Genomic DNA, 144,179 nt, shown 5'->3' with positions numbered 1-144,179 from the left:
ATGGTTAAAATCTTTACAAGTTCATCAATACATGGCAATATCTTATTCCTTAATATTTAACTTCTCTTCTTAGCAAGAATTTAAATGTAATGATAATACCTAAGAAGGTGTTTCTTAAACGAAAGAAAAAAGTGTGAGACACTGGTGTAGAGACTTCCACATCTTTGCTGATTGACTTATAAGATCCCTTCCTTGCCTTGACCACTCACCTTTCTTCCAGTGGTTTTGGACCATCTCTGGGGGAGGGATATGACTTTCTACAGGTCTGAGTCTCGCCATAATTACAAATGGCTGGGTAACCTTCTAGTGGAGACCACCTAGAAGATGACAGCTAAAGGTTATAACCCTTAATATACCTCCAGCAGAAAAATATTCAACTACGACAATACTCATCTTGAAAGTTCACAGAAGAGACAGAAAAAAAGCATAATAACAATAACTGAACCTAGGAATGACATTAGTCATTTAACTGGTTACTTTCGATTTTGTAGCATCAAATCCCTAAAACAAGCAAAGCCTACATTCAAATTTTAAGAAAAGTCTTTAATAGCCTCAAATTATAAGTTTCTAAAATTAGTATGTAGACTAGGTTTATATCAAAGGCTAGGCTATGATAAAAATAAAAGAAGAAAAGAAAAGCATGGGATAAGTGGTAGAGAAAATAAGTATGAGAAACAGTTTCTTGCTTTCCTAAGAGGAAAAAAAGACCACCATGATATTTAAATGAACTCCAGGTGGATTTATCCCCAAAGACAAAGATGGTCCAGGTTAAGAAAGCTCCAATAGAGCCTGAAGTTCCTCTGAATGAAATAAATCTCTACATGCATGGCCAGTAGTAGACAATGAGTTGATTGTAGACCTCAATATCCAACAAGAAAGAGGACCGAAAACTGAGTTCAAAGTAGAAATGGATGGTTTTCTCCCTAAGTTACAGTAGAAATGGAGAACTTTCCAAGGTAAGTTTGAGAAAGCATATCTGAGATTTTACTTCTCATACTCACAGCTGTCAACATACAGATTTCTTTAAACTTTTATTGAGTTGATGAGTTTGTTGTTGTTGTTGTCTTTACACCTAGAAAGCAACTCTGTTAAGAAATGACTGTAGCCTAACTCTCAGCTCTGAAGAAACAAAAATTCTGACAACTTTTAAGTAGCTTTAGTAAAGTTAAATTGGAACTAAGTTACTGGAGCCACCTGTAATACAGATATCAAATGTCACCTGTAACATGAGATTTATGTATTAAGAAAGTATAGTAACAAGCTTTGATTGTTATTTCAAAATGTAATATTAGCAAATAAGGTCTTATTTAGTGAACAAAGGTGTATATTAGTTTAGCCTTTCCTTAAACTACTAAATTGTATTTATTCTAGGCCAGTCTGTCAACTTTAGATGCACATTGAAATCACCTGGGAAGTGTCAGAATTGTTAATATTTGGGTTCTACACCCTAGAGTTTATGATTTAATTGTTATGTGTTAGAGTTTGTATATTAGAATTTGAGAGCTTCCCAGATGATCAATCAGACAGCCAAAGTTGAGAACTCTCCTAGATTCTTTAATTAGGAAAGAATGTGACTTAAGAGACACACTGATTAAAAAGCTATTATGCCAGTCATCTTTGTCATTATTTTGTCATTATTAATAGCTGATAATTACCTCACTTTTAATAAAAGACCTACCTCATTAAAATTCTAATGTGAAGTGCTTAGTTCCTTGACACAGACATTAAACAGTTGTCTTAAATGTATTGTCACAAATTATACTTTATTCTATTACTGCCTGTCAACGCCTAGGATAAATATAACTTGTTCCATGTAACTTCAAATGGCTATTGCTCTCTTCTAACAACTCTGTCTTTGCAATGGATTTGTCTCTACTTGGTCACAGTAGTCTACCCCTAACATTATCTAATGCCATTGGCATTCAAGTCAAAACCTACAGATGCTCCAACAACCATCCCCACACATCGCTTGACTTATTAAAAGAGCAACTCTTGTTTGAACAATCTTGCTCAGCTGTTGCTTCAGCAGCCTTCAGATAGCATGTAATATTGACATAGGTAAAAATTTGTCATTGAAGCCGAAGCTGGTTTGGCTCAGTGGTAGAGTGTCGGTCTGTGGACTGAAAGGTCCCAGGTTCGATTCCAATCAAGGGCATGTACATTGGTTGCAGACACATCCCCAGTAGGGGGTGTGCAAGAGGCAGCTGGTTGATGTTTCCCTCTCATCAATGTTTCTAGCTCTCTATCTCTCTCCCTTCCTCTCTGTAAAAAAAAATCAATAAAATATATATTTTTTTTAAAATTTGTCATTGAAACTTAGATTGGACTCAGACATTTATGATGTTAATGCTACATAACCAAAGAAGAGCAAACAAAGCAACACATCAGATTGCAGATGTCACCAGAAAATTTAAAAGCATCAATTCTGAATTGAAAAGTATGCGGTCTGAGCTTTGGTGATGTGAAGCACCATCTTCTGACTGATCACCCATCAGCAACTAGATGTCTAAAGAGCATTAGTTGGTGAATTACTTTGTAGTTAGGAATTGACAGGGAAGTTTCAGGTAACTTACCTTTTGAAATCATTAAGGACATGTAAAGGAATAGATTTTGTGTTGGGAGTTAGTGTGGCTACACAAGAATCAATGAGACCTTTAGAGGAAGGTGACTCACAGTGTAGACATCTGCTTGAATGGAAAGAACATCCCCAAGTCGGAAGCCAGTAGAATTCTTCTCAGCACCCCAATACTCTGTATTGAGATATCAGCCATATAGCAACTGGGGGTGAGGAGTAGCCCCTAATTTACTCGTGCCTCCATCTACTAGTCATCAGTCTCACAGTGAACTGGAGTCTCTCCTGAAAGCACAGAATAGAACTAAAGGAATCCAAGTAGGATTCCTCCCTGGATGAGATATTAATAGTAAACAAGCTGAGAAAGGTGAAGGGGGAGTCATAGCAGGCCGTAGCCACTGTGAGACATCTTATCTGGGATGAGAACATTTGATTGGAATAGCAGTTGGATTCATTTTCAGGGTACCAGAGTTATAGGCAGGCAGTGGATTGTAGTATAGAATTATGGCATATATCAATGTGGCAGGAGTCCTGCAGAAGCAATCAGAAAATTATTGTCACTGGAGCAGGATAAATTATTGGAGCTAGCACAATATTGTTTGTGGCATTATTCTACCAACTCTTAAACTAAAGAAGCTTTACATATAGCCAGCTGGTATGTATAAGTCAATTCCATATAAAACTTACACTCCAGATTCATTTCTCCAGAAATTCATGGAAAATAATGTGTGGCATAGATCAAAGGATACAAATCAAGACAAATTTATTTTAGTCATAACACTGCTAGTTATTAGCTTTATGGTCTCAAGTTACTCAAACTCTCTAAACTCCAGTTTCTTCACCTATAATGTGGTAAAAAATAGAATTTACCCAAAGGCTGGGGAAAAATCATTCTGTCCCCTGTATTAATAGCATAAGCCCCCCACTTAAAAACACACCAAGAATTAGAATATTGATAAATGTCAGCCAATGCATTTTGCATTAACTTTTGCACAGATAAGTAAGTTGCTTTGATAGGTGACAAAAATAATATAGTTAGATAGTTTGACCAATCTTTCAAAACAAATCTTAAAAACTACTAGTGAAATCATGAATTTTAAACAAAAGTCCTTTTTGCTTCCTACTATTAGCTTCTTAGTCAAACTATGGCATCTTAACAAAAGCCCAATGAGGGGGTCTTTCTTAATTGCACTGCCATATTCATGGAACCCAACTTCAAAGACGGTGATGCTGTTTACTAAGTCTCCATAGTTGTATCAGCAGACATCTGGGCCAAGACTCAAATGGCACAGGTTCACCAGCTGTCCTTTTTTAAACAACTCTTTCTGAGCAGTTACCATCACCTTCTCTTTCTGACACTGCACTTTAACAGGCAACCACGAGGAGGAAGCCCTAAGAAGGTCAGCTTCAAATGGGTCCCAAGAAAGAGAATGATAAGAGAGGACTTATAAGTGGTCTTCCTATCTTTACTCAAGGACTTGGTGAGGACCTGACACAGGAAAACCCCAAAGAGCTACAGACTCACTGCCAACCAGACCAGTAGAAGCTCTATCAGTGCCCCCTGGCTCATCTCACCTGCACACTACACCAAACTTCCTTGCAACCTAGAGGCTGTGGCTTTTATAACCATCCTTAAATTATGGGGCCACTAATGCAGGCCCTAAAGTCAGGGTGGAAATTAAGGAACCAAGAATGATAGTCTACACCTGGAATTAATCCAGCCTCTCTGTGATTTAAGAAAGAGCCACAAGGAGTAGGGAATCAAGTGCTGAAAGATTTTCAGCTTTTCTTAACAAGGCACCTGTTGTATTCCTTTTGGGAAGGTTGATGAGGCCTTGAAGGGGGTTATAATTCAAAAAGAGCCAAGGTATATTTTCCCTGTAATCAACAACTGCTTTAAGTTGGTGAATAATTTGATTAAATGAAGTTTTAAATCAAAGGCATAAGAGTTTAATTAGGAACTTTCTTGTTCTACTGAAGTTAACAGGCAGCTGTGCTGAATTTTTAACCTTGCCAGGATATTCACTCACAGAAGAGAGGGACTTCAAAACAAGCACTGCACTAAATATGTTAAAGAAAAACAGTTGTTTTTGACAACAGCCACAAGAATTGACTAGGTAGAGGAGTCCAGCAGAAGAAAAATGGGTTCTGGAGTGCGATAAAAATGGCTGCAACTGACCACAACAACAAAATTGATCCAGGTTTGACTGATGTGACTCACTTGGTGGGCCATCATTCTGTGTACTGAAAGGTTGCTGGTTCAATTACTGGTCAGGGCACATGCAGGAGGCAAGCAATTGATGTTCTGCTCTCACATCAATGTTTCTCTCTCTCTCTCTCTCACTATCAACCAACACCTCTACCTCTCCCAATCCCTCTCCTTTTCTCTCTCCCTTCTTCCCTCGTTAAAAATCAATAAAAAATATATTTTAAAAAATTATTCCCAACAAGCAAAGCTGGAGGATACCCTTTCCATGTTTTTATTTTTTTATTTTTATACTCTATTTATTTAGGTAACTTTCTCCTAATTCCCAATACTTTAATTCTCTGACTCATGAACTTCTAGTGTGATAATTCTCAAATATCAATGTGCTAAAGATATATTTGGCAAAATTATTTAAAATGCAGATTATCCCCACTGCTACCTCCAACCTTGCTCATTAAGTCTTGTTTGGACTCCAGAATATACATTTTTAGCAGATCCTTTGGGTGATTTGACACAATTGAGATATATGCTAGTTCCAGAGCTACTGTTCTCTCACTTCTACACCCTGCACCATCACTATTTCTTGTCTCATACACCTCAATCCACCTATTACCTGCTTTTCCAATCTCCCTGCTTCAATGACTACATGATAAACTTTGAATAAAAAGGACTATGGGACATATTAATACACAGAAAGGAAGGCAAACCCTGTGTAGATGTGGTATTCCTTAGAAGGATGTTAGCATTTTTACCAAGGAAAGTCAGATCCAAGTCACTGCAGATCCCAGGAAGCTACTTAATTGTTGGGACTCTTGGAATACTCTCTGGGAAGGTCTGATGGCCCCAAGTGCAGGAAGCTACCCACTGCCAATACTATCACGAGAGTGCACCAAGAAACGCAGAAGGCTGGACCTTGGGCATTAGCAGGGCTAATGCTAAGCATCTTGTCAGTTGAAATAGTGGTGGCTCAAGGAAAATTCCCTAACCTGATAATCCTTTTACTGTTTACCAAACTTTACCTTTGATATGCTTGTATGCATTGCTAAAGGTCAAATGTGTATTCAAGTAAATTAAAAGCTGACCAGCCAGAGGTCAATGTGCTCTTCACGAAGGAGATACCCCTTATCCCCCAATGCCTTCTACATTCATATTTCTTGTATAGTGTTTTCATTTGTGTGTCAGCCCCTCCTTCAGATCCTGAACAGTGCCACAAAGGTCACGGCACCTAAGAATTTAAATCAGAGGTGGATATACTAGAATAAATATTTGATCACAAAATCAGAAGGGTCATTAGAGATAATTTTTACAGGTCAGAAAATCAAAACTGAGATAAATGAAGTACTAAAATCATGGCAAATTCATTAGTCGTAGTTAGTTACATTTCTGAGGAGATAATCTGGGTACCTGGTCTGTTTCCATGGGTGGTGTGTGTGTGTGTGTGTGTGTGTGTGTGTGTGTGTGTGTGTGTGTAGTGTGGTGAAGAGAGGGTAGAAACTCTGGAAAATGTTATTGATCCTTGAATGACTCTGGCTTTTCTGGGATTGTAGCTGATTAGTCTGGTTAGGTCTACTCCAATCCAACCACCACGGAGAGCATTATGCCTATAAAACCAATCTGCTATGTTTTATCCTGAAAGAAGATATGGTCTGCCTAACAACATAACATATGAGGGCCAGCCTGGGATGAGGGTAATCACCATCACCCAGGATTGGAATTACAGAGAAGCCCCCACCTAGTTTCAGATGCTTGCTAGCTGCATGGTTAGGTCATTTTTAAAGAGTATTCCTGATATTTTAGGTTTTTCAGATGGCTTTCTTATAAGAAAATATAAGAAGAAATTTAAACTACAGCAAAACTGTATGTCTCAGCTGAGAAATCACATTTTGATTTTTGCTCTCCCGGCTCTTCACATAAGCAATGCTTTTGAAAGCAGTCCACCAGCTCCTCCTTCCTCCTCCAAAAGACCAATTTTCTTGTAAAAATGTATGTCTAATAGTAGATGTACCAGGCCAAATATAAACAGTAAGTTCAGCCTGACCTTGTCTTGTACTAATATGTCTATAGTGTTGTGTGGATATGTGTGTGTGTGTGTGTGTGTGTGTGTGTGTGTGTGTTTGTGTTTGTGAGAGAGAGAGAGAGAGAGAGAGAGAGAGAGAGAGAGAGAGAGAGAGAGAGAGAAGACAAAGAGACACTCAGCTTTAAGTCTTTTTTTAAATTGAGACCTTTAAGAAGAAAAAAATTTGACAGACATATTATTACTAATGACACTATAATTATCAAAATATTATACATGAAAATAATCAGTAAAAACCTAAAGCCCTGACAGAAGCAAGGACATCTTGAGTGGCACATTTTTGCCCCTCTCTTCATTTCTAAGATGAGTAATTTTTTGTAGCCACACTCTTGGCCCCTTTTCTCACTGCCAGGGAGAATAGACATTATTAAACCAGAGGATGAAATCTGAGCAAGCTTGCATGCCCAACCCTTTGACAACTTGGGAGAGGCTGTCCTGAGAGATTCCATTGCTTCTTTATGCTGGAAGTCTTGGCTCGCATTGTGGGTAAATCTGGTCCACTCTAAGGTCTAATATAAGTAAGCCATTTGGGGAACTTGGTATTTTTTAAATCTGTTCCCTTTTTGATGTTTTGTTACACTTGGCTTTTTTAATTTTTTTAAATATATTTTATACGGAGCATTAAAAAAAGCCTGTAACAAAGAAGGGCACAGTGACACACAGCTCCTGCCTCATCACATAGCTTCTTTCAGGAAAAAAACATAGCAAGTTGATCTAGTATGCATAATGCTCTCTGCTACTGAGTTTAAGGACAGCAGCTCTAAGGCATTTCCCAAGCTTGTCTCAGGGCCACTTGGCTTAGTAACACCCAGGCACTTCCTTTAAGTCAAATTCTTGAGCCTCAGCTAGGAGCTACTGAATCAATATTGGTTTGGGGGCCCAGGGATGCACATATCTACCAAGCTTCTTGGGTTATTCTTTCTTTAGCAAAGCTTGAGAGCTACTAGGACAGAAACACTTCCTTACTCTGCCACACTGTATAAGATGTATGGGATCTCACAGGGAAGTTTCAAAAGTCCTCCTCAAATACACACGCCCTTCCAGCAAACATGTCTTCATTGTATAAATTTCCATTCTCCCTCTCAGTAATGTTTCTTAGTTGGAAGCCCAGGCATAGACTAAACGAGGGTCTGCAAAACCTCCACGATCTATTCAATTGTGCATGTATGTAAATATGTGCATGTTTTTAGAAAGAGTGTCCATAGATTTCAAGATTCCCACAGGGTTCTACAACCCTGACCATTCTTGGGCTTGCAAAATTAGATAATGTCCATCCAAAAAGACTGATTTGTTCTTTACAACTCTTTTGAGTGCTTAAAGCATAACAAAGTACAGTCAAACTTTTGTTAAAGGGCCCTATTTGTCTGCATGTCAGTTCTTTATAATTAAGCATTCTGGGGTTAATTTGAATTAAGTAAGCCTCCATTCTAAACTCCTCATGCTATTTGCCTTATACAAATGGAGAACAAAAGAACAGAACCGTCTGTACTCCTTTTTCAGTGTTAGTTACCTTTGAGGAGCATAGGTGTCTTTGCTTTTCTGTGGAATAAATTAACTAACATTTTCTCTGACGAGAGTCACAGATTCATCTGATACCAGGTGCAGAAAGAAATCGGTGGAACTCTAGACAGATTAAGGATAAAGGAGGACCCCAGGGCACAAAGCAGATGTTGTAAGTAATCACAGAAACAGAAATTTTAATCAGTTCTTCTGTTTTTCAGAGACGATTCCGTTTCTTAGACTAATAGGAAGCTGTTATGATGTTGAATTGCCCAGGTGTGGCAAGATACTGTCCTCCCGTCTAACCTTAGACAGCTTGGAGCCCAGCTTCTATATTCTTTCTAAAATGTAAAGTCTCTTAGAAAAAAGCTACATGATTATTATTGAAAATAATAACTCCATTGACATATAACCTGTTAGTCTTCAGAGTTAAGTAGAGATTTTGGGTAAGTTGGGTTTTTTGTTTGCTTGCTTTTGTTTTTGGAAGAGGGGAGAGGGCTATGTTACATCTTCAAAAATCTCAATATGATTAAAATATTTAATACATAAAGATAATGAGTATTTTATGCAGACACGTGCAAAACAATGTTCACTTGGTGTTACTTCCTTCCCCTTCCCACATTGAAATGGAAGACTAAACATTTGAATTATATGACTTTCATGCCAATTGGGTGGTAGGCAGATTCTAAGATGGTATTCAATGAGCCTCACCTCCTAGCACATGACCTTGGGTGTGTTGAGTGTAGGCAGAACCTATCCACTTCCTGCTTAATAGTAGAATATGGTAAAAGTGATGGTATATTACCTCTAAGATTAGGTAACAAAGACTTTAATCTCCATTCAACACACAGGCACACACCTCTCTCTTATCCCTTGCTCTAGGAAGCAAACTGCCATGATGTGACAAATCTTATAGAGACAACCACAAGATGTCAGAGGGCTGACCTCTGGCCAGTTGTCAGTCAAGACCTGAGGCCCATTCATAGGATGTTAGTGAACTTGGACTATGATTTACTCTGTGTATGGGAATGAATTTGGCCCCAACTGACACTTTTTGATTGCAGCCTTATGAGACTCAACAGCATGGTAAGCTATATTCTATTCTTGACCAATGAAATTTATGAAGTAAAAATCATTGCTTTAGGACAATAAGATTTGGGGCATTTTGTTATGCAGCAGCAGATAACTAAAACAAATAGCGAGAAAGCATAATTCACCCTCATGAGAAAGAAAAAGTCATTTTTCTCTGGACAGTGGTAATCCATTCAAACTCATTCTGTAAATCTATGGTTTTTACAATGAAAACTATTGCAGAGAGTTGAAAGGATACGAGAAGTATACAAAATCAGCTATTTCAAACTTCACATGTTACTACCCCAGCTTCTAGGAACTCAAATGATGGTAGTTCAACATTCATTAAACTGTTAATGTGCACCTTATTCCTTAAAGATGCTTTGTAGGGCTCATCCCACTGAATCCTCACATTCACCCCCTGTGTTATTATACATATTTTTGCAGCTGAGAAAGTTCAGGTAAAAAGAGATGAAATATCTTCCCCAGTCTACATAGCTATAATTTGAATCCAGATCCTAATTATGCTAATTAACTAGGACACCATAATGGGTTAACAGGACAGGAGGAGGAGGTTGAGTGCACAGGGTGAGAGTGGGGAGGAGGTGAGACCACAGGGATCTCCAGGCACCTGTGCTGGGGGAGGGCCTGATCAGCAGCAGTCATGGCTGCTTCAAGGGCCAGAGAGAGAGACAGGGCAGGGCCAGCGACTCGAGGGTGGGCGGCACCACACAAGTTTGCATCACAACTAGGCTCCTAGTTTTTATATAAAACTCAAATTTTGAAATACAATATTTTTTTTAATTCATCTTTATTGTTAAAAATATTACCGGTGTTCCATAGCATTCTGACTTAATAAGGAGGCATCAAGTGGACATGTGGCTTTCTTTGCAAAGTCCATTCCATGATAACAGGAAAAAAACATTTTTCAATACTTCAATAAGTCAATTTACGTACAGTTCAGAAAGAGGCAAAAGTGATCATAGAAATAAAATCAGTGGTTACCTTGTAAAGAGAATGACTGATAAGGGCCATAAAAGAAGACTTCCAAAATAGGATAAATGTTTATATTTTGGTCTGAGTATCCTTGCAGAAGTATTTCAGCTGTACACTTAAATTTGTGCACTTCCTGTGTATATTCTGTGCTTCAAAATAAAACACCCATATCTCTTTTAAGTATTTTAACTCCTTATATAAACAGTAACTATTTCTGATTCTTCCTCTCTTTGTTGCTTAAGAACGTCTTAGATTTTTTTTTGAGACAAAACAAATAATAGATTTTGTGAATGACTCATTTTTGGTTTGAGAGAAACAAAGGAAGAGGGCAACTGGCTACCAGCTTCTCTTGTGTGTGGCACTGGCTCCCTTGTCTCAGGTTTTCTCTGGTTTGCTAACCATTATTCCCATGTTGTGGTGATCCCAGGGCCCAGTGGTGAGCCCAGAGTTGATCATTCAACCAAGATTTTTGAGCACTGTGGTTAGGCTTCTAAAAGAGCAATATTATCAAAGAAAGAGAACAAAGTCTGCACTTTAGTGGCTCAGAGGTGAATGGAGAGGAGAACCGCTAAGTGTTCTAATGGAAATATGAATTAAATGCTGTATGTGATCAAGAAAAGAAGCATGTGATATAGAGAATACAGGACTTTCTATTCAAAGGAAGTGTTATACAAACTGGTATTCAGGGATAAATGGGAGAGTCCCTGGGGGAGGGGGAGAGGTCTCACAGCAGGTGATATCTCAATATCCACTATTTGTTAGATATATTCCAAATACTTTGATATATATATGAAAATAAAATACATATATATGTGAAAATTAAATATATATGTGAAAATTAAGTATATATACTTAATTTTCACATGATCCTAAACAATGGGACTATGTTGTCAATTCTATTTTACATATAAAGAAATAGACAAAGTGGTAACTTGCCCAAAGCCACAAGCCAGGAGTGGACATGTAGAAGTTTGAACAGGAATTCTGGAAATCGGTGATTCTAACTGTTTTGCAGCAGCAGTGATAAAAGCACTACCTTCTTAGAGATCCTAGCCTCCCTATGAAGGTAAGCCTCAGAGCATATGCTGTGGGAAATGAGGCTAAGATGATAGCAGGGACCGGCATGTCCTTCCACATAGAATGTTTGGACTTTATTAAGTGGGGAGGTGTTGGGTCATGATGAGATTTTTACTTACAAAGATCACTTTTTGCAACAGTTTTTAGGGTAGACAGCAGTGACACAAGATGGGAATCTAAAGTAATAGTCTAGGCAAAACATGATTAAGCCTCTTGAAAGATAGCAGTGAGGATAGGGGTGAAGTTGAGTGTGGCTTAGAGAAGTGGCCCTCAGTGGGCAGATGGTGGCATCAGCGTCACCTGGAACCTGTCAGAAATGTGTATTTCAAGCCCTACTCTAGACATGAATCAAAAGCCATAGGACTATAGCCCAGAAATGAGGTTTACCGACATTTTCAGGTCATTCTGATTCCCATAAAAGTTTAAGAACCACAGGCCTAGTGCACTAGTTTTTAACCCAGAGCACCTGTTAGACTCACTTGGAAGATTTTCAAGATTCATTTTTGCTCCAGACACCCATTCTAATTTAGCAGTTCTGTGTGGTGCATTGGCATGTATGTTTTTAAGAGCTCTCTGGGTAATGCTCATACCTGATTAAGATACAACAGGAATAGAAAATGCAATCTAATCTGGTTTTTACTCATCCATAAATAGGCAGACTCACTTTGCACAATGAGTCTTCCTGCTTCAGAAACCCCTGAAAGAGTAACTGCTGAAGTGTGCACCTGATACTGTGTGCAAGCCCAACTCTTTACCTGGGGATGTCCTGTCAGGCCTGCCTATATGCACCGGGATTATCCTTCCCTCTAATCCATGCATCATTATGACCTTTTAATGCTTGTGTTCCCTCCAGCAAATAAAAACAGGAAAAGTGGCACACCCACTAAGTGTTTATTTCTGAACTGTATCAGATAATGCTTTCAGAGTTAATGACTCAGTCCCTAATAATAACACTGTATCAGCTAGTGAATTCAATTTAATCTGAATTCGTGGGAATAGCGAAAGTGTTATACTTGTCAGGACTGAAATTTAGGAAGTAAACAATCCAGCCAGAGGAGAGAGGCAGGCAGTGGTACAAAGTGTAGCTCCGGAGTGGCCTCATTTCACACCTGTCTCCTTCCATCACCAGGTTCATCTTTCAGTGCTTCCTTAGACCATTTGAGCTGTCTTTGAGACTCATACCAACATCTACTCTAGAAGCATGCAGATGTAACTACATTCCCTGTGCTTGGAGGAAAACTCAGAAACTGTACTGCCTCCGGCATCCTCTCCTCCCTCAGCATCTCCTCACAGGTTTTAGCATAGAGTCCAATCTCCTTATAACAGGGTGGCATGTAATTTATCATTCAATTCAAATGATTTGAGAATGAAAAGGGATGCTAATAATAATTACTGGCTGATAATTAAATAAATTGTGACAGCCAGTCAAACAGGGATATCCATTAACCTCCACATGTGGCAGTTGATGATCCTGCCCCTAGTAACATGGCCAGCACTTCATCCATGTCTACCTTTGTTACAGACTTCATTATAAAGTTGACCCTTGAGCAGCATGGGTTTGAACCATGCCACCAGTCCACTTCTATACCAATTTTTTTTTCAAGAAATACTGTAAAGGAATTTTTGCTGTATGACTTTCTTAATAACACTTACTTTTCTCTAGCTTTATTTATTGTTAAGAATGAAATATATAAAACATACTAGTAGCCCAGACCACAAATCTGTGTGCCAGTCTGCTGCCCTTCTATAGCTCTCCCCGCTCCCCACCCCCCAATAGCTTGCTGCCCTGCCCAATCCTGTAGCTCTCCGCAACCCACTCCTGTAGCTCTCACCCTCCTGCTGATCCGTGATCCTGCCGTTACATGATTGGTTGTTACGCCTCACATCGTAATGGATAATTAGTATGGCTCACAAGCCACATGGCTCACAAGCCACATGCAGCTCTTTGGGCCCTTGAGTGTGACTCAGCATTAGAACCACTTCTTCAAAATAGGCTCACCCAGGCCGAAAAACAACTTCTGCACATGGGCCATGAAGTTTCAATTGCACTGTACATGTGCATCCGCATGTGGTATCCATACTCAAGGGGCCAAAGAGCTGCATGTGGCTTATGAGCTGTAGTTTGCGGACCACTGATATAGGATAATATCCCAAGTATATGCTAACCAACTTTTTATGTAATCAGTAAGGCTTAGACTTCCAGTCAACAGTAGTTAAGTTTTAGGGGAGTAAAAAGTTGTAAGTGTATTTTAACTGTGTGTGGGTTCCCCCACCCCACCCCATCCCATAACTTTCAAGAGTCAGCTCTACATTGTTGTCCTCTGTGTCTCTCCTCCTTCCTTCTATTCTCTCCAAAAATCAATGGAAAAATATATTCAGGAGAGGGTTAACAAAAAATAAAATAGAATAAAAAATAAAAAGTCAACTCTATTATTTCTAATTAGTACAAAGTTATGCAATATTTTATTATTACTATTTTACATATGGGAAAATGCAAAGAAATTCAGTAGCTTACAGAACCTTTTACAATTAAAAAGAGACAGTCAGAAGTCAAACCATGATCTATTTGGTTTCCATTTTCAATTTTTTTTCAGGTGGTTGCCTTCTTTAACAACTAGTAACTTCCTGAATTATAATAAGTGAGGAGTTATTCCAATCCCCGTGTATAACAAAATCTGTTTTTTAAATATTCCTATACAGAATATAAAGAACAAATTATTTGTGAAATAATTCAAGGAAAACTTAGAAGTGTATAAAGTAAAAAGTGTAAGTTTCCCTCTAATCCTACTCTCAGTTAATCCATTCACCTTCTCAGAGGTAAACACTATTGACAAAATCCTGTTTAAAGTTCTAAAAATTTTAAAGATGTAAATATAAGTATGGATTTCTCTTTTTCCCCACTTAACTTGGAATTTACTATATGAAAAACTTTTTTAACACTTCATTAAGAAATCCAGATAAGTTTTAAACTAAATAGTAAAGTGCTCTTGTTATCAGAGAAATGCATGGGTAGAATTTCTCCATTGCCGATAGGAGTGGCTTTCTTGGGGTACCATTGGAATAAGCATCTCCAAAGACTCCCAGGGGAGGAGGAGATGTGGTCAAAAACTTTATTTATTGTGGCATTGCATCCTTTGGTTTGCAAAGTCCCATTTCCCCTAATGCAGTCCTGGAAGAGAAAGAATCAAAGCCAGAGTCCAAAGTTTCTGTTTCAAGATGGAACTGGGTCTGGTGTAGCAACAGGCTAGTTTCAGTCCATCAGTCCATTGTGTGTGTGGTTCATATAGACTTGAGCCATGAGGGTAACTGCAGGAGCATGAAAGCTATGCAAGCCAGGAGCATGAACCAAGAGGGCAAGAAAGAGGACTTCTTTGTTTGGGAACTTGTGTCTCAAATTTTCCATACTTGCAGTGGCCACACCAATTCTGGCCAATGATCTGTTCCAGGTGTGACTGACAGATAAGTACCTTCCCTATAGTTATCCGTATTTTAATAGACATGAATCTATTAGCTTTCCCTTTGCTCCTTTCCAGTTAATTAACAACCAGGTTTATTATTGTACAATGGCATCACTTTCCCATATAAATCTTCTGACCAACAAAAGGAAGTTCACATTAATTCTTTAGTTACGAGACACACAAGAGCAGGAGGAACAAAATGTATTTCATGCTTAGTAAATGTTGTTTTTGTGGTTGGCAGCTTTCAAGAGTGCAAAATATAATCACTGAAGATGGAGCCTGCTATGTGGAAGTTTAAGTATACATCTTTGACTCCTATGAGTGGGTTACCATACTCTTCCATGAATAACGTGGGTTACCAAACTATTAGATACCAGATTCTAACCTTCCTAGTACAAAGTCAAAGTGTTAGACTTCACAGGTCTGAAACCCCATGTACCTAGACAACACTAATACACCAACAACATCAGACAGGGCCCACTATCCATCTCCCTCCTTCTGTGCTGAAGCATCTCAGACAGACATCACCACCCTTTCTTGCCTACAGGGCCACTTTCTCCCTGGCAGAAAGAAAACAAACATCCAAGGGGAAAATTTGATGTAGAGTTACTGAACTGTGGAAGGGAGATCATGTCTCCCCTCACCCAGCCACCAATCTCTTTGTGCTTACTGGCAAAGAGATTCACATTGAGAGGGGAAAGAACAATGCAATTTTAATAATGAATGCATCTTTTCCACTCCTGAAGTTTTCTTCTTGTGAAAGGAGGTCAAAATAATATAACCAGTTGGCGTTCTCCACCTGTTAACTCATTAGGGAGGTCCTTATATGATTGGTAAGTCTAGAAAAGTAACTGAGTATATGTACTAGTCTGCTCAAGTTGCTATAACAAAATACTATAGACTAGGTAGATTAAACAATGGGTGTTTATTTCTCACAGTTCTGGGTCCTGGGAAGTTCATGATCAAGGTGCTGACCTATTTCTTTCTGAAACGAGTTCTCTTGCAGATGGCCATCTTCTCACTATGTCCTTACATGGCAGGGGGAGGGGCAGGATTAAACTGTCTTATGACTCTTCTTATAAGATGGAAAATCCCCCCCCCCACCTTGTCATGACCTTATCTAAACCTAATTATTTCCCAAAGACCCCAACTTCGAATGCTATTGCATTGCAGGGGGGCATGATTCATCCATATCAGTATGCTCAGTTCAATCCTCTTTCTGATTTTAGGAGTGAGCCTGCCCACAAGACTCATGAGTCCTCTTTCACTCGTCTATGCCATAAACCTCACTGGGCCAAAAAAGAAAAGTTGCCCGAGTCTTGAGTTTGCTATTAATAGTTCCATTTGGCTCATAAAGCTAAGGCCAGGTCCTTTAACCTCTACGATAAAGTTGGTATTCTGGATATAGTGCACTTTTTGTGGTTCAATTAACCACTGCTGCCAATCCCTCCTTCTTCCACACATAGAGAACTGTGAATGTCTTTGGCCATATGCTCCAATTGAGCAAAGAATTTAGGTTCTTGAAGGGTATTTTTTTCCTCCTTATGGAAAATGTGTGTGTGTTAGAGGAATTGGTGGTAGTGGTTCATCCCTAACTATACTTGGCTAGTAGTTCATCCATAACTACACTCGGGAAGCCATCTGACAGTGTGTCACGAGCCTGCCTTTCATGCAACACATCCTCCACAACACTTGCATCTTTAGAAATCAGAGACTCTGTGCATGACTCACCAATATTCAAGGGTAAGGTCAGTAGTAGAAAAACTGAATAAATAAGGTACACATCCTTCAAGGAAAAGGCACAGCCACCAAGGAGAAGTCTAAGGGTAATTATATCAATAAAAATATGTTCAGGGAAAATCACAGAAAAACTTTGACTCAACAGGTTAAGAAATCAAGAAACATTTTTTATCTCTAATAATGTGATAGAGGGGACAGATCCAGGGATAATTTATTCAAGGTTCTTTTACATATCAAGAACTCAGGATCTTTTTTACCTAACATCGTACGTGTCGCCTCCCTCAAGGTAGCTTTTCTCCTGGTCACTAAATGATTACCGCTGCTCCAAGTATCTCATCCATCGAGACATGACAAGAGCCAGTGAGAAAGTGGGGGGCATCTCTTCCTATGTGTTCTTTTTTCAGAACAAGAGATCCTTCACTCCAAATCCCTCAGCCAACTTCTTACATGTCAAGGTCTAAGACTTCCTCATATTCTTCTTCCTAAAGCATCTGAAAATAAAGGTAGTGCAATTAGTATGAATCAGATTCCATATGAGTTACAATGAAAAATCACTCAACCAGCAAGGAATGAGGAAAGCCTGTTGGGTCAGTAATCAACCATGTCTGTTATTCTTACCAGTCCAAATTGATGAGTAAGAGAAACCAAGATGGCAGTATAGATAAACATCTGAAATTGCAGCCTCACACAACCACTTCAAAACTACAACTAAAAGACAAAATGGACATCATCCAGAACCATAAGAAGTCTGGCTAAGTGAATATTCTACAACTAAAAGGGAAGAGAAAAACACACTGAGACTCAGAGGAGCTGCAGAAGTAAAGTGCAGAGGTATTGAGGCACGTGTGCATGGAGAGGGCTGGCAACTGAGTATGCAGCTGGTTTTTTCAAGCAGGAGGGAGACACAAGCTCCCAACTGCTCTGAACTCCAGTTCCAGGCGAGACTCTGGGGACTCAGACTCATATGGGGAGAAACTGGACTGTCCGACAGTGGGTGGAACTTGAGGGCAGTTTTCTCTGAGAGGTGCTTGCAGCAATTACCAAGGGACACTGAGACCTAGGGGCCTCTTAGGGCATGGCTGATGCAGTGCTGTTTGTTCCTCCCTGAAACTCTGCCCCATCCAAGCTGTGTGCAGAAGCTTTTCCATATGAATGGCCTGATGCTTTGAAATATAAACTTATAATACCTATCAAACTGCACCTAAGGCAGAGAGACCCAGAACATCCAAAAGAAAGCCCAAGGCCCCACAGAAGCTTGCATTGCTTCACAGCTGAGCCTCATCTGGTCACCTCCAAATCCTAAACAAAGAAGAGGAGTCTGCAGATCTCTCCATAGCTCCTGCTGGGTGGCCTCAGGCAGAAGCTAAATTAGCACCTCCTTGGAGATCCAAGAGCCAGTGTACCCAGGGTCAGAGTAGGACCATCCAGATTACAGCTCCTCAGATCCATAAGGGACACACTCAGGGGCAGACTCAATGAGCACCAAAGCTCCACTGAAGCAAGTCTTTCCTCATAAGGGTGTCTTCAGCAAAGAAGTTCTCCCATCATAGACACAGCTGATCCTCACAGACAATTGGCCTGGAGGTCAATTCCTCCCAGTGATACCAACTACAATCAAGGCTTAATTACAACAAGACTGTGCACCCAGCCCACAAAGGGATGCAATAAGAGTGTCCACTGGGTCCTATAGGACACCTAGCACACAAAGCCACTCTATCAACTCAGGGAAGCAGCCAAAATGCGGAGACAAAGAAACAGGTCACAAATGAAAGAAATGGAGGAAAGCAAATGACTGGATATAGAGTTAAAAACCACGGTTATAAGGCTTTTCAAGAATTTTCTAGAAACCGCTGATAAATTTAGTGAGACCCTCAATGATATGGAAAAAAAGACCAACTAGAAACTAAGCACACACTGCCTGAAGTAAAAAATAATATACAGAGATCCAACAGCACACTAGAAGATCGCAAAAATTAAGTCAAAGATTTGAAATACAAAGAAGCAAAAAAACAAAAAACAAAACAAAAAAAACCCACACCCAATCAGAAAAGCAAAAATGAAAAAGGAATCCAAAAATATGAAGAAAGTGTAAGGATCCTCTGGGACAATTTCAAGTATACTAACATCCGAATTATGGGGGTACCAGAAGAAGAGAGAAAGTAAGATACTGAAAACCTATTTGAAGAAATAATGACTGAAAATTTCCCCCACCTGGTGAAAGAAATAGACTTATAAGTCCAGGAAGTGCACAGAACCCCAAATAAAAGGAATCCAAAGAGGACCACAGACACATCATAATAAAAATGCCAAGAGCAAAAGACAAAGAGAGAATATTAAAAGCAGCAAGAGAAAAACAGTTAGTTACCTACAAGGGAGCACCCATATGACTGTCAGCTGATTTCTCAACAGAAACTATGCAGGCCAGACAGGAGTGGCAAGAAATATTCAAAGTGATGAATAGTAAGAACCTATAACCAAGATTACTCTACCCAGCAAAGCTATCATTCAGAATGGAAGGTCAGATAAAGAGTTTCACAGATAAGAAAAAACTAAAGTAGTTCATCACTATCAAACCAGTATTATATGAAATGCTGAAAGGTATTCTGTAAGAAGAGGAAGAGAAGAAAAAGGTAAAGATAAAAATTATGAATGACAAATACATATCTATCAACAAGTGAATCTAAAAATCAAGAGAATAAAAAGCTGATGAACAGAATAATCTTGTGAATATATTAATAATAGAATCAGGGGCATAGAAAGGGAGTGGACTGACAATCTTCAGGGAAACAGGGGTGTGTGGGGGGTGAGAAGAGACTGGGCAAAAATTATACACCTATGGATAAGAACAGTGGAGGTGAGGGTAAGGGCATAGAGTGGGGTGGGAACTGGGTGGAGGGGGGCTATGTGGAGAAAAAAGAGGAACAACTGTAATAATCTGAACAATAAAGATTTAAAACAAAAACAAAACAAAACAAAAAATACACAAATTAATGGATAATGCAAAAATATCTTGGGAGAATGTAGGCTTGCTTCTCATATCCAGCTAAAGCCACACATCCCTCTCCCCTGTGTGCCTAAAGACTTGAAGGTAGAGCGGAGACAGGGACTAAAAAACATTTAATGTTATCAGCTGCATCAGCAGCTTGAGATAGGAAAGCAGTGATCACATTTAATTAAATTATGTAAATCCTTTCCCAAAGGGCTGGTGCTCTTGTTTCTTTTCATAAATGGATGAAATGAACAAATAAATTATAGGAGGGTTCAGACTCGGTTCCTTGGGAATTATCACATGGTCTTTGCCAATGAACATGGAAAAGCAGATACAGCGCATTGGCCTTAATAGAATTTCAGCAAGGCAGTAGCCTGGCCAGCCTATCCTGAGGTTTAAATTAGATGTGCTCCTGCCAACACAAGAGAGAATCATTTTGCCGTTCTGAGGGCCCCTTTGCTGCAACCATTTATGTAGAATATACACAATTATTCAAGAAATGTTGGCAGTGATGTTATTCATATTAATGAGATAAGAACCATCTGAGAATGCTAAAATATATCCTATTTTTAGCTAACAATTAAAGACTGTTGCATAATAATCATGCTCTTGAAGCATTTTCTTTAAACATTTCAATTTCCATTGACCATATTAATTAAATTTGTTATAATTAAAATATATGATGTTTCTGTACTTTTGTGGCTATGATGTAAAAAGCCAACTTGTGGATCACCTAAAGAGATAAAGGAGACTGAGTTTCCAGGTACCATTTGTCACATGTGGAAGACAGAGTATGAGATTTCTTAACTATAATTTTCATCTCTATAATTTTACTGAACTTTTATAATTTGTCTTCTGCATGTCAGTCAATTACTTTTAAATTGTCTGTTCATCTATAAAGTGATGGCCATATTATCTGTTGTGTTGGTTTGTTGTATAAAATCCTTAGTGCAGTGCCTGGCATATAGTCGTAGTTGGGATAATAAATATCAGTATTTATAATGGATTTGAAATTACTTGCATATACTTGCTGCTATTAGGCTAAGTAATCTAAACCTAGAAACACATGTAGCACTAACATTATTTTTATAGCCATGTTAAATTCTTTAACTAGGTAAGAATTCAGAACACAACATCCAAAAGATCAAACTTTGAGTCTCCTGTGATAGGTAAGTTTATATGGTCACTCTGGTTGGGCCACAGTGCCTAGATACATGTCAACTATTATTCTTGATTTTTCGGTGAGGATGTTTTGGATGACATTAACATTTAAATCAATGGACTTTGAGTGAAGCAGATTTCCCTACATAATTGGTGGTCCTCATCCAATCAGTTGAAGGCCTGAACAAAAGACTAAGCTCCCCCATGCAAGGAGGGATTCTGCCAAAGGACAGCCTTCAAATTTGAAGGGTCTCTATTCTATTGGCCTATCCTGCAGATTTTGAACTTACCAGCCTCCATTAAAATCTCAGCCAAAACCTTAAAATAAACTCCTTCCACATAAATTCATCCTATTGATTAATTTCTCTAGAACCCTAATACACCATCTCAGCAAAAAAAGCATGTCATGTGTTAGATTATGACAGCAGTTGGTAGATGTGATATTAGCATCATGGCCCTTTATACTAGTACTAGTATGCTCTGATCCCACCAAGTATACCCTTTGCCAATGGATAAAGGAAATAGGTAAATTCTATGTACCTTCCTTGAGAACCAGAGCCATAACCTAGTGCTCTCATTGATTCCCTTCCAAGGACAATTTTGGTTTTGCAATATCAGAGTTTAAAGTCTTATTTACTAATGTCCTGAAAATGTATACCTAACTTAATAATGCCCACTTATTTTATCTCCTTTTGGGGTTTCATTCAGCCTTCCTTGTCAAAATGTATTGCCTAACATCTTATTGTCTAACACCTCAATTATCTCCTGCCCTTACTCTATTATTTATCCACCTACCTATCTATCCATCTTCTGAAATATTGTCAAGTCTTGCCTCTCTACTTAGGGAGACGACTCTGTTTTGTTTTGTTTTGTTTCACTTTGTTGCCTGAAGAAAAGCAACGTGTTAGAGAAACAAATCTATAATTTTTAATGGCAAAATTTGGTCTGCTTTTAGCTAATTGTGGAAATATATCTACCCCTTAAGAAAACCAATGTTTATTCTTTTGGCAGTGGTCCATGACAGCTCAGGATACAGTTTATGAAATAAAATTAAATTACTTTATTGAAAAGAAAAAGAAAAAAATCAGATTTTTTTTTTCCTTTTTACTCCCATAAAGAGGGTTAAAAAGAGGACTCAATGTTTACTAGTCCTGGGAGTTTATCTTTTTTAACCTAGTTTATGTCCATTAAAACCAAAGTCATAGCAAAACTGTATATCTCATGGTAAAGGTGATGAACACAGTTTAAATTAAAACCTGAGACATAACAGTTCAGCTGTACTTTAACATGGAAACCAGGGTGTGGAACTATAAGCCTGTGTAACAACCAGGCCACTCATGTATTAACAAGGTCCTGTGACCTTGAACTTTATCCCTGAGTCCTCTACAAGCTATATTCTCAGTGAAATAGCATATTTGTGTTTCATTTTACCAGCAGGGATAAGAATAAACATTCCCGTGAGACTTTTTAAAAATCCATTTTGAAATATCTATAGACAAAACTACTCAAGATGTAGATTTTGGGGGACATCTCTTTGAATATCTAAAATGTGGCAAATATTTAGTCATAAGCATTGAAGGTAATTAATACTACACTAATCTTTTAAAAAGAGTGAATTCTTGCTGAAACCGGTTTGGCTCAATGGATAGAGCATTGGTCTGTGGACTGATGGGTCCCGGGGTTCGATTCCGGTCAGGGGCATGTATATTGGTTGCGGGCACATCCCCAGAGGGGGATGTGCAGGAGGCAGCTGGTCGATGTTTCTCTCTCATCGACATTTCTGGCTCTCTGTCCCTCTTCCTTTTTCTCTGTGGAAAATCAATAAAATATATATTAAAAAAAAAAAAAAAAGAGTGATTTCTTTTATCCCAAAGGTTTGAGAAAAAAATAGTTGTGGTGGGCAGAATTCTAAAGATGGTCCCCCAAGATTCTTTCACCTGGTTACTAAAGCAAACACTATCTAGGGAGGACTGAGAAGTGACTCTGCAGAAGTAATTGAGGTTATGGATCTGAAATTAGGGAAGGTGTCTTTATTACCCAGATGGGACCAATCTTTAAAGCAGAGAAAGTTTTCCAACTGGAGTCAGAGAAGAGATGAAGCAGAAAAGATGGTGAGGAGACTTTGGAAGGAAGCCAGTCAGCCTCTCAAAGATGAGAATGACCACAGCAAACAGCCAGCAAGGCAACCAAGACCTCAGTCCTGCAACCACATAGGAATAAATTCTGCCAAACACTTGAGAGTCTGAACGTGTTTTCTCCACGGCCTCCTGATAAAAGCCTAGGGTGGCCAGAATCTTGATTTCAGCCTTGTGGGACCCAAAGCAGAGCTCTTTGAGTCTCTGGGTTCCTGGTTTCACAGTAGTGAATCCGGGTGATTTTAAGCTGCTGAGTTTGTGATAGTTTGTTACAATACAGTAAGGCAATACTAACCTAGTACTTAGAAAATATAATTTCTTATCTTTTCTACTCCCTCTATGTCCTCCTCCTCTAAAGTAGCAAAAACAGTTTTCAAAGGACCCACATGAGGGAAAATCTATGCTTTGCAGATGCATCCCGCAAATCTAAATTTGCCAAGAACAAATTATTCAAGTTAGTATTTTCTCCTAAAATCAGACATTTTCTCCTAAAATCAGGAATGAGCACACATTAATATTGAGAAGGCAAAGCTCCATGTTCTCACTCTGCCATTTACAAGTTTATGTGACTTTGGGCATATTTTTAATACCTTGTAACATAGTTTTCACCTGGTCAATGGGGGGAAATATACCGTCATCACAGTGTCATTGTGAGGATTAAATTGTGTTTTAAATGTATCCCTTATGAAAGTTTTGTAAATGACTTTTTTATTTTATTGATTTTTTTACAGAGTGGAAGAGAGAGGGATAGAGAGTTAGAAACATCTGTGAGAGAGAAACATAGATCAGCTGCTTCTTGCACACCCCCTACTGGAGATGTGCCCACAACCCAGGTACATGCCCTTGACCAGAATCGAACCTGGGACCTTTCAGTCCGCAGGCCGACGCTCTATCCACTGAGCCAAACCGGTTTCAGCTGTAAATGACTTTTTAAAATACAGAAGAGTAAGATGCTATCACCTAAATTCATCATTGTGTTATTCTAGAAGCAATCTATATTTATTGCAAAACAAATGAGAAAAGCCAGATGAGACAAATCACTTTCTTAAAATGATAAAAGCATAATTTGACATTTTAGAATAATTTCTGTCAATATTTTGGTGTATTTATCCTTCCCGGCATTCTATTTTTGCATCACATACTGCATATGTAATAAGCAAAGTGCATATACAGTATGGCAGGGAAACTTAATCATGGGTTTTCTTCATTTTCATCACTAGATAGAGATCAGAAAGAATGAAGTGGATTTATGCTTTCTTTCCCACGGAAACTAGAAATGGTGTTTCACAGACTCAGTTTGCCACACCAGGGCCTTCCCTTCCCATCCCCTAAAGGGGAGAAATGTCCCTTGACTGGGAAGAGGGGGTCACCTAGGTCCTTTGTGATGGGGATCCTCCTGGGCAGGCCAAGAGGATAAGGCAGGGTCTCCACCTAGAATGGCTGCAGTGACCTCTGAGGTCAAAACCAGGGTCAGCAAAGATTCACACCCACAGGCAGATCACCTGCCACCTAAATACACCACCGTGAAACTTTAAAATGTGCCATTGCTTATATCCAATATGTGGAGTAAAAAATTTCTACTCATGTAATAGTTTCACAAAATATCGATAACCTGTTTTTCCTTCCCACTGGATATCTTAACCTTTTTTTTCCCCCGCATCAATAAATGTAGAGCTACACAATCATTTTAATAGCTGCAGGATATGCTTTTGGTTAGGTGCTCCATAATTCTTTTTTAATTACTTCTTCTGCAGTTTATATTTTGAATAGGACAGACGTGAAACAAATACACAGCAAAAGCATAATTACGAATTGTGCTTGCGATCAGGGGTTTTAACAGAGTAACTCCACTCTGGAGAGGGAGGCAGAGGGTTCTGTTGTGATGTTGCAGCTGAGGCAGGAGTGATGAATTTCGGGTAGCTGGTCAGCAAGTGGTCTGTGGGGGGGGAGCATTCCAGGTGAAGAGAATATTAGTAACATATTTTTTGACATTTCCATTAAATCCAAATTTTCATGGTACAAACACCTGAGCCATAAAGCTCCATTATCTGTGATGTAATGAAGGAGAACGTCAAGCTGACCTGCGTTTGATCGGGACCAGCGCCAGGCAGGTGAGAGGCACCGTGACGGAGGTCATACGAGGACATGTATTTGCATCGACTGAAGAAGGGACGGTTTCTCCGGAAGGCCTGCCACTAGCATGCAGCCTCTTATGCATCTTGGTGGTATGCTGCTCTCTGTTACTTATTTTTTCTGGTGCTTTTCAGTTTGGTTTCCTCAAAGAGACATAGCATCTTGTGAGCAAGACAGCAAATGTACTGCCTTCCGTAGCCTCGGCCTTTTTTTTCAAGATTCGGCAAAAACTTAGGAATGATTACTACAAGACCTGATGTGTAGGCGAAACACGTATTAAGGTGAAAGAACTTTTCTAAAATATGAACTAGACTTACTTTTAAATTGTATATTGTGACTTGGCCTCTCCCAAAACCATAAAACCGAATGGTGCAGTGCTACTTCTAACACTGTGATTGTCAAGTCAGCTGGACAATGAATGCACCTTCCAGCACCAACGAAGTTGGACAATTTCACAAGGAAGGCTGTTTCTGCAGGTCTTCCTCTTCATGGTTTATTTATTTATTTTTAATATATTTTATTGATTTTTTTACAGAGAGGAAGGGAGAGAGATAGAGAGCTAGAAACGTCGATGAGAGAGAAACATCGACCAGCTGCCTCCTGCACACCCCCCACCAGGGATGTGCCCGCAACCAATGTACATGCCCCTGACCGGAATCGAACCTGGGACCCTTCAGTTCACAGATCGACGCTCTACCACCGAGCCAAACCGGTTTTGGCCCTCTTCATGATTTAATACATACATGTAATATAACTTCACAGGCTCACGGTTTACTATCTTTTGACGTTCAAACTTTTTATCAGTCTCCAGGGGTTGAATTTTCTTAATCATATAAGAGTATGTCTCCAAGCATAAACTTCAAGGGCATTTAAATAAATCCAAACATTGAACAAAAAACATTTGCAGAGGGAAATCTCATGCATTGGATCTGGGCGACAATGTCTTGCTATAACGCCAGGACAAATCAATACAATTATTTCCTCGAATTGTTCCTTGGTCAGATGTGGTCCCAACCTCCCTTGGCTGGTGTGCTTTCTTGTCCTCACAGCTTGTTAGCTAGAAGACTCTGGACAGATAACTGATGTGTCCTACGGCCTGGCTTCTGACCTCCTCTCCCTTGAACTCCATGACCAAGCAGCCACAGTGAGTTCCTAATATTGGAAGGTTGTTAGCTCCGAGTAGCCACTAAGCCTTTAGTGGAGAATCTATATCATCATGTAAAAACATGGTCCAGCTGCCACATCTTCAAAGTTCCATGTAAAAAGAAAGCAGAAGTATCCGGGAGAAAATCAATACAGTCCAAAGGTGAGTCCTGTGAACACAGTGCTGTGAGGAGACCCCAGGGCTCCCCCAAAAACCTTCACCTACTTCTAATTCCTTTAACGAGGTCTCAAAAGTCCATCTTCACACACATTTTTAAAAATGTATATTTTATTGATTTTTTACAGAGAGGAAGGGAGAGAGATAGAGAGTTAGAAACATCGATGAGACAGAGACATCGATCAGCTGCCTCCTGCACACCCCACACCGGGGATGTGCCCGCAACCAATGTACATGCCCCTGACCCAAATCGAACCTGGGACTCTTCAGTCCACAGGCCGACGCCCTATCCACTGAGCCAAACGGGTTTCAGCTTCAAACACATTCTTTAACAGATGAAGAACCCAGGAAAAGCCACAGTGTTCTTCCTCTTACCTGCAACATATTAAAGGTGCTTTTCTGGTTTCAAACTGAGGCTAGCTTTGAAAGGGAGAAAAGGTTATAAAAAAGGAAGCAATTCAAAGTGATGTGTATGGCAGGTGAGAGAGCTTTGACAATTTTGCCTCAGTTCTTCTTGCTGGGATGATGAACAGTGTATCATCCTTACACACACACACACACACACACACACACACACACACACATACACACACACACCATCGTACCTAGTGTATATGTTGTTTTGTTTTTTAAACTCAAATTTTAGAAAATCCCCCAGATGATGAAACTATCTCTTTCTGAGAAGCATCCAAGAGTGACTGTGCAGTCTCTCTCCAGTAGCTTAAAGCCCTCAATGGGATCTTCCTGATCTGTCTGTGTCCCAAGGAGGTAAAACTCAGCATACATTAGTGTAAAGGTCAGCCTTGTTGGTGATTGCAATTATGTGGAAGGGAAAGTAAATTTGTCACCACTTTATGTGACTTACTAGGATGACTGGATGGAGAGAAAGAAGATTCCAAATACACCCTGGGAATGCCAGTGCACATGCTCATTTTGCATTTGACCCCCTATGTTTCTCACATGTTTGTACTGGAATGCCACTGGAGGCACATTCCATTTCATTAGGATATCCTCTAATGAGCTCCACATTGGGTCCTGCAGCATGCCTAGGAGGTGCACATGGAATGACTGTGAAGTAATGAATATCCATCTGAACTATGTGATTTTCTGGTCTCAGCACACACAAATAAAGGGGTCACCGGAAAACTTCCTTGGGCCCAAATAGAACCTCAGCCTTCTAAAGGGGGGGGGGGGCTGGGAGAGCTGGTGGCCAGGCAGAATGTCATGTTAGTAACACAGACCACATGTGTATGAACTTGAATTATAGTTTTACTTCTAAAAGTTCCAGTTTCCATATTAACTCACAAGAGTGAGATACCTTACAAGCCTTCAGACAAAAAACAAAAATGATTTATGATGGGCTTGATTCTCTTCCCTGGATCCTTTAGTACAATTGTTACTGAGTTTGACAAATGGAAAGACACTGTCATTCTTCAAAACCTTCCATTTAAACAAAACTAAGAGGCCTGCCCTGGGGAGCGGGCCGAAGCCGGGCAGGCGGAAATCCCCCGAGGGGTCCTGGACTGCAAGAGGGTGCAGGCTGGGCTGAGAAACACCCCCTCCCTCCCCCACCCCCCACCCCCAGTGCACGAATGTCGTGCACCGGGCCTCTAGTCAACAATATTCGGCAGTGGCTAACTCCTAGACACTCCTGTTAATCCACAACCCCTTCACCAAACCCCACCCCTCACTATCCCTACTTGATTTTGAAGTAAATCCTAGACATCATTTTATTTAATCCATAAACATTCTATATTTATCTCTAAAGGTATTCTTTAAAAATATATAACTACAATACTATCATCATCCTTAAAAATTATTCCTTTTTTAAAAAAATGTTATTTTACAATTTATTTTCATCAGGATTCAAATGTACATTGTAATTGTTATGTCTTGTAAGTGTTTTAATCAATAGGTTGCTCCTTCATCTTTTTTTCTTCTTTCCTTGTAATCTATTGAATCAACTAGGCCATTTATCTTATATATTTAAGAGGACTGAGTTTTATTTGCTAAAATCTGAACTTTATTGGCTGCCTCTCTGTGGCATCATTTAATCTGCTCCTCTACCTCCTGAATAAGCATAAATTGGTAGTTAGATTTAAAGGCTTGATTCAAGTTTTTGTTATTTTTATTTTTTACTATAGGCCCAATGCATGAAATTCATGCAAGAGTAGGCCTTCCTTCCCCTGGCTGCCAGCACTGACTTCCCTCTGGCAATCGGGATCTGGGCCAGGCCTCTAGTTCACTTATAAAGGTGTATAACATTTTGTTACATGGACATATCGCACTAGACAACCAATCCTCTACCAATGGTATTTAGTCTGTTTCATTCTTTTGCCATTGCAATAATGCTTTAGTGAAAAGCCAAGTATGTATGTCTTTTTACAGGTTGTTTGTGTGTGTGTGTGTGTGTGTGTGTGTGTGTTTGTGTGTTTTGACAAAGCTCTTTTGATAAAGAATAAAATAGAACTTATAGAAATAAAAGAAATAGACAATTAAAAATTTAAAAAATAGGTAACCACTTCTGAAGACAGAACTATTGATAGTAAATTAGAATATAAATCTGTTAAATTGCATGAAATGCAATAAAGGACAAAAAAAAAAAGAAACTATGAAAGACAGGATTAAGAACACAGAGAATAAATGGAAAAGTTATAGTTACATTGGTGATTAAAGTTACAAAAGTGATTATGTGAGTTTGGGGGAGAAGCAATAGTTGAAGAATGCTGATACTATTTAAAACAATGAAATATAGGTCAACTGAGTTGGTACACAAGTCTATGAGTTTAACTAAAAGAAGTTCTCGCTAGACAAACAATAGTCCAGAAGCAAAAAACCTAAAAGGAGACTGAGAGAAAAGAAATGACCTACAAAAAAGCAACATTTATTCTGACAGCTGCTTCCCAGCAGCAACAGTGGAAACTATAAGCAAAGCAAAATAATGTATTCAAAGAGTTGACAGAAAATAACTGACAGCCTAAAACTATATACACAGTTGTACTTCCAGAATGGAAATAAAGAAAAATGTTTCCAGTTAAAAAAAAAAAAAAAAAAAAAAAAAAAAAAAAAAAAAAAAAAGTGAAGTGATCCTGACATACCTTCATAAAAAAAAAAAAAAAAAAGCCTAAAAGTTATATTTTGAGAAATAAGAAAATAATCTCATAAGAAAAATGTACTTTATATGGGGTAATGGCAAGCAAAATATAATTGTAAACATGTGAATATATGTGTCAACATGGATATATATAAAAATAATAATGTATAATTTATAGGATTATCAAAGAAAAATCATATTAAAATATCAGATAATATGATAACACTAGAGGCTTGGTGCATGAAATTCATCCATGGGTGTGTGTGTCCCTCATCCCAGCCTGCACTCTCTCCAGTCTAGGTAGGATAGGGCCTAAATGGGCAGTCGGAAATCCCTCTCACAATCCAGGACATTGGCTCCCAACGGCTCGCCTGCCTGTCTTCCTGATTGCCCCTAACTGCTTCTGCCTGCCAGCCTAATCACCCCCTAACCACTCCCTTTCCAGTCTGATTGATGACTAACTGCTCCCCTGCCAGACTGTTTGCCCTTAACTTCCCTCCTCTGCTGGCCTGGTCACCCCTAACTGCCCTCCCCTGCAGGGTTGATTGCCCCTAACTGTCCTCCCTTGCAAGCCTGGTCCCTCCCAACTTCCCTCCCCCTACTGACCATCTTGTGGTGGCCATCTTGTATCCCACTGGGGGCATTCATCTTTGATCACATGAGGCAGCCATCTTGTGTGTTGAAGTGATGGCCAAATTGCATATTATTCTTTTCTTAGATAGGATTAGATAGGATAGAGGCCTGATACACTGGTGGGGGCCAGCTGGTTTGCCCTGAAGATGTCCCAGATCAGGGTGGGTTTCCCTTGGGGCATGGGGCATCCTGGGTGAGGGGCCTGTGGTGGATTGCAGGCTGACCATGTCCCCTGGCAACCCAAGCAGAGGCCTTGGTATCTGAGATTTATTTATCTTCTATAATTGAAACTTTTTGCCTTGAGCGCAGGCCTAGGTTGGCCAGGAAGCTTGGCTTCCTCCATCATCTGGGGTAGCCCAAGCCTCCTGCTTGCTCTGTGGCTGCAGCCATTTTGATTGGCTTAATTTACGTACTCGCTCCTGATTGGCTGATGGGCAAGGCTTGTTGTAGTGGAGATATAGTCAATTTGCATATTACTCTTTTATTAGATAGGATTTGGGAAATAGGTTATTTGAGTTATATGTACATTAAAATTTCAAGGATAACCATTAACAACCTAAGTATAAAGTAGATGACTTCCAAATGAATAGAGAAGAAAAATCCACCACTATGGTGGATGAATCTCAGTAATTAGGCAGATCAATCAAATAAAAAAGGAGATCAGTTAAGACAGAAAATTTGAACCACACAATTTAGAAATCTGATCAATGGATTTGTATAGGACCATATTTCAATGTTCTGGACTACATTCTTTGTCAGCACAAAGTGATGTTTATGGAAATTGCCTATCTACTAAGCTATGAAACAAATCACACATATACACAGTAAATGAATTGGAAAAAATATAGACCGTGTGTTCTATATTTTCTAATTTAAAATATAACAGGAACAAGAATGCCAAATTCCTTAAATTAAAAAAAAAAATTCAAGGAAGAAATGTAAACTATTACTACTTAAAAGTGAATTATAATAAAAGCATTGCATATTAAAACCAATTAGTGTAATTAAATTTGTTTTGGGGAAAAAAATTAGTCTTCAATTTGATGAACAAGAATAGATATATTTAGAGACAAATGGTAGGAGAGAGAGGTTTAGAGAGCAACCAAAGGACTTGTATGCATGCATATTAGCATAACCAATGGTCACAGACACTGGGGCAGTAGAGGCTTGCCTGGGGTGGGAATGGCTGGGGTGGGGGTGGGGTCAATTGGGGGAAATAAGACATATGTAAAACTTTAGACAATAAAAAAAAAAGAATTTTGCTACATATTTGAAACATTTACAAATAAATTTCGGATTTTAAAATACTAAAATAAATAAATAAATATTCCTATATTTTAAAAAATTAGTCTTCAAACTTATATTTGGAATTTTTTAAAAGAACTAAAAATTAGTGAGTTACATGTCCAATTTAAAAAAGTTAAAATAATAGTATAAACCCCAAAGTTAAAATAATAGTATAAACCCCCAATCCCTTTCAGGAAAGGGATTGCTCTAAATTGAATGCTTATATCCCTCACCCCAATTTATATGTGGAAACCCTAATTCCTAAAGATGATGGTATTAATAGGGGAGATCTCTGAGAGATGATTAGGTCTTGAGGTGAAACCCTCAGGATGCAACTGGTGCCTTTTAGAAAGAGGGTCCAGAGAGATCCCCTCCAAATCCTGAGGACAGACGCAGCAAGAACACGCCAGCTCTGAACCAGGAAGCAGCCTTCAACAGAGAGCTACCATGCTGGTGACTTGATCTCGGCCCTCTAGCATCCACACCTGAGATAAATAACTATCTGCTGTTTATAAGCCGCCAGTCTGGTATTCTGTTATAACAGTCTGAATGGTTGTTGTACAAAAAGAGAGAGCGAGCAGAAATTAATGAAATAGAGAAAGATACAAACTGCCAAATTAAACTAATACAACACTCAGTTTAATGTAATATATGTGAAACAGTACAGATAATCAAAATATAATTCACTTGGTTAAAAAATAAATTGAGAAAAACTGAGTATATATTTTAATGAACTTCCTGCAACCTCTGGAGGAGGTGCAAGCATATTGTGTGGCCAGCAGATTCCTATTCTGCGTTCTGTCAGGCTTAGAGATGTGAACTGCAATGCTACAACTTTTCACTGGTTTCCTCACCAGCCAACCTCCCTATCTTTATTCTATGTGTTAATATTGCCAAATCCCAAGAAAAACACTCTTCAGATTGTTCCAAGTTGAGCTATTTGGTGAAACAAATATCTAAGCAATGGAAACTTCCTAATCTGATCAAAGAAAATGTTAAATATGCTTACTGTCAAGATGAGTTCCAGCTTTGAGGAACCAAAAGAAGAATTCATGAGGAGATGCTAAAAATCTACCACCGAGTTGCATTTTATTAACAACTTCAATAAAAGCAGTCCCGGAAACCACAGGAGAGATTTTTTTTTCCCCCTTAATTCAGCTTTATTGTCCTCCTTCCATTCAAAGCACTAATATTTACAAGGCAGAAATTTCCAACCGCCTCTTAAAATTTGGTTCATTTTGTTTTCTATGAGAGAGTATGCCCCAAACATAGAGAACAAGCCTTTTCTACATATTTTTGTGGAGTGTTTCTTCTCCCAATAGTAAACACAGTTGCCCAGCAGCATCCCTCACCCGGTGTAACTGTTGGGGGAACAGCTGCAACTATTCTCATACTCAGAGGACACATTTGGGAGCAGATATGTCCCATTCTAAACAACAACAAAATAGGGACTGAGAGTAGCAATTCAGTGAAAGAGAGAAAAGGAGAGAGTCAGAGAGAGGGGAAGAGGTTCATTATGTCTGAGAAGAGATTAGAAGAGGCACTTCACAAAAGAAGCTACAGGGATGGGGGGAAAAAATCAAAAAATGCTTGCCATCATTAGTCGTCAGGGAACGCTAATATAAACTACAATGAGTTACTACTGCACAGCCATAGCATGGCTCAAAGGAAGGCTAAATTTGGCAAGGATGTAGAACAAATAGACCTCTCACACATTGCTGGTAGGAATGTAAAATGTTGCAGTCACTCTGAAAATACTTTGACTGTTTCTTATGAAATTAAATATATGACTCAGTAATTCCACTCCTAGGTATGTACCCAAGAGAAATGAAAACATACCTCCATAGAAAGACCTATACACCAATATTCTGAACAACGTTATTCATAGTAGCTTAAAGCTGGAAACAACTCAAATGGCCAGGAACAGATGAATGAATAAACAAATTCACTCAATGGAATGCTACTCATTAACAAAAAGGAATGAACTACTGGTACAGGCAACATCACCAATATATCTCAACAACATTCTGGAAGCCAGAAACAAAGAATACATACTGCATCATTCCATGCACGTCAAACTCTAAAAAATGCAAACTAACCTACAGAGACATAAACTGGATCAGTGGCTGCCAGCGACAGAGGTAAAAAGGTATTGGATGGAAAGGTATTGGATGAAAGAGTGTAATATTAGGGAACTTTAGGAATGATTAAAAATACTCTGTGTGGTGATTGGGATAAGAGTTGCATAAATGTTTACATTTGTCAAAACTCATCAAAGTTTACACTTAAAATATAGGTGAATTTTATTCAAGATGCGTTATAATTCAAAACAAATTTTAAGGTTTTTATTGATTTACTAGAAGCCCGGTACATGAAATTTGAGGGTGTGTGTCCCTCAGCCCAGCCTGCACCCTCCAATCTGGGACTCCTTGAGGGTTGTCCAATTGCCCATTTAGGCCCGATCCTATTGGGCAGTTGGACATCCCTCTCACAATCCAGGACTGCTAGCTCCCAATTGCTCGCATGCCTGCCTTCCTGATTGCCCCTAACCACTCCCCTGCCAGCCTGATTGATGCCTAACTTCTCCCCACCAGCCTGATTGCCCCTAACTGCCCTCCCCTGCAGGCTTGATCATCCCCAACTGCCCTCCCTTGCAGGCCTGGTCCTTCCCAACTTTCTCCCCTGCTGGCCTGATTGCCCACAACTGCCCTCCCCTGCTGGCCATCTTGTAGTGGCCATCTTGTGTCCACATGGGGGCAGCCATCTTTGTGTGTTGGAGTGATGGTCAATATGTATATCACTCTTTTATTAGATAGGATACCTCAAAAAAAATTTTTAAGGTTTTAAACACATACACACAAAGAAGTTACTTGGAAAGAATGAAGAAGATGGTGAGGGAAGTAGAGGATAACACGCTTTATTTGGCTTTAAAAACTGGTCAAAGTTAGTGGTGGATACACAGTTGCCATACCATTTTACTTAAGGTTAAAGGAAAGAGGAAGCCAGCCCGGGGCTCTGGATCAGGCTGATAGGACATATCCAGAACTGGTGACAGGCTTTTTTCCTTGGTGCTTCTGATCAACTATTTTATCCATGAGTTAGGTTCTTTCAGTTTTAATATTTATGATTCTGGGTTCTGCAATAATGTTTTGAAATTTATTTAGCAAACCTACAGAAAGCTTACAACTAGAACGGCTAGCTAGCTAATACTTCTGATGACATATTCAGGATTCAAAGTCACTTTGCCAGAGAAACACTAAACTGAAACCAACAAGATGAAATTTAAAATGGTAAATCACTTAAAGTTAGGTTTAAAAATTCAATTGTGCAAACATAGTTTGAAATAATCTGGCTTCCTTTAAGGAAAAACAAAAGCGAGCACTTCCCAAAGGAGAAAAAATCCTTTGTAATAGATTATATATGTGTGTATGTATGTGTGTAGAAAATGCAAACTAATCTATAGTGGTTTAAAGCAGATCAGTGGTTACCTAGCATTAGAGGTACAGAAACTGTTGACAGAAAAGGAACCTCAGGGATCTTTGGGGGTAAAGAATCATACACACAGACACACACACACACACACACACACACACACACACACACATATATATATATATATATATATATATATAATTTATTACATAGTAAGTAAGCCAGATTGTTGAGTATTTATTAAAAATCCCATACAATGAAGAGAAGTATAAACATCCAGAACACTGCAAATCATAGCTTCACTGAGTTCTATATTAATCAGACCACATCTGAAATATCATGTCCAATTAGAAATACAGATTACAAGGAGAATACCTACAAAAGAGAGACAAAGCTCATGAGAGATGCTTCAAAACATGTCATGGATTAGAAGACAAGAGGGAAGATAATCATAATAGTTTTCAAATATTTGATCAACTGCAACATACAAGAAAGAGTGTAATGTTTTACAAATTAGGATCAATGTAAGTTACAAAGCAGAAAAAAAAAACCACCTTAAAATAAGAAGGAAGTTGACTATACCAGCTAGTCAATAATGGCATGAACTATCTCTTGATGTACCATGTATCCTGATATTGGAAGTAATTGTGCAAAGGATGCAGAATCAAATTATAGAAATATCATGGTAGGACTCGTACCATTAGGTAAGAAGTGACTATAGATGTCACTGATCAAAAAACTGGGAAGGTAGGATTCGATCCAGCCTTAAAGGTAAAAAATATATGTAAAGGTGAAAAAAAAGGGGAGGGGGGGGATGGTTGAGAAGAGGAAAATGCAATAATGCAATAATCCAATAATGTGAAAGGTTTTTTGTTTTTTTTAAAGAGTTAAATATATGTAGATAGCATAAGACATCAATCTGCTTGAAACATAGTATTCTTGTTAAGGAAATGTACCCAAATTAACTTGTGTAAGTAAGAAAACCTTGATGTCAGAATAGGTGGCTTAATATTTGACAATGCTGAACCAAAAGCTAGAAGGTGATGCTTGCAAATACATTTTAGAGTTGAATGCCTACTTTCTTTGTTCAATTCATTAAGGAAGGTAATTTAAGGGAAGACATCCACAGAATTTTCCCATGAGATTAAGAGGGAAAACAGTCCTTTGAAGAAGAATGAAAATAGGGGAGAGTGTTGAGAAACAAACAAAAGACTGAAAAGATAAAATAGAATCAGCATCAAACCCAAATCCAAACCTGGATTTGGCAAATTTAATGCTAAATTCTGATTTATATATGAAAAGGGGAAAATGAAGAGAAGGAGGTAACTGACAGCCTAATAAAGAATTTTCAGACAGAATAATCAAAGAGATGAAACGGGTTTGGCTCAGTGGATAGAGCATCGGCCTGCAGACTGAAAGGTCCCAGGTTCAATTCCAGTCAAGGGCAGGTACCTTGGTTGTGGGCACATCCCCAGAGGGGGGGTGGGGGATGCAGGAGGCAGCTGATCAATGTTTCTCTCTCATCAATGTTTCTGGCTCTCTATCCCTCTCTCTTCCTCTCTGTGAAAAAATCAATAAAATATATATTTTTAAAAAAATAATCATAGCAACAACTGGAGGAGAAAAAGAGGGTTGGTCTTTTGAGTTTATCTTATGTGTCCAAGTTGCCCATAGAATAGACCATAGGCAGATAAGAAATTCGTCTCAAGAGGATATGTTTGTTCTGAAAGAGAGAGAGTACACAGCATGTCTGAAGTTCTTTATTTGGTCTATTTGTATTTCTCTGTATTTGTTAAGATGGATGAATTCTCTGCTTCATTGAACACAATAGTTAAAGCAAGTGAAAATTAAGTGTTGACTCAGTTTGATTAAGGTATAAATATAAATGCAGCATTGGAAGAGAGAATCAGAGAGTGAAAAGAATGAAGGATTCATTAAACATTTATATGCACAGAAATTTGGCTTCTTAATGTCCTTGGCTAGGCTGGAAGTCATAAAGTCATAGACATGACAGTTTTACTTAGACCTGCATAATATGCCCTATGCATCTAAAACTCAGGAGCTGGATGGACTTGCCTCCCCAGGCCAAAGGAAATTAAACCTCTAAAGCCTAAAGCAAGAGGCAAAAAAGAAAATAATGGAGGCTGCAACCAGGCACTGGTTTTTTCGAATAGTCAATGCGTGTATGAAAATATGTAAAACATAGTCAAATAAAGGTAAATTAAATCAATGAGATATGTCTAAGAGATTGGTAAAAATTAGCATGAATAATGTTTCTTAGTAATGGGGAATGGGGAAATGGGCCTACTGCAGGAGAGTAAAATTCTCAACTTTCTGAAATGCAATCTAGTATCTTGCACATCTATTTGACTGAGTAATTTCACTTCTAGGAAAATATTTTAAGGAAATTGGGAAAGATTACAAACAAATAAATACAAAAAAAATGTCTAAGGAAACATTGATTGTACAATACTGCAAATAATTTAAGTGCCTATGAAGAGGAATTGTATTAAATACATTTACTTATAAAGTGAAATACTAGGTAACTGGTGAAAAGGATGAATTTATCATTATGTGTTACTATTCCAATATATATTAACAATTGAAAATGATATTGAAACATATTTACAAAGTGCTATGCTATATTATACATTAAATTTGTTTCAATTTGGGGTAAATAAATAATCCATGAAAATATTTGTGTTTATAACTGTCAAATTATATAGGCTTTTTAACTTCATGAACTATGAGTTTGTATTATTTTGTAATCAGCAAAATAAATTAAATGATTCAATGTAGTAGGTTCCAATATATTCCCTAAATGAAATTGTAGCCGTACACGCAGGTGACTGAAGGAGAAGTAAATGGAGGTCATTGGAGTTGGGGAGTTTAATCATCTATGAGGCTAGCTCATTGTACACGTTTTATACATGCACGATGGTGGCAAGAGATTGAGTAGAAGAGACTGAATCATATCCTGACTTTAACAATCCAGAGAGTGATGGACAACGAGAAAGGCCAGAGAACAGTATGGAGGTGGCATGATCTTAAATGACTAAGGCTTTTGGCATGAAGTTGGGAAAGTGATGGTCAGGAAACAGGACAGGAGCTGGGAGAATATCCACACCCCTAGGCCCCACTGTTCAGAAGGTGAGTGGCCCCTCAGATTAGGGCTACTAGATGGGCTCTGCTCTCTGGGGAGACCTAGTCAGAGGGCCATGCAGAGATGCTTCAATTCACATCAATATTTACTGAGCCTCTACCACATGTCAGTCACTGTACTAGTTCTTGGATGATAAGTTAATGCTTATAGAAAACACAATGGAAAGTACTATTCTGCACTGGGTGAAAAAATAAGGGTAGAAGAAGCAGATAGGAAAATTGTGTAAAAGATCCAGACAAGATACCTGGCCTGAATCTTTTCTTCTGATGGTGACTAAAGATGGTGATGACAAAAAGGTTCCCATCATAATGGATGCCCTGCAGGATACAGGACAAGTGCAATAGTGAATGATGGTTTTGAAAATGCCAAAACATTAAATATACAGAGATGGAAATGTCAAGAGCTAGAGAGGCCAGATTATGTACTTGGCCTTATTTTCCTCCTGAGCCTTGCTCTTCAGAGTGTGGTCCATGGGCCAGCACCACTGGAATCATCTGTGAACTGGCTAGAAATGCAGAATCTTTAACCTCACCTCCGACCCACCAAATCAAAATATGTGTTGGGACAAGTTCCCTAGGCAATTCATGATGATGCTAAAGTTTGGGGAATATTGCTCAAGAACATAGATTCCCAACATAGATTCAAACACATAGGTGGAATCAGAGTGGAATTACAGCTGGGATACTAGGAATTGTGCATTGACCAGTATCCTATCGTGTCTAAGCAGCGTCCTATTGAGCTACTTATTAGTGGGAATGTGTAAGGCAATGAAACTCATTTCCTGAGTCTCTTTAGAAACCAAAGGGGGTGCAGATAATTGTAAAATGGGACTCCAGAAAAATATAGAACAACATGATTATTACTCTGTGCTGCAGGGGCTATTTGTGTCTAAGAGTGTAAGAGGTTGTTGAGAGAGTCATGGGGACTTATATCCTATTTAAGAGGGAGTTCTGTTTTATAGAGAATCAGCCATATGTATTTAGAGCAAATACATGAATTCGATTGGGCAGGCTGGCCTCTGCCATAGACAGAAGCCTTAGGGCTAGGAGACCTGGAGCCACAGGATGAGTGAATGTGCTGTTCGAGGAATCAGGAGAACACAAAGAAAGGGAGGGTGGACATTATGGCTAGAGCAGCAAAAGTCCACTGCACTCTCCCTCGGACTCAGGCCAAGACACAGTTTGCAAGTGTAAGTAAGATTCGCCTTGTCAGTGAGGTGGGCAGGGGAAGCTTCCAGGACATTCACAAGTCAGTCAGAGATCCAACCTCAGCCTACAGGAAACCACGCCACCTTCATGGAGCAGAGAAACCTACTCTTGGAGAAGCCAGCATATGAGTAAGCTACCCTCAAGTGTGTGTGTGTGTGTGTGTGTGTGTGTGTGTGTGTGTGTGTGTGTGTAATAGGATGGCTGATACTCCTGCAGTTGCAAGAGAGAAGCAGGACTCCAACCATTCAAAAGCTAGCTCCCTTTGATACAGCATGGAGGGACCTGGAGAGTATATTATGCTAAACAAAATAAGCCAGTCAGAGAAAGACAAGTATCTCATGACCTCACTCATATGTGGAATCTAATGAACAAAATAAAACTGGTGACCAAATAGATCCAAAGAGATAGAAGCATAGATGTGAAATCTCAGAGGGAAGGTGGTGGAGGGTGGGTGCATGGAAAGTGATCAACCAAAAAACTTGTATGCATAGTATATGCATAATCCATAAACACAGACAGTAAGGATGGTGAAGGCCTGGAGCAGAGGGTGGGGTGGACTAGAAGGGGTTAGTGGAGAAAGAAGGGGGCTATATGTAATACTTTGAACAATAAAGATTTACAAATTAAAAAACAAAACAAAACAAAAAACAAAAATAATGAGATCCGCTCTTCCCACCTTTTATTAAGGTATACCCTTTCCAGACAAATGTTTGGGATAGTCTACCTTCTGAGGATGGTGAACACACTGAGCTGAGAATAAACATACAACTTCTTTACCTCCTTTTAAAAAAATTATCCCCAGCAAGTTCTATGGACAGTTATTCCATGCCTGTTTGAAAAATTCTATCCAAAAACTCTCCTATAACTCTTTCTTCACTTACCCCTTCCGCACCAGTTTAGAAATCAATTCAGTTTGGGCATTCTTCCCTTGGATGTGGATGTGGAGAACTAATGAGAAGTCAGAACTCAGCCTAGAGTGGTATTTAAGCCCCAGTTAAACGAGATAGGACTCTCAGCCCTACTAAACTATTAGGGTACTGTTCTCACTCCATTATGCAACTGTTTCTGTGCTCATCCCCTTGGAGGCACACGGTGTCTATGTATGTGTGGCTGCACTACTTTATTGAGGATACTACCAGGCATCCTCGTTTGATTTGTTTTTACTTCTTTAACTTTTATAGATTTCAGAGAGGAAGTTCTCCCACACTGGGGATAGAGATAGAAACATCAATGATAAGAGAGAATTATTGATCAGCTGCTGCATGCAGGCCCCACACTGGGGATTGAACCTACAACTCAAGCATGTGCCCTTGACTGGAATCAAACCGGGACCCTTTGGTCCATGAGCTGATGCCCTATCCACAGAGGCAAATCAGCTAGGGCAGGCACCCAAATTTGAGATAACTTCATCTTTGTCATCTATTTCAGGAGAACACAGGAACTACAAGGGCAGAAAGGAAAAACAATCCTAAATTATCAGTTTTTCATTACATATTCAAAAGGCAAATGGTAACTCAATTTATTCTAGATGAGTTGATAATCCATGCAGACAGAATGGTTCCACAGGAATAAGTTTGACTGGAGAGCCTGAAGCCCTGAGCGGGGGCCACAATGAGATGGCCTTGCAGAGACCATTTCACTCTCTGTTGACTTCCTTGGCATTCACTCAAAATGGGCATAGGTCTTACCATTCTTTAAAATCTCCAGATTCCTCATGACAGCAAAGAAAACCCTATTACCCAGCGTGTCCACTAGTGGGCCAGATGACATTAGCATGATCCAAAGTAATTGAACCTGCACTGGATTTTTTTCCAGATCTTCTACACTTCATCTTCATTAAACTTTTCCACTCTTTGATTTCATGACAACCATGGATGGACAGATAAATTATGCTAGGATGATAGATAAGATTGAAAGCCCTGAGTCATGGTCAATTCGCTGTCATAACTGGAATAATCAATGATCTGTGAAACATCAACTGAATTGAAAAAGAGAATATTTGATTTGTTCTTGGAAGTGACTGAAAGAGCTAAAACTGGACATATCAGAATAATTCCTGATTCAGATAATCTGGGCAGTGTTCTGCTTCACTATTTGACCATTGTCTATCATGATAGCTAAAATGAAAATTAATGGCAGAAGAGCTGACTTAGACCTGTTATATAGGCCAAGCCTGGATATATATCCATGGACATATGTTATTTTCCCAATTTTTATAAACAATGGATCAATTTGCTGACAAAAGTCTTAGAGGGCAGCCATTTCACCAGTCTATAAACCAGTTTACCTTGAGACAGAAAGACAGAGACAGATACTGCCTTCCCTAACCAATGTTGACTCATAGATGTGCAAATAAATAAATAAATGTGTGCTTTCATGCACAAGGCCTTATTGAAAAATATAAAGTGCACATTATACTTTTATGATAGAAAGTAGTGGCAAGTGTCCAGCTGCTTAAAGGTTTGTTTGTTGTTGTCTCACTGTTTGTCAGTGTTTTACCTCTACCTACCATTCCGGGCAGTGTACATTAACTGGAAGAACTCTAGTCAAAATAGAATATGTCCACCCAACAAATAAACCAATGGGCAAATTGTAAGCTGTAATCATCCTTTGCATGCATCTCTCCTGAGAAATGTGTAGTTGTGGTCACTTACAGGGCATGACTAATGTTGCCACCCAACAATGGACAAAATCAGGATGCTCTGTCAAATATAAGCATTTATAATGACTTAGAACTCATTAAATCTACTTGATAGTCTCTACCATTTTAATCAATTTAATGTGAATTATCCAAATGTCAAACACATATTTTAGTTTTATTGTAAAAATTGTCAGTAGTGCAAAAAAAAACAAAAAAACCTGAGAGTGAAAATAGTAAAATAAGGAGAAAGCTATGTATCATCATTTAAAGATTCAATTGGACAGTCATATTTATATTTTCTTCTTTCTTTTTTTGCTGGAAAAGCATTAGTAAAACCACTTTGCATTTATATAAGACTATAATTTTTTAAAAAGCTTTAAATACATTACTTTTATGGTATTTTAAAACTGCTTAAGAGTTAAGAAACTCTGTCATATTTTAAGAGATAAGAAACCAGCTAAAAGATGTTAGACTCATATAGTCCTGCCTTAAGTGTCAATGGCCGACGAAGATGAAGAATGGAAGGAAGTGGAAAGAAGAGTGACTGGCTCCCAACAACATTTAGAAAGACAATGGAAATCTTGCAAATCAAGTCACATACCAAATCAAATAACTGTATAACTTCTTGGCAGAAAGACAGATACATGCATACATGCATCTGAACAAGAACCAGTATAAAGCATTCCATAACCCATGACAAAGATGAATCTGATACTGACATTTGAAAAAGACCTCATTATAAAATTGTCCTGTGGCATGCATTTGGGGGCAGCTCTAAGGCAAGGATCAGAACGAATATGTGGGATATGTAGACTTCCCAGGTTGAACCGGTATAAAATGCAAATGTAAATAGGGCTAGTGTTTTCACAAAGCGTGTAATGCGTGCTCCCGGAGCACTCAAAAAAATGGTTTCAAATATCGATAGCATCTAGACATTAAATAGCATCAATTCACATAGCAAAAGCTATTTCCTCTTTGATCAGCATGATGAAGTCAAGGAGCAAATCTCATTACAGTGTTACTGGGTCCTCAAAAACTCTCCAGCGTATGGTACAAAAACAAAAACAACAACAAAAAAAAACACACCATAAGCAGACGTCGACTTTACAGGCACCCAAATATATTTCTACTTCTTCCTGAATTGCAAGTCAGAATCTGAGGTTTAAGTCACAGTATTTCACTGAGGAGTCTCCGAAAGTGTGTCTTTCTCTGCTAGGACAGAAATAAACAAACTTTAGGGAGCGTCCTTATTGACAGCTTCCAGAATTTAATGACATCAGAGTGTTTGTTCATTGCTTTCTTGACCTCAGACTTCTTGTTGTCAAGATCGTTACCACAAGAAAAACATGTTAGTGTTGGCGTTCCATCACAGCTGGTGATAAAAGTAAGCTCATGGGATATTTAAGTTTCATTGATCTTTCCTTTCTTCCATGTTTCTTCCTCAGTCAGGCGAGATGTTACAGCGGGCAGAAATCCAGTATGGTATTAAGGTGAGTTTCTTCTCACTTTTCTCAACGGGTTGGTCTGGATGGCATTCCGTGGCATGACCATGACATATTATTACCTGACCAGATAGGACTGTATCTTCTACCACTTTATACTTAGTTGTACTTAAGATGAAATAATACTTTCATTAAAAGAGGCTAATCAATATTGTTCAACAGAGATATGACGAAGGTAAGGATCAAGTGGATTCTTGTGTATCTGCTTGGTCAACTTCCTCCTGATGTGCAACAGAGGTTCCTGGCTATAAATGCCTCCTGAGAGAAGAACCCATGGCCTATCAGAAGCCTGCACTTCAGCATCATCTTCTCCAGGAATTCTGCTCCAGTGGCCAGCGGAAGCGTTGTTTCTTCTCATTCTATTCCCACAGTACTTAGCATGTGTTTCTATCATAGCATATAAGACACACCATGTATATATTTGTTTACATGTCATACCCTCCCTCAATGAGAGGGGATGGAGGTTGAGACTATTGCCAGATCACCTGTGTATATCCAGCCACAAAACCTGGCAAGGTACTGGCCTCTGGGGGCCACATACCAAACACAAGTTTAATGACTATTATCACTGAATGGCCTCCCAACTCTGCTTCCAATTCCTACCCCATGGGAAAACAGAAACCTCTTCACTATATTTTATCTATGGTGGGAAAAGTTCTAGTAGAAAGGTTCAAAAATGTAACTGAATACCTAGCCGGGTGGCTCAGTTGGTTGGACTTCATCCCATACACTAAAAGTTTCAGATTCAATTCCGGGTCAGGGCATTGATCTAGGTTACAGGATCCATCATGGGTTGGGGTGCATACAAGAGGTAACTGCTTGATGTTTCTCTCTCACATCAATATTTCTCTCCTCCCTCCTCTCTCTCTACCTTACCTTCCTTTTTCTCTCCCTCTTCCTCTCTCTCTAAGATCAATAATACATATATATGGTGTCCTAAAAAATGTATACACAGAGAATAGTCATTCATTCCAATGAGTAAATCTTTAATAATTATTAATTCCCATAGATTAATCTTTTCAGATTGAACACATGGGAATTAATAATTATTCAATTTGTGTATATATTATTTGGGGACATGCTGTATATATTCTTGGGTGAGAATTACAAAGAAAAATGTAACTGAATGAACCTCCAGGGTGCATTTGTGAGGAATCTGGGATGAAATAAAGTCCCAGTTTCCTTTGCTTTAAAAACCTTTGTTTTTTAATATCTCCTACTTTAATTTTTTAGTGAAGGAGGCTCTTCTATTTACAGGGAGCTTGCTCGTACAAACAACCTTGCATTTTTCACTTAAATAAGACTCTCTATCATTCTCCGTCCATTCATTAGTAGCTGCCGAGTATAAAATCACCACAGATGAAGGAAGAAGGTGGAGTACACACATTCAGAGGCAGCACTGCATGGCCAGCGAAGGTGAGAAAAAGGAGGTCACACAGCACTTACATGGGTCCCCAGGGGACAAGGAATGTAGGGCAAGTCACATCAGGAGCCTGGTGACTGTGCATCCTGGATATGTATGTATATATGCATGGGTACCTTTGGGGTTTTTTTTCAACATGAAATCTTGTAGAATCTATCTTGTGCTGGCCTCTGTTGCTCATTATTTACAAACCCGTACCTCTGTTTGCTGCATGAAGCTGAGGCCAAGTTCACGCCAAAAACCTTCCTCAACTTCTAGTCTCTTTCACTGCAGAGACATTTAATTTCAGCAAGGAAGAGGGGGCAAGCCAGAGAGGCAGTTTCTCAGGTGGACAAGCAAATGACAGGGAGTGGGGGAGAGGGGCTTGGAGGGAGGTAAGGTTCCCTGTACAGACTTTTCCCCTCTGAAATGCAGGTCCGGGTAGACAGCTATTAGTATGGAGAATGGAGAGCAAATCCAGAGAGGTGTGCTTATGCTGCTTCGGGGGTGGGACTAGCTGACTGGAATATCAGGGATAAATTGGAGGGGGCTCGGTGCATCTGGATGAAAAAAGGCACAAGACTAACATGGAGAGAGAAGCGTTTGAGGCAAACATGTTGAAGAATTGCTTGCACAATACTTAGGGAGGACACAGGGAGAGATCTGAAGAAGGAAAGTGTCCGGTAACTTGCAGACTTGAGAAGCCTCTTATACCATAAAGTCATTATTACAACACGTGTGACCACAGTCTAATAAGCCTCCTATTGTGCTGTGCAAATGCCTGTCCTAACTTCAAAGCCTGGGGTGAGTCACATAGCCCTCCTGTGCCTCTTTATCATCAGCTGAAAAAGGGCAGCCATCTTAAATTATTCCCCCACTTCCAACCCCATTTCCCTATCTCCCCGAACTAAAGCAAGGTGGGATTACCTAGTCCATTTTACTTAATCAGTAGGATTCGATAGTCTCAGAACAGTGAGCCCTCCATTTCTGGACACCTCAGAAGGAGGAGGGGTGCACCCACACGGTGCTCTTAGGATTCTTCTGCAATGAGGTCTAATAGGGTGCAGAGGCCCCTCATTTTATGTGGCTGTGGACCGGCTGGTACAATAAGAGCATTTACTGATGGAAATTGGTGGAATTAGAATATACGTTATCAAGAATCTCTGTGTTAATGTGGCAGAATCAGGCCACCAAAGGATTCTGTGACTAGTGTCACTAATACACTTGCATGCAGGTTGATGGATAGGATGCGACCACACAAACATCAGACCTGACTTCTAGGGCAGCCCCTGGTTCAGGTTAGCTGGAAAATTAAGGGCAAGTCATTTGCTACTCTGAGACTTAGTTTTATTACCTTTAAAATGAGGGATATGGACCCTAAAGTCCTTCTCAGGCTTGATCTTCTGTGCCTCAGGGGACTCCTATAAAATGTTATTTCATGCTTTAATTTTCATCAGCTTCAGCAAAGGGGAACCATTGACTCCTTCAAGGTATATTAATTTACCTGGGGTCTGTCAGGTCAACAGAAATGATGGGGTTTATAAAATAAATCTGATATTTTCATTCTTTTTACCAACCCACCAAATGTCAGACACTGGAAAAGGCTTTGCTTCTTAGTAAAACAGCATGTTCTAACAAGTACCACAATTTACAACACACATCATAGGGCAAGTCTTGTCAAGCAGGGAAAAGTAAAACTTCGATTTTTTTTTCTTCCATTTGGAGTTAAAGTGTTTTTTCATCGCATTCTATGCCCAAGCCTTCAAGGTTTCAACAAGGTGCTATGCAGCTGATGGAAGAGATTTTTACATGATCTCCTTCTGCTGGGCTGCAGAAAGGTGAATTCAGAACTGTGCCCTCTAGTGGATAACACTCCGATTGCAAGTTTTTTTTACTAGGATGGATAATCTGTTTCACAATATTTGTGATCATTTTTGTGTGTGTGATAGGGGCACTGTTTCTTAACTGCCATACACAGAAAGAGCACAAAACTTGGAGTTAAAGAGTCCCAAGTCTAAGTCCCAGTGTTTCCAACAATGATATGAGTGTCACCTTCCATGCTGGATTGTTGTAGTAATTAAGTGAAGTAATATATCTACATGTGATTTGTAAAATATAAAGTAGGTACCAATTTCTATTAGTAAAATTGTTTTAAATGTTTAGTCCTTTGCATGACTAAGTCAATATTAATAAAAATATATCTGAATAATAGGTAAACAAATATACATTTGAATTTTTAAAAGCTTCTTCCATATTTTGCCACTTTTTAAATCTCCTCTCGCATTTAAACAGCACCTCCTCTGAACTCACAATGGCACTACAAGTAAAGAACCTTCCATGAAATTTGAATAATTTACATAAGACTTATCTCAAATCAATGCAATAGTTAATAAGAGATCTGTCAAGTTCTCAGGTTTAAATAAAAAATTGCATTAGTTAATAAAATCAAGTGACTTTAGAAAAAAGTTGTCCCCTATAGGAAACTCACTTTAAATATAAAGATATAAAGTAAATTGAGAGCAAAAATATGGGAAAGATATGTTATTTAAATATTAGCCCAATTGAAGACAGAATTCTTTCCCAAATAGCTTCTCTACAAGTTATGTAAATCTTCTATGGAAAAATTACATGAAAGTGCATGAATAACTGTTTACACATAATAGGGATTATGCATCATCTTATTTTCTACTTTTTATTATGCTACATGCTAATAATATATCACCAAAATTATATTTATTAAGATAACAACATTATCTCCAACCCATTCAAAAGTATTGAGTGATTCTGTGAAGTGGAAAAGTAGTGGAAATTGGCATAGATATTTGTCATTTTAATGACCTCACCTAAGGTATAAACTTGTCCTCCTCTCTCCCCAATACTCTCTCCAAGAAACACACATACCTTCTTGTACACAGAGAGCAGCTTACTATCCTTGCAAAGCATTCCTTCTGTTTCTTCAGATGTGTTTATATATCATCCACCTCCCCCTTCTCTCCCTCTAGCACACGTTTTTGAGAGTAAGGGTTTTTGAAATTAAAAGTGCAGTTGGTAGCTGTGGAATAGAATATTTTCCTATAGGAAACTAATCAACGAACCTTCCACGATAACCAGAGTTATTGATCCCTCCAAGGATCCAGAGTTATTGACCCCTGTTAGCACTACAGAGAGAGAAAAGCCCCAGACAAGGTCTGCAAGGAAAAACGATGGAGGGATGGGAATGCCAGGAACTGGGCAGTGCCACTGGGGACGGAAAGGTGGGGTTTAGGATGGAGCAGACTTGAGGGTCTGAAGCAGAGAGCAGAGCACAGTGTGCGTGGGTGGGAGTGGGAGGAATTAGTGGTCTGTCCAGCCCTTCCAAGAGCCCTGTGTCTTCCCTCACAGGTTCAAGTGCCAACGTAAGCCCCCAGGAAACCCTGGAAACTATAGAACTGTTTCACTCTGAGCCACTGACACGTTCTAGCTTCCCAGAGACATAGGTCTGTCTTCGTGAAATTCCTACCCACCTAATCATGGCCCCTTCTACTCTCTCACAACATCATGAACTTTTAGTCACAGGACTTATTACAATTTAAGGACAAATTTATCTATATGATTATTTGTTTCATGTGTGTCCTCTGTGAGACAATATACTTTCAGGGAAAGTATTTTGTGTGTTGGCAACTATACTAGTATAATCTGTGCCTGGTCCTAAGTAAATGCTCAGTTAGTATTTGCTGGATGAATAAGTGAATGATCCAGATCAGTGATCGGCAAACTCATTAGTCAACAAAGCCAAATATCAACAGTACAACGATTGAAATTTCTTTTGAGAGCCGAAAACCGACTTCTGCGCATGGGCCACGAAGTTTCAATCGCACTGTACGTGGAAGAGCCGCACTCAAGGGGCCAAAGAGCCACATGTGGCTCACGAGCTGCAGTTTACTGACCACTGAGCCAGATGATAAAGGCATCCCTGTGCTTCTCTGGGGGAACTCTTCTGCGTGACTCTGTTCTTGCTCTCCTGTCCATGAGGTCTCTTATGTGAGTAATGAATGAATCTGATAATCAAGTAATTGCTAATAGAGGAGTTAAAATGGTCCCAATTTATACAAGGTCACACAAAACTCAGAAGGATTCTAGGGGCAGTCCCCTAAAACTGCTAGCCTGGTTAGCATTTCCCAACCTCTCCATCCAGGGAGGTCCCAGACCAGGCACATCTGCACAAAACCTCCCAGGGTTCAGTGGTCACTGTTCAGGTTCAGAATTATTGTAAATTATCTAACTTTTTATAATAGACTTTATAGTGTCCTAAATTCTGTGACTCACAAAACAGAGCAGAAGAGAGACAACATTTATATGTCTTTTTATCAGGTACCTTTGATTATGGAGCTAAAGCAACTCCATAGGCAAAACACTGAACTTACTGGTAGGCGTGAATGTGGTCTGCTCAATCCACACCGTTTCATCTGCTCTACATAGTCTGTGGACTGGAAATTAATTGTGTAATTGCAAAGGAGACTACTTTAACCCTTAATCCTCCGAGCATTAACCAATCAATCTACTCAGCACACACAATCTCACTCACAATAGAACCACAAAGCAACAGGACTTGTAAAACTGTGCACCTTCGTAATTCAGTCTCCCTCCCCAAACATCTCAGCTTCCCTTCCTTCTTCATGGTCCATGAGCACAGCTTCCAGCCATCTGCACAGTAGCTGGACAGAACACCCCCAAGCAATCCAATTCCCAGTTAAAAATAAAGCACAGAACTGAGAGATTTTCATAAAAATTGAATTTAACATCTTGCGTGAGTGTGTTATATGCCATTGGGTCAACTCTAACTCCCATCAACCCTATTAGAAGCCTGAAAACGATTTCTCTCTAATGAAGTGAAAATTAATTGTTTGAATTTTGCTAATGCATACCTAAGACTGAGCTTTAATGGTTTTCCTATTAGAGAACCACATGGCAAGTAGCCATGACCAATTGCTCTTTTGGTTTAGTTTGACTTCATAGCCCTCTTCTGATTTCTAAGAAGTTTCTTTTTGTCGAGGGTTTTGGGTCCTAGAAACCAATGGAGGTTATGCTCCTTTATCTTAAAAGAAAATGTATTTTAAGTCATGGATGTATCACCTGCCTTTAAAAAGAACTCTGAGTGTATTATGATGGATACATGTTCTTATACATTTGTCCAAACCCATAGAATGTACAACAGCAAGAGAGAAACTTAACGTAAGCTACGGACTCTGGGTGATTAAGATGTGTCAGTGTGAGTTCAGCAGTTGTAACAAATAAGTGCTCTGGTGGGAATCTGCATAATGAAGGAAGCTCTGTGTGTGAGGAGTAAATGGAGAACCTCTGCACCTTTCTTTCAGTTTTGGAGTGCATCTAAAAGTGTTCTAAAGAAAAATATTTAAAGGATAATAATTTTATTTTTTTTAAAATGCTTACCCAACGGTAGTTTACTTACTCAGAATGCTTATCTTGGTGCATTGATTTTCCCCCCCATTGTCATCATTACCAACAGAACAATCTGCAGTAGGGAAATCACTTTGAGATCTCCCTGAATTGATGCGGTCCTTGTATAGAAATTCTGTTTACTCTGAATTCTGTTTACTCTGCCTCCCTTCATAAGGAAGCTTGGCCACCTGTCTCTTTGAAAGGTTCTCCCAACGGGCATTTTATTTCCTACTCATTGTTCCTCTTTATCGCTACTGTTGAGAACTACAGGGATCAATACCATGAAATAAGTCATGAGGTTGAAATCTTATGAAAAGTTTTCTTTATTAAGATAATTCCCTTTAATGGGACTAAAACACATTCTGGGACTAAAACAAAAACTACCCCTTGTTATTAGTGATAAAGAAAACTAATCAAAAGGTCTTTGTAGTATGTACATTTTCTGTGTCTGTCCACTAACTATTTCTCTTTCTTTGGGTCATTTCTCTGAGAGTATCTGCTTTGTTTCCCCCCTCTCCCCCCGGCCCAGGTTGATGTCAGCATCATAGTGCAGTGGTGTGGCTATAACTGGCTGGTCAGTAGTAGGTATCTGAACCAAACTAGACCAAATAAGAGCACATCTTCAGAAATTTGGACTGGGCTCTGAGAGGCATCTCTGGACTGGGATGTGTAATTGTTGGAGAGGAATAGTTTTGATGGCCACCCTCCATAAAAGAGGTTCCCAACCTATCCAACGGGAACCCATAAAATATTTCTACACCCAGCTCAAATTAAAGCTCTTCATGTCCTCCCAGGAAAATCTTTTTCCTATAAGCTACCTCCCTCATTTCTATACTAAATAAAAATAATTTGTTTAATGAATCTTTTTCTGAAAACTTTTAGGGTGGCACTCCCCATATTTCACCACAAAGAAACACTTTCTGCTCTCTGTACAATCTCCTTCAGCTTTTCTCCAAAATGGGAGGAGTTCCTCATGTGCTGGGTAGAATCTGAGACCATAACTGAAGTGTTTATTGTTGTTGTTTCTATTTATTTACAGTGGGCTGGGATACCATGCCCTACAAGGCATGAAGTAGATTTGTACATCCTCTCTCTCTCTCTCTCTCTCTCTCTCTCTCGCTCTCGCTCTCGCTCTCGCTCTCGCTCTCGCTCTCGCTCTCGCTCTATATATTGAGCGTATATATATATTGTATAACTATATATATTGGTGCTTCTCAAATGTTTATGAGAACATGAAACACCTGGAGGATTTACTAACATGCAAATTCTGAGTCAATGGGTTTGCAGAGGCACCTGGGTTTCTGCATTTCTAACAAGAACCAAGTGCGGCTGAAATACAAATACGTTTTGAGGAGCACACTTTGTGACACACGGTACTTGCCATCTCCCCTCTCCCAATCAGACCACCACCGATCCTCACAACCATCTCCTAAAGTATTCTTGTTTATAATTGTCATCACTTTGTGTATTAGAAAATTAAAGTTCAAAGAGGCTATGGAATCATAAAAGACTCACAGATGAGGTTTTAGTTGGGTTCCTATTTTTTAGTTTTTCTTTTGTTTTGTTGAAAAAGGACAGTGTTCCTATTTCTTCTCTCACTCTCTCTTTAAAATTCATTGATTTACTCAGAAGTATTATAACTCACTACATGATTATGCAAGCAAACTCTGGAAAAGCATTTAGAAGGATCCTGGATTTAAATATGAACCACAGTTTACCAATCTATTCACTGTCTTTCCTGAACCTAAGCAGCTATAATTTAGTGGATAGCAGCTAGGAATGACTTCAGAAACAGCCAGGAGGCCACCAGCCTCTGATTGTTATAAGTTGTTGTTTTCTTTCTTATTTTTCACAAGCTTTTTGGCACCTAATAATAGAAGAATGGGCAAAAAAATTTAATAAATATATAGGTAAGTATCATTATATTAGCTCCAAAGATAGAAAGATGTTATTCTCCTCTAGGAAAACCAGGAGAGAGAAAGAGAGAGAGAGAAAGAGAGAGAGAGAGAGAGAGAGAGAGAGAGAGAGAGAGAGAGAGAGAATACAAACATATACACACAGGTATGCATGCATACACACATACAAATATGTTTTTACTGTTAACTATTGAGATTTAAATTTATGTGAAATGTGTATAAAAGTAGATATACATATATTATGGAAAATAAGTATAAAGAAGCAAATATTTTTATCCCTTATGCATGTCGTTAGAATGGACTAACAGCAGCACCTCAAAAAATAGTACCAAAACTACACAATTCATAAAGGAGATAAATTACACTCATGAGCTGGTCTGTATTCTTCCCATTTAAAATAATTTAACTTGAGTCTCAAAGTGATATTGTAAGGAGGTTCACTTCATGGAACCTATTTGCATATTCCTCTGAATGCAAAGCACAAGATTAAAGTGAATAGCTGTTTAGCTTTCTTCTCAGGAGTCCCCTGCAGGGTGCACTTCTTGCAGACAGCACACGGAAGCCCCCAGGGCACATTTGCAAAATGGGTTTACAAATTTGTTTATGTATAATCTCCTCTTCACCAGAACAACAAAAACCACCATGATCATGCAACTTAAGCAACACTTTCCATTTAATCAGCTTCTCCCACTCATTTTCACTCTATTCTTATTTTGTGCAGTTTTAATTTCCATGTATCATTATCCTATTTAACATTTTAAAAGTTATTTCACATGCAGAGCAAGATAGCAAATATTCATGAGGTATCTCTTTCATGCTTAGCTCCAAATTAGGCACTGGGTAGACCCAGATAAAAACTTTAAAGAGTTGTTTTCTTATTGTTGTAAGAATAAAATGTACATGTATTACAACTTCAAATACTATAAAAGGATATTGAATTGACACAGTTCACCCATTTTTAATATCTCGTCTGAGGTTGGCCCACTTTTAATTATTTATTCTGTATCCCCAAAATGTATGTTTTTTTATCCCCAAAATGTATGTTTGTATGTTTATGGCTGAGTATAGGTAGAACACCCTTAAGCTATATATATACATCATCATTTTGCATTCCCCAAGTAAATCCAATCCTTCCAAAACAAGAACTGTAACTTCTACATTTTTGGCATTATCCTCAAAACAGCACATAACACTGATTTTTGAATATAATGTGTTTGGTAATGAAAGGAGTTTTGAGGAGTGAAATAGGCAGGTTTAGGAAATTTTAGGAATTAAGGGTCCATGGAAAAAGCACAGGCTACAGAGCTGCAAAGGGTACATTTCCATAAGACAAGGGAGCTAGGAGCAGCAGAAGGAACATTTCCATAAGACAAGGGAGCTGGGAGCTGCAGAAGGTACATATTTACAGAGTAAAAGGAAGGAAGCCCCTCATTCAAAAAGGGAAGAAGAAAGTTCCAAGGGAAAAGGGAAACAATAAAGGAGAAGGAGGGAACCTCACATGAGGTTTGAGCTCTGAAGTTGCTATAGTGACCAAATCAGAAGGGATAGTGACCAATAGAGGGAATACCAAGACACAAAACTCTGCAGCCTTTATAAAGCGAAGGAGAGGGACTCTGTAGGACTCTTTCCCCCTCCCCATGTGGGAGTCTATGCTTGTTTCTCAATAAATTTCCACCTTTTGCTATACCACCTTTCATCCATGGTTTCATTTTTAACTCCACCAAAGAACACGAGAATCATCCTACCCAGAGGAACACCGTGCATTCCAGTCCAAATTTTCCCATATCAGTAATGTGCTTATTGACTCATCAGCCCTTGATATTCTTATTCCCATGAATCCATTCCTGCTTGGATACTTACTAGTCACTCTGTGTAGGACCCTTCCCATAAATTAAACTGTGTTTGGTCAAGTTCCAATTTGAACATATTGAATAAATTTATTTCAGAAACATTAGGCCCTTCTTACAAAAGAATGTTTCTATAATTTGTCTATTTTCTAATTCTACGATGTTTTATTGGGTTTGTTGAAAGGAAAGGCAATTGAGACAACCAAAACAGGCTTAACAATGATTTCAACATTGGATCTAAAATGTTGTGAGGCATATTTTTAATCTCATTTGTAGCTCATCTGTTCCTTGATTTGAAACTAGTTGTAGAATATGCAGTAGACCCAGAGAGCCATGGTAATGAAGACAAATGGAAGAAGGGAAGCCCTACAATTTGGAGAATTATTGTGCTTGAGGTAAGTCTGGGCATGAAGCAGCCACATTTATGATCACAGAAAGATCCAGCTTTTGCACAGGAAACAAATGAGAAGAAAACCAAGAGCAGCAATTTGGAAACCAAGGTCTACCTGACAGGTCAAATATGTGCACACGGGAGAGAGAGAAACGGCTTGAGTGAGATTCGGTTGTTAAGAGGAAATGAGGCTGCTGTGATTTCATCTGCTTTGGAGAGCATGTTTCTCTTTCCTACAACATTGAAAAGTGTGATTGCTGACAACATTAAAATACTACAGTTACAGTATTCTACAATAGATGTAAAACAATTTTGAAATAATAGTACCAATTTTATCACTAACAATCAGAGAACTAAATAAACTTGAAAATGTGTTTGGAACTCCATTTGTCCTTAGAATATATTACACTAAATACATAAAGTCAACTGTCTATCTATAAAGCAACATGAAATAATTCATTCTTTCTGAGGTAAGTACCTTCAAACTGACATACAATTACGTTCACTCATTTCAATTTTTTTAATAAATATTTTTAACATATTTTTTATTGATTTTTTTACAGAGAGGAAGAGAGAGGGATAAAGAGTTAGAAACAATGAGAGAGAAACACTGATCAGCTGCCTCTTGCACACACCCCCAGTGGGGATGTGCCTGCAACCAAGATACAAGCCCTTAACTGGAATTGAATCTGGGATCTTTCAGTCCGCAGGCCAATGCTCTATCCACTGAGCCAAATTGCTTTTGGCACTCATTTCAATTTTTAATGGTTACTCTAGTGCCTTTTTATTCAATTTAATTTTAAAAATGTAACTCATCAGTTTCAGAAGTCAAAATCATCTTGCTTTTATTTTTGTTCCTATTTTATACTATTTTATTATGTGTACATACATGTGTACACAGATATATAAATGGCTGCATATTAACTATACTGATAAAGTACTCATATTCTATTGTTTAAACAGACTATTTTTATATTCAACCAGAACCCTATTAATTGATATCTGCAATGTTTCCAAGTATTTTGGTTAAAACATCAGTTTAATTGGTAGATTAGGTTGATGTAATATAACTGAGTTAGCTAATACCATCTTTTCAAGCATTTAATTTATTTCCAATATCTTGCCATTACAAAAGAAAGGCTCTCACAATAATCCTTTAGCAAAACTGTAAACTTTAAATATCTTAATATAAATCTATAGAAGTGAAACTTTTGAGGTAAAAATCTTTTTACTCATTGAATGTTTTATCTCCATTGATTTGAGTCCTATTTGACAGCCTATGACATACATGTGTCATTACTACTTATAGTAATTCCCTTCTTGACATTCAGTAACATTATTCTGTCATCTAGAATATATAGTTTTTCAAATCTAAAACTTATAGACAGCAAAAAGCTGAATTAAAAATGGAAATAAAAACTATTTCATATGTAAATATAGTCTCCACTGTGAAAGCAGCATTGGGTTCTCATACCTGTAACATGGGTATTAGTTGGTTTTGTGAAATTGACTAAGTAAATTAAAGCTTTGATTGAAGGCGTCATATACATGATTTTGTATCCACATAGATTGCTTTGATTTAAGAAGTTACTGAAGCACAATTTAAGTACGTACTTTAAATTCAAAGGACGCCTTTTTCTATTTTATGTATACCTTTTTGCACATAGTACAAGTGTAGAAAACTTTGAAACTATTGCCAAGTTCCCTAGAAACTTGAAGTTTGATGTTGCTGAAAAAAAGTAATGTGTCCTACACTGTTCTCCTTGAGAAGTCACCAACAGGGATCAAGTTAGTTGATTCTGTGTCAAGAGAACAAATAACTTCCTTTTAAAAACTATCCCCAGAAAACTATATGGTATGCACATGTGTCAAACACAAGGCCCGCGGGCCAAATCCGTCCCGCCAGGCCTTGCAATGTGGCCCGCACCACGCCATCATCACTGCACTCTGCTGCGTTTCCATCACAATGACAGTTTATGACTGTTCAGTAAACCATTCGGCCCGCGATTTAGGCTGGATTTTAGATTTTAGCCCCTTCTCTGATTGAGTTCGACACCCCTAGATAGAGGAACGGACTCTGGAGGATTCCACAGAAAGCCACTATATGGGAAGCCCTGGAGGAAAGAGAAATGACTAGTCAAATGTTTTGATTCTGACCAACGAAGCAAAAAATGAGCCTCCTGTGTGCCCAGTGACAGATTAGGAACTTACCAACCATGGCCAGTGATGACAGCTGATACAAAGATCAGAGCTACTGTTTACCAAACACAGGTTCAACAGAACAGAGACTTTTGGCTAACAGAAACTACTGCTCCCCAGGAGCCCAGAAAACAACCCAAGAAGCTATTAAGAAAGCAACTGTGGCCTAGACCTTTTCTTAGCTTTACAACATAAAAAAAATAAAAAATAGAAGAGAGTAAAAGGCAGACACTATGAGAAAATGGCTGTGAGTAGAGCTCCAGCGAATGGAGAATCATTCTGGTAAGTGGAAGTGCTAGCCATAATCAGTAACTCAAATATCTTGTGGCAGTGACTGAAGACAACCAGACAGTAGGGAGTGCTGGCTAAGATCCACCTAAAGACAGCAATGGCTGCTCCAACTCAGCAGCCAACGGTTGCACTAGGAAATTTGGGCCTAGTATTGCCATACCATTTGATTTTTTTAAAATTTTTTTTAGTGAACAGAATTTTGTGTGAAAAATCAGACTGCTGGGTTAGCAACAGTTTTTATTTAATTCTTTAAATTCTATATAGGCCAATCAAAACATGTCCACAGGCCCCCAGTTTGCATCCCTACAATTATCCTCAAGCTACGGGGAGGAGAAAGCTGTGCGCTCCCGCGGGGCCTTACTCTGCTCCCAAGAGGAATTAGTGATGCTCAAGAATAATGAACAGGACAATATGAGGAGGAAAAGCAATCTTTTTTTTAAGGGCAATATACAGTTCTTACTTATCTTGAATTGCACAGGCTCTGCCATCTCCTCAGTTATTGATGTTAGCTCAAAATACACTTCAAATAGCTTTTATTTTATAAAAACTGTAAAACTAAAATATGACTGTAACTTACCAATATGACTGTAACCTGGTTCCTGGTGGGGCAATTACAGCATTTTTTCATCTTGCTCATGAAAATGGCACACTGGGCATTTCATGCATCACAGATGCCAATGCAATCCTCTGAAAAGAAGAGGCCCATCCCCCACAATAATCAGTTGATTAATCTTCCCGCTGAGATGACCAGATGTTTTTTGATGCTGCATACTTATGAGATATTACTTGCAAGGTCAGCTTGGTGAGTTCTGAGAGCACAGATTGGAGTTGATATTTCATAGCTCCCAGTACAGCATTAAATGTATTTCTGTCCCTTTTCAGAGGCAATAGCTGTTTTTAATCTGAAAGAACTTTTTTTTTTTCTATATGAAAAATCACCCTACCATTCACCACCCCACTTCCACAATTAATTTTTTTTTTTAGAATGAGGGGAATTTATAGTTGGGAGGTCATTCTGGTCAAACCTTTCATTCAGTGGGTATCATGCTTATAGAACCCCCAACAAATAACTGGCTGGTCTCTACCTAAATATCTGGTGAATTTTAACCAGTCTCTAAGAATTTTGGCTAGTACAAAAAATAGTAGCAATGTGACTTGGAACCCTTCCCTCCCCCCACCTCAAGTCCAGACATAATGAAGCAAAAAATTCCTGCTATTAACTCTTACCTCTCACGTTCTGCTCTCTCCCCAGTGATCCTCAGCCCCAACAAACATCCAACAGGCTGGCGTCCCAAGCACCATTTGTGACTCACAAGTATCTGATTATTTAAAGCAGTGAAATATCACATTTGGCACTTCTGAGAGGCAGCTGCTGTGTTTAACTGGTGTGTGAGCAGTTGGTGGGTCCTGCCCACTGGCAGGCCAAGTCAAAAATAGTTAGTGCACACGTCAACAGTCAAAACCACACAGTTTATTGGAACTCCAGAATTGGTGGGGCTAACTTGGCCAAAACAAGGGGCAGCAGAAACCTGTGTGACTCAGGTGAATAACCTTCCTAGCTTTCAGGCCTTTCTGCCCTTTTAGGTTAGAACCAATCACTGGCTTTATTTAAAAAAAATTTCTTTATTGATTTTTTTACAGAGAGGAAGGAAGAAGAATAGAGAATTAGAAACATTGATGAGAAAGAAACATCAATCAGCTGCCTCCTGCATACTGCCTACTGGGTATGTGCCTGCAACCAAGGTACATGCCCTTGACCGGAATCAAACATGGGACCCTTGAGTCCACAGGCCGATGCTCTATCCACTCAGCCAAACCTGTCAGGACACCAATGACTGGCTTTCTAGAATTTATCTGAATTGCCTGAGACTGTGATGAAGATATTATCATCATAAATCAAATGAATTAATTATAGACCAATAATTTCAAAAATTACATATAAATTATTGCAATTTTTTAACAGAAAAAAATGTGTTTGCTGTGGATTATGGATGTGTTTTTAAATATCTAATATAATGTGCTAGTGGATGCCCCATTTAGGGCTTCTAGAGCTCCTAAAATGATATTCTGGAAGCTAGCTGCCTTCGTTTTTCCTATTTGTGCACATGACACAGCTATTAATCTGTGGACAGTTATATATTATTAAAATAGCTTCCAATTAATGTCTTGTCTTTTCACTTTCTCTTTGGTAAATTTACATGAAAAAGAAGTATTTAATTCGATGAGTCGGTTTTATAAATCTTTTCTTGTACATTTTATTTCTTATACAGCTTGTTTAAGAAATATTTCCCATCCTACGGTTTAAAGAGTCTTCTATATTTTATACTAAAAACTTTATAGTTTTGCTCTTCAGAAATAACTCAAAATTGTTTTATGTGGATGGTATGAGGTAAGAATCTAATTCAATTTTCTCCCAAGATGATAACAAATTGTTAGCAGTCATTTTCCTGCTGATCTATAAAGCCACCTCTGTTGCATATCAAGATGTCACAAATGTGGGTTCTGTTTTGGGGTAACTAATTTTCACTTCATGGTAAGTCCTAGCCTTATTATATACTCGCTGTACTATATTAGCATGATAAGCAGGACACACCCAGTGCTGCCATGATTGGAAACAGAAAGCCCATATAAGGACACAACATGGTCAAGGGAGCTCCTCTGAGAAATCTCCAGTCATCTTTTTTGTGGGGGGGATATGGGTAGGGGGAAATCCTTACTATTCCTCCCTCTTATTTAATACCCTGCCCCAGAATTAAATGAACCTCAATTAAGGAAACAAATTCCACTAAAAGGGGGCATCTCTGCCTGTGGAATAACCCATTCTCTGTCTCAATGCTTCACTAATAAACTCACTTTCACTTTAAATTCTCTGCTGGCTTGTATTTGAATTCTTTCCTGCGTGAAACCAAGAACCCACAGTGGGTTTCAAGCCCTCAGGTTCCTGGGCTCCCCTCCCGAACCTGAATACCTGCAAAAAGAATCTTATAGTCAGGGCATTGAATGTCACTGGGAGGAGGGTTTCTGTTGTGCTCAGTTGAGTGGCAGGATAAGTCAGGCAGCATTTGTGTAGCTCCTTCACGGGTCTACACAATACTTCCAAACAAACTGCTTCAGGAGTGTCCAGACCCATCTCATTGTTTGATGACCTTCAGTTGTGAAAATAACTTGCATGGATGGCATGTCTAAAATCAGGCATTATTCTGATTAAATATTTTTTAAATTTTTAAATATTTAAATCATTTATTTAAAAATATTTCCATTAAATATTTCCTCTATAATTCATATTTCCTTTTTTAAAAATATATTTTATTGATTTACACAGAGAGGAATTGAAAGGGATAGAGAGCTAGAAATGACGATGAGAGAGATACATCGACCAGCTGCCTCTTGCACATCCCCCACTAGGGATGTGCCCGCAATCAATGTACAAGCCCTTGACCTGAATTGAACTCGGGACCTTTCAGTCCGCAGACCGACGCTCTATCTACTGAGCCAAACTGGTTTCAGCTATAATTCATATTTCTTATTTATCCTTTAATTGAAACTATTTGGCCAAAGAATGCATTTAATTCAGAGGGAGGGGGAAGGCAAGCAAATAGGAGGGTGAACAAAAGCTCAGAAGTGTATAAATAAGCTTAATTCTTGGGTGCTATACAACCACATAAATATCTTAAATCTAGTCCTTGAAAGTTGGGACCATTTCAGCTCAATATTTGCTTGATATCACTAAGCTTGTTGCTACACCTAATTTTTGTTTGCTTTCGATTTTAGGATCACTCATTAGCCAAGGGCTAAGAAGGAAAAAACAGATGCATTTTCTTGAAGACAAGAACATGATGACAGGCAAGAACTGGCCCCTAAGCTAGTTCCAGACAGTTTCCTGAACAAAATATTCATCTTCAGTCTTTCTTCCCACATGAAACAGACCTAACTGAGGGATTCTTAGTCCAAAATCTGCAGAATCTTTGTAAACCAGAATTGAGATGTTCACTTCATTAGGCAAGGGATGAGGCTAAACATCCACTTAGGCCCTTAAAGAAGATAGAGTTTTAAAAGAAAATGTTCAAAATGCCAATTCTGACAGTTTATCACTTACTTCATAACTATGTTAAGATTTCGATGGTTCTCCAGGTCTTCAGGATCCTCACCTTCTTGCCTTTATTATCAATATTTGTTCCCTACCCGTTAGGGTGTGTGTGTGGGGGGGGGGGGGGGGGGGAGAATGTATTTTATGACCATAGCATTTCAATTCTATTAAGTAATTAGAAACAAACAATTCTGTCTTCAGACACTGAGAAAATCTGCATCCATTTTTTTGTAGGTTAAACAATCCCTATCCCAATTGCCTTTTCATACCAGATATTATTTTAAAATATCTACATGTATTTAACCTAATGGAACCTAAATAAGACTCTAATGAATCTCTGACTAGTGAATAGGAATGTAAGTCATGTAACTTATTTTCCTGTATGTATAAATGTGGAAATGTGCATTCAGATGAATCTTTCTTATCTCCTAATGATTCCACTCCTATCTCATAGGTACATAAGTAGACCAGTAGCATCTCTTTTCTGAATTTCAACCATGTGGAAAAGAAACCATAAACTCCCACAGCTCCTTCCCTCCAACTCTGTGGGAGCAAGCTCACAGCCCTCCTTCTCCCCAGTCCATGGGTTACCAAGGAAACTGTGTCCCATAAATATACTTGGTATTCCCTAAGGACCTACTCTTCCATTTGTTTTTAAATAGGTCTTTTTACTGATGCATAGCTAGTGACAGAGCAAACTCTAATCAAAGGCTGTTTGACTTCTTAGAAGATTCTTTCAGAAAGGGAATATACAATGCCAATGTTGGAGCCCAGAGCAGGCCACCCAAAAATATCCCAGGTGGCTTACTGATTACTTTTAATTCAAGGGCACTTTGACCCTCCATTGTCTTCCTGAAATAAATACTCATTTATCACTAGAGTTAAGAAATCCAGAGCTGAAAAACTTGCATTAACAACCCTTGTTACTCTTTTACTAATTCAATACCCAAGCCCAAACTTAGTTTAGATTCCTCGCTCCTGAGCACCCCAACCTAAAGTGCCTTTGTCCTGTCATCTCTTCACAAATGTGTTCTCTCTTTGTCTACAGAGTACAAAAAGCTGGAGGGTTTATCATTTTTCAGAGTATCATCTATGTGTACATATTCAACTGGTTTTTCTCCTATTAATCTGGTCTTGCAATTTTCTTATTAGCTTAGTCATAAGAACTCAAGAAGTATAAAAAGGCAGGGGAGGGGAGGGGGATTCTCCCTCATCCCAACACCAACAACCTGGGAAAATTTAATGTAAAGGCAGTAGAACAGTGTACCTACTGTTCAGTGGCCCCTCCTCAAAGGTACCTGATATTCAGAAACCCCTGAGATTGTCCAGGGGCCAGGAAATGCTTACGTGCTGAAGGTCTTAGAAAAGTCTCCTAAGGAAACAGTTTTTCTCCAATAATAAAGCCTCAGTGGTCTTTCTACCCTTATGAGCCTTCATTCCCCTCTTTTTCCTCCCATGCTCCACTCATCCCTTCAGTTGATTCTACACTGCACAGCAGCAGGGAGAGTTTTAGATCCTGAAATTAGAATAGGAAGGGAATTGAAGAAAGTTTCACAGTTGTCTGGGTTGCAAGTTGGGTATCTGAACTCCAATAAGAATTTATGTACTGCAAATGTGAATCTATTACCAACATATCTCCTATGTTCTATCATATTAAAGGAGAGTCTGTATCCTTCCTAGCTTAAGGCTTATTAAAAAAAAAAACATTTCTATTATAGTTAGGCTTCTAAAAGAGAATACAGTTAGAGGGAAGAAAAATTGTGCCAGCATAAGTTAAAAATTATAATGTTCATGTATCCACGTTCAAAAATATTTTTATTTTGTGTCATAGACAGTATTAAACATACACAAAAGTTTATAAAATAGTAAAATAATTCTTAAATTCCTATTGCCCAAATTCAATAATTATATAGCTCAAATTATTTTGAAGCAAACCCCAATGGTTATATAATTTTATCTATAAATATGTCAGTATGTACCTCTAAAACATGACATCATAACACTTAAAAAATGCACATGACTATAATAATATTATCAAATAAATTAGAAATAACTTCTGAGTACCATCAACTAGCAAATTAATTTTCAATTTTCCCAATTATTGCATAATTTTTATAATGTGTTTGCTCAATTCAGGATCAAAATGTGCTGCACTAAATTCATACATCTCTTATGTCTTCTTTATAAGTTCTCTCCATCTTTTTTTCATTATAATTCATTTGTTGAAGAAATGAGACCATTTGTCCTATGTATCTGGCTCAGTTTATATTTTGCTCATTTCATCCCTACTGTCACTCAGTATGTTCCTTGGTACCCTATATATTGATAGCTAGAGGCTTACTTCCGATGCACCTCTTATTTTTGCAAGAATACCTTAGGAGTAGTCTGTGTACCTTCATTAGAAGACATTCAATGGTTGAATGTCTCTATTTTGTGAAGTTATAATTCATTGTAATAATTTCCTAGATTCTTTAATTCACTGGGAGAAATTAAGTAAGATTTCATACCAGCAATGGGAAAGCAGATTCAAAGATGAATAAGACATGGTCTTGTTTTAAAAAATGCTTATGGCTTAAGGTATGACAAACAAGGAACAGGCCCAGAAACAAGCTTTCATGATGCCAGGCTGACTCTGGTCAACACTAGGTAAACACATAGTGTGAGGTTAAGTCTTTTAGAACAAGGAACACAAGCTAAAGAGCAAATGAAGGCATCCCAGATAAAATCAATATTACAGAGAAGCAGTTGTGAAAATTACTGGGAATATATAAGGAAACCCTGCGTCTCTGATCATCGATCTTCTTTTTTCAGCTATACAATAAGACTGAGCTAAAAGTTCTCTAAATCCCTTCTACCTAAATTCCTAAATTCTCCAAATTCCAATAATCCATATACTTAATCTGTAATCTAGTTAAAATACTCACATACATGTACCAGTAACAAAAATAAAAATCAGCAAAGCAAACGATAACAACATTTAAAAGGAATGTTTGTTATTCAATGTAGAATTCAGCTTCAATCACATTTTCAATTGAAGAAAGTTGGTAGTTGAGATATTTGAGATGCTTCTGTAAAGAATTTCTAGCTAATTTAGAGGATTTTGAAGTGTGATCACTTCAGTTCTTAACTGAGTTAGGTTTAATATCAAAATATTATTTTCCAAGCACTCAAGGGATTGTGGGCAGAAGTATAAATTACAATAATGGCTTATGTGGGAGAAATTGGAAATATCTGATAATAATATACATACATTTTGACTTGCCAATCTGCTTTGAGCAATCAATTTTATACAGCTATAACACAAACATGCAAAGATGTTGATTGTAGCCTTTATTGTAATGGTGATAAACTGAAAACAATTATACCCATCAATAGGGTATTGATTTTTAAAATAATGACTTGCCAAAAAGAATGAGCTAGACCCTATGTACTTGCATGACCTTTGCTTCATAATTTTAAGTAAAATTGTTAACTTAATGTTCTGTTTAGTTGTAGTAAAAAGGTATCTTTCTAAGGTATCTTTCTCTACCTTTATATCTGTATGTATGTATGTATGTGCTGTATGTTCATATTTATAATATAAAACCAAACAAAAAATTACCAGTGTTTGCTTTTAGAAAGTATAATTATAAGAGATGTTCACATATTATATTATTTCTACATTGTTTGAATGCTTTACCTGTACATACTCATTTTCAAATTAGAAAAGGGGCAATAATGTTTTTAACCAAAGCCTTTCTTTTCTCCATTTTCCTCGTCCCTTCCCTTCCTCTCTTCTGATTAGAGTCTCCATCACGTAGGCATGCTCTATCTTACCAAACACTCTAAATCGTAAGTGATACTTGCTTGACTTTATGTGATCTCCCTTCTTTCCCCCCACAAATACATCTGATTGGAGGTCATTCTTGCTGCTGCAATTCTATACCTCCCCTCCACTTTTAAACGCATCATTGGATTTCTATCCCCATCTCTCCATTAAAACTTCCTTGATATAAGTCAGCAATGATCTTCTGATTGTCAAATAGTATTGGCTATGTTGAAATTTCATCTTGCCCCACCCCAAGCTACCCTTAGCACGTTTCAGCACTATCTGTAGTCACAAGATTTTCAGTACTGTCTGTAGTCACAAGATTTTCATGAATTTCCTCTCAGATTCTGTAACACCATCCTCTTGACACAATCTCCATATCTTTGAGAGAACATTCAGTCCAGTCTTCTTCCATGAATCCTCTAATTTTGGCCACCTCCTCTTCCATTTGTCCTTTTTCCTCTTGGTTCCATCCTCTGCCAGTCCCCCCAGAACTTTGTTATACATTTTATGCTCTCTCCTATGTATCTTCCACACCTTCCTTCCATCACCTTATGTCACCAGCATGCTCATGTCACTCCACAAAACACACACAAACACACATGCACACTCACACATGCATACTACTCCTATGCCTTCTGTTCTCTACCCACACACATAGTAATTTTTTAATCTTTCCTTTCCTTCAAATCAAATGTTCTTAAAGGAGAACCCAGCACTTGCTATTTTATCATTACCTATTCGCTCTTCAACCCAGAGATGAATTTATTAAAAAGCAGATCAAGTATGCCAGGGCTCCTCACTGCATGAACCCCTTCCAAAATCTTACACATGGTTTTTAATGGTAAATGGTAATTATACATTTTTTAACATTTTTTTTAAATTTATAAGCCAAAATCTGTTTGGCTCAGTGGATAGAGTGCCAGTCTGTGGACTGAAAGGTCCCAGGTTTGATTCTGGTCAAGGGCATGTACATTGGTTATGGGCACATCCCCGGTGGGGGGTGTACAGGAGGCAGCTGGTCAATGTTTCTCTCTCATCGATGTTTTTAGCTCTCTATCCCTCTCCCTTTCTCTCTGTAAAAAATCAATAAAATATATTTAAAAAATAAATTTGTAAACACCAGCCATAATTTGGATCCATTCCTCCCTCAGCACATTGAAAATTGACTTCCAATCTGACCATTCCTTTAAAACTGCAGTGACAAAGATCACAATTTAATTCCTAATTGATAAGTCCATAGGCAGTTCTTAATTTGTTTGACATCTTTATTCTCTTTGTGATTCTTGTCACTGTCAACTATCTCCTCTTTATTAAAACTGCTCCTTCATTTTACTAAAATGTCCATCTTCCCCTGGATTTTTAAACATTACTTCACTCTTCTCATTATGTGTCTCCCTTTGCTTGGCATCCCTACATTCAATAAATCATCCATTTTGTCAAGCATGCCTCTAAAATCTTTTCCTAGACTCACTGCCACTTTTATTCAGGCTTACTCTCAGCATCTACCTTCATATAATCTTATGTTTATAATTATTATGTCATCTCTTTGCCTTTACCCACCACTACCGTTAAAATTTCATTACATATATTAAGGTGAAATTGATTAATAAAGTTATATAGATTTCAAGTGTACAATTCTATAATATATTCTCATTGTGTATTCACCACTCAAAGTCATCTCCTTCCATCACCATATATTTGAACCCTTTTACCCTCTTTCCCTCTAGTAACTACCATACTGTTGTCTATGTCTTTAAGTTTTTGATTGTATGTTTGTCTTGTATGTCCATTTGTTACCTTCAGTTTTATATCCTACATATGAGTGAAATCATATGGTTCTTGGCTTTTTCTGACATATTTCACTTGCTGAAACTGGTTTGGCTCAGCGGTAGAGCGTCGGTCTGCGGACTGAAAAGTCCCAGGTTCGATTCCACTCAAGGGCATGTACATTGGTTGCGGGCACATCCCCGGTAAGGGGTGTGCAAGAGGCAGCTGGTCGATGTTTCTCTCTCATCAATGTTTCTAGCTCTCTATCTCTCCCTTCCTCTCTGTAAGAAAAATCAATAAAATATATTTAAATATATATATATATATATATATATATATATATTTTTTTTTTTTTTAAAGAATCATTCCCTGACTACTCTGGTTTAAGTTGAGTCTGTACTATTTTTCTATGCTACAGCAACATTCTGTTATTTCTGTTAAATTGTTAATCATACTATTTGTAATTGTTGATTTAGCTGTCTGCTCCTCTTAATGGGCTGAATTACTTAAGAACAGGAAATATATTTAATTAATCTTGTATACTTAGCACCAAAAATAGTACTTGGGACATAGTAGGCTCTTGACAAATGTTTGTGAAATAACTGAGTAAATAAATTAATGAATGTTCAATGCACTTCAATAGAATTAGTAATGGAGTCTTTTTTTTCTCTATATTTTTCTGCCTAAAGCTTCTCTTAAAATTTAATCATCAGTTTTCTAACTGAAATGAAGCTGCTAGTTGGATTCTTTTTTAATATTTTATGTTTATAAAATATTTCTTTTTATCAGCCTAATCAATATTTATTCAGTGTCATGGTACATGTCTGTGGGGTTCCCAAACAATAAAAAAAAAAAATCTAATGAGAGATTTTTTCACCAATCAGGCTGACATCCTATGTGATTATCAGCCAACTCTGAAGTTTGAAGAAAATTGGTTCATATTTAAAAAAATCCAAGGTAGCACTTACAAGTGAAATATTCATGGAGATCGAATTTCAACAAGTAGCATAACAAAGATTGACGTTAACAGTAAAGTTAGGATATGGGAGTAAGAGATCTGAAAGCCTGAATTCATGCCTTCCTGAATCTTTATTTTTCTTATCTAGAAATTTAAAAGGTATTTTCTTAGCCTGATGTTGATATCATAATCTCTAACCTCACAGTGATGACCTAATAAGACACCCTGAAAAGCATCACATACAGATGTTAAAAGAAGAAGAAAGGATGGAGAAATAGGCAAAGGAGGAGTGACACATTTGATTGCACCTGGATATTAACAAAGTGTCCTACTAATAAAAGAGTAATATGCAAATTGACCATACCTCAGCTACATCCACAAGCCATGCCCACCAGCCAATCAGGAGCAAGCATGCAAATTAACCTAACCAAGATGGTTGCAGCCATGGAGAGAGCAAGAGGCTTGGGTTTCCCTGGCAATGAACGCAGCCAAGCTTTTCTGTCTGCCCTGATGGGCCCAGGCTTCCACTCAAGGCAACAAAATTTCAATTATAGAAGATAAATAAATCTCAGATACCAAGGCCTCTGCTTGGGTCACTGGAGGGCATGGCCGGCCTGCAAACTACCATAGGCCACTCACCCAGGCTGCTCCATGCCCCAAGGGAACCCCCACCCTGATCCGGAACACCTTTCAGGGCAAACCAGCCAGTCCCCATCCATGCACCCGGCTTCTCTCCTATCTAATCCAGTCTAATAAAAGAATAATATGCAAATTGACCATTAATCCAACACACAAGATGGTTGCCCCCATGTGATCAAAGCTGACTGTCCCCATGTGGACACAACATGGCCATGACAAGATGGCCAGCAGGGGAGGGCTATTGGGAAGGATAAGACCTGCAAGGGAGGGCAGTTGGGGGTGACCAGGCCAGCAAAGGAGGGAAGCTGAGGACAACCAGGCCTGCAGGGAAGGTCAGTTGGGGGGACCCAGGCCTGCAGGGGAGGGCAGTTTGGGTGACCAGGCCAGCAGAGGAAGGAAGTTGGGGGCAACCAGGCCTGCAGGGAAGGGCAGTTGTGGGGGGTCCCAGGTCTACAGGGGAGAGCAGTTGGGGGACCAGGACTGCAGGGGAGGGCAGTTAGGGCAAACAGGCTGGCAGGGGAGCAGTTAGGCATCAATCAGGCTGGCAGGGGAGTGTTGCGAACCACAGGTTGAGAACCACTGGCAAGGTCGCCTAAGATCATCGGAAAACACAGATATTTATGTTACAATTCATTAACAGTAGCCAAATTACAGTTATGAAGTAGCAACAAAACTAATTTTATGGTTGGGGGTCACCACATCAGGAACTGTATTAAAGGGTCGTGGCATTAGAAAGGTTGAGAACCACTGCACTAGGGCTTACTCTACATTCTTCTAACTCCCAGCCTCAAAGGGTAAAATTAAGAGCACTTGCTGATTTTCTTCTAGGTTGGTGTGTATTTAACTCAAATAAGAAAATAGTCAAGAATTTGGGATAGACATTCTAATCTAGCATAAGTATTATTCATTTTAATAAAACTCTACTAAAGAAATATATCCACATGTATTCATTTATGTCTTCAACAAGTATTTAGTGGATGACTAATATGATCCAAGCACTGGAAATACAGAAATGGGCGGAATATACAAAAGCCCCATCTTCTTTGAGCTTGCATTCTAATACAGGAACCTGGCAATCAACTAAATAAGTAAAATTTATAATGTCCCAGGTAGGATAAATGCTATGGAGAAAATAACCCAGAGAAGGAATGGTGAGTACTGGGCAGAGATGGTCACTTAAAATAGATTGGTTATGATGACAACCATAACCAACAGAGCAGATGACATCTGTCTAAAACCAGAAGGAGATGATGGAATATCTGATAAAGTGGAAATGAGCCATGGTGGTTTCTGAGAGATAAATTTTGCAGAAAAAGAGACCAGAATCAAGTTCCTGAGAAAGTAGAGTGACCAGAGTTTTAATGAAACAAGATGTGAATCAGCTGGCTGGAACCCAATGAATAAAGAATGAAATAATAGAAGAAGGCTGGAGAGCTAGTATGAGGATAAATAAGGTAGGATCTTACAGACCAAAGACAGGTGGCAGCTTTTACACTGAATGAAATTGGTAACTATTAAAGAGTTTCCAGCGAAGGAGTGGCATAACCTGACTTGAGTTTTGAAGAGTCTGTGCAGGTTGTGTGTATACATGCTACAGAACACATTTTAATCAATATGTGTTTTGAAAATAACATGTATGTGGTTTAGTTTTTGCATTGGCATTGTTTGCAATTGTTTTTAATTTTAGAACCCTATTATTGATGTTTAAATTTTATTTTAATTAGTAAAAAAGGGTGAGATGTAGAGAGCTGCCTGAGAAGGCACATGGACATTCTTTTAATTCTTATCAGTTGAGCCCGAAGGCACTGGCAGAATCCTCTTATCAGTACTGATTTCTTAATCCATGTACTTGGAATGAGGAACAAATAGGACCTGGACTCACCCAGGTCTCAATATGCTAAATCTTGCTCCGAAAACTAAGGAGCTTACCCAGATTTTGATGAATAGGATCTGGGCACAAGGGAATTAAAAAACCTGATGAACAATATTAACTGTTGAATATAATAGAATCAGAGGTATGGAAGGGGAGTGGACTGATGAGTCTCAGAAAAAAAGAGGAGTGGGGGTGTGGGAAGAGAATGAACATAAACTGTGCACCTATGGATGAGGACAAGGGCGGGTGGGGAAAGGGCAGAGGGTGGGTAGGAACCTAGTGGAGGGGAGAAAAATGAGGAACTTTTGTAATAATATGAACAATAAAGGTTTATTTAAAAAAAATAAAAACCTCACGTTCCATTTTTTTTAAATCAAATAATGTTTACATTAATTGGAGGATAGCTATTTAAATTAAATAATTTCACTCTGGGGTAGTCATGGTAAACTTCAGAAAGTAGGATACTTTCAAGACAAGCGTCTAGGTTAGGTTTTCTTAATGATTACAAATAAGGAATCTACATATTAACTTAAAAAATTATGAGACAATGGGGGATATGGAACACTAATGGACATTGATGATATTAAGGAATCATTGTTAGTTTATAGAATATCATTTATCTTTTAGAGAAAAATACTAAAATTTTACAAATTAAATGGTGGAATATCTGGGATTTGCTTCAAAATAATCCAAGCACTGAGGTGAGAGATTGGGTGTGGGCATAGAAGAAATGAGACGGGCCACATGTTAACTGCTGAAGCTGAGTGACAGGTACACAAGGGCTCAGTTTGTACTACTTTTGCTTTTATGTGTTGAAAAATTTCCATAGTATAAATTTTAACAAGTAGAATAAACTGAGTCATTTTAGCAAATAAAAAACAACCTAGTTCAAAGGAAATACACACTGGATACTTTAAACTTGTCTCAAAGAACAATGACTTCTAAAGAAAAGTTCCATAAATTCATATCTGTGAGGAGAAAGGTTTTCTGTATTGAGTTTGAAAAGATTTGGTGTGGTATAGGGGAAAGAGCAGTGGGCTGGGGAGCAGAAGCAGGCATATTAGATTTCTCTTTGTCACTTACTGACTTGGTGATCCTGAGCAAGTGACATAAGGATTATGGAGTTCCATTTCCTCCTCTAAAATAGTATAGGAGTTAGACCAAATGATAGCTGAGGTTTCTTCCAAGTCTAAGACAATTTTTATGATGCTTGATTTGCATGAATTTTGACTTTAGTGAATGCTTTAATGTAATCATATGCTCCTAAAGGGTAAAAGAAAAATGGTATGTAGCTAGAATCCTGAGAGATGTAAAAAGTTGCCTGAGAATTAGGTAATCCCATTATTTCAATTTCATATTCTTCTTACAACAAGCTAAGTAATAAAATACAAAGAATAACACTCTTCAGCAGGGGTCTGAAACTTTCTCTATAAAAAGTTAGATAGAAAATATGGTAGGCTTTGCTTCCCAAAATATTTTTGTTATAAATTCTCAACTCCACTCTTATTATGCAAAAGCAGCAATTTGCAGTACATTAATGAATGAGGGTAGCTCTGTTTAAAAAAACTTTATTTATGAAGAAGCAGGAAACAGGCAGCACTGGCCCATAGGCCACAGTTTGCTGATCCTCGCCTTATTAATAGTTTAATCAGATATTAAATAAGAATCTTAACATATTCAGATAATAATATAGAAATAGTAAGTCATATTCATCTGCCTCACATATTTTCACCTTTTTTTTTTTTCCAATGACAGTTTAGTTTCAATATTTTTTTAATTGGTTTCAGGTGTACAGCATAGAGGTTAGACAATCATATACTCCCCCCCACCCCCACTGATTATTTGGGGAGGGGGGAGAATGAGAAACATTGATTGGTTGCCTCCCCTACCAATGAGGGGATCAAACCCGAACATCAAACCCACAACCCAAGCCTATGCCCTGATCGGGAATTGAGCCCACAACCTTTCTGGAATCAAGGCAGCTCCACCCAACTGAGCCATCCAACCAAGGCAGAGTGTTCATGTTTTCTTGATTCCCATTTTCCTATAGTCTGATGGAACAGTGACTCATAAAGAGATCTAGTGCTTTCTATGGTTATCTCCTAGGTGTAGTCTCTTTATAGCATCTCCATTGCTTCTACTGTAGAGAGGCCTCTACTACTCTTGCTTAGATTACTACAGTATGCCTCCATTTTTTGCCCTGCTGCAACTCCTTCCCTGCACAGCAGCCAGGGTCACCCTCTCACTGAAGAAATCAGATCATGCCAGAGTCCTGATGAAAACCCACCCTTTCCATGGCCTGGACTGTCCTCATGATGTCACGCTTCCTCTCATTCCCAAGGCTCCCAGCATCCTTTCTGCATCTCCAACAAACAAAACCCATTGCTTTCTCAGGGTGTCTGCATTTACCGTGCCCTCTGCCAGGAATGCCTGTTGTACAGATGATTGTATGGCTGATTCTTACTCAACATTTGTGCCTCCCTTCAAATATCACCTCCCCACAAAGGCCTTCTCAGACCACCAGACCCTTCCCCTCATCATTTCACAAATGATCACACTTTTCATTTCTTCCTAAAACTTACCAGACAGTAACCATGCAAGCAGACATCTAAGTAATACATTCCATTATATTGGAAGTGGGGTCACAGGTTTTTGTTGGATAGCTAACTATCTCTAACAGGGTACCCAATCATAAACCTCCATATTCACCTGCCAGCCAGCTTTAGACACAGTAGCTATAGAGTTAATGAATGAGTACACCCATAGCAATTCAAACTTCATAAAATAACCTAAAAATGCCTGCTACAAGTCTTCATCTCTATTACCAATTCTTATGTTGTTACCTTTTCTCTACCTGAACCCAGGAGCTAAGTCATATCAATCTTGCCTCCCCTGCTTGCCTAAAATGCCTTCACCATGTTTCATTTTTTTAACCAGCTAAGAAGTCATCCATTTGATTCTCTAGGTTTATTCTTTATCCTGCCTCCCAATGTTCTTTTCTACAACTTCCTTAAAACTTAATCTGAAAAAGTCATAATGTACTTGAAATATGTATACGAATTACAAGGAGGTTTAAAAGTATCTATTTCTGAATTATTAAAAATGTATAATTTTTGTTATTCATTTTTACTACCTGTATTTTTTTTCTTCCTTTTACCTAATTTCAAATCCCTATTTTGAGATTGTCCCATTTCTGCTATAGTTTTAAGAGAAACTTCATTTCCTGGAAGAGAGGAAAATACCTTCTTAAATTCTGCGTATCATCGTTTCCTTTAATCATGTAACAGGTTTGCTGGGTAAAGGGCTTTAATGTAAAGAAAGGTAAATTTTCATAACTATAAAATCCAACATAGAATAGAACGTTGAACAATATTCCATCTCATCTCATTATATTACTATTAGGGATTTTATCCACACAAGAACAATTCAGGAACTTCATTGCAAGCAGAACTTTCATCCCCCTTTCTCTAATTTTCTCAGAACTGCTAAAAAGAAGCAAGAACAGAAAAAAAGCTTAGTTATCTTTTCCCTTTCTCTTCACATAAGGGAGTGTGGCTATGGCCAAACACCAGGCAACAGAGAAAAAGAAAAAGGCAAAGGATAATCTAACACGTGGGCAATTAGCCCCTGAAAGATGGAGAATTTACACTGTGTAGCACTTGATGTCAAGCTGAACAACTAATTATTGAACTGCTGGAAGCTATTCTCTGTCTCTTCCCAGGCCTTATAAACAGCAGGAAAATGAGTCCCCAACTTCAAAAATGTATTGGTCTTATTTCATCCTACAAAAATAGACTTTTGTTACCCGTCCTAAATTGAAGAATCTCATGGGCAAACAAACACGAAATGTCTCTGATGTCTCTACAGATGACCCCATATAGGCTCTGATCTCTTTGAACATGCAGGGCCCCTCCACACTTCCCTACCATGGAAACAAAAGCACTGCTTCTCCTCCCAATCCCCTCCATGCACAGCTTTCCAACCCAAGTCCAAGTCCTTCCACACAGATCTTCACACACACACACACACACACACACACACACACACACACACACACACAATTGTACATAGATTTTATCATGTAGCATGCCATAGCTGGAGTTATTCATAGGCACAGAGATTAGATCTGTGTGCACTGCCAGGATCCCATTCATCAAATGGAGCCAGGATGGGGCTAGGTTAAACCTCTGGCTCATAGTTTAACTATTTGAGGTCTTGGATCCTTTGGGAATTTTATTAAAGCTGTGGATCCTGTCCTCATGAGAGGTCTATAGCTAGACATTCACACACCAAAAAGTAATGTTACATACAATTTCGGGCATTGATAAACCTCCTTGAGGCTCACAGAGCCCCACCACGTTTAGAATTTTTAATCCCAAACAATAGCTCCAGCATGGTGAAGAAACCAATGTCAGGCCTTAATCTGGCTTTTCCTCAAATAACCAACCCCATTTTTTTCCTTTGACTTTCATTTTAGACATTACATATTCAGGAAATTTTTATCTCATTCTTCCTCTTTATCTCTTCTCTCAATGCCCACATTTCTCTCTTTCATTCTTCTCACTGACTATCTCCTTGTTTCTCTTTTCCCAATGTCTTCATCTTAATCTCTTTCATAATGTCCATTTTTCTATCTGTATCTTTCCTTGTCTCTCAGAGGTCTCTCTCTCTCTCTCTCTCTCTCTCTCTCTCTCTCTCTCTCTCTCTCTCTCTCTCACACACACACACACACACACACACACACACACCATTTGCTGCTTCTATTATAAGTCTGATTTGAGAATTTCATATTTGTTTTAACACCAGAGTCTGCATTTCTAGAATTGCTCTGCCCTGTAGTCATTCAATCAATTCTAATTTTTTTCAGATCATTTAAATTCTTTCTATTGTCTTACTCTTGCTGAATAGCAATCGCTCCATCTGTACTGTCACAGTTTACTGTCTGAATGTAAAAGCTCTTTACAAACTAAAGTGTGTGTCTTTTCAGTCTTCACGTCGTGGTGTGGCATGAAATGCTTCAGGGCACTGACCGCTATTTCATTCCCAGTCATATTTGAACATGTCTACCTACAAATGACATGTACTATATTTTCTATACTGAATCGGATTTCCTACACTGATTTCTTTATTTTCGTCCTGCAACAATGAAACATCTCTGTGGTTATTTAGGCAAGAAGAATGATATCTTGCACATTTCTACGTGGATTATTTTTAAAATGCACATGTGCACACATACACAGAAATACATGCACACACTCATAGAGACTTGAAATGAGATACGTTTGTGGCAGGAGAGGTCCAGGGAGTTGAATGACTACAGAAAGAAATTTTGATTCCAGGTGAAGTTAACAAAAAGCATGGGCCCAGATCAAACTCCGTTGTAAAGAATAGTACATCCTGTAGTGTCCCATGGACTCCCTGTTTTTTTCTCTCTCCTCACTATGTACACCTGTGGGTGCACACTTCCCTTCATCCATAATCAGCATGTCTGCTTACCATTGGTAATTGTGATTTGTTTGTTAGTAAGCTAGGATGGTTATGTATCTCATTTCCATGTCTTAATTGCAACCACACTACATTAAAAAGTTACTATTGTCCTATTTTAATGACGATGATGCAGACAGAGGATTGCTGTGACTTGGCTGTGGATGCATCCTCTACCTATGGCCACAGTTCCTATTAGGTAGCGTCCCCTTGGGCGATAGCTCTTACTGTGTTCTTGTGACCATTCCTTCCATTTGCACCTTCTCTGACTTTTGCTAGCCCCAGATGCTTCCTTATTCCTTTTCTTCTTAATCTCGCCCAAGGATACACTTACTGATTTTAGAGAAAGGGGAAAGGGGGAGAGAGAGGGAAACATCGATGTGAAAGAGGACATCAATTGATTGCCCTCCAGACCTGCCTGAATTGGGATTGAACCCACAATCTAGGTATGTGCCCTGACCAGGAACCAAACTCACAACCTTTCATTATATAAGAGGATTCTCCAACCAACTGAACCACACTAGCCAGGTCTCCTCCTTATTTCTTTTTTTTTTTTAACTTCTTTATTGATTAAGGTGTTACATATGTGTCCTCCTTATTTCTTGTTGAATCACTTAACCCTACCTGTCTTTATTAATAAATAGCCCTTTCCTAACTCTCTTCATTAACCAAGTCCAAAATGCATTGACTTATTCAAAAGCACAAATGTAAACTCTAAGAAAGATGATATGACAAACTAAAAGATGGATAAAGAATATGAGGAAGGTACAAAGAGGATATACCCATGGACACAGACAATAGTACACTGAAGGCCTGGGGGGAGGGAGAGGAGACCAATTCACAAATTATAGTAAGACAGCCTACTAGAGATATGATTCAGTGAACCAATGGTTAAAGATACCACCAACTAGAGGGGATATCACAGAGTTATTAAGAGACACACAAGAAAAATGCAATAACATTATAAGTTAAAATATAAATTACATAGTGAGGCAAAAATATATACTGCTTAAAGTATGCAGAGAAGAACACAACATATTAGCCAGGTAACTAAATAATACAATTGTGATGCTTAATCTTTTCTCTACTTTTCTATATTTTAAAACTTTTATTTAATGAGAATTATTGATTTTATAATAGAAAATGAACAGAAAAACATTGAATGGTAGAGAGCTTGATGTTAATGAGGAGGCCAAGCATAGACTCTATGCCCACACTCTGAAGTCATATTGTTTTAGATTCAAGCAAAAGAAATGCAACCAGTTATTTGACAAATGGTATATTCCGTCAATTCAGTCAGTTAATTAGCTGGACTGAATTTTATTTTCAAAATTAGTTGTCAAGAGCTGCAATAGAATCAGACATGCTAACCAGATATTTTAGCCTTTCATGTGCTCATTTGGAGAACAAGGCTGTGAAGAGGTGATTCTTTTACACTAGAAAGCAAAACACAGTCATGGTGACTGCCTGGTGGTGCACATTTGGTTGAATGGGTAAGAATGATATCAAGTGCTCACATTCACACTTCTCCTCCCCCAGTGAGTATACTCCTTCTTCTTCTCCCACCTCAAACACGTCATAATAGCCTAGTGTACGCTTCACATTTCTGCCCATTTTCCTGGTCATATTTATCTTTGAGGGACAGTTTATTCTGTAAGGGAAATGGTGTTGTAGGAAAGACATCTCAGGTATTACCTGAAGAGGATGCTTCAAGTCCCATCCATGGTCACTATAGTACTAGCTTCAGAGTTGCAGAGAGAGGCAATGGCATGTTTTAGCCCATTCTCACCTCTCACATTGCATTTGAGTTCTTTCCCTCTCTCTCTCTCTCTCTCTCTCTCTCTCTCTCTCTCTCTCTCTCTCTCTCTCTCTCCCTCTCTCTCTCTCTCTTTCTCTTTCTCTTGCTTGTCCACTCTCTTTCAATGTTATATTTTTGTTAATTAGCCAGCACTGATTAATAGCAATAACCTGAAAGTCTTTCTTCATGTAATACCTTGCTGATATAAGTATAACTTTCATTTGATGTGGATAGATAAACCTGTACCTCTAGTAGATTTCCAAATGTACTTCTTTACAGAAACATCTCTCAAAGACAGCCATGAAGTTATCTGTGTCATTGAGTTTGTGTCAGTAAAATTCAGCCATAGTATCAAACAGGACTTCAGGATACTAGATAGTTATCAACTAATTAATGGAAATATGTAATATTTACATGCCATTATCAACATACTTTCACATTCATACCTTATTTTATCTTTCAATTGACCCTGAGAGCTATAGACAGTGAGGTTGAAATAGCTGCTTTACAAAGTCAGTTAACAAATGGTGGTTAAAGACATTATTGCCCAATCAAATTCTTATCATCATGGATGGGCAGTAACACCAGCTCCCATAAAGTGCATCTATTAACATTTAAAAACAAAATGATCCTGCTACTGCATTTATGCTGAAGCAAGACTACTAACTGGTCTACCATTAATATGCTTTATTTACTCTTCTATCTTGTATATGAGTTGTGTTGACATAGTTAAGATTAAACTCTATGCATATATTATTACCTATTTTTTTCACTTAAATTATAACAAGTGCTCTTTGCAAACATCATTTTAAATGTCTCCATAATCATTCATCCTAATTCACTTAACCATATCTTTATTGTTGCTCATTTAAGCCTTTACATACATATGCATTTGTGTCTCCAGAATCATTTTTATTCATGAGGCATTTCACTTTATTTCCTTAGATAATTTCCTTAGATATAGCTCCATCAGTGAGTGAAAAAGTAATATTTTTAGTTTCTCAATAAACTTCACAAAATTGCTTTCCCATGGGCTATGTGATTTATATTCTCACGGCAGTATACAAAAAAAATACTCTTGCCAGTATTAAGATATTCACTATTTTATAACTTTGGTAAGTTTATGGCCAATATATTATTTTGATGGTTTAACTGACATCTTCTTTACTCATGACTTCACATGTTCCCATATGTTTTCAGCCATCCTTCCATTTGTATTTCCACTACTATAAATTATTTGTTGACCAAATTTTTTGAATGTTAGTGTATCTTAATCTAAGTGTGAAACTTATACAAGGGTGTCTTTTTGCAGAGTAAATACTTTAGCTCTTTCTCTGTAATATTAATATATAATATATTGTAAATAGTCTCCAAATTTGGAGAATGTAAATTTGTAGGTTGTTTAATAAATTGCTCTTTTAATTTTAGGCCACAGATTTTTTTAAAAATGACATTTAATTGTACTGAACTCTATTATCTTTGCCAAAGTAATCCCTTCCATTGCTTTTCAAAATAGAAGATGCCCATGCAGAGGTTTGATAAATACTTATCTATTTTTTATGGTTTGAGGTTTAATTAAACCTATTACTTTAAATTTTTCATTGAATATATTATAGTACTATTTTAAAAAACCTTGCAGCCCTGGCCTGTGTGGCTCAGTTGGCTGAGGGTCATATCATGCACAGAAAGGTTGCCAGTTCAATTCCTGGTCAGGGCACATACTCAGGTTTGGAGCTTGATCCTTAGTAGGGGACATGCAGGAGGTAGCCAATTGGTATTTCACTCTAACACTGATGTTTCTCCCTCTCTCTTTCCCTAACCCTTCCTTTCTCTCTAAAAATCAGTAAAAATATTTTTTTAAACTTTCACTGATTAACAGTATTTGGAACTGGTTAATCAAAAGTCTTAGTCTGATTTATTGAATGATGCATAGCTCATTGATTTGTGATGTTTAATCATCATATAGCATCTTTTGTGTGATTTATATAAGATTTTCTTAATCTTGCATTTTTTGCATGTACTTCTCACATACAAAATATATCCATTCCATCCCAACATTCCAAAAATTTTAGCTTGTTCTAATATGAATTCTTAACTCTAATGTCCAAAATATCACTAAATATCTAAACCAAACATGGGTGAGACAAAAGGTAAAATTAATCCTGAGGCAAAATTCATCTTCAGGTATAAACTTCCCAAAGCAGACAAGTTAAATGCTTCTAAAATACAATAATGGGACAGGTTTGGAGCTTGATCCTTAGTAGGGGACATGCAGGAGGTAGCCAATATGCTTCTAAAAGGGACATTCTTTACTCATGACTTTACATGTTCCCATATGTTTTCAGCCATCCTTCCATTTGTATTTCCACTACTATAAATTATTTGTTGACCAAATTTTTTGAATGTTAGTGTATACATTCCTATTCAAAAAGGGAGAAACCAGAAGAAAGAGGTGATGGGTCCCAAGCAAGTTCAAAACCTAGCGATGCAAATTCCATTAGATCTTAAAGTTTGAAAAAAATCTACTTTTGTCTCCAGTCCCACCTTCCAGGCCCGCAGGGAGGTGATGTCTCCCCCTGGCTCCAGGTATAAAATCTGTATTAGTCAGGTGTCCCAGGGAAACAGAAGCAATAAGATAACACACACAGAGAGAGAGAGAGAGCAAGCTGGAGGCTTGGTAGCTACTAGTGTAGTTACAGTCTGAGTCGGAGTCCCAGGATATCCAATGGTGTCATCCTGAAAGCTTCCAGGCTCGAGATCTAAGAGCCAATGTTTAAGTTCAAGTCTAAAGGCAGGAAAAGGTCAATGTCCCAGGTCAACTATCAGGCAGCCTTTTATTCAGGCTTTTATTACTATTCAGGCTTTCCCCTGAATAGTAATAATGTGGGAGGAGGCCCATCCACATTAGGGAGGGAAGTCCTTTTTACTCAGTCTACCCCTTCACATGTTCACCTCATCCAGAAGCACCCTCACAGACATACTCAAAACAATGCTAATGTCTGGGAACTGCATGGTCCAATCAAGTTAGCACATAAAACTAAGCATCACAACATTCTGCTAGATTTATTCTGAATGAGGATAAATATTACCTACAGCTTTGTGTCTATTTGATGAAATTCATCTTAAAATGCCTGGCTCGGTCTCAGACCTTCTGTCTTTATGAAAGCATAATCTTCCGCGGGGCTCAACATATGGATGTTTGAAAATCTCTAGATGAAAACAAAATGTTTCAATTTTATGTTATGGGAAACATCTGTAGTTTGTTAGTTGATGGCAGTGTTATTGGGGAAATGTTACATGAGCTGGTATTTCAGGTAAGCACTTCCATCTTTTTATTGGCCTTCTAAGGGAATATTTCTCTTCTACCCTTCCTAGGTCTCTGGCTGGGCCAAAGAATTAAACTGACATGTAAGACAGATTAGCAGAAGAAAAACATAAAAAAATTTACTTAGTAATTTTCACGTGCATCAGAACATTCACAAGGAAAATAAAAACCCAAAGAAGCAGTGAGAGCAAAATATTTACATACTTGCTTAGACAAAGAGTAGAGTAGTAAATTGTGAAAAGGTGATGAAACTGAGGGATTTGGATGAGGGCAGTTGTGGAAGAGTAATAGGAAGGCAGGGGTTAGTTTAATAAGGTCTGTTTGTACAGATTTCTCTTGGCCTCAACTCCCTGTCTCTGGTAATAAAATGTCTTCCTTCCTCCATGGACAGCGAGGCACCTTTAACCTGGGAGTTTTATCTCCTGCTTTCAGGAAGGAAAAGCAAGGTCAGATTGCCCTTGTTGCATCTATTGTTTTTCAAGTGCCTTTAACTCAAAATAATCAATATGCCTGAATGCCATACTTTGCTGTGGCATGCTCTAAACCCCTATAACACATCTTCCCACAAAAAAAGTTCAACTGCAAACCATCATTATAGTCAAATTTCACCCATTTTATATGAATGAAAAATAGTATGTAAAATAAAAATATGATGGCTCATATATTTTTAAATATAAGTGCTTTTCACTAACAGCAAAGGCAAAAATCAACAGATGGGACTTGAATCCCAGAAGCTTCTGCACAGCAAAAGAAACAATTAAGAGAATGAACACACATCTTACAGAACAATATAAAACTTTTGTAAGCTATATATTGGATATTAATATTCAAAACAAAGAACTAACACAACTTAATAAAATAAACAATTACATTTTACAATGAACAGAAAGACCTTTTTCCCAATGAAAACATGAAAATGGCCACTGGGAAGATGCTCGATGTCACAGAATATCAGGGAAATGCAAATGAAAACCACAATGAGGTATCGCCTCACACTTGTTAGGACAGCTAACACCAGGAAGACAAGAGACAACAGGAGCTTGCAAAGATATGGAGGAAAGGGAAGCCTCTGCACAGGTGCAGGGTGTGTGTGTGTGTGTGTGTGTGTGTGTGTGTGTGTGTGTGAGAAAAGGTCTAACTGCTATGGAAACCAGAAGGGAGGTTCCTCAAAGAATTAAAAACACAACTACCATCTGATCCTGCAATTCCATATGACCTTGCACTTCTAGGAATATATTCAAAGGAAATGAAAACAAAATCCAACAAGATATATGCACTCCTAACTTTATCATAGCACTGTGTGCAACAGCCAAAACAAGGTAACAACCCAAATGCCTATCAATGGATGAAAAGGATGTAGAATATATACACATGGAATATCACTCAGCTGTGAGAAAGGGGATATCCTGCATTTGTAGCAACATGGATGGACCTAGCTAAGCAAGTTAAGCCAAACAGGAGAAAACGATATCACTTATTTGTAGAATGTAAACAAAACCAAGCATGTAAGAAAAAAAAATGGTAAATGGTGGTTACTAAGGGATAAATGGTCAGGGGATAAAAGTGATGGTGTCTAAGGGTACAAACTTGAAACAAGTATTACTAAAATAGCCATAGAGATCTAATGTAAAGTTTATTGAACATGGAAAGTAGTATTGTACTGTAAGTATGTGATGTGATAAATATTATCACAATAGCAACCATATTGTAATATATAAATGTATCGATGTAACATGATATGTACTATACATTTACACATTACATGTCAACTTTATCTAATAAATAAATAAATAAATGTGTGTTTTTGCAAGAAGAGAACAATAGAGCACCTGAGAGGCAGCAGCTGAGGGGTCAGCCAGGGCTCTCACCAGCTGAGTGACAATCTTGGAGCATGAGCAAGCCATGCTGACGCTTCAGCAAATTACTGGTGAGTCTTGCAGTGCATCCTTAGGAGTGCTGCACAAGGCCAAGGGTGTCCCTTATTGTCCTTTCACAAAGATGTCATCAGGCTAGCTGTAAAACTGAGGTGTTTATGTTCCTCTCTTTTCTTTAGAAACTGTCAGAAAATTCATAAAGTATCGGAATGTACAAAACTGTCTTTTTTTCCTGTCAGGTAGTTTTAAATTACCCAAATACTGGTCCTAGCTAATTAACCTTAACCTGTAACCTAGAAAATACTACCTTAGCAAAGTGAAATCAACAGAAACAAGAAAAAAGGGGAAAAAGGTAAAAGAGAAGGAAAGGGAGAAAAGACTAAAATAGCATACTAAAAAAACAAGTTTTCAGATCAAAGGCTCAAAGAGTAAAAATTAATGGGAGCATGATATAGCTAGTCAGAAGAGACTATTTTAAGTGGGGGAAAAAATCATCTAACATGTAGGTGAAGTCATAAGCCATAATTAATATCTAAGTTAAAACTCTACATATCAACCAAGGGCTAATTGTGACCAGTATAGTCATGCTAATCCAGGTAGATAATCTGTGATGTTGCTTTTCAATCGAAATACCACATAGCTGGGCAGAAAAAAGTCATCAGAAAGAATAACATGATAATTATACAGGAACACACTTTATATGAAATAGGATATTGATCACTGGGGGTGATGTGCATTTGTTATGCACTAATGCATTTCAACATACCCCAAAGTAGGATGATAGATCTGAAATAATTATATAGAAATCGACAGCACATTTATCACTGTTTGTGGCCATTTCCCAGCATTGACATTTCCATAAATTATGGCATGTCATCTCATGTGTATACAAATGTTAAATCATTTATGGCAACACTTGGTCATTAACTATAGCATATGCTGAAAGGTAGCACCTTATAAGACATTCAATTAAAGGAATGAATTTGGTGTTTAGATTGTACAATTAACTTGACGGGCACACTGCAAATCTTTTTTTTTTTTTTAATACATTTCATTGATTTTCCACAGAGAGGAAGGGAGAGAGATAGAGAGCCAGAAATGTCGATGAGAGAGAAACATCGACCAGCTGCCTCTTGCACACCCCCCGCGGGGATGTGCCCGCAACCAATGTACATGCCCCCGACCAGAATCGAACCCGGGACCCTTCAGTCCACAGACCGACGCTCAACCACTGAGCCACACTGACCTCGGCCACACTGCAAATCTTAAAGGTGACTCATATTTCATTCATTTTGTTGTTTTCATCTATAAAATGTTACTGAAATGAGATAAATAAGCATGCTGAGAGTGTAAAGTACATTTTAATCCAGGAACAGCCAGTGCTGCAATACCTGTGTTGGGGAACAGCAACTACCTGCTCTCTGGGAGGAATAGATCTGTTACTCCATATGGCAAGAGATATGGTTCTCTAAGTTTATTTATAATCCCAGTTTTGGTTATGAAGAAAATTGGTTCCGAATTACTCTAGGATGGAGATAAAGGGGGGAAAAGTGATGAAAAAAAAAGAGTAATGTAAAAAACTGAAATAGGAGCATGCAGAAAACGGCCAAAGAGAATGAAGAAAGATCTAAGAGAGAACAGAGGAAAAGAAAACAGAAAAACACAACAGAGAATTAAATTTGTGGAAATAAGTTCCATTCAAATGTGATTTAATTCAATAAATATTTAAAGAGCACCTACTGTCAATCACCTTGACCTTCTCTGCCAAAAAAAAAAAGTCTTCATTAAAAATTTCTTTGAATCATTTCTTATGTTTTATTTATACCACCATGATCCAAATCAAATGCCTAATTCCTTGTTTCTGAATTATTTTTAGAGGCTCATAACCATTTTCTGGATACATAAATCTCTCACTCATTATAGTCCCATGTGTCAATGGTAATTAATATCCCTAAATCTGTCTTTGAAAACATTCCTTCTCCCAGCAAAAGCTCTCAGTCATCTACAGGAAAACTCAACCCTTTTTAATTCCTTGTAACTCATACTATGAACTGGAACAGTAGTGTAAATGGGAACAGTAGTTTTATACTGGCTGTGAAAAAAATTCCAATTCTTACATTTGTCGATTTTCCTGTGGGAATACTTTCACCATAGGTGAGCTTAAACTACCATTTGATGTCACTGAACCAGCTGGAATTCTGAAACCAGTTTGAGTAAAGTTCAGGCTGCCAACAGAAATTATTCATTTTATTCTAATTGATATGGTATCAAGTGCTTCCCAAACGGTTGTTAGAGTCAAAACAATTCCACATAGTAAATGCATATCATAAAAGAAATAAAAATCATGAATAGTAATTTAATAAAATAATGTAAAATCCTTTACTTTGATATAAAAACAGTTACCAACATTTCCTTGCCACCACTAAGTATTGGATATATATTTAAAAAACAAAAGTAAAGAACCACTTGGATGCCTGCATGTCTCTATGGGGTCCTAGGTCACATCATAGGCCAGAAAGTATTTTGCATACTCAGTCCCTCCACAGAAACCCCACTCCCCAGATCCCTCCCAAGTGATTCTGGAAACTATTAACAGATTTTCTGGTGTGCTCTGTGAATCAGCCCAGCCCCTTGTCTGCCACACAGGATAGGCCATTTTATCCCTCCCCTGGCAGGCCCTGCTGTCTATGGATCCAATGCCCTCTCTTGGGCAAAACCAAATGCAGGAAATCTGCCGCTGGCACCCTCCAAAAGCAGAGCCTCCACACCTGGCCTCCCAAGGCACTGCAGAGAGTGCCAGCACCTGCCAACGCCGCCACCAGGCTGCCAATGTCCCATGTCAAAGGCTGACATTTGAACAGAGGGCAACCGTGCCTGATGTCAAGAGTCTTATCTTTGCTGAATTCTTTGCCTCTTTGTTCGAACAGAGGTGCTGGCATTGCTGTGAGATTTTTGGGCATGAATGCTGCTGATGCTTTACATTCTCAGTGGTCCAGCCCTGTTGATATTCTCTTGGTCTCCCATTGCTTCCCTCTCCTGTTGGCTTTTGACACAAGTCCATGAGACTAGCCACAAGAAGCTTAAGTGGAGAACACCATGTTTTCTACAGAGCCACTCATGCAACCAACAAACCTAGCTGTGCCCTTTCATTTGCCCTTGGTGGATGTTGGTCCAACCAATGTAACACGGGCTTAAGAATCTGATTTGGCCTGCAGATGGGGACTGGCAGGCTTTGGGGGCTGCTGGAGAGCTGGAGACAGAAATATAATTCTCTGGCACTGAGATTTTTTCCCCCTCCTCTGTGGGAGGTAGCCATGCAGATACTGAACAAGTAGAGGCAAATCATGGTAACCTCTTCCTTATGACTGTTAGTGCCTTTTTTTTTTTTTTTTTTTAGAATGGAAACTAGGTGAGTATAGAAGAATTTAATGCTTTTCTGAATCCTTGGGATACTTTTCCAGTATGCAATTGTATATCCCAGAGGAGACTATAGATAAAGTAAACACTACACACAAATATACTACTTTGACTCCTGCATCCATCACTATCATTGGAAAAATAATCAGGAATTTACAGCATGCTGATGTGTGATCTCTTCCCACCAATGTGACACATGGTGGTTGTGTGAAGGGATGGCAGCAGCTTCCTGGGCAAAGGCAAAATTAGGAACCAAGGAGACACTCCAAGGCATCAATTCCAAGGGCATTAACACAGATTAAACCAACTCTAAAGTAACAGCCAGTGAGATAACCAGCTGCAGGTTTTAAGCAGCTCCTTTTCCTTGGAGCTGCTGGCTCAGCCATGCAACCTCTATAGTGGGAATCATCCTTCAAACTGTATGGCAGAGACCTGGGCAGCTCACCAAATGCCATGACATTCTCCCACCCCTTGAAAATGGGGCCATTTAACTAATTCTGGCCAATGGACAAGGATGCAAAAGACTTGTGTCTCATTGTGCCAAACTGCTTATGAGCCAATGAGCATCCCTCCAGGTCTGCCATGGTGACTGCAGAGGGTACACACTGGGATGTTATTTCTTTGTGTTGGGTAGAAGAGAAACGAAGTGGGGCCCAGCTCATCACTAACAACTGTTGGACTTCAACTGAATAAAGCAAATCTTTGGTAATAGATGTGAAGACTCATTTTTTTGCATTCTATCCTGACTAGCATACCTTCTTTTCCATCAGAAGATCTTGCCAGTCTCTGCCTAATGAACCATTCCCCTGGCTTGTCTAATCTTTACTAAAGATCCCATTCCTATTTTCTACCATCCTTTAGATCTTCCATCTGTACTCATAGTATGAACTTGACTCACATTAATGGAATCAAGGGAATCAGAGGGCAAATAGTGGAGGACCAGGAGGAATCCCTCAGGGCAGTGTGTACAGAGGCAGAAAGCAGTGTTAGAGAGCATGCATGCTGCCTCTTCTACACCTAAACATGCCCAGAATGAACTCTGAATTCTGCCTAACCTCAAACCAGGACCTTCATTATGTATTTGAAAAGACAATGCAGTAATCACAATGCCCACTCTTCCAGAGATGGACCCTCACATCGAGCATCATGTCATTCTCATCTCTGTGTAACCACCACTATAATCAACATTATTGCAATTCACATATCAAGTGCCCTAGTGCTTAGGAACAGGAAATAGAAATGTTCCCACTTCTATTGAAATGTCATATATTTATGACATTTATACTGGATAGATACCTGTGATGCAAAGGAAATAATTATGCATAAAAAATGCCCTTCACTATTCTCTCACCATTTGAAAGGCATAAGAAATATATTTATGAGATACATTAAAGAGCTTATTTTGCTAGTGTCCAATTCTAAATGGTCATTTCCAATGCTCTCTAGGGTATATTTTTAAAACAGTATCAATTTATTATAAAGGTCAATATTTTTTCTCTTTCAAATTTTTTCAAATAGGTGTTTAAAGTCCATTTCAGAAGAACTCAGAATTCTAATAAATTGCTGAAAAATTAACAGGAAAGTCCTATGAGATTTCTTTTTTAAACATACCATTTGATGCAACATGAATCTGCATTCCAATAAAATATCATTAAGAAAATGTCAACTTTGAAAAACAAAGAACAAAGGCAAAAAGCATCAGGTATCTGAGAAACACAGGAGTTAGTTGATGCTTCTGGTTCTTAAATACAAGTTTTCCAAGGAAATAAGACCACCCATCAGTGTTAAGGCTGCTCTGGCATTCTCTCTTTCTCCAATCATTTTGGTTTAATTTCTTCCTTAGATACCTTGTCTCTCAAAGGTGAAAGCTTTCCATTGTCAAGACTATTTATTAGTGATCTCTGCAAACATAAATGCTATTCTGGCATGTAGTTCTCAAAGAGATTTGTTGGATGAATATGGATGAATAAATGAGTATTTTCTGGATCCTGAGACAGGTATGAAAGTAAAAATTCTTGGCTTCAAGGCACCACTAATTGGTTTGATACTTGCTCCACTGAGTTTTCCATATAGACCAGCCATTTCATTCATGAGCAGGCATGCTGAGTTCTCACTCCACACCCCATCTAACTCTCTGCCAAGGATAGGTCAAGGTCAAGGGAAAGAACATTTGATTGGTCAGCTGTGCCAGAGGATAGAGCTTTCACTGCAGTGAGCCTGGCTCGCTGTCTCCTTTCTTCTTGGCAAGCTTTCTTTGATGCCACACTTGGTAGATGGTTCCTCTGGAGGACAGCCTGCTCAAACCAGCAGCAGACTAGATTTTGAGGTCATTGCTTTCTTGTTCTTACTCCTCACTGCCTTGTTTTCCCTCAATAGGATGAGATTCCTGGGTGCACTTGGGAGGAAAGGGGCAATGTTCACCTGTTTTGAGATCACAGGTCTATTTCTAGCTTGGATTAAAGCCACCCTGCCTGCAATCCAGCCAAGATCACTTATCCATAATGTAGTTTGAGCCCAAAGCCCCAGCTAATAACCTGGTGTTCCTTGTCCTGGCCTTGTCATTTATACACTTTTTCCCCCTTTAAGGAGCCTCACAGAAGCAGTGACCATTATATAATAAGATTGCACACCTCTGGAGTTCTGTCACTTCTCTCGATAAATAGAAAAGCATATTTCTACCCTTAACATAGCTTACATCTGCTTCCCTTTGGCAACATGGCAGCATTGTTTCATAGCACACAAACTAACAAAAAAATTCTTATAAAGAAGCACAATGATTAAGAACTTTATTTCTAAGCCCAGACGGTGTTGCTTAGTGGTTAATGATTACCCATGAACCAGGAGGTCGTTGGTTCAAATCCCCATCAGGACACATGCCTAGGTTGCAGGCTCAATCCCCAAAAAGGGGCATGCAGGAGGTGGCCAATCTCCATGCTTATCCCTCATCAATATTTCTATTTCTCTATCCCTCTCCCTTCCTCTCTCTCTAAAATCAATAAAAACATATTTAACCTGTTAACCGAGCGGGACCTATAAATACGTCAAACATAAACAATATTGGAAATGGGTAGGATATATGAATACGTCCTTGAAATATATGTTGCGCCCTGAGAGGGACAGTATATATTTTTTGTAATCTTTATAATTGTTTGTAAAATTTATAATTTTTTATATTTTATTGATATTTTACAGAGAGGAAGAGAGAGGGATAGGGAGTTAGAAACATTGATGAGAGAGAATCATTGATCAGCTGCCTCTTGCACACCCCCTACTGGGGATGCACCCGCAACCAAGGTACATGCCTCTGACTGGAATCGAACCCGGGACCTTTCAGTCCGCAGGACGATGCTCTATCCACTGAGCCAAACCAGTTTCGGCTATAATTTTTTAATTCGATGTTTCCATTTTTTTGTTGGTATTCTTTTCTATTTGTTTGTAATTTTGTATTTTCTTTTGTGCTTTATATATAAATAAACGAAAAAATATATATTTTATTTATTTTAATTAAGTATAAATTTAAAAAATAATAATATAAAATTATGTCCGCTGGGTGTGACGTACTGACACGTCCTAGTGAAAGAGTATGTGCCCGCTGTACGTTGCATAATTAAAAAGGGATCTCCCTGGTTAGCAGGTTAATAAATCTTATTCCCCAGTTTGACTAAGGTTATTGCGGAGACACCGCACATGAAATGGATCCCAACCCTAAACAGAGATCTGGGAGAGTGAGTTGGCCTAGTGCAGGGGAGTTTGACCAGGACATGCATTCTAACCCAGAGTCTGCTAATTCCATAAGCGTCAGTTATTTCTTCCATAACATGGGTCGACTTCTTGACTAGCTTCCAGAGCTGCTGCAAGGATTCAAATGGTGATTCTCAAGTTTTAGCAGGCATCAGAATCACCTGGAAGGGCTCAGTGCAACACACATGGCTGGGCCCAGAGTTTCTGACTTAGTAATTCTGGGTTGGGGAGGCAAAGAATTTGCTTTTCTGAGAAGTTATCAGATGCAATTGATGCTGCTGGTGCAAAGACTACAGGCAAGAAGCACTGAATTAAAGGAAAACAGACATAGCCCCTTCTGTATGAGGCAAAGCCCAGCATCTGTCAAGTCCCATCAGATATTGGGCTTTCAATGAAAAAAACAATAGCAATGGGATAAAGTAATATGTTTTAAAGTGTCCAGAAACAGTAAAGCAATACCTACACATGAGGAACTCATGTTAATCATGGAATAGACTGTTATGTAACAAAGATAACCCAAGTAGGGTGAGCCATCTAAAGCTGGGAGGGCAACTGTGTTCCATGACATCATTTGGTTTGTTGTTCCATCATCTTCTGAGGTATTGTCCTCATCTACATGGTTAAAAACAGTTCCCCACTTCCATAAGAACAGTTCACAACTATGACCATATTCCAGGCCTACTGGAAAGGGAAGAGAACTTCAGGACAAGGGAAACTATCCCTCCCTCCCCCCTCAGAATTCCACTGGCCTATTCACTTTGATGCATTACCACCTATAAGCTGCAAGGTTGGCTGGGAAATGTATGGTCATTTATGTGTCCAGTTAAAATTTAAGAATTTGTTATTAAAATACAAAGTGGAAATGCATACCAGGACATAAGTAGAAGCACTTGACATGGGAGATCCTTTTTGGTCACTCAAGTATCCAGGTGAACCCATCTTTCCATACATAGATCACTCTCAACCCTCCTCCCCAATATTTATACCCCAAAGATCCATCCTGTCCCTGCCTCCAGGTTGAAGGCAAGGGTCTCTGATTTATGCAGAAGAAGATAAAAAAAGCAATTCCAGGGAGAGCGGTTCATATTTAAGAATAACTTAAAGTTGCACATTATACTTTTCACATCTCATTGGCCCACGTTTAGTCAAATGTTCTGCGAAGAAGAAGGCTAGACAATACCGTTTTCAGTTAGAGAGATCATGTATTCAGCTACCTCTTAGGCTCTTGACTGGGTTTTTCTTATAAAGCAATTTAGGGACAACTTACTTCCCCAAGGGAAACTGAGTCACAATTAATTTCTACACAGATATGTGACTCCATCTTTTTATCTCTCACATTGCCTTGCTCACTGTTGATGTTCAGTAACTTTCCTGAATTGTTGTTTCTAAATAGGATAATTAATAGCAGCACAAACCCCTGGAAGCCAGGTGTGTGGAGCAGAATAGTTTCATACCTTTAAAAATAATTCACCCATTAGTTTACTAAACCAATATAGTATATTATTTCTTGAACATTACATAGATAAAACCACTAGTTGAGTTAGTTAAATTTAGTTAAATTCAGATTTGTAGTGAGTACTATATACATTAGAGCCTTTTACAATATACTACAAGGTGGGAAAAAGGTGGTAATACAGTCAACTATAAAGCCACCTTTTGTAATTCAAAGTCAAAAGCAGAAGGGCCAGAATTGTTTTTTCTTCTGATAATTTGCGATATAAATATACATAGACAATACCTACAAATAAACATAAATAATTATTATTTATTAAGCACCCACACAGCATACACTAGCTGATTTACATGTGCTATTTTCTAGGCTTCCCAACAATTCTCCAAAGGAGGTACCTTTGTCCTTATTCTTAAAATAGCAAATTAAAATTCAGAGAAGCTAAATAACTTATTTTTTTAACACTGAAATCTCAAATGTTTGGTAATATCAATCATTTATTGTTTGAGCATTTAATAAACGAGTGGATAATATACAGGTGCAGCCTCACCTAATCAAACATATAGGGCAATAAAGATGATGTATAAAATCAGCCCTTTTCTCTTATTAAAGTGTATGACACTCAGGCCTGATAACTTGGATGATACTGAGAAAGGGTTCGGTCATGGTACATAGTATTAGGCTTCCCAGATTTAGTTCTACATTTCTTTGTAACTGGGGCATTTACATGAAAATAAGACTGTTTCCAAAGAGTCTAGCTGTGTATGTATTGCCTGGAGTCACGATTCTCCCCTTGGGTATGACAATTACTTCCATCATAACCGATTCAGAAATGAAATACAGAAGCAAAATTGTTTCTAAATTAATGGGTTTTAAGTTTCCTGGGAAGTTGTCAGACAACTTCAAACATTTTTGTTCTGTATCAGCTTCCAGCATAGAAAAATGGCAAATGCATACTAAAAGGAAAGGAAAGGGAACCATGGTAAATAAATTAAATTTTGCCATCTACATGAGACCAATTTCTAAATTATAGAAAAAAAAATAAAAGTCAGATTTATGCAAATAAATGCAGCAGCTACTGTTTTACAAAAGCATGTGTTTGTTTCCAAATTGGTGACCAGTCCCATCTGAGATGACCTTTTACATAATGCTATTATTGAGAGTGCCACAGGTCCCATCACTAAGTTGATGTGAGATAGATTTACATACACACCCCTCTGAGGAATCCCAATTGATCAGAGTATGCTCCGTGAATGTGGGCACATACACACACACACACACACACACACACACACACACACACTCATACACACGCCCTTTGGGATTTAGGCTCCTCTAACCTTAAATTGTAGAGAATTAAATATGCTCTGTCTTTTGTAAAATACCTAATGTTCCAAGTGGGTGGCATATAATAGTTCTCAATTGATCTTACTTAGGGAATGGAATTGCTCTTGAACCATTTACAATCATTGTGGTTGAATGCATGTGTACGCATTGTACCCAAGCTCCCTTTTCAGATATCACTTTGTCAAGGCTGGCCCAACCCCAACATCTAAGCATGGATGCACCTTCAAATTTTGCTATTGTTACTACAAATAATAATCCTACTCAGGTGGGGGAATTGTGAATGTTAATGCTATGAAGAGCCAGGCATTAACTAAACAAACAGATCAATCAAATAGGGTATAAACACCATATGGTTATTGAGAAAAAAGCCAGTAGGGGCTGGGGTTAATCAAGATTTGAGGCATGATCCCCGGACTGCATGTAATGGACCCTGTCCCAGACTCACAGATCAGCAGGGTCCTCATGAGTGCGAATGTGAAGGCACACAACCTAAAGCACCCAATGTGAGAAGGCATAACGTCCATAATAATTATTAAGTCATTAGTGGAATAGGCAATTAATATTTTATGTTTAATAATTATACTAGCAATTTGAATCTTTATGAGTTAATGATTAGTAGTAACAATTAAAGAATAATTTATAGTAGAAAATAAATTATGTAAAAATTGGAAACAGAATTCTGAAAGACTGAGTGGCATGTATAAAACTAAAATAATTTCAAGCCCGAGTCCCTCAGCCATCAACAATGACTGAGGAAGGATTTTGCATTTTCAGTGCTTGGCACAGCCTCTGACACATGTCAAATATCAAATAGTCCTGGTGAAATACAACCCAGCAGGATGAGTATGTGACCATTTGAATGACTGATGAGAAATAGGGCCACTTAACAGAGCTGAGAAAGCAGAATAAGAATTCATTTTTTGAAAGTAGAAGCTGACAGAGCAGCAGTGAAAATGGGAGAGCAGTGAAAACAGCCTGGAGTTTTTAAATCGCCGATGGGCCCATCTCAGAATCGTTGACTGAGGATGAGACCCTAGGGGACATTGGCATTGTCAAGAGGGAGACAGGGGTGGGGTGCTCTGGCATCGAGGAGGTGGAGGGACAGGACTGCTGCTAAATATTCTGCATTGCTCAGCACAGGCCCCCACAGAAAAACAAAGAATTATCAAGTCCAAAATGTCAGTAGTGCCTGACCCAACTGAATGAACTTCTTGTTCATTCTGGCAAACTCCTATTTGTCTCATCTTTCAAAGTCCACCTCGGCTGTCAACCTCTCCTCTAGAGAGTAACTGAACTACACTCCTCCATATCTCTCAAGAGAATCAAGTGCCTCTTAACCTTGGACTTCTGTCCCAAAGTACACTGCACCCATCTCTAGCTCTGAATCTATCACACATCACTCTTATTGGTAATTGTATTTATATTTCTGTGTCACTTCAGCTGTGCTGAAATAATAAAAATTAAAAAAAGCACCATGAATTAAGCATTTATTATTTGCAAGACACTTTGCTAAAGTCTGCAGATAATCTCATTTAGTCCATGCACAAGGAATATAAGGTAGATATTATTATCTCCATTTTACAGATGAGAAAAATAAATGTTTAACAGAGTTATGTATAAGGTCACATATCTAAAAAGCAGCTGAACTAAGACCCAATTCAGAGGTCACTCTGCTGTGGTATGTGTCCCCTAAGCACAGACATAAGAAGTATTTTGTGGAGAATATCATATTTAGACTTTTGAATAAAAGAAGATGAAAAGGTTTATGGCCAGTCTTCAGCCTCCCCTAACTCCTCATGAAGATGAGCCAGACTAAGGGAGACAAGTCTGTATGTTGTGGCTAACAATATATACATGGGGGCCACTCAAGCAGAGTGTCCAAATGATCCTATATAATAAAAGGCTAATATGCAAATTGTCCCTTTGGGAGTTTAACCATTTGCTATGATGTGTGCTGACCACCATGGGGCAGTGCAGAATGAAAGAAGGTTCCAGCAGGCAGCTGTGAGGACCTGATTGCCTGCCAGACCTAGGGACCCTACCTGTGCATGAATTTTGTGCACTGGGCCTCTAGTATAGAAACAGTCAAAATCTGAGCAAATTGAAATAGGTATATTTAAATGACAAAGTAATTAAATAAATGGGTGAAATGAAAGGATGGATTAAAACACATGTTTGCAGACAGGTGTTCTAGTATGTAATAAACACCTACAACAGGCCACCTGGGGTGATGCCCAGTATAAAATGCAAGGAGCTAGAATATCTAGGGGTAGGAAGCCTGTCCACAGGCTATGGTTCAGGAACAGATTCTGGAAGAGGGTCTGGCAAAGGTGATGCAAGGCCCTGGACCATGATGAGGCAGCCATGCATTTACGGGCAGACTAACAATGTGGGCCAAAGCGTCGGGTACAGGAGAGAGAGGCAGGTATGGATTCTAGGAAACAATGGGAGGCCTAGTACCAATTTTGAGTGATAAGTCAGAGAAGAAGAATAATCAAGAATAGCCTGCTAATTAAGAACATGGTGCGCCAACTGGATTCAGGTGAGGCCATGTCCTGGGCATGGGGAGTGAGTCTCAGCTCCTGGGGGCTCTCACCAAGCACCACAGAAGGAATGGCAAAGCCTGGAGTCAGGTCGGGCTGATGAGGAACTTGCCTCTGAACTGGAAGTGGTGGGATAGGTCTCAGGTGCCCTGTCAGAGTCCTCAGATCACTTAGAAAAAAGATAGATCAATAGATAGATAGATGGTAGATATTATAGACTGAAAAAAAGAAATATTTTTAAAGTATAAGAGAGGGGAAATAAATCAAATGTAAAAAGATGTTAACATATCCCCAAATGTAACAAACATTTTTTGTGCTATGTGGCAATGTTTCTCAGAATTTGAAATTACTTTGAAAACAAGCAATTTCCTCTCTCCCCTCTTCCCACGTGTGGTGGAGTGCCCTGTGTGAATGGTGCTGTGTAAAAGGTGCTGCCTTTGTAAATGTTCAGCCAGGCTGAGCACTTCCTGAGCACCTCACCCAGTGAGCTGACTGGTCCCACCTTAGGAGAGAGAATGGCTCAGAGCTGGTCCCACCTTCAGAGAGAGGACCCAAAATTCTCTCCTTGTCTGCCCCTTTCTCCAGGATCCCTGGGTAACAGGCTCCCATTTCTATGATAACAGAGATGGAGCCCATTAAACTAACTGATGGGCACAACATTCAACAAAAGGCCAGTTCCCCAGGGAAAACAAAACACCCCAGTGGACCCTTACCAAACCTCCCATCAGGAGTCTTCCTCAAAATCCTTTATAAGATTTCCTACTGTGAATTAGCTATGTGTGCTTCCAAATGGCTACCATCAACAAATCAACAAATGATAAGTGCTGGCAAAGTTGTGGAGAAAAGGGAACCCTACTACACTACTGGTGGAAAAACAGGCTGGTGTAGCCACTATGGAAAACAGTATGGCATTTCCTCAAAAAAATAAAAAATGGAACTTCCATTTGACCCAGCAATCCCACTTCTGGTAATATATCCTAAAATTTCCAAAACACCAATCAGAAAGAAAGTATGCACCCTTATGTTCATAGCAGCACAATTTACAATAGCTAAGATCTAGAAACAAGTGCCCTTCAGTAGATCTGTGGATAAAAAAAAATGTGATACATTTACACCGTGGAATACTATGCAGAAGTAAAATGGAAGAATCTCTTACCCCTTGAGACAGCATGGAGGGACCTGGAGAGTATTGTGCTAAGCAAAATAAGCCAGTCAGAGAAAGACAATGATCACATGATCTCACTCATATGTGGAATCTAATAAAAAAAAATACTAATGAACTAAATAGATACAGAGACAGAGAAGCATGGAACAGACTGTCAAATCTCAGAGGGAAGATGGAGGTGGGTGGTTGAGTGGGAAATTAACCAAAGACCTTGTATGCATATATGCATAACCCATGGACACAGACAATAGTGTGGTGAAGGCCTGGGGCAGGAGGCAGGTGTGGGCTAGAAGGGGTCAATGGGGGAAATGAGAGGGCATCTGTAATACCTTCAACAATATACATTTAAAAAAAAGGAAATATAGAACAGTATTCTTAAATTCCATCCCATGTGACATTAGGGGGATTTTCTCATGTTAAGAGTCTCTCTGTGTCCACAGGTTTGTCAGCACAGGTGAGAAAGCTGACCTCCCACACATAGGACTGTATCTGCATATGTTTCACGTGGCCTGGAAACCACATTTGTGTTATGACAATAGAGGCAGTCATGGACACTCTTAAACAATACTTTTGCTAATTTGTTCATCCAATGCATTTCCAGCCAACACTATGTAGAAGGGAGGAAAAGCTGCTTACACATAGCCAGTAGCTAGAATCACTTAAGCTAAATTAATAGGGCATACATAACTTTGTCCTCCTTTAAAAATTTTGAGAGAGAGATTGTGAGATTTGGGAAAAATCAGAGGAATGGCCTATTTTCCTCATCAGGTTCTCAGAACGTGAGGAAGTCTCAAGTTGGTTTCAAGGAAAATATCCTGGTAACAACTCAGTGTAGGTGCCTCACGAAGGGTGGATACAAGGAAGACCTGTTAACTGAAATTCCAGTGCAGCTCCTTGGCCAGCACTCCTGCCAGTCCTTCCTCCAAGGGCTACTAATATTGCATTATTTTGCTGGTTTTCAAGCACGATCCCCAGTGGGGGGAGAGTGGGAGGCAGCCGATAAATGATTCTCTCTCATCATTGATATTTCTCTCTCTCTCTCTCTCTCTCTCTCTCTCTCTCTCTCTCTCTCTCTCTCTCTCTCTCTCTCTCTCTCTCTCTCCTTTTCTCTCTGAAATCAATAAAAAAAATTTTTTTAAGATAATTGGACAGGAGGCACCTGTGTTAAGTGCTCAATGCAGGTACAATGAACAACAAATGCAATGGTAGCCAAAGAGAAATTGGGCAGCAAACAAAACAAAGTCTACTCCATCACTCCTTTAGTCACTCAATCAGACAATCAAAGCCTCTGAGAAATGCAAAGTTTAGTGTTTCCTCTAATTTTGACCCACATCCATCTTGCATCAAACTCACAGAGGGAGGGCTGCCCCATAACTCCACGGTAACTACTCTTTCTTCCAAACCTTACTCTTTGATGTTTTAAGAATAAAAGGGTAGAATAGCATATGATCACATATTTCCCCCCATTCCTTACCTATATTAATAAAAAAATGTCTTAGGGTAAATTATTATACCAGAATGCACAATATATCTATGTTTACTCACCTCTAGCTTTAAAATTCTTTAAAATATGAATTTTGAGAATTTTAGTGACATTGCAAGCTTTGCACCAAATTAAATATACAACACAATACATTGCAGATCCTCCACTACGGGACAATGAGGCTTAAATTAAGGGGAATTAAGGTTATTCATCCAAACAGCTAAAAATTGCCCTGGTTTAATGCTGAAAGACCTTGATGGGCATCCTTTTATTTAGTTATTGCTTCTGGAAATGACCGAGTATTGAAAAAATTAGGCACTTATATTTATTGATGATTGATTGATTGATTGATTGATTTTTGCCAGCCCAGAAACTAGGTTATGCTTCACAAATTCCAAATCAGAAATACCAACTAATGTACTTGTGTGTGTCTGTGTGTGTCGTGTGTGTGTGTGTGTGTGTGTGTGTGCTGTTTTTTAAAGAAATGCTTGTTGCTTCCCTTCACTGCAGCTGTAAACATCCCTAGTGCTGGGCTGGATATAGGCCACCTCTGTCGCCTGCTGAACAAATGATTAGACACAGCATAGGGTGTGTTGGGTTGGCTGTGAAGTGAGCCCCCTGCTCACAGTGCCAGTTAAAAGCCTGAAATTTCTGTGTTCTGCTTTCCTGAACTCTGGCCACCTGATGTTAACTTGTTAAGGCCTGTGTTCGTTTCATGTCATTGTTATGGGGAGGTCTAGCCAGACTCCCCTGCTAGTTATCTACTTGGCTCACCTTTTCTGCCCCCCGGAGTCATCTCTTTGAAGTCATCTCCTTGTAGCTTCTCCCAAAATCTTTTCTTTCCCCTTGATGTCCTTTGTTTTGTTCTATAATGCCAAAGCATCCTAAAATAGTTAAACCGCCTCTTGGTCTGTTTATGTGTCTTTGAAGCAATCTTGACTAGTCGGTCTGTACTTTCCAACTGAAATTTTTAAATACCCCATGAGCAGTCATGGGTTTTTATTTATTGAGGTTTCTTATTTCAGCTGTAGTAGACATGGAAATTAGAAGCAGGGATCTCCGACTGGCTGCAGAGGCTGAGCCTGGAACAGGAATGTGGGTGGTACCCCTGAGAGGAAGGCACGGACCTGCACTTGGTCATTCACACACTCAGAGCATGCACCAGCATGGAGGTTCTTAGATGCCAACTTGAATGGGCCTTGGAAAGCTACGGTTGACCCCTCAGTGAGTTGAGGAAATCCCAGCAGCTAACTGATGCAAGTAGCCGGTCATTCCATACCACTTTCATGGCAATGATAAAGACAATGTATTTCCCAAGCTGTTAAACAATGAACAAATCAACAAAGAAACTTTGATCAATATCCCCATATACAAAACGAACAAATGGAGGTACCTAATTATGGTCCCATCAACCTAGAGAATCTGTTAAATAAGATTACAGAGTTCTTGGCAAGCATTTTTACCCAGGGGTTTTTTGCAGTAATCATCCTGTTCATTTGATACCAGAGAGAAGGCTGGACAAAGATACTTGAGACGACATCCTAGGGATTATTTGCCAACTGCTGGGTTCTGTGTGCACAGACTTATAGTCAAGAAATTAAATTCCTTGGAGGAGAGCAAAGAAATAAAAATGCTCCTGGAGTAAATACTCACACTAAGAACTCATATCTAAATCCCGCAAGGCTGGCTCAGTTCTAATTTTATCCCCTTCTATTACCTACACTACTCTTTATGTGGGGAGGGGGAGCATTTATTATTTTAGTTTAGGTGCACACTGTAATTCCAATATGAAATCAAGAAAAGCCATTTAAAAATCAAAGTCAATGCTAACAAGATGATCTATTGCAGCGCCCCCAGTAGAAGCTAATGACACATTGTGAATTTATTGTGGCAGAAAGACAGTGGCTGCTGGCAATTACACTGATGAGCAGAAATCCTCACAAGTGGGTACTTTAAAGCAATTATTTTCCATTTGCTTCTGAAAAAACCCTCTGAGCAAACTAAGCTTTGATTACCTGGTATCTGAAAATATACATTCTCAGAGGGGTATTTGCAATGATTATTTTAGTGGAAAGGAAGTAAACAGCTACCATTTGTGAAAGCACAGTTGTGAGCCTCTTTAAAGTTTAAAATATAAATTGTGCAAAAGGATGAAGCTATGGCTCAATGGTCTAGCACATTATTGCATTATGTTCCCGACTGGAAAGAGTCGAGAATTTATTGAGTTCCCAAGGATCAAAAAGCTGTTTTTACAGCATTCTTTCAAGAAAACACTTCTTCAAACTCAAAAACCAATGTCCTTTTGGTTAACAAACTCTCTAGCCCCAAGCCTAAACTTTCTTCTTCTCCTTTTTCTCCTTGATCCCAGATTTATGAATAGCAGTGACAAAGAATGACAGACAGTATACAGCTCATCCAGTGCAAACATTGATCCTTCAAGAGAAGGAAACCAAAGGTCATCCAAAGAGGAAAGCAGGTGGAGAGAGTGATTGATTTATTTTCAAATACAGAAAGTCTGATGGTTCTTATAAAGGTTATTCTCCCCTTTTTAATTAAATTATATTGGTGCACAGTAGCCACATTTAAAAAGGAGTGAGGCCCTGGTGAATATGTTCAGTGGTTAGAGCATTAGCCCCATGTACCAAAGACTTGCACATTCAATTCTTGGTCAAGGGCATGTACTTGGGTTACAAGTTTGATACTTGGCCCCAGCTAGGGGTGTGTGCAGAAGGCACCAATCTATGTCTCTCTCACATAGATGTTTCTCTCTTTCTCTCTCTCTCTCTCTCTCTCTCTCTCTCTCTCCTTCTTCCTTCTTTTTCACTCTCTAAAAATCAATGGGAAAAAAAATCTTTGAGTAGGATTAATAATTTTACAAAAAAGGAGTGAGGAATGTGGACCAAACCAAAATTAAAGGCTATAAGAAACAAGTGTTCAGATTTGTAAACTCAGTTTTATAGCACTGGTTATGGAGATGATGGGCATAAATACAGAAGGACAGAATCTACTTTTCCACTTGTCTTAGACATAATTTTTCCTAAAATGGAGAGAATATTGGAGAAAATGCAGTGGATGTAGTTCAAAAGCTGAATTAAGACAAGAGAAGTGAAGGTGCCCTGGATTGTGTAACCAAAGGTTACCAAAACCATAGTCATCATTTTCATAACCATTTATCCCTGCTAGGCCCATTACAGTATAACCTGTGCCAACACAACTGTGCAGACTGTGATGTTGGCCCTCCAAAAGGGGTCACTTGTCCAAGTCTCACAACTAAAAATCATGAAGCTTAGACTGGATGCTAAGGATTTGTGTTTTGTTCTTAATGTAAAAATAATAAATGTTCATTTTGGAGAAAGTAGAAGGTAGAAGAAATATTGAAACTATTTAAAAATCATAACACCAATTCCTAGAAAAATGGTTAAAATGCTATCATAATTTGTTGACTTTTCTACATATTGCTTTGCATATTTTATATCATTTGTGTTCTGCTTTAAAATATTAGGATGAAAAAAATAAAATGTTATAAGTATATTCCATAATCCTTAAAAAACTACACATGGATATCATATTTTATAATTGTACATTATTTCAAATATATGATTTCTTACTTTGCATTCTCTCATGGTTGAGCATTTAGAAAGTCTTTTTTCCCCTATTATGAATTTTCTTTATAAAGGTCAGAAATTAAGTGTCTGGCCCTAAAGATATAAACATCTCTAAAACTCTTTACTCACATTCCCAAACTCCCATCTTGAAAGGTTGAAATGTTTTCACTTTCAGCAGTGTCTGGAGTGTCCACCTCAGTATAGTTGCCAACACTGGGTGTCATCCCCTTTGAAGAACCTTTTTGTATTTAATTAATACAATTTATATCTCATTTTCATGTGTAAGTTTTAATTATGAAGTAAGCCAAACTCTTTTCCAGTGTTCACTAGTTATTTGTATTGTCTCTGGTGAAGCAAGCATGCTTGGTCTTTGTGTGTTTATTTATTGGTGTCTCGGGGTTTTTCTCATTGATTTTTAAAAGCATGTCTGCTGTGCATAGTGCTGGAACCAGAGCATTGTGTGAGACCAAAAAAAAATTAATTGAAATTACTTCTTTAAAGATCGAAATTATTAAGCATTTTCATATTTGTTGTAATGATTTTTTTGCCATCTTTTAATTTAATGTGCGCAGTTGAAACTCCTGAAAGTAATTGAATCTCTCTCTTTTCTTTTGCACGTTCTTCCATTTGACTTAAGTATAGAAGGTCCTGCCCAATGCAGAGCTCATAGAAACCAATTCTCTGTTTCCTTCTAGATGTTTTTATGCCTTAATATTTATGAGTAAATAATTATCTAGAATTTATTTTAATATGGGATATGAGTTGAACCAACACTTTTATTTAAAAGTAAATTACTTAAAGCCATTTATTAAATAATTCTTTCCTTCACCAAAGATTTTTAATAGATCTTTTCAAACATATCATTTATATATGTATTAAAAATATTTTTGGTTTTTTTAATCTTTCTAAATATGTTTATGACTGTATCACATTGAGTACCATTATAGATTTTTACTAATGTTTTGCAACAATGATTTATCTCATCATCTTTTCCACATTAAAACAGAGTTTTTAAACCAGTGTGCTAAAGGCTTTTTAAAACATGCAATATTTGACTATTTAATCAGGGGCACTGACCTCTTTCCCCTTAGATTGGTTAAAAAAAAAAATGGCAACAGCCAATACAATAGCCGTCTTGTATGACTAAATCAAAATTATACCTTTTTTTGTCAGATCAACAAAAAAAATAGAATATATTTTTTGGTGTGGTGCTGACTATTAGTGATTAGTTTATGTGTGCCATGAGATGCAAAAGGTTACAAATCATTGCATTAAGAATATATTCTTGCCCTGGACAGTGTGGTTTGATTGGTTGGAGAATCATCCCATACACTGAAAGGTAGCTGGTTTGATTTTAGAGAGAAGGAGGGAGAGAGAAACATTGATATAAGAGGAAAACATTGATATGTTGCCCCCACCACCACACACACACACACACACACACACACACACACCTACTCCCCAACCTGGGACTAAACCCAAAACCTGGGCATGTTCCCCAACTAGTTATCAAACCTGTGACCTTTCAGTGCATGGGGTGACACTCAGCCTATTGAGCCACACCAGCCAGAGCTATGCTTATATATTTTTAAATTTATGTTTCAAACATTATCTACTTCCAACTAAACAAAATAAAATTCAATGACATAGCTCTATAAATTCCTCCCCTGCTCCTTCTGCTCTAGTTAAATCACTGTGACAATTCATCTCTCTTTTACCTTTGTAGCTATAAACTGCATATTTACATTTTTATTTCTTATTTAAACAACCAGAGATTTTCTCTGGATTTCTTACTTTGCACAGTAAAGGGTTTAGTGCCCCATCTATTTTACCACCTATTTTCCTTCCACTACATCTGAATTTCCTTCATCTGCACATTTGTGTTATATTAGAGGCCTGCTGCACAAAATTCATGTAATAGGCCATCCTTCCCCTGACTACTGGCACTGGCTTTCCTCCCGCACCAGGCCCAGGCCTTCGCTCTGGCTGTGGCCTTCCGTCTTCACTCCGGTCGAAGCCTTCAGTCTTCACTCCAGTAGAAGTGCCACTCCTGTAGCTCCCTTCGACCACCCACCCCTTCTCCCTCATAGCAGGTGTCCTGCCATGCCCAGCTGCTCCGAACCTGCGTGCATGTTGCCCTGGAGTGGCTGGGGGGCAGGGCCACTGCCATCTTTCTTGGGTTAATTTGTATACTTACTCATGATTGGCTGGTGTGCATCACAAAGTGATGGTAAACTTGCACATTTCACTTTTATTAGTGTAGATGATCTGATAAAACATGTGTTCTTGTTCTGCAACCATAGTTGCATACACTTTAACTCAGAGTGTGAATCCAACTATGACTGTTTCAACTGTCTATCCCTTCCCCCCAGATAAAAAATCAACTGGAATGTTATACTCTAAAGCTTTCACTCAGGAAAATAATGTAGTAAGTCCTCTCTTACCAGAGAGAGTGACCTCAACAGCACCACTTAGACAGCTAATGTGAGTGCCTCGTATTTAGAGACCTAGTGGGCTGGTGTCTGACTTCTACCTAGAAATTCTAAAGATGAATAGGTAGGGTTGCTGGCTGCTTTGATGAAGGAACAAATGAAAAGTTGGCTGTGCTGGGATGGGTCAGCATTTTCAAAGTTTGCAGAGACATAAGTATAATACATCCTGTGAGGAAAAAAGAGAAAGCAAGAGACTGAGAGAGAGAGAATATGAATCAGATATTGTTTGATGGAAAAGGCCTAAGGAAAAATTGAGTAACCAACAGAAATGGAGATCTATTGGCTACTCTCCAGAGAACCTCAGCTGAGAGGTCCCAGTGATGGAGAGAATCTCTGAAAAAGCCATGAAAAAGCATCCCTCAAAGAGAACTAGGAGCTTTCATCACCTGCCAAGTAGGGACAGCATGAGATCTGAATCGCATCCTCACCAGAGTGAAGCTTCCTGCCCCTTTCCTCTTCTTCCTCTCATGCTCTGATCTCTGACAAGTAGAAACCAATGATCAAGATAAGGGAGAGCCCTAACCCTAACCGGTTTGGCTCAGTGGATAGAGAGTTGGCCTGCAGACTGAAGGGTCCCAGGTTCAATTCTGATCAAGGGCATCTACCTTGGTTGTGGGCACATTCCCAATGGGGGTGTATAAAAGGCAGCTGATCGATGTTTCTAACTATTCCTCCCCCTTCCTCTCTGTAAAAAAAAAAAAAATCAATAAAATATATATTTTTTAAATAAATAAATAAATAAATAAATAAAAATAAGGGAGGAAAACTATATTATCAGGAGAATCAGGAGAAGAAGCCTTAGTATTAAATCAAAACTAATTTTTGGATATTATATGAAATTGCACTTTTAAATACTGACTCAATGTCTTGTGATTTACAGAAAAACTCTGCATCCAGAGTGATGGCAAACTACCAGACTCATCATCCAGGGAGAGGAGAACTAACTCTAAAAAGAAATTTCAGTGGAAAGAGAAAAAAGATTGTCATTTTATGAATTATGCTCTAAGTTCTATTTGTTTAAACCAATGATTGTTTAATGGTTAAAACTCAGATGAGCAGTTAGAGTAAATTACTTTTCCAGCCAAATTTAACTCTACAGTTCTGTCTCTCATTTTTAAATCTATCTTTTATTTATATATTATTTCAAGGGTATAGATAGGACTGAATATAAGAAATAAATGTAATTTGGTAGGTTGAATGTAAATATGTTTCAATTGAGTCATAATTTCTTCCTACGTTTCCATTAAAATTACTTTAGCTTCATGTCTAATATTTTTCAGATGACTAAGGATTCTTAGCTTACATATCCTTTGAAAAAATTTTGATTCATACAAAAATCGCCGAGACCGGTTTGGCTCAGCCGAGACCGGTTTGGCTCAATGGATAGAGCGTCGGCTTGGGGACTGAAGGGTCCCGGGTTCGATTCCGGTCAAGGGCATGTACCTTGGTTGCAGGCATATCCCCAGTAGAGGGTGTGCAAGAGGCAGCTGATCGATGACTCTCTCTCATCGATGTTTCTAACTCTCTATCTCTCTCCCTTACTCTCTGTACAAAATCAATAAAATATATTTAAAAAAAAAACAAAAAAAAACCAACGCTGGAAATTCACTAGTGACATTAACTTTTTTTAAAATCCTCATTGCATTTCTATTTTGTTACAAATATTTAGCCCTTTTTATTTCCTTCATAATATTTTATTTTAAAAATCACATATAAAGACTTTTAAATCCACATATAATTGTCCAAGTCCATTATTTCCTTCAATCAATAGAGTCTAGAGGAAGGTATATTATATGGTATAACTGCAACTTACTGTCACTCGTGAATAAATGACCATTTGTTGGTTGGAATCACAGTGGCAGTAAAATGACAATCAAAAATCCCATTTCCTTTTTATGCTCCTATAGTTTATATTATCATTATCCTCTGGCCCTTTGAACAGCCCTTTCCTATCCTACCCTTAATAGTTTGTTCATACTTCCTGCTTTTCAAAAAAGATTTAAGGCACCTTAAAATAAAATGCATATAAACAACAAAATTCAGGGGGAAAATAACTTATCAAAGCTATAAGGAAGAGTAGGAGAAAGCAAAAATGCTAAGCATGAGGGATGATATAATTATTGTGATTGCCTCTTCAATTTTGCTCTGAGTTCCCTCAGGGGCAAAAACAAATAAACAAACAAAAAACAGTGTGTCGAGTACTTCTAGTTATTTGTTTGATGAAAGCAAACCAATTTTAAGAGAGAAAAAGAGACAGACAGAAAGTCAGTGGGAGAGAAAAGAAATGGAAACATGCATTTCTTCCTGGGTAATAAATTATAAATGAACTTACCAAATGAGACTGTATATCGAGAATAATAGGCAATGTATCTTTGACCCAAATTATCTACTAAATACAGACAAAATCAGAGACATAACATTTAAATTTAATCTTATGAAGGTGGTTGTTCAGGAAATAAGTTAATGTGAAACAGTTATGTTATTTCCTAGCGTTCTGCCCTAATTCAAGGTGTAAATTACCCTGAGAAGTGAGTAGATACCATGTTTCACAGATGTTTTACTTATAAGGCACCAGTCTCTGTGGGGTTTAAAGCAGGTGTTTGTTGGCAGGAGGTTTGAGGTCAGCATTGTTCCAGGAGAGCCATATGTTCAATATCACATTGGTGGGAGATGCTAACAAGATGGGTCCATGGACCATGCTTTCAGACTGGGTAGTAAGTGTCCACCATACACATAAGTGGAAGTTCTACCATCTTTTATGTGTCACTTAAAATATATTGATTTCTTTCTAAACTTTAGGGCAATAAAGTTTCATTGTCTGACAACAAGAACATATGTTTCCAATTCTTCTCTGAGAAAACTTGTAATTTAAGTCCCTCAAAATGAAAAGCCTTCTTTCAGGTGCAAGTTTATGTCTATTCAAACTTTGGAAGCATAAACATAAACTATAAACATTTTTCAAGCATGCTGGTCCTTCTCTAAGTTAAAAAAAAATAACTCCTTAGTTCCTTGGTATTTCAGCATTTCAAGGCTTTTAAAGTCAAACTTCCAAGATAACCTACTTTATTTAAAAAAACAAAACAAAACAACAACAAAAAAAACACCTCATTTGTTTTAAAGTTTTGTGATCATGCTAATGTATTTTAACAATCAATTAAACTTAATCTAAACATCTCAAGAAAGAGGAAGGTTTACTCCTTTTTCATCTAAATCTTCAGACATGACGCCCTTGGTAAATGTATTTTCATGCTGTGCTGGGGAATACGTAATGTCCAGGCAAACCACTTAAATGTCACCCAGCAAAGTGCAAACGCAGCATATGGTTTGGAAGAACAAATGTTTGAAAGGCTAATATAGTAGGATTAATGGTGAGCCATAGTTATACACAACCATGTTATTATGACAAGAAAGGATGTTAGCCAGATGAATCTGCAGAAAAACTTGATTGAAGAGATTCTTAGCTACAAATGGAATGTATTAATTAAAAAAATTAATCCAAGTCCAGAAAAGTGTTTTATACTAAACTCTAAAAGGAGGTCATGATCATGTTTTGACAGCTGAAAAGAATCAGATAAAACCAAATTGTTTACTAGCTCTAATACAACCTCAGCTGTCTAAATAGTCCCAAAAAGGACAAGAAAGTAAAAATGCAAGCTCACCAAAAAGGGTCATCCTAACAAATGAAGACAATGAAAGCAATTAAATCTGTTAAGCATTTTATTCTAATAAAGTCAAGCTCTTCCCATAAGCAAAAAGTTCTTTTTCCACAAAAATGTCTTCTCTGACCATCTTTGCTTGTGTCACCTGACTTAAATATCTAAGTCATCATTCACAAGTCTACCTCCCACTTAGTGATATCTAAGTCATCATTCACAAGTCTAATTCCCAAGCAGATGCAGAATCCTTATTCAATACACTGAACTATCCTATCTAATAAAAGAGTAATATGCAAATTGACCATCACTCCAACACACGAGATGACTGCCCCCATGTGGTCAAAGATGGCTGCCTCCATGTGGACACAAGATGGCCACCACAAGATGGCCAGCAGGAGAGGGCAGTTGGGAGGACCAGGCCTGCAAGGGAGGGCAGTTTGGGAGATCAGGCCAGCAGGGAAGGGCAGTTAGGAGCAATCAGGCTGGCAGGGAAGTGGTTAGGGGGTGATCAGTCTGGCAGGCAGAAGTGGCTAGGGGCAATCAGAAAGGCAGGCAAGTGAGCAGTTGGGAGCCAGCAGTCCTGGATTGTGAGAGGGATGTCCCAGATTGGAGAGGGCACATGCTGGGCTGAAGGACACCCCACCATGCATGAATTGTGTGCACCAGGCCTCTAGTATTTAATATTACAATACATTGGGGTGGGAGGAAAAATAATAAAAATCCATAAAATGAGTCAAGAAAACATTCAAAAGTGGTATATAAATGTGTGGGGGAAAAACATGCTATCAAATTAATTTGAAACCAGTAAGTAAGAAATAGCCAACAGGCTGAAGTTGGTGCAGGATGGCTTCCTGAAGGAAGTGCCTTTCTTTGAACAAAGTTATCCTGCAGGAGAGCATGAGACATGTATGAGAGTACCTGAAAAGCTGGAGCAGATGTAACATGAGTTTGTAAAAATGCTGAGTCTGCAAGAGACAAGACAATTGCAAGAGTATGAAGGAAAAGATGACTTAAGAAAAAAGGAAAAAAAAAACACCACATTTGGGTGGCAGGAAAAGCTTTATGCTTGGAATTAAATGACCTAGAATTTTGTGTTGGTCCTGTCTCTTTCTTACATGGTAATTCAACTGGACTTCGAGTCTCAATTTCCACATCTGAGAGATGATAAGATAATTAGACAAAGCCTTCACCTTCCACTTTTATCCAAAAGGTCAAATGAGTTATGATGTTTCTGAATATGAAACAGCAGTTAGTATAAACAATAACCCTATGACAAATTTTAAGTGCTCCAAGTCTAATCTAATCGCTAATTTGAAAGAGCTATATTGGCAAAGTATCTTTTTGTAGAAGTAAATTATGTAGAGGGTTCCATAGTTTGGGTCCTCCTTACAAGTTCCACAAAAGATTACATAACCAAAAGAGGAAGAAACAGTTATTCCAAGTCAGAAGAATGAGTGCGGGCTTTACTGGCAGCGCAAGAAACTTGCTTAAGATTAGGCTGTATTAGGACCAGCTGGTATTTTGTTGGCATTGAAGAATCCTATATTAGACCTCTAATATTTAATAATTATGTACATTAATACATTTAAAGTGATTTGTAGATGTAATGAAGAGAAAAAGTAAACAGAGGAATCCAAACCAGCAATGAAGTAGGAAGTAAGACTAGGCAATAGGTAGTGGTTGGGAGGGAGGCTTTTACTTTTTATTTTAAAGCTTCCATGTTTTTCATGTGCTCATGTAATTTTTTAAAATAAAAAATAGTAAACAATCGTACCAAAAATGCAATGATAAATGAAGTTCAGAAGATATAAAATAGAGGACACATTATTTGGTGGAAGATCTCACAATGCAAACATCTACTTTGTCTTCAACTTCTACCTGGGGCTGAAAACATCTTTACTGCCCCTGACTGCATCGTATTTATAAAATGGCTAAGAGCCTTCCCTATAACCATCTCAGAGACTTTCAGGTTCAATTTTTCTGGCTATCTTAAAAAGCCTATTCTGATGAAAAGAAGTCTGGGCCAGACCTAAGTAGAGGAGTGTCTGATTGCTTCTCTCAGCTGCACAGTCATCACAGAGCATCCCCTTGAAGCCCATTTCTCCTGCTGAAGTACCTTCTAATTTATTTCATCCCTAGCTGGCTTGAATCGGGGTATCCCTTGAGATGACAATTATCTTTGATTTTTCCTCTTCGCTTCCTTTTTCTGAAATATAGTAGGTCCTCAATAACATCATTTCATTTGTTGTCATTTCACTTAATCCCAGAACCTATTGACGACACCAAGTGAGGACTTACTGTGCTTAGTGACCAGAGCAACTGAGGCTACTTATCCGCCACTTCTAGAGTGCCACTTGAGTGACTATGTGGGAGTATGGACAAGTTCAAAGACCCTGCCTAGACATGATTCTAAAATGAGAAAACGAGGAGTAAGTCTGGGACCCTAACCTAGATTTGCGTAGGTCTGGAGAATGTGATGATCTGGATCAGAGAGGAAAAGTGAGAATCCATTCAAGAACACAATGACATCCTGAGTCATGACAATGGCATAGAACCCAACCCTCCCCCATTTGGCAGCTGGAGAGCTAGCTTGGATCCAGATCATCTCTTTCAGCTTCAAATTATAGCCTGGAAGCTGGAGAAACTGGGGCAGACTTCATGCATCATTGAAAGGCCTGTTGTCCTCTCACCTATTTGTAAATGCTATAAAGCAAATAGGGTTGGCCCTACTTCGCCTGCAGATTCCTTCACAATAGATTATATCGCTGCCTGGGACAATGCATCACTGGACAAAATGCAATGTGGTAGAAAAAAGAGGGAACCAGGTCATCCAACATTTCCTGTAAATTATCAGGTAATAAGTAGTGTAGGCTTTTCAGGACACATACACTCTCCTTTGAATATTTTTCTAAGTTTGTCTGTCTGTAATTCTTTAAAAATGTAAAAACCATTCTTAGATAATGGGAAGTATAAAAACATACCATAAACCATAGTTTGCCAACTAAACACATGAATTAAAAGACAAAGATCATCAGATTGGATGGAAGACACAAGACTCAACATATCACATCTATGATAAATCAATTTTAAATATAATGCTATAGCAAGTTAAAAAGTAAAATTATTTTATAGGATATGCCATGTAAATACAAAGCAAACAAAGCTCGAGTGCCATAGCAATATATGAAAAACTAGACTTAAAAAAACATTAAAATTACCTAGATTAAAAATAGATATTACAAAATCATCAAAGAATCAATTCAGCAAGAATGCATAATGATGAATGAAGCTAACAGAACATTCAGATTCATGAAGCAAAAACTGATAGAATCGAAAGGAGAAAGTAAATCCAGGATTATAGAAAAGGAAAAAGAAAATCAGAATTAACATTTATAGAGGACCCCCCCCCAAAAAAAAGACTAGATATTCTTCTCAAGTTCACCAAACAGACCTTTTAAATTAAACAAATTTTAAAGAATTGAAATCATATAAAGTATATTCTCTAACCACAATGGAATTAAACTAGAAATTAATCACAGAAAAATATCAGCAATCTTCAAATATTTGGAAATGAAACATTATACTTCTAAATAATTTATAAGTGAAAGAGAAATTCTCGAGAGAATTGTATTAGTCTGCCCAGTCTTTTATAACAAAACTAGAAGCCTGATGCATGAAATTAATGCATGGGGCTCAACCCTTGCAGCCCCTGCTTCATCCAGAAGGTTGTTTGGCTATCCAGTATAATTAGAAGATTATGCTTGTATTATTATAGATAGACTGATGTCTTAAACAATAGACATTTATTTCTCACAGTTCTGGAGGCTGTGAAGTCCAATATCAAGGGGCCAAAATATTTAGTTCATGGTAAGAACACTCTTTCTCACCTGCAGTTGGCTGCCTTCCCTCTGTGTCATCATATGATAGAGAGAGAGCAAGCTCTGGTCTCTTCTTCACCTTACAAAGGCACTAATCCTATCTTAGAGGTTCCAACCTCATGAATTTATCTAAACCTAATAACTCCCAATGGCCCCACTCTAAATATCACTACATTGGGATTAGGGCTTCAAACATTCAAGCCATAAGAGAAAGTTAGAAAATATTTAGAACTGAGTAAAAATGTAAATATATCAAAATCTATAGAAGTTGCTAAAACAATACTTGAGAGAGTATTTATGACATTAAATGTACATATTAGTGAAGAAGTTTCTGAAAGTAATAAAAGAAGCATCTACATTAGAAACTAGAAAAATAAAATCAAAGTCACCGGGACAAAAGAAATATAAAGATAAGAGCAAAAATCTATGAAATTGAAAAAAAGAAAAACAATAGAGAAAGCCACTAAAACCAAAAATAAGTTACTTGAAAAGGTCCGTAAAACTGATAAACCTCTAACCTTTATATTTGATTCTGCAAATGTAAATTCATCCCATGTTCTGACATAGAGGAGTGATCCTTTGTGACCTTAGAACTTTGGACTTTATGTCTATAACTCTCTACTTCCATCTAATGTCAGAGTATAGACAATGCAGAAAGTTTCTTCTTTTTAAAATTTTTTTTTATTGATTTGAGAGAGGATGGCAGAAGAAGAGAGAGTTGGAAACATCAATGATGAGAATCATTGACTGGCTGCCTCTTGCATGTTCTCTACTGGGGACTGAGCCCACAACCCAGGTATGTGCCCTAATTGGAATGGAATCAAACCATGACCTCCTGGTTCATAGGTCAATGCTCAACCACTGAGCCAAGCCGGCTGAGCAGAAAGTTTCTCCTAAAAAGGAAAATTTCACCTTCAAAGTCTAAAATTTTAATATAGCTTTATGGCTTCTCATGACACACAAGCAACAAAGTCTTTGGTAACTTTCCTTTTTAAGACAAAGAGCTGTGTCATAAATTAATCACTTGCAGGTGAAGGGTGACCTGTTGATAAGCCACATCATAACTCTGGTTGGTGTCTCCAGCTTCTGACTCTCCCTGGTCTCCTCCCAAAATCAATGGCTGTGCTTCCCAAAACATGACCTCAGTAACTGCACTGCAATAAGGTCAACCTGAAAAACAAAATTTATTTGGCCAATACTCCTTTGCTCTAGAATAAGCCTTTCAATATTCCTTGATATGGTTTTAAACTTGTCCTCTTTTCAGCTATTCCAATCCCAAGACATCTTCTTCTGATATAACATCTTCAGTCATTCAGCAGCTATGCAGACCTATACCCTCAAAGAAATTAGCAATTAAGTGGGAGGGACTCAAAATCTACATATATATAAAAGGCTAATATGCAAAGTGTCCCCATAGGAGTTAGATTGGGAGACCGGGAGTTTGATCACTCGCTATGACATACTCTGACCACTAGGTCTAGGGACCCTACACATGCACAAATATCATGCACCAGGCCTCTAATAAATACATAAAAGAGAACAAGCAATCTAGAGCCGAAGTGATGCTAAGATTCCTGTGCTCAGAAGAGAATCATAAATAGAACTAGTTACTTAATTAGATATTTTAATAGAATTATTGTACCATGTAAGCTAAAATTTTTCAACTTAGAAAAGTTTGTCTTAAAATCCATAAACTTGCTTTGCAAAAAAAATAAAAATAAAAATAAAAAATAAAAAATAAATAAGTCATTTATAAGACTGAGAAGGAAAAAGGTGAAAAATAAAAGTGAGGGTAACACAAACCATTATTCATTCTTTTGTACCTGTTGTTCAAATGCTGACCAATTTTTTTGAAAATTATAAATTTATTGATTTATTAGTAGTTCTTCAGCACAATAACAGTGCTGTTTTCCCTTCTAGATCCAAAAATTACTATGTCTCTTATAATGAGAAAGGGAACTGGTACTTTCCTTCCTTCTCTTGGATATAATCAATAATACATAAGTGCTTAAGAAATGCAGTGACATTCCTCTGAGCAGGACCCACCAGTGCCTGAATATGGACCAAATCCATCTGCACAATGCCTACATCTGTGATTACTGTAGCGGATGGATGGATTTCGAGTGGGAGGAGGAGGAGAACCCTGCACACAATGGATCTAATGGTCTGCTGAGAAGTCAGGCTCAGTATCTTAGCCAAATCATTCCTGACCAGTTTTATAGTTTTCCTTAAAATAAACATTTGCACTTGACATTCTAGGGAGGAGGGGAAAGAAATTCTTGAGTTATAGAGTGAGAAAAATCACCATAAATCATGAACCAAGTATATAGACTTTAGAGAGGGTACAGAGAAGGCTTTTCCTGCCCTCTGAAATGGGTGCTTTTCATCATGGAAAAGAAAGTGTCCTCTGAGTTATCCTATCTAATAAAGAAGGACTATGCTAATTGACCCTCACACCCTCACAAATGACGGAGGCTCCCACAGCTAATAAAAAGGGAATATGCTATGCCCTCAAAGATGGCGGTGCCCACAGCCACAAAATGGCGGCACCCAGTCCCCTCAGCTCCACTAGGGCAGCAGGTGTGCAGTACAGCAGGGCCTGCCCATAGGCTATATTTTAATAGCCAAAGCATAATAAAAAGACTTCATCTCTTGGGAGACAGAAAACTTTTTAAAAATAGTTTTCGAATCAAAGAAGAAACAATCAAAACTGAAATTGCAGAATAGTTTATTGACAATGAGGCTACAATATAAAAACATGAAAGAAATCAAATTCATAGTCATAAACGCCTTTATTGTTGAAGAAGAAAAAAATAAGAATAAACCAGATATGCATTTGACTCAAAAAGCTAGGATAGCAAAACAAACATCCAGATATTAAAATATAGCAGTTAAGCCTGTAGAACAAGCTAAGGCATGTTCATATAAAAGAAACTTCTGGATCATTTTGTTTAATAAGGCATTTCTATATGTACTAAAATGGCACAGGTCCAAAAGGCTATTAAATGAAGAAAGTAAGGTTCAAAATCACTGATTTTGAAAGAACCATTTATGTTCATTTATTTCCTTTTTCTGGGTGAAAATAATGTCTTTTCCTGGGTCACCTCTAAAGAGCAACAAGAACCAGATAAGGGAAGTGGGGAACTAGGGGTGCAGACTGGGGAATGGAGGGTGATTTACATTTTACACTTTGTACATTTCAGGGTGTTAGGGGATTTTTTCCCCCATAGGAATGTATTATTTACTCAAATAAATTTAAAATAAAAGTTATGAGTGGAATAACTTCACCACATTTTATTCCCTTTGAAGACAGAAAAGTTTCTTCCTGGCCATTGGCTCTCTGCTTTCTCCTATCTTCATACCACTCTTCCTGAAAGATGAGCCTTTCAATCCCTTTACTACCCTTCTTGCAAAGTAAGAATGTTCCCAGGAACCTCTCAAAGTCTTATTCCCCAAGTCATCTGTGAGACAATTGTAACTTCCTTTTATCACCAGGAAGTAATGTGCTGGTTAAGTAAACTTCTATATTTGTATTTTCTATTCTCTCTTTTTCCTTTGATTTCCACCCATACTCTTTATATTTAAAATCAATTTAATTTACCTATACAAGAGTGTTCTTCAGTGAAACAGGCACGACATAGTTTTCAGAGATGCTTATTTTTTCCCATCAAAATTGACAACTTTTCCTTCTGAAGCTCTGACATATCTTCTAAATTAAACTCTGGTATAATATTGCTTAAATTTATGTTAATTTGAATGCCTATGAAAATAATGCATTAACAGTCTGTCTCTGTAAAATTACTTGGTAGGTTTGTATAACCCTTTAAGTTGGCTTAAAAATTGAGTCTATCAAATGGGATATTACAACTTATAAAAAGCAATGTCTCCTATAGTGTGAGTTTTAAGTCATTTTACTTAATTCTTCAATTCACACTTTCTATTCCCACTTCTTTCATTTCACATGCTTGACTTTAGGAGAGATTCTTTCCCCTAGCTCTTGGCCCTTCAAATTTTCACACACACACACACACACACACACACACACACTTAAAGTCCTACTGGAAACGGCTCAGAAGCCGACAGGATGAAACCACTGCTCGGTTTCTAAGAGCAGTCCATCCTGACAAGTGGGATATCATAACCATTCGACCTTCAGACCCTGTGAAAATACAGAGGTGATCTCCTTTCCTGGAACAAATTTTGAATCTGAACTAACTCTATATGCAAAGTTGATATAAGCTGCCACTTGCTAGAAAAAGAATCAAAAACTCTTTTATGTTCACAGCTGAAATAATTATGGCTCACCTTTCTCATGAGGTCTTCAAATAAATCCATCCTAAAGTAACTATTCTCTGCCTGGGGATTTCCTCTGCATTTCTGAATACATCTGAACCAGAATATCGCATGCTTATCTAACAGTTAAGAAGTCCATAACCATTAGGGTAATAGGGGATGAAAATCAGAACTTACAAATTGGACCTATGAGGAAACAGGGAATGAAGGGACCTGAACTGAAACTTCCTTCTTTTGACGTAACTTTCTGCTTCCTGAAATAGCTGAATAGAAGTCATACCTGGGTTTCCTAGTTCCAGAGCTCCAGGTATGAATTGTCATCATCTTTCATTGCTCCCAGTCAACCACCCGTGATGTTACCTGCCTTTGACAGACTACTCCTGACACCCCCTTCTCTCTGTTCCAGCTCACAACCAGTATAACGTTTAATCAAAAACATACATAGATTGTTAGATACTAGAGAACAAAGATATAGAAAATAGTGTTTATCTTAAAGAAATGCACAGAATTGTGAGAATTCAAACCATTAGTAAATAATAACTTAAAGAAATAGATATTATGGAAAATTAACACACATTGTTAGGTAAGCATATATTTTCCCCCAAAGTCTCAGTCTTGTCTCCTCAACTGCATTTTAATTTAATTTTGTGCAGGAAACATAAACATGCTAAAGTAGTTTTCTTGAACAAAGTCAGAACTCAATAATGAATTTTGAAAGAATGGATGAAATGCATTTTTTTTCAGTATCTTTCTTAGTATCTTACTAGTAATCAATAGGGAAAGAGCTTTTCTTTAAATACTGAATGCATTGTATAACATATAATTAAACTGGCTTCAAATTTAAGGGTATTTACTGTATTAGATTGCTAATGCTGCCATAACAATATACTACAAACTAGGTGTTTAAACAACAGATATTTATTTTCTTATAGTGCTGAAGGCTAAAAAGTCCATGATCAAGGAGTTGGCAGTTTTGATTTCTTCTAAGGCCTTTCTTCTTGATTTGCAAATGGTCCCATTCCCTCTATGTCCTCATATGACCTTTCCTCTGTCCACACACACGCCTGTGTCTTAACATCCCCTTTTTATAACAACAACAGTAATGTTCCATTAGGGACCCCCCCCACATGACCTCATTTTACCTTAATTACCTTTTTAAAGGCCCTATCCCCAAATACAAGAACCATTAATTCATTTTGAGGTGCTAGAAATTAGGACTTCAACATGACTTTTAGGGGAACACAATTCAGTCCATAAAATTTATGAAAATGCTAGAGGCCTGGTGCACAAAATTCATGCACTGGGGGGGCGAGGAAGGATCCCTCAGCAGAACCTGCACCCTCTCACAGTCCAGGACACCTTTGGGGAATGTCTGCCTGCCAGCTTAGCTCCACTCTCCACAGCAGCCAGCCTATGCCGGCAGTCAGACATCCCTCTTGCAGCCTGGGAGCCCTCACTCCTTACCGCCCACCCACTTGCTGCTCCTTATTGCTTGGCTTGCTGCTCCTGCCATGAGCCCGGCTTCTGGCTGAACAGCATTCCTCCTGTGGGAGTGCACTGACCACCAGGAGGCAGCTCCAGCATTGAGCATCTGCCCCCTGGTGGTCAGTGCACATCATAGCAATGGGTCCTTCTGGTTGTTCTGCCATAATGATCACTTAGGCTTTTATTATATAGTTATTAGAGTCTTACTGTAATATTGTTCTCTAGGATTATGTCATGTGATAAGGTGCAACTTTACAACAACTTATTTTCATAATTTTATAATAAACCTCCTTGAGTTTTCTGCATAGATTTCAATGAATTACACACGTAAACTACAGTTATGGCAATGTTTCAGTGTATGATATTGTGATATGTTGTTTGAAAAAAAAAGCTGCAACAATTCTACTGTCTGTATCCAGTAGAAACCCTTGTGTACTACCCTCTCAAGCTAGCTGTGATCTTAGCTATTTATATTACTTTGGCCAATTAGACATTAGCAAATGTGACAGAAGCAGTGGCTTGAGCATCACTTGTATGTTGGGGCATGTCCTTTTAATGTTCTTTAGAACCCCTTCTGCCATGTGAATAAGTCCAGAAGAGTATGCTGGATGATGAGAGACATATGCCCTGTTTGCCCCTCTCATTCCAGCCAAGTACAAACCAAGCCCTCGAAGCAGAACCAACTGGGGTGACTGTGTTAACCTGAGTGAGTCCAGCCACCATCAGCACCAGAACCTCCAAGCTGAACTGAGCCCAGACTACAAGCCCACTGAAACATGAGCTCAATTAATGGCTATTGTTTCAAGGCTAAGCAATTATGTTTTGAGATATCTGTTATGCAGCAAAAACTAATTAACACAATGAAAACCACAGAACCTACTTACTTAAACACCAAAGAATCAAATTAACATTTACATGTTAAAGCATCAAAAAACAGAGATGGTAAAAATCTTCAGAGACTAAAAAATCAACTGATACCATATTAAATAAGGCTACATGATGGCAAAGATATATTAATGCATGACACAACCAGAAAAAGTTATCAAAATGATGTCAGAATAACTTGGAAAAGAATATTAAGGCAGGTAGAGTCAAATCACAGCTGCTTCAGCGAAACATCACCCCATGATGTTCAGCGAAACATCATTTCCTTGTAAAATTAGGTACATTAAAGCTAATTTGGGTGAAAATGAATACAGTTCAGTGGTAGGAATCTGAATTATAGACTATTTAAAGGGACTACACTATAGCATTTTAAGGCATGCAAATCAATGGCTGACAAATTGTGGCTATGAAAAGATTTTGCTAACCCAGATACGATCAATAAGCAAAACGATTTGCTATTGATTTAGGAAGTAGGTAAGCCAGTGAAGCACAAGTAGGCTATAAAAAGCAAAATAAGATTTAAAAAAAAAAAACATAAAAAAGGAAATAATGTAAGAAAAAAGGAAGGAAGGAAGAAAGGAAGGAAGGGAGGAAGGAAGGGAGGGAAAGAGGGAGGGAAGGAGGGAGAGAGGGAGGGAGGGAGGGAGGGAGGGAGGGAGGGAGGGAGGGAGGGAGGGAGGGAGGGAGGGGAAAGGAAGGAGGGAGGGAGAGAGGGAGGGAATGAGGAAGGGAGGAAAGGAGAGAGGGTAGGAGGGAGGGAGAAATTGTAGTCTTGCCTGGCATTCCAGGTAACAGACAATAAGCAATTCATTTGGTAGAATATGAAGAGGTGAATAGATGAGAAGCTTTCCCTGAAGGCTGTGGGCTCTTGGCTAATGACTCAGCTTTCTGAGATAGGCAATTCCCTATGCAAAAGCCCAGCTCAGCAGCTCTAAGGAGGCTAATGGTTAATTGTTAATGCATCTGGTCCAGATAAAGAAGTCCGTGTGCCCTGGTATGAGGAGATAGTGGCTGCAAAGCTCACGTGGAACTGCAATGCCAGATGTGACAGTTCATAATGAGGATTCCCTAGGGGATCCAATAAGAGTGTAATGCCACCTGAGACTCCTGACCAGAAGAGATAAAAACTGGGGAATGGGCTCAGTGACAAAAGAGCAGGAATGATTGCACATGGTCTTATCAGTAAGGATGACCAATATTATCCAAATTAATTTTGAGAATAAAAGGGGGTGCCACTAATAATTATGCTGAGACTGTAGATGCAAACTGGAACTGCCCCAAATGGAGTCAAAAGTTCACAGATTCTTTATCATATACTATGTGTATCATAATAGAAGAAAATCCAAAAGGAAAATACTCTTTAAAAAAGGACAAGGGGACCAAGAGAAAGTTAAAGACTGACTTAACAAGGAAAGACAGTCCAGTGCTCCTCTCATGAAGAGGCAGCCCAGGAGTTCACAGCCTAGAAAGATCCAGAGCACAGTCAACTGCTACTGAAAGAAGCGATGCCTCGTGGGAGTGGGGGACTCACTGCGGAGACATTTGATGGCTTATAAAAGGAACAGGGCTGAGCAAATAGTAAACAATATTCCTGGCACAAATTTGGAAGAAGGGAAACAAAGCTTTTTAGATATAACATCCTTTCGTGTTCAATAAATGTTACTGAGAGCCATCTCTTCGCCAAACTCTACTGTAGATGATATCGAGGATGATTGGACAGTCAAGATCCCCGATATCTGGAGCTTACCATGTAGTAGGAGACACACAGGAAACATGTAGACATATGTATGCCCTTATAATCATGGTAGGAGCTATGAGGAAAGTAATAGTGGTGCAACAGATAGAGTCTATGGATACTGAGTGAAGTGACAAGTAATTGATGAAGAAGGGCCTAATAAGATGACTTTTGAGCTGAGGCTCAGAAATGAAGCTGGTCATGTAGGTAGGAACATTTCAGACAGAAGAATCGGCTGGTACAATACATCCTACAACCAGAACAAGCCAATGTAGCTGGCTTGGCACATTGGGAGTGCGGGAGAAAGTGACAGAAGATGAGAGTGAAGTTTGGGAGGGGCCAGATAATATAAGAACTCTGGGTTTTCTTTAAGTCTACGGAGAAGTCATTAATGGTTCTCTGCAGAAAGAGGCATATTTCTATTTACCTTTTTTAAAAATTTTTTTACCTTAATTTTTCAATTACAGTTAGTTAATAAACAAGATTATATTAGTTTCAGGTCCAATTTGACTTTGTTGTTCCATGAAGAACATGTGGTAACCAGAAAAGAGGAGAATTTGGAGGAGTCAGAGGATTGTCTCAGTGGTCCAGGAGAGAGACAATTAGCAGATGGAGAAAAGCTCTTTGGTTTGAGCTCTGTTTTGCTTATGGTTCAGGAGTGGAGCTTGTGAGAAAGATAAAAGAAGAATTAAGTGGCCTTTCTCCTGGCCACTAGGAGGATAGTGTTACACATTAAGACAATGAACACTGATAAAAATGCAGGTTTACTTACTCCTTGTAAGTATTAAACTTGAGATGACTACTAAACATTCAAATACAGACATCAAAAAGTAATCGTATATGTGGCTGTAAGACTGAAAGGAAATGCCAGAACTGAAGTAATAAATTTTGGAAACATTGAATACAAATGTCATTTAAACCAAAGGATTAACCAAGATTAGTTCTGAGAAAGAGCAAATAGAGAAGAGCATGTGCCCAAATCCCAACTGTGGGGCACTCTGACATTTAGATAAAGTCTTAAAGGAGCCAACACAGACAACCAAGAAAGAGGAGTCAGTGGTAATGAAAGAAAATGCAGAATCTGCAATATCATGGAAGCTAAGACAAGACAGAGTATTAAGGAAGACAAAGCAGTCAGCTGCATACACACTGCAGAGTGACTGAGTAAGGAAAGTTCAGAGAAGTGATCTTTGGATTTTGTAACACAGAGACTAATAATGACCTTGACAAGAGTAATTTCAAAAGCATGGTGGAGATGGATACTCTCCTGGAGTTGATTGAGAAGATAAAATAAAAAAAGGAGACTGTGACTTTAGACAAATCTAGAAATTTTGCTGTGACTCCTGTCTATTCCTGTAGACTCTCATGATACAAGTACTAGTGCTCACAGAGTTGGGTTCTGGAAGCTCAGTCCATGTCCCTTTTGGTAGTTTAGCAAAGAGCTAACTCAGCAGGTCTGAGTTAGGTCAACAGAAGAACAGGCTGATACTCAAGGTGTTGCATTATAAAAGCTCTCCCTTCTTATCAAGACCACTTTTGAATAGAAAGGGCTCACTCTTACATTGTTATCTATAAAGGTTTGGGAAGCTGGCCCCATGACTCAAAACTACTTAATAAAGTTTTATTGATATGCAGCTAAGTCCATTAATGTGCATATAGGTATGGCTGCTTTCATACTCCAATGGCAGAGTTGAGTACTTGTGATAAAAACTGTGGCCCACAGAGCTAAAAATATTTATTTTTTAGCCCTTTAGGAAAAAAAAAAATGCTGCCAGCCCTGATTGAAATAGCAAGATCCTATAAATGTAATATAGTCCCTTAAATATAAATATACAGTCCCTATAAATATAACTATATAATCCCTATAAATATAGTACTTCTTATAAATATGGAGAGCATTACAGAAACAGGGTCCTCTCCACTAGATCACTGGCTATAGTGGTATCCTGTCTCGCGATGCCATGCCCAGCTCAAGTCAACAACTTTCTAACAAAAGAAGTGCTTAAGGGAGTATATTCCCTGCTTGCCCCTGTGTCCCTATTACATCCTATTTCATATAATCACTACTCTGACTTCAGTGGTCCATGTCTGGGACCTATTTGCCACATGACAGGTAATGATTGAACCATTTCTTCCACACCATCTTAGAGCTTTAAAAGGGGAGAATATGAGAAGTAAATTGTGAATTACAAGAGAATTATCCTATATAATAAAAGCATAATATGCTAAGTGTCCAGTCTTCTGGTTGTCCATTCAACCAATCAAAGTGTAATATGCTAATGATATGCTAAGGCCTCTCAACTGCTCACTATAATTTGCACTGACCACCAGGAGACAGAAACTTCTACCCAGTAGATTAGTTTGCTGCTGGGGTCTGGCTGATAGGGACTGAGCAAAATGGGCTGGACACACCCTGGAATCCTTCTGCAGTCCCTTTTTGGTTGGTCAACCTCCCAGGTCTCTCCCCAACCCCAATCATGCACCAGTGGGGTCCCTCGGCCTGGCCTGTGCCTCTCGCAATCTGGGACCCCTTGGGAATGTCAGAGAGCCAGTTTCGACCAGACGGTGGAAAGACCAGTCACTATGATACACACTGACTACCAGGGGGCAGATGCTCAATGCAGGAGCTGCTCCCTGGTGGTCAGTGAGCTCCTATAGAAGGAATGTCATTCAGCCAGAAGCCAGGCTCATGGCTGGCAAGCACAGTGACTGGCTGGAGCCTCTCCCCCCTCCAAGGCAGCACTAAGGATGTCCAACTGCCAACTTAGGTCAAACATCCCCCAAGAGCTCCTGGGCTGAGAGAGAGCACAGGCCAGGCTGAGGGACATCACCAGTGCATGAATTTCATGCACTGAGCCTCTAGTATATACATATACAAAAGAAAAATATTGGCTAGGAATAATGATTATCATTGATGGAAATAGATATTTGACTAGGATCAGAAGCCTTGAGTCCTTGACTAGCTAACACTGTGACAGGTCACACAATGTGAGGAAGAAGTCATATACAGAGAATATATTTCACCCAGCTGGCATGGCTCAGTGATTAAGCATTGATCTATGAACCAGTTTGATTCCCGGTCAGTCAGGGCATATGCTTGGGTTGTAGGCTCAGTCCCCAGTAGTGAATGTGCAAGAGGCAGCCAATGGATGACTTCTCTCTCTCCCTATCCCTTTTTCTCTGAAATCAATAAAAATGTATTAAAAGACTTTTCTTCTTCCTTGACTTTGGGAAGATGAAGTAGGGCATTCTTGAATAGAGATTACAGAATGTCTCTGACAAAGAGTACATCATGGGAAGGAAATAATTTTCTCTTCTGATTGAGAGGACTTTAACTTAAAATTAAAAAGGAAGATGAAATATTCTCAAATTGAAAAAAATATTAAGACAGTCAACATTACTTCTGACATAAAAAATATTAACAGTAGATGAGGTGTGAAGTAATTCAACAAAGAACATAAGTGGAAGTATAAGAATCTGTTTCAGCAGATACACCAATGCATTAAATATAAGTTAGGAGAAAACAGTTAAGGTGAACTTGAGGCTTAGCAAAAAAGATCAGTTTTACCCCATAAATATCACTGAGACTTGGCAATATAGAATGCATCATGAATACAGTGATCAAAAGATGTATCTTGTCTTAAAAATCAATCTGATAAAAATGGGAACAAATGCAATTACAGCTTGAAGAATTTGTAACTGGATGTAAGTCTCCAACTGTAGGAAAGTCAGTGCCTAGAAACTGTCTGAGTGAAGAGAAAAGAGAGAATTGCAAGCAATTCATAGTGGGAGTATTCTATGAAGTATGCTGCCACATGAGATTATATTTAATGTACTTCTGAAATGGACAAGAAAAGTGGACTTGAGTTATGATGCAGCTACAGCGCATGTTCAAAGGGACTCTACTCTCCTGCCTTCATGTATCCATGAAATAACTGTCACTCCAGGAAGGGACAGCAGGTCCAACCTAAGGGCATATTTTAGAGAGCACAATTGTGATTACAGGTCAGGGCCACCTGCTCTAGTCCAGATCTCATAGTACTACTAATAATAGAGATAGATCTAGATATATTGACCTCATATACATGTCTTTTGTATCTATTTCTCACGTGAGTCCCTAAAGTTCTAACAATAGATACTTATTTCCCTTATTTAGATAATCCTAAAAGCAGTTATTCAAAACTAACAACTATGAATATTTGCCATATTTGCCATATTTAATTTTTAAATTAAAGAGTCATGAAATCAGATACATAGTAGAAAGCTCATTAGTATATAAATATGTACACTAACTTTGGACTCCAGTGTATTTCTTTTAATCTTATTTACATAAAAATGTTTATTCTTTCCATATTTCCAAAAAGGTGGGAACTTGAAACTTAGGTGGCAATAAGTGGTTCTTCTAGGAGTTCAGTAGTCAAATAAGTTAGAAAAATGCTATATTTAACAAAATAACACTTTATGGAAATTTTTCTCAGAGCTCATACTAAGGATAGTGTATTGTACATCGATAGCACTCTCCAGCATATCAGACCTTGGAACACTATCCTAGAGCACCTCATGGGAGTACTGTTTCCTGCAAGTCACTTTGGGGAAAACGAATATGGAATAGTCTCATACTTCTTTTTTATTTTATTTTATTTTATTTTATTTTATTTTATTGATTATGGTATCACATAATTGTCCTCATTCCCCCCCCCCCATTCCCATCCCAAACCCCTCCCCATATATGCCCCCACCCTTCTTTTGTCCATGGCCACTGGCTAGGCCCTTATGCATGCACACAAATCCTTTGGCTGATCTCTCTCCCTTATCCCTACCCTCCCCTACTTTCCCTCTGAGGTTTGAGAGTCTGGTCCCTGCTTCTCTTTCTCTGGGTCTGTTTTTGTTCATAAGTTTATGTTGTTCATTATTTCCTCTAGATGTGTGAGATCATATGATCCAAGAAATAACTTTGTAAGAACCAAAACTGAGACAAGCCATAATGGTTATGCTGAGAGGCAAATGAATCAGTCTGTAGCGAGTTCCTTTCTGAGCCAACAGTTCTTTTGAGTCCCAATTTCAATGTCAAGCAGTTCCTTATGTGTATATGTCAGCCATGATATTTCAGATCTGGTTGCTGGATAGTCTCATACTTCTGATACAAAAACTTAGGCATGAGAAGCCATCCTTTGACAAAGTGGAGCAGCACCCTATCTCTTTTCTTTACCAAAGGGCATGTTCTTGCCTTCCTCCATTGAGCCTGGATTTCATTTCTAAACTTTCCACTACACTTGCCTTAAGTGAAGTCAGCCACCATCCTCGGTTATTTACATGTTGATCCAAACATGAAAGGGAATAAAACAGCAGAGCAGACTGAAGGAGAGATTAGGAACCCGGACATATAAAAGGCAATTGCTTTCAAGAGGATTCACCCTGCACACAGAGCTCTCTTTCATGATTAAATTCTTTTTGAAACCCTAAATCAAAGGTGCAGCCTATGAGAGAGCTAGGAAATCCATAATGAAAAAAAGAAAAGAAAAAAAAAAAGGATGTCATTGATGAGAGCTGTTTTGTTCTCATACTGAGTGCTTTTGACAGCACTTGCTGCCTAAGCACATGCTGGAAAGTGCAATCCGTGCTGAACCTTTCCTTTATGTACAAAATTCTACAATGATGAGCCCGGTGAGAGAGGGGGGAAAAAAAGAAATAAAACACAGTTGGCAAAGTCAAAGCAAGCAGAATTAATGCCTCCGAACCATAGCCCAGGCATCTCCAGCTCCCCAAGGGGGTTGGGTGAAAACTATAGCTTTCATTCAGTCCTTTCAGAACTCTATTAATTTTTTTCTGCTTGGCTGAGTCAGGGCTCTATAGGAGACAGGCAAGGGGCAGGACAGATCCATTTGTAAAACTCTTTCATCAAATCCTGAGTTGGCACCAGTAATATTCAAGAAGTAACAAGCATGAGTAATGAGTGTCCTTGGAAACCTAGAAGCATTTCCTAATCCAGGACCAAAGAGGCCCAAACTGGGCCTTGGGCCCTGCACATGTATGATGAGTTAATCAGTTATGCAGGTTCTGTTGATAAATATGGCTTCCATTTTGTGGTCTTTTTCATTCATTTTCACTTGGAGTAGCTGATGTCAAAAGACATTTAGGAAGTGATAGTCAAAGTTGTGTATCCTCAGATCTGCTCCAGCCGGGCAGACAATAAAAGTAGGTTGATAAGGCAGGTAACTTTTCCTACATGGGGATTCAGAAGTCCATCCCGTGGGGTCAAGGGATCAGGTGGAAAGCAGTGCACACACTGGCCACAGGGTTTGTTGTGGGCTAAGCATTTATCCTTTCCTTTCTTTTTGAAAAACCAAAAATAATAATTTTCTGACCACCACAGAAATGTCTTCCCACTTTTTAATAATATCAAACAGAAAAAGGTAAATGAAGAAAGTAAAAATCACCCCAAATTACACTATGCATATATTAGTGCTGTTAACACCTTGTTTTATCATATTCATCTAGATTTCCATGATACAGAAATTGCACACTTTGACTCTTATAAAAAGGGATTCCTCCTTTGCATGCTGTTTTATAACTTTATTTCACTTAACTATATATGTCATGATTATCTTTCACTTAACTACCATGTTTCCCCAAAAATAAGACATCCTCCAAAAATAAGACCTAGCGCATGGAAAGATAAGACATCCCCTGAAAATAAGACCTAGCACAACTTTGGGAGAAAAAAATTAATATAAGATACTGTCTTATTTTCGGGGAAACAGGGTATATATGTCATGATTATCTTTCTGTAGCTATAACTACATCATAATTTTGAATAACTATAAAGCATTTCCTCAAAAGAATATATTACAACTCATTTGTCTAAGCTTATTGTTGAATATTTAATTTTTCACTGTTCTAAACAAAGTTGCATATACACTTTTGCATTCCTCATTATGTAGGGGGGAAAACCTAGGTGTGCAACTGCTGGGTCAAAGAGCAAATATATTTGAAATGTGTGTACATTGGGTCATACTGAACTCGGGGGTGAAAATCTATCCGTTTACACTGGCACCAATAGTATGTGAGTTAGCATTCAGCTTCAATACTTGGGACCTGCGATACTTCTCACACAAACTGGGGCTTTACCCACAGTACAGCGTCTGAACTCACTAAGGGCATAGCCTGAGCCTGATTCATCCTAATATCCCCACAAAGTTCTAAAAATGGCTTTGGTTCTGCAGTGAGTGTCCAAAAAATATTCTAATAAATAGGCAAAATTCTTATCATGACCTCCAGGCCTTGGAGTGTCTGCCCAACCCCATTCCTCTTGGCTCTCTCTCGCACCATGCCCCCACTTACCCTGCTCCAACCACACTGAGATATAGCTTTCATGTTTCTCCAGCACACTTAGCATGCCCCTTGCACCTACAGGTCCTTCTTCCTGGAACTTCCTTCTCCTGACACCTACAGGGTTCATTCCCTCGGGATGCTGCCCAGAGGCCACATTATCAGGAGGTCTGTCTATTTTAAATTTCCTCAACATCCTCTCTCCTCCTGCTTTTGCAGTGATTTTCTCCAGTATCTTTATTACCATGCAACACTATGTGTCTTCTTTTTAAAAATATATTTTATTGATTTTTTTTACAGAGAGGAGGCGAGAAGTATAGAGAGTTAGAAACATCGGTGAGAGAGAAACATAGACCAGCTGCCTCCTGCACACTCCCCACTGGGGATGTGCCCTCAACCCAGGTATATGCTACTGACCGGAATTGAACCTGGGACCCTTCAGTCTGTGGGCTGATGCTCTGTCCACTGAGCCAAACCAGTTAGGGCTGTATCTTACTTGTTTACTTGCTGCCTCCACCCACTGGGGCAGGAATTTTTGTCTGTTTTGTTTACTGCTGTATTTCTAGCACCTAAAATAAAGAAGGAATGGAAGCCTATGTTAGCAAAATTAATTGCTGGAGCTATACATATTAGAGCACAAAAGAAAGTATACATGTGGGTAGACAGAATAAGGCTAAAATTTGGACTTGAGTTAACATCATCAGAGTTGTGCAGCCATTCAGTATCTATTTGTAGTTTGGAGTGGGAGAATATAAATAGCCTTAAAAATGTACAGTCCACCAAAACCGGTTTGGCTCAGTGGATAGAGCCTCAGCCTGCGGACTGAAAGGTCCCAGGTTCGATTCTGGTCAAGGGCATGTACCTTGGTTGCAGGCACATGCCCAGTAGGAGATGTGCAAGAGGCAGCTGATCAACGATTCTCTCTCATCAATGTTTCTAACTCTCTATCCCTCTCTCTTCTTCTCTGTAAAAAATCAATAAAACATATTTTTTAAAAAGTGTACAGTCCACTTGGGAATATACAGCTCATGTGATACTTTTATAAAATACCTATTACAAAGTAAAAATAAACTAGCAAGTAGAAATCAATATGATGTAATACGGAGGAGGTGCAGCTGGAGCCTGGAGCCGTCCTTTACAAATAGAGAGGCGGTTTAGAACGGAAGAGAAAGGGTTCTAAGAGGATGTGGCTGTGAATATGTGAACGGGCATGTTCAGCACGTGGGACAGCACGAGGAGAGAGTGTTTTCATTTACTCATAAACATTAGTTAAGCATTTTTTCTATGCCAGGCATTACGCTGGGAACTGGGAAACAAAATACAGACCTCAGGGACCTACAACACAGCTGAGGAGAAATGTATGTAAATTCCCATTGTGACACCAGTATGGGTACTATTTATAGCAGAATGGAGAGGAGGGGCCCTTAAGGCAGCGACTAAGGGAGGTAGGAGGGGGCCATTGCCAGGAATGGTGTTCTCTGAGCTGAGTTGTGAAGAATTAGTCAGAAGGAAGTGCTTACAAGGGGGGCAGCACCTGTGCCAAAGCTCTGCAGCAAAGGGAAAGCAGGTCTCATGGAACTGTAGGGAGGGAATGCAGTGAGGCAGAGGCTGGAAACAGTGGGGAGAGTTGCAGCTGGAGAGGTGAGCAAGCCCAGGGGATGGGGAGACATTTCTCCTTAATTTGACTCTACCCTGGAGATACAGCTCCATGGAAGGAATCTAAATGGCAGTCAGCCCCAATCTTGAATGAACTCATTTCACAAAATTTCAGACATACAGACTAAAAGAGAACGAGAACCCACTTGATGGGACCCAAAGTCTCTGCCAAAATCAAGAGACTAAAGTAAGAAGATGAAAGGTGAAATTCAGACCTCAACCCCAGCCAGGCTGCAGCAACAGGTGCCCTGGGCAACAGAGACTGATGGCAGCAAAGGGCACTTGGCAGTGGAACTGGTCTGGCTGTGCCCGCAGAAAAGCAGAAGCATGTGGGCAGAGATCAGAAGACCCACAGGGTGGGGGCTGGCTCATTATCTGGCCATTACCTTTCCTCTTGTAGTAGTTCCATCTGTTCTCCCATCACTAATGATTCACAGAATGTTTATCTGATCAAAATTGACTTTCACCAAATAAAGAACTGAATCTATGACAGACTACAAAAGCCTTTCTACTTTGTGTCATTTATCATCATTTTTCTCTATTGTGACAAATAATCGGGAATATGAAAAAGAATTGGCCTTTAGCCTGAGTCTGTCCTTTTAAAAAGAATGTCTCATTACAATAACACTTCTCACAACAGAATCACCTGGAAAACTTTTCAATAGTGATGCCCGAGTCTCCCCAGAGAATCTCATTACATAGGTTTGGGCTGGTGCCTGGGCATTAGTCATTACAATGTACTCAGTAAAGAGTCTAAGAAATCCAATTATAATGATCAAGCTTGACAGCAACTGCACTGTGGGACCAACCATTTTTGGCAGAACACTTATTAACACACTAGAGGCCCAATGCACGAAATTCGTGCAAGGGGCTCGGCCCTCACAGCCTGCTCGGTCCAGAAGGTCGTCTGGACAGTTGTCCAGACAGTCTTTCTTCTGTTCTGTCTAATTAGCATATTATCTCTTTATTGTATAGGATAACACAACACTAATCTTCTGTAAAACTTAATTCCAGAAGTGCTAGTTTTTCCTTTTGAAGAAATACATGCCTAGGAATTGTGTACATTTATTGCTGTTTCATGTTTACCATCCATCATATTTGAGTGGAAGCCTACCAGGAAGCCTGGACTTTTATTAATCTCCCTCATTTTGGTATAATATTTTAAGAAAATAAAAAGCAAATAAGCAGGCATGAAAAATGTCCTCTTCTACTAGATACTACCTTGTAAATGAGTAAGAAGCCCACTACCCATGATTCTGACTTTTTCTCAGGCAGCTGACCTGCCATAAAACACTGCTCCCGGATAGCAAATAATATTTTCTAAAGCAAATGTTTTTAATAATTCACAACTTCCCCGCATTTTTTCTCATGATCTTTGGGCATAGGTTTGTGAGTCACAAAATAAGCAGTGCATGTAAGTAAGTTAATAAATATTCAATAAAGCCTCTGGAGTGGTGCATGGTGGTGGAAGCAGCACACCCTCTTGAAACAGCCAGATGGACCTAAGTTGAAATCCTATCTCTGCTACTTATTAGCTTTGAACTTGGAGGTGAGTATCCACCCGTGAAATGATCATCATTAACAATACCGTAAATTTACCCATCACCTCCAAAAATGTTCACCTGCCTCTTTGATTGTTTTAGTTTGAGAGAGTTGTTTTTTCTTTTGTGGCAGACAGCACTTGCACACAACATAGAATCTACTCTCTTACCACATTTTTAAGTATATGGTACAGAATTGCTCATTATATGCCCTGTGTTGCACAGTAGGTCTCCAGAAATTATTTATTTTGCAAAATGAAAACTTTGTACCCTATGAATAACACTTTCCTCTCACCCCTGCCCCTGCCAACCACGATTTTACCCCCTGCTTCTGTAAGCCTGACTATTTCAGAGTCCACATACAAGTGAAATCATGCAGTATTCACGTTTCCGTGTCTGGTCATTTTACTTAGCATAATGTCCTCCAAGTCCATTCCTGTTGCTTCAAATGCCAGAATTTCCTTGGTTTTTTTAAGGCTGAATAATATTCTACTGTACATATATACTACATTTTCTTTATCCATTCATCCATCAGTGGACATTTTAAGTAATTTCTATGTCCCAACTATTGTCAATAATGCTGCAATGAACATGAGAGTGCAGATAACTCTTTGAGATTCACGTTTCAATTCCTTTGGATGTATACCCAAAAGTAGCATTACTGAAAATTCTTCACATGACCTAGAGGACCAACTTGCCTATTTTATTGACTTAAACTTTTACCACTCACCTTCCTCTCACTCCTAAGTCTACCTACACGTGTCATATTACAGTATCCTTTCCTCAAATCCTCCTTCTCACTTTAGACCTCCATAACCTTTGCCAGGAATATTCTACCTACCCCTCTCAAAATCTAACTACCACTTAGCCCCTTCTGGGTCTTCTCTTTCCTGCATCCAGCTGAGTTCATCTCCCTGTTAGTCATTCCCATGATTCCTTGCATGGGACTCACCCTTATTCACTTCAATTCTACTTTCATTTATAAACTGTAAGTTCCCTGGGGGCTGGGACTTTCCTGTCTCATTCAACACTATAACCAGCACCAACATCTTTTTAACAAATAAAAGAACATGATGAATGAAAACTAAGTTAGGAAAGAAGTTGGACTTTTAACCTGATTTCACCTTTTTCTGATCTTGCTGTTTACATTACAGAAAGATAAGTAAAATGTGCTATTCACAGTATTGCCTTATGTGGGCTGTATCTTAATGTACAAGTAATTTCATAGGCATCAGTCAGAGCTTTTTACTTCAAGAAATGCCTTAATTATTAAAACTCTATTTCTTCAACTAATAAGAAACTTAATTGGCATCACATGTTTTTCAATAAAAGCTATGTCATATGTAATTATTAACCATAGTAGTGGAGACTGAAAACAACTTATTAAGTAAACACTTAAGTAACTTACTGTACATACTTTTTCATTAAAGAGCCTGATTTTATAAATCAGCTGTCAATTCATGCATTTGCTAATTTTGTTCTGCAAATGTGTTTTATCCACCTTTTAAATTTTAATCAACTGTAGAATAAAAATAAACTTCAGTACATTTCTGTTCGTTCTTTACTTCCGCATAATGGTAAAATAACGTCAGGATAGACCCGTGTCAGTAGTCATCTTTAGTTGCAGCCATTAAAACCCACAATGTAAAATGATCATAAAAGAGCAACCTAATTTCCCGTAAAAGGATAGTCAACCAGTGCCATTAATCTTAGTTTTTATGAGCATCCCTATTTATTTCTCAGTAGATATATAAAATGCAAAGAAGTCTGGTTTAGCTACTACTAAATCAAAGCTGTCAAGTCTCACCTTGGTGGTGCCAACTAACATATCGCTGGTTTAAAATAGAAATGTGGTAACATTATTATAGCCCCGTGATCTAGTAGTGCCCAAAGCGATTCAGACTTCCCTGTAAAGTGAACCCAGGCCTGCCTGTTTTTGTTTAAGTTGTCTGTGGTAAGTTTCTGTCACTTGCACCTGAACAAGTCCTGACTAACAAAACACAAACACGTGTCCATGGTTATGAACACATAACACAACATGTCAAATCAAAAGACTACAAACTGGGAAGTTAGAAGACCCAGACATGATGATTGTCCAGTTTCTATACTTTCTGCTATAGGAACAAAATGATTGAAAACCTGACCATTATCAGATTTGACCTATCTAGTGTCATAACATCACATGGTATCTTGATACTCTATGATTTTTAGTGTTATGATCATTGTAATACAGGTTAGCAAACAGCAATTTCTAAGTCCCAAGGGCCCTGGCAACATCCTCTAGAGTAGGGGTGTCGAACTCAATCAGAGAAGGGGCCAAAATCTAAAATCCAGCCTAAATCGCGGGCCAAATGGTTTACTGAACAGTCATAAACTGTCATTGTGATGGAAACGCAGCAGAGTGCAGTGATGACAGCGCGGTGCGGGCCACATTGCAAGGCCTGGTGGGACGGATTTGGCCCTCTGGCCTTGTGTTTGCACGTGCTCTAGAGACAGTTTTGTCTTGTTTCCCCATAGCTGCAGGTAGCATCCCTGGCCCTAGCTAGCCTTCTTCCAAAAAGAATATCCTGTGTGTCTGGGAGTAGAAGGATAATGGATAAAATGGAAGTATTTATTGGAAAATTAAGATTTCAAAGTGTGAACTCATCAGATAGGTCATCAGATAGGTCAACAGTCCCACTCTCCTACATAAGAACACAGCCCATGTAAGAACTGTGTGAATTATAATACCTGCTTTTTTCTTCTTCATGGGAAGCAAATATCTCTGTAACTTTAGTTCCTTGTTTTCTCTATGCGATGGGGAGGATGTGACAGAAGCCCAGACATAACTGAAAGGGGGTGAAAAAGTCCCAATGAGACACATGCTTCTATCCTAAAGTCTGCTTCATACCTGTCATACGTAGCCTTCACCTTCAGCTCAAGTCTACATTTGGCATTTGTAGCTGTTGTTTCATAGCCTGGTACTATTTAAGTTATCTTGGATCCAACAAAATAAGCATTTTGATACTCTGAATTAGAGTAATTCCACAGTGTAATTATCAAATTACTTTGTAACGAACCCACCCACCCCCCTTTTTTAGATATATTATTATTGGTTTCAGAGAGGAAGAAAGAGGAAGAGAGAAATAGAAACATCAATAATGAGAATCATTGATTGGCTGCCTCCTGCAGGCCCCACATTGGAGATCGAGCCCACAACCTAAGCATATGCCTTGAATGGGAATCGAACCATGACCTCCTGGTTCATAAGTCAATGCTCAACCACTGAGTCACACCAGCGGGGCCACCCCTTTTCAACAAAGTTTACCTTTTCCTATTCAGTTCTGAAGGATTCAAAAAGAATCTTGCTTTATGTCCTACCTAATAATACCTGATTTCCTTTAACTCAGAACCCAGAGCCTTATTTCCAGAGCCTCATATGCACAGAGCTAAGAAAGCTAGCAAAGTACAAGCAAGGCTTGAACTGCAGCTTCAAGGCTATAAGAAAATTGGAGAGCTCTGTAGTAACTAATGAGAGCAATACACTTTATTTGTTTTCCCCTCTTCATCAGCCATGCCTCCAGTGACATCCACACCCCACAAAATGGAGAAGACAGTGACTGAAACAGTCTTCTGTCCTATAGAATCTTCAAGGAAAAATTACTATTGAAATTTTATTGGAGCCTTTTTATGGCAATTTATACCAAGGGCTATAAATATGTATCATTCCCTTTGACCCCAAAATTCCACTCCTGGGAATGTTTCCTAAGGAAATAATTAAACAGAAGAAAGAACTAAGTGCACAGTAATGTAATCTGCAGTTCCATCTAAAATACCAAAACAGCAAAGCTATCTAAATGCACAACAATAAGAAACATTTACATCAATTATCCTGTATAACTCAATGGAACATTACACAGCAATAAAATTATAATTATACTCTCTTAGATATAATACTCAGTACAAACATAAAATATTGCATTCATTATTATGAATACAACTATGAAAATTAAGAATGTACATAAACACTAGGATACAATATTTTAAAATAAGATAATTATATTAGAACTGTGAGGTCATTGGTGATATTTCTTTTATCAGAATTAATTAATGTTGTTATTAGAGTGGTGACAAGAACCTGCCCTCTCCTTCAGGGGAGAAAAGTCAATCTCACTTATCCATTCATTCCCTACAGAGGCTCATTCTGAGAAGTTCCTATGAGATGTGTACCACTGTTAATCTCATTTTAGTGTTTATATTTAACAAACAGAACGATGCTTGAACACAAAACTTTCTGACCCTAATGTTAGGCCTTAGACCTGGGATTCCATTCATTCCTCTCCTTATTCTTAATTCTAGTTAGAAACCCCCTTGTAATTTTTCACCAGATCATATACCACTGGTACTTTTCATACCTCTTTTCCTTCTTTCTTCACTGGATCTGTCTTCCCATCCTGTTCCACAGCAGGCGGCTTTGATCTTCAGAAGCCTTGTGTTAAGCACTATCCAGGCAAAGCAAGGAGATACTCTTAATGGGAACAAATGACACTGGCAAAGGGAAGAAAAACTTGAGTTGGCATTATGAGTGACCGTAGACAAGCAAACATATACTGCACCTCATACTGTGTCTGTCTTCAATTGATGAGGCTCTGACGAACACAGGAAGGCAATTGATTGAACTCCTTAATGGCAGTTTGTCTTAGATCTTGATTTGTAGAAAAATCCCAATAAAAGTTTAGCAAGAACTAGGACTTGGGGACTTATTCATTCTATGTACTGCAATATTATTGCATTGCTTTTCTGTCTTCGCCTGTCATCTGACCTACACTATACATCCTTATCATCAAAAATGTTGTCAACTTAGCTACTCTTCTGTTTCTCTTCCCACCTGGCCATCATTGTAGCCTTTCTCCAAAGAGCTTGTGCAGAGCATAAAACAGGTGTTCCTGTTAAAAGGACGAGGCAGTTTTAATTCCAAGCAGGGGCTGCACTTGATTGATGGCAGTGGAAGTAGAAAGGTGGTTCAGTTTTAAGAAGCGACAATGCAGCAGAAGAGACTCTGCCTCCAGTTAAGGTTCTATGGTAACTGGTCGGCAGCTCAGCTGTCTATCACAGCCTTCATTCTTAACCTTGGCGTGACAGCAGTGGATTTCATCTCTCAGGCTTTATACCTCTATATACCTCCTCTCTCCCAGTCTCATAAACATGTTCATTGACTCTCACTGTTAACTCAGTTCCCTCTTCCTTTTTAAACTCATCTTTACACCTGGCTTTAAGCCCTTATGGGCATTTGAGCACAGTAGGGACAAATGACTAAGTAAGATTTTCTACAAGGATTTCTAATGCACAACTGAGATGAATAAAAAAGATGATCATTTTGCATACTGAGTTGCTTAAATGTATTTAAACTTTGCTTTGAATCATATCTACTTTAAAAATCTATGTACGTGGCAGGGGAGAGTGGATGGGAAGAGATCAACCAATGAACTTGTATATAGACCATGGGGCAGTGAGGGCCTGGGGCAAGGGGGGCAGGGGTGGTGGTGGATAGGAGTGTGCTGGAAGAGGTTAATGGGAAAAAAGAAGGACCTATGCAATACTTTCAACAATAAAGACTTAATATATATATGTGTGTGTGTGTGTGTGTGTGTGTGTGTGTGTGTTTAAAAATATACTTTTAAATCTATGTACATCTCAGACTCAAAAATAATTATGGTTTTATTAAGAAAAGGTTGTGTTTTTTTAAAACTGGAGTCTTTGAACAATGTACCCTCTCAACTTGGTTCAAGTAAGAATACCACTCTCAGCTCCTCACCTGGAGGTGGCCATTGCATTCCTCTACAAGGTCATTTCTGTAGAAGACCCTGTGGATTAAAGAAAAAAAATCTTAATCTCTCCCACTCCCCTTCCTCTAAAATATATCTGTTGCATGCTTCAATGTCTCTGAATAGTTTGTCAGTTTATTGTGTTTATTAGATACCACATATAAGTGACATCCTGTGATATTTGCCTTTCTCTGACTAGCTTATTTCACTTAACATAATACTCTTCAGGTCCATCCATCATCCTTTTTTTACACATGCGTAGTAGTATTCCATTGTGTAAATATACCACGGGTTTTTTTTAATCCAATTATTATCTGATGGGTACTTAGGCTGTTTACAGATCTTAGTTATTGTAAATAATACTGCTATGAACATTGGGGTGCATATATTCTTTCTTATTGGTGTTTCTGGCTTTTTAGAACTTATATGTATATATATGCATAGTCCAAGGACCACAGTAGTGTAGGGAATACCTGGGGAGGGAGCGGAAATAGGGTAGAAAGGATCAGTGGAATGGGGATGGGGACATCTATAATGTTTTCAATAATAAAGATAATTTTTAAAGAGTTAAAAAAAAAAGATCCATGATCAAATACACTTAGGAAATGTTGCATTACCTAATCCCTTCTTGAAGCACCTTTGATGTTCATATTAACATCTCAAAGGCTCTGAGAAGTCCTATATTAAATAAAACTATTTAACAGGGAATTTCTCAGAAGTTGCAGCTATTAAAACACCATATAAACTTGGAAAATCAATTTAGCCTGACTGCTTCACTGCTCCTCTACAGTGGAAGTATTGAGTCTCACTTCCTAGAGAAAATGCTAGAAAGAGCGGATGAGCACAATTAAAAGCCACTTAGCAAATGGGCAGTTGCCCCTTAAAAACATGGGAAGTGTCAGGTTTGTGCCATATAAAGACCATTGTTCCATTGTTCCAAGGCCTTCCTTTTCCAAAATAAGCCAATGTTGTCTCTCACACAGAAAGGATGAAATCATGCTCTGGCCATTACAGAGTGAACTTCAGAGGAAAAAAGGAAAGAGACAGAAAGCCTTGTCCCAGAATGAGGTTTACTGTGAGGCTAATGGGACTTGCACCTTATAGGCCCTGGAGAGAAGACCTAGCTACATATGATATCATCATATTTTTTCATAAAATTTTCAAATGTGAAATATTTAAACTATAATGGTTTATATTACCATTTCTTTGCACTCTGATTTCCATCTGTTACATTTTCCCCTGTGTTGGGTGATGATGGTGTAATCATGACTCATTTCAGGTTTGGGCTAAAAAGAACTTGAGTTATAAGGACACCCTGAGTTTGGATTAAATGGGACATGTTTATGTAGCTTCCTGCCATTTATGTTAAGTTGTGCTCAACCATCTCAGTGTAGGAGTGACTTCTAAAAATGCTCCTACAGTCCACTGTGCCAACCTACCCAGCATCATGATTGGAAATACATGACTAGAAGCTATGCCATGATGTCAGCATGTCCCATGGTTGACCCAGCACCAGAGTTAATCACTATGTAGATTGTGAGAGAGAAACAAGGTTTGAAATGTATGAAGTCAAAAGCTAAATTGTGTGATACTTGACACAGAAGATTCTATTCTCATGAATGTATGATCAAAATTGAAGTTTTCTCCTGTTATGAATGTACTTATCGTAATTATGCAGCATACACAAATATAAGTGCACCATGTATTTTCCCTTTCTTGATGAGAATCTTTTTTTTTTAATTTACTAGAATTTCTGTGTTTATAGGGTACAAATCTACAGCTGTTACATGTTTTAAAAATCCAAGATATTAGTTTTGTCTTAGACAATCTCTCACATATTGTCTGATAAAGTCTAGTGTTTCTAGATGAAATAGTAGGTATATTGGCACTAATACAGTGAAATAAAATGAAGAAATAAGTGCGAATATCACTAATAAGTCACTTGATCACAACACTTTAGTTCAACATAATATAGCAGCAATTTAAATGCATTTAACTACACTTGTTTATGCTTTAATTTCAGATTCACTTTATATTTTTTCAGAATTGTGGATAATACCAAAATTCAAATGTGATAAAAAGAAGCCAAAATGTAAATTGAAAGGGAATACTGGCAGAAGTTTCAATATCACCAAAATCTTTATCCTATCTAATAAAAGAGTAATATGCAAATTGAGCATCACTCCAACACACAAGATGGCTGCTCCCATGTGGTCAAAGATGGCTGCCCCCTTGTGGACACAAGATGGCTGCCACAAGATGGCCAGCAGGGGAGAGTAATTGGAAGGGACCAGGCCTGCAAGAGAGGGCAATTAGGGGTGAACAGGCCTGCAGGGGAGGGCAGTTAGGGGCAATCAGGCTGGCAAGGGAGCAGTTAGGCATTAATCAGGCTGGCAGGGAGTTGTTATAGGGTGATCAGGCTGGCAGAGGATCAGTTAGGCATCAATCAGGCTGGCAGGGAGTGGTTATGGAGTGATCAGGCTGGCAGGCAGAAGCAGTTAGGGGCAATCAGGAAGGCAGGCAAGCGAGCAGTTGGGAGCCAGCAGTCCTGCATTGTGAGAGGGATGTCCTACTGGGATAGGGCCTAAACGGGCAGTCAGACATCCCTTGAGGGGTCCCAGATTGGAGAAGGTGCAGGCTGGACACACCCCCATGCACAAATTTCATGCACTAAACCTCTAGTTGTATCATAATAGAAACTAAAACTTAAGAGATCAGTATCATGAACATGAGTAAAACATTTACTCAAGGATGGTCTCAAACCAGAAACAAAAAAGCAAAAGGCAAATAAATGAATGTTGTAGAAAGAAAACCACAAATTGCATGGTTTACTGAATGTTGTCAGACCAAATGATATTCAAATTAAACACTGTCTAAAAATCAATTCAAATATCTAATATTATAAAGTTTATATACAAAGCAAAGTTTAAAGAGATTTTTTCCAATTCTATAAAAATTCTAAATATTTGCATGACATTTTGATAGAGCATTGCTAAGCTGAAATAAATGTTTCTAAACTATCAATAATACAAATCAATTTTGAATCAACCATGCTAAGGGAAAAGCTATTATCTTTCTACTCTCTCTATAAAAAGTGATATTTAAAGAGGCAAAGAGAATGCAACGACAAATATAGCAACCACAAAAGTGCATCAGGAAGTTAACTAATAAAATTATTGCGTTTGGGGAATTTTGTGATGATTTGAGTATCAGTATACTTTCTAAACTGCATAACTATGCTTTCTCACTCTAAATAAATGTTTATTTTTATGCCTACTTTTAAGTTGAATTTGTGACTTTACATTCTTTTTCTTAAAGAAAGCTCCAAAAGTGGTAAAAACCTCAAAACCACCCAACCTGGACTCATTCCTGATCCATCTTTTATTATACTTTAATGAGTTGATTCATTCAAAGAGATCAACCGTAGGCCTATTTGATAACATTTACATATTGACTCAACTACCAAGGAATTAAATCAAAATGCATCCACCCTCAACCTCCTAAAATAAGCTTCTCTGAACCTGAATTGTAACCTGACAGTGAAATAATTTCCTAGTGTGAAGAAAGCTCAGAAAGTTGGAATAAATATTGTTCTCTATTCTGAAAGTTTCTAGTTATATCCCTTAGAAACAATTCCATAGCATGATAAAGACATCAGGTTTTTAAAGATATACTTTAAAATTTAAGTGCATCTAAAAATGATCTATTGGTTATAGAAGCCAGTTTCATGAAGGAAAACTTCTAGCACTTGCTCTTGATGATGTTCGTAACCAAAGTGATATAAAACTAGTATTTGCCTTGTGGCCTGTTGCTATACCACCAATGGATTAACAGAGGATGAAAATGATCATAGGTCTTTCCATGCTTTGAGCAATTCTGTAGATTGAGGGAAGCCCCTGAAATATAACCTTCTTCTTCTCCCTCCCAACTACCACACACATAGATCAAACACCCACTCTCTGTGCAGCATTAAATAGCATGTGAGGTTTTTTAGTAACTGTACTAAATTCTAAATAGTCTTGGCTATGACTCTTTTAAAAATGTAATTGTTTGCTTCTTTTGCTATCCCCAATCTCTCCTTTAGCATAACAGAAAGACTAAAGAAGATTAAGAAAAAAGAAAAGTAAACAAACTAAATACTACCCAACAGCTCTATTGGAATAAAAAGAAATAGTCTGAAATATATTTAACTAAGATTAAGATTCTTATGTTTTCAACTGGTATCCTCCATCAATGTTTACAGATCATTAAAATTAGGTATAAAACACACAAAAAATAAAAATAGATACACATACCCATAATCAGTTAGTAGTACATGCCATACTCACAGAAAGCTATTGAAAGAGATGATAATTCAGCAATGTCATGGTGACTCTTCCATTTTTCATTGTTAGATTGATGGGCAATTGAAATGGCTGTCATTAAAATGATGTTATAATTCTATTTTTAGTGATCTGTTCACTGTCGAAATTAAATATATACGACAAGAAAAGTAACCTGGCATGGCAAATAGCACAAAAAAGAAACAAAGGATGCGCTCATAGTATGCCACACACATGCAGGAGAATCACACAAAAGCATAGGATATGGTCTATTTTCCAACAAAGTGATTTACATTTCTTACTCCATATAACAGAAATTATTTTAATTGCTCTGTATTTCTCAGGTAATAAGTAAATCATTAGCTCTGCAAGTATTCCGCATTGACTTGGCAGTAACATCAGGTTAGCCATGTGTTTGCAGGCAGACATGAACCTCTGAATTACAATTCAGAGAGACAGTGATGGGGAAAGTGGAGACTGGTACCATCTTTAGGAGACTGAGCAGGTGATCCCCCATCCCCATAGGGGTAACCAATAGCCATTCAACACACATGGCTGTCTGCTTCGCACCTCTGTCTACAGGAGAGCCACTTGAGACAGCTCAGAATCACATAGCAAGACTGGCATCAAGAGGAAGCAAAGGCTCCCCAGTTGATGATACTATCCCAGTTACATGAAAAACTGTGCAACAACACATTCTTATCATGGCAATGATCACTATTTATACTCGTGTCAACTCATGCCACAACACAGATCTGTCAATGGCAGCTTGGCCTTCTTACTCTGCTCTCAATAGTGCAGGAGACAATCCCAGCTCTAACAGCTATCTATCAGATCTGTTATTTTCCTGCTGTAGCAAGACAGGGAAATAATGACCTTAGAGCCTTTGTGAGGTATAATCTGGCTTTCCTTTACTTTGCTCCAAAGAAGAGATACTCCACATTACTTATCATTTTTAAATCTATTTTGTCAATTCCAAAAATCTACATAAATGTATGATATTATTGTAATCATGATTGTTAATATTAACCTGATATTTCCTTTATATAGGTTCATATTTTCCCAAGAGAAAACTTGATAACGTTCTTGATGCCTAACAACCTAAGCTATTTCCATTGACTTAATCTTAGGAAATCCCAGTTTCTACTCCTTTAACATGTATTCATTTGGATAGAAAGCTAATACACCAGACCTAACTTTCATAAATCCCACCTTTAAAGGACTCACAACTCAGTCAATTAAGACAGCATTGCGATGATTTTACCTACAGCATATGTTACAGATACAATGTGAGTTGAGAAAGGGGTGTTTTGTCCTTCGTCAGGGTCTTTCCCAGGAGGGCACTTAGCCCACTCTCTGGTTGGAAAACCCTTGTGCATCCCTTACAACTTGGCTTAAATGGCACCGCTCCAGAGAACTATCCTCACTTCCATCATTTCAGGTATGCTCCATCTGTTACCACTCCCTTTCACAGTATGGAAAATAATAAAAGTAATTTGTAATTATCTATTTGATGTATATATCTACTAGACTGACTGTCTGCCTCACTGTTATATGCCTAGCATGCAAAGAAAAGGGACCCTCCTTCCTTCTTCATCCAATCTGGCCAAAAACTTCACTGTCCCTATCAATAATCCAGTACTCATAGTTTTTATAAGAAAATAAAACTCCAGCCAAAACCAGTTTGGCTCAGCGGTAGAGCATTGGTCTGTGGACTGAAAGGTCCCGGGTTTGATTCCGGTCAAGGGCATGTACGTGGGTTGCGGGCACATCCCCTGTGGGGGGTGTGCAAGAGGCAGCTGGTCAATGTATCTCTCTCATCGACGTTTCTAGCTCTCTATCTCTCTCCCTTCCTCTCTGTAAAAAATAAATAAAAAATATTTTTTTAAAAAGGAAGAAAAGAAAACTCCAATTTCAAATGCCTCCAAAGGAAAGTGGGTAAAAGAAAGGTTATAACTCTCAAGACTGTGGCACAATCTATCATGGATGTTGTGATGACTGCTGTATTAATCTGCCAGAGCTGCCATAATAAAGAACTATAAACTGAGTAGACTAAACAACAGAAATTTATTGTCTCACAGTTCTGGGGGCTGGATGTCCAAGATCAAGGTATTGGGAGGGTTGGTTTTTTTCTGAGGGCTGGGTAGGAGAATCTGCTCTATGCCTCTCCCTGAGCTTCTGGTGAATGGTGGCACCTTTGGCTTATGGACATATCACCCTGATCTCTGCTTTCATGTTCATATGCCAGTCTCCCTGAGTGTGAGTGCTTGTGTCCAAATCTCCTTTTTTTATAAGGACACCAACCATTCTAAATTAGGCTCTGCCTTCGTAGCATCATCTTAAATTAACTAATTACATCTGTAACAACCTTATTTCCAAATAAGGTCACATTCTGAAGTACTAGAAGTTAGGATTTCAAAACGGGAATTTTGGCTGAACATCATCCATTTGTGGTTTTTTGGTTTACATAGAAGCTATTTCTTTCATAAAGTAATATATGAGAAAGTGCTCTATGAACTGGAAATTGTTTAAAAGTACTACAGTTATTACTTTTGACAAAACATTAGTAAATTATATAAATACTAGGAGCCCAGTGCATGAATTCATGCACCTTGAAAGGAACTGTGGGCCACGAGGCCGCAGTGGGCACAGGGATGGGTCTCGGCCCCTCCTGCTGCAACTCCTGGGCCCCTGTCTGCCTGCAGCCCTGCTCCCGCCACCGCTCCCACAGGCTGACAGCGCAGAGGGATTGGGGTTGGCCCCAGCAGCAGGTGCAAGTGGTGGCTGCTGCTCCGAATGCTCCTCAGGAGCAGGGGGAGGCGGAGAAGTCCTGAGGGGTGATTAGAGCTGGCAGCTGCCTCTCGCACCTGCTGATTGCACTGAGCGATTGAGGCCGGCACTGGGCACCAGCAATAGATGCAATCGGTGCGAGTGGTGGCTCCCATGCCAGCAGTGGGTGTGAGTGGGGCCTGCAACAGCAGTAGGTGCAAGTGCCTGGTGGGACCACAGTGCATGGGAGCAAAGAATTTTCAGTAAACACTAGAGGCTCACCCTGATGACAGCAACCGGCACCCCATCTTGGTCTCTTGTCCCTGCTCACCTGCTCCACCATCCAGCCACGGTCGATGCGGGCCATGTTCCAAGCTCTGCCACCTGCTGCCATTGCCCACCATGTTCTGCTCATCATAATGACCAGTTGTTCAGTTGTTCCACTGTTCAGTCTATTTGCATATTAGGGGCTTATATATAGAGAGACTAGAGGCTCGATGCACAAAATCTGTGCAAGAGTAGGCCTTCCTTCCCTAGGCTGCTGGCACCAGCTTCCCTCTGGCACCTGGGTCCTGGGCTTCCCTCCAGCCACCAGCAGGCACCTGGGACCCAGGCTTCCCTCACAGCCCCAGCTTCATCTAGAAGGTCATATGGAAGGATGTCTGGTCTAATTAGCATATTACATTATATTATTATAGATACTATCTCTAAATTACTAAGGGTGATTAGAAATCCAAGTGCTGACTGTGTGGACATCATAATGTGTTATGATCACCATGCCAAAGTAATAGTCCTTTCTGCACAACAAAAACATGGGATCCAACTTTTGGCTGATGTTCCTTCAACTATTTTTTAGGCTTTATAACTGTCTACATTGTCACTCCCGTGGATTTTTAGTGGCTTTGTGTGCAATGAGCTCATTCATCTGTGATGATTTAGATTATACTCTTAGGATTGTGGCCATCAGTCCCTGACTAGTCCCTGAGACATCACATTGGGCCAGTGTTCCCAAAATAATAAAATTGTTGCTTGCTAACACCCAGCAACTGATTTCAGTAGAATTCATTTCAGAGTTTGTGGCAAGGCTGG

This window comes from Pipistrellus kuhlii, unplaced genomic scaffold (genome assembly GCF_014108245.1).
Source record: "Pipistrellus kuhlii isolate mPipKuh1 unplaced genomic scaffold, mPipKuh1.p scaffold_m20_p_10, whole genome shotgun sequence".
NCBI classification, from domain to species: Eukaryota; Metazoa; Chordata; class Mammalia; order Chiroptera; family Vespertilionidae; genus Pipistrellus; species Pipistrellus kuhlii.
This window is presented reverse-complemented; position numbering follows the sequence as displayed.